This window comes from Accipiter gentilis, chromosome 17, assembly GCF_929443795.1.
Source record: "Accipiter gentilis chromosome 17, bAccGen1.1, whole genome shotgun sequence".
Lineage (NCBI taxonomy): Eukaryota > Metazoa > Chordata > Aves > Accipitriformes > Accipitridae > Astur > Astur gentilis.
Window position 1 is genome coordinate 12193128 of NC_064896.1, and position 125092 is coordinate 12318219.

The window sequence follows — 125092 nt, forward strand, 5'->3', positions numbered from 1 at the left end:
TGAAGGATTGATGTGGGAGGTTGGGATCCTATTTCCAGCTCTGACCCTAAAGACCCCATCAGCCTCTGGCAAGCCCTTTCATGCTGCTGCCTCAGTTTCTCCTCTTGCTATGCCAGGATCTGCATTTTGCAGGGAAGAAGAAGCTATTGAGCCATGTCTGCCACCAGTGACACTTACGGCAAGCAATGTCCAGCAGATGACAGTGCACAGATGGCACCCAGAGGTTGGAGGAGCCAGTGTCAAAGACCACAGTGAACTTCTGGGGGGGGGTTCCAATGCCGATCTCGCCGTAATACTGGGCCTGCAAAGGAGGAGAAGGGAGACATGAGCTGAGGCAGCCAGCTGAAAACAGGGATTAAAGACCAAAAAAATCTCTTAGGGTTGAAAAAGGGACCACCTTATTATCTAGACACTGCCCTTCTCTTGTGTTTTGGCAGTAATGGGCTCCTAGCCTTCCTCCTCTGGAAGGGAGGCTCCCCTTCACTGTTCACACCTCATTACAGCAGGTGTGAAAAGGATAAATTGGGGAGGAGAAGTGGGATGGGTGCTTGTGGGGGAGGACTTTTGGGGCAAGGAGACAGGGCAGAAGACAAGGGGGAAGGTCTGCAGGCTGGCATGCAGTTCACTATACGGAAGAGAAAAAAGATAGGAGAAAGCCAAGCGAAACACCTGCGTTATTGAAAAGCTGAAACTGGCTGGGAAGCTGTTTTGCTGGCGAGTTTGCAGAGGAACTGTGGGTTGCAGTGAGCAGCAGCTCTGCCTGAGATGGGTGGAGGTACTGCTACTGGGGCTTTTGGTGCGTCACAAGACTTTGGAGGAGCTAGAGGGAGAAAAGGCCATCAGCCACCGCCAGAGAGGGATTTAGGGCTGCGGGGTGAGAGTTTGGGGGAAGTCCCTGTAGCGCAAGTGTCCGATGGATACCCCTCTGCTCTTCATGCATCTCTGCTGGGACTAGAAGAAACCTGAGTGGCTGAGGTGTTTGCAGGGCATCCCTCTATCCAGAGGGGAGACGATGAATGGGGAATGCTTGGCAGGTCCTGGATGGGCCCGTTCTTCCCCAGCCCTCCCAAAGGGGCAGAGAGCCATGTCATGCTTGGAGAGCAGCTGGATCAGGGCCCTGGAGAGAAGGCTGAGAGCAAGGGAAGTCAAGCTGTGGCCTTTCCAAACCCGCCATGTACTTAATTAAGGGGGGAGGGGAGCAAACAGGATTATCAAAGCTGCTCACCTCCTGTGCGCTTAGTTTGCAAGGGTTGCTCACTGAGTAATTAATAATCCATTGCAATTAGCCATAATGGGAAGGCAGCACTTGCTGCCAGTGCTTCTGTAATTATTGCTGGGCCTTGAAAATTAACCCCCGGTATAGGGGTCCCGTACATCATATACACAGACCCGTGAGGGGTCCCAGGGGCTGGTGGGGACCATACAGGGTGGTCTAGGGGAAGCCGTGCCTTTCATCCCAACAGCTCCTCTGGCAGCAAGAGCATTTTCGGCCGGGCTGGGAGGGGTCCAGAGGTCCCTTATCTCCCACTGCAGGTTGCGCTAGTCCCTCTGGGACAAGGGAGTGGAATCCTTCCCCAAGTGGCAGCCTGAGCTGCAGTTGCAAGAGACAATGCCGTGGCGCAACTGCTAGCGCCCTGGCTTTCAACACCGCTGATTAAAACACCGGCGGCCCTTCCCAGCACAGCCCTGGCAGGACGGTGCTGGCTGGGTGACAAGAGCCCCTGGGGAAGGGGAGCAGAGGGGAATATCCTGAATTAACGCCCAAATACCTGGCGCCAGCTTTATTCTGCTGGCCAGTGCTCACATCCCACCCCCTAAGAGCCACGAGGTTACCTGGTGGGGAACCGAGAAATAGGAAACCCCGCACATGTCTGGCAGCTGGGCAAGGGCAAACCTCACATCCTTTACCTAGCTTCTCCTTTTATCGCTGCTTCCACCACAAAGGTCCCTTTGCTCCTTAAGCTGCTGAGAAGAAGGTGGAGGTACCGGGTGGCTTTTCCCAAGGCCGTGCAAAAGATGAAGGATAGCAAGAGGAAGCGTCCTGCATCCCCAGTCCCATAGCAAGCTGGTGCCCAGCCTGAGCCCTCTTTTCCTACCCCATGCTCACTCTTTGATGCCCCAATGCCACAAGGAGTGGAGCGTGCTTTTTATGCCCATCTTGCAGAAAGTGGAGCCCGAAGGGGCCAGAAAATGCTAGGAAGGACCGCAAGTGAGCAGGCCCCTATTTACGATCATTGCTTAGTGACAAAGGGGAAAGGAAATAGGTCACAGAAGCTGCAAAGCTCCCACTTGGGTGGCAGTGGGTTGTTTATTATTTTAATTATTAGTATTAGTATTTTTAGTTTAGCAACTTTTGGCAACCACCCACCAAGCCGCAGGGGTGCATGAATCTCTCCTACAGGACCAACATCTCTCCCTCTTTCACTTTCCTGGCTGTGGTGGGACGGTAAGGCTGGCATGTCCCACCACCCCCCTAGGATGGGTACCCCCAGAAGTGACAGCCAGGCGACTGGCATCGCACTGGGGTCCGCTGCAGTTGGGGGGTGGTCGGCAGAGGGGCTGTTACTCACATCCATGTAGTTCTTCAGAATCTCTGGAGTGGGCTCAGCCAGGTCAGCGAAGCCCAGCTTGAACTTGAGGAGCTGGGTGAGGGCGTTCATGTCCGGGATCTCGCTGCCCACCTCGTTCAGGACGCGCCGCATGGACGGGAACTTGGTCAGGGGGATCCTGCAAGGGGAGGGCGGAACGCCCACCTGTTAACGGGAGTGTGTGTGTGGAGGGGTCACCCCGGGGAGGGGGGCCACACGGCTCCACCGAAACCAGGGGACCCGCCAGCATGGAGTGGGTGAGGTTTGGGCTCCTGCCAGCAAAGCCGGAGGATAGGGGGAGGGAGGGCGGTGGCGAGTGGCTACCAAAGGTCACCGGGAATAGGGGAAGCCGGAGTGAGACCCCTCCATAGGCAGGGCGAGTGAGACCCCTCCATAGGCAGGGCATCAGCCCTGAACCCCCATCTGGGGGGGTCCCAGCCTTTTCACCCTCTGCTTTAACGGTGGGAAAACAGCACCGGGGCGGGGGGGGTGTGTGTGTGTGTGTGCCTGCGAGAGGAGCCCGGAGGCCACCACTGCACCAGCACCTGGGGTGCCTGTCCCACGCCCCCCCCCCCCATCCCCACCAGACCCTGAGGGACCCTCACGGCTCACCTGATGAGGGCCGCGCAGGGCCCCGCCAGGGCGAGCAGCAGGAGGAGGCCGCGAGGCCCCATGGCGGCGGTGCTGCGGGTGCTGGTGCTGGCGGGGGTGCTGGCGGCCGGGGGGGGGGGGCACCGAGGCCGGAGGGTCCCGCTGCTGGCAGGCCGCGACGCCGCCGTGCCCGGCTGCCTTCGCTGTTTTTGTAGGAGCGGCGGCCCCTCTCCAGGGATTTTTCGAGTCAGCTGACGGTCTAAAATTGCAACCAGCGGCGTCACGTGAGGGCGGGCCGGGGCGGGGGCTCCCGCGTGGGGTGCGGGGCCGTGGGTGCTGCCTCACGCCCCCCCCCCCCCCCCAAGTCCCCAGGCCTGACCCCCGGTGCCTCGGCCCATGACTCAGCCTCCGGGAAAAGGGGAATAAACACCATTAAAAAAATCACGAGGCGCCCTGCCGGCCGCGCGTGCTCGCTTCTGTTCTGTCTGTGACTTCCTTTTTGTTGGCTTTATTTTTGTTCTTTCCAGGTTTTCTGGCTTTTCTCTCTTCCCTGGGGAGAGGGGCACCCCCCCAGGCCAGCAGCCCCCCCCCGAAACCCTGCTGAGCGCAGCCCCCAGCCCCAGCCTGGCACGGCGAGGGCTCAGCCTGCTCGGGGCCCTCAGCCACGCGCCTGCTGTCACCAGTGCGGTTTAATTTTGCAGCCAGGCTCACCGGGATGTCTGCAGCCCCCCTGGCCAGGGGGGCCGTGGCAGCCCCCTGGCCCCATGCTTCTCCCTGGCCCCAGGATACCCCCAGTTTGGGGGGACTTATCCCTCCCGGCTGGTTTTTTTTTGGGGGAGACGGGCATATCCTGGCCCATAGCTTGTTTGGGAGGGACCGGGGGGGAGGTTGCCAAGCTACATGTGCCCCCCCTCGAAATGCCACGGTGGCAGTACTGGGCCGCTTACAGTCATCGAGGATGATGCTGGTGCCGGGCAGGAGCCCTGGGACGGGCTCTTTTCTACCTCCTGGCTCAGAGGTGCCACCCTGCCAGCTTGGGAGGTGGCGGACGGAGCTAATCTCTGCCCAGTTCGCCCTGACCGAGCTCGTACAGAGCCACGAGACCAGCTGGTAAAAAAAATACAAATCAAATCGGATTTACAGACACTTTCCCTTCCAAGTCCTGAGGGCTAGGGGTGTTTGTTTTCTGCTCCTGCTTGTGCCCAGCCTTGGGGATGGGAGGGCAGCAGCCTGTGGGAAGAGCCGGACACCGCTGGAGTGGGGGACCCCTGGCTTCGTGACGGGGTCCCTGTCCCTTGCCCACCTCCTTCATGTTCATTCAACTTCTGGAAAATCACTGGGTCATGTTGCTAGCACCTGGCTTGCACCATCTCCTCCCCACCCTCCCTCCCTGAGCCTCTTCCATCTTCCCACGGCCTCACGCAGCATCCGGCTGCCCCAGGTCTGTGCCTCCCGACCCTCAACTGTGGTCCGTGCCGAGTGTTTTTAGGGGGTATTCCTGCCCAGGGCTGCGGCTTTTCCCACTAGCTCTCCAAATTGCCATGCCGCAGTCAAGCGGGGGGTATTGGGAAACCTGCCGCCTCCCTGTGGGACATGGCACCCATTGGGATGCGGTTTTCCAGAGCGATGGCTGGAGGCATTGCTGAGTCTGCCAGCTCCCGTTATTTCGGCCAGCCCCCGCTTCCCTCCTGCCCCGCGGGCATGTGGTCAAGGCGAGTGCCACTGACCCTGAGTCAGCAAAACCCAGCGCCCTCCTGGCCCCGCGGCACTGCGTGACTCAGCAAAACCCTGCGTGGCTCTTTTTGGGCAAGGGACCAAGGCGTGGCATGTCCCCAGCATCTGTAGCCCAAGCCCAGAGGCATCGCTGCTGCCGTGGGCTCCATTCTTGGGGGTATCCTCCTCTTGTCCCCCTGGGTACCGACAGCCCTGGCACTGAGTGCCCATGGGTGGGAGTGGGTCAGACATAAACTAACCCAACCGTGGTCCCAGTCAAGCAAACTCACTCTCCCCAAGGGCTCTAAACCCCTTTGCAAATACGCTTTGCGGACAAAAAAGATAGTCCTGATGCTGGGCCTGGGGCTTCCATACACCCTTTCAGGCTCTCCCAGAGCCTGCGGTGGAGTTGGGGAGGTACCGGCCCTCCTCCCTCTTCTTTGAAGTGGTTGGGAAACCATAGCTGGCCAGACAATGTGCACCTGGCCCCCGGGCTGGGGCACTTACGGCATCTCCTCTGTGAGCATTTCCAGTCTAGCCAGTCTCTCCCAGCGTCTCATGGCTACAGAGCGGGCTCTGGCGTGCAGGGATGGGCTGGTGAGGACAGCACACCATGCTAGCCCCGTACCATCACACAGTGCAGAGCCAAGTCCTTCAGCAGGGTCAAGCAGTCCAGACCCAGTCTGTGTCTGTTTTTTTTAATTCCAAGGGATTAAGGGCAAGCTTTGCTGTTAGCAAAGTTGTTACGAACAAGCCTTAGCTTGGGCTTCATGGTAGCAGGGCTTGTGTCTGCATCCGGAGCTGCTCTCATACCAACATGAGAGAATCGCTGCTTTTAGACATGCTTCTCTAAGCAACTTATGTGTCCATTGCACCGGGCAGCCCAGATGCTTCCCAATGGTTTATTGGGAAAAAGGGAGGATGGGGCTGTGTCAGGGAATGTTATGATACTGATCCTCTCCTGAATGCTCACAGGCTGGGAAAGGGATGGGGGGCTTATCCCCAGAGTGTTTAATTTGGCTCCAGCCCTTGGCACCAGTGGTTTCAGAGCTGACACCACTGTGCTTGTGTGCTGGGGGACCAGGGGGCCCAGCAAGCAGCCAGGATTTCTGCATTTGGACTCTCTGAACACCCCTGTGGGATGTTTGCCCTGATGTCAAAGTCTTGAGAGGTACAACGGGGATGTTTAACCAGGAGCTGGGAGCACGTCTGGATATTTATAGACTGGGACCATGAGAGTTGCACCATGTTATCTTCAAAAGATAGACTGGCGTGAGCCTGGCCTTAGGGGCTTTTACACATTTTTCCTTGCTTGCGGAGCAAGAACCTGACTGCCGCAGCTGAGGTGTCTGGAGCAGGCAGGGATGTGCAAGAGATGGCCAAGGGACCCATCCCTCCTTGCTCCCATTTTCAGCACGGTGGATGAACCCCTTTCCTTGCTGGTCTGTCTCCCTGGCCCCCTGTATCCCCTCAGCTCTGGTGGGTGAGCCGGAACACTGTCCCCCATGGCCACGGCCCTGGGTGTGGGGTGACGCGCCCCTAGGAGTGGGTCATGCTTTCGCAACCTCAATCCCTGCCAGAGGAGATTCCCAAAGGCGGAGGGGGGGGCTCGAATGACTCAGCACCAGCAGCTCCCGCAGGGAGGAGCACCCTGGCCCGGGGAGATTGGGGTCCTCTCCACAGGTGATGCCAGGCTGTGCCACCTGCCCTTTGCCACACGGCCACGGACCTGATGCTGCTTAGTTTCAAACTCTTTTATTTTTGGAGGGGGCTGTATGCTACAGCTCCCCCACCTGCAGTCTGGCAGCACTCTGTCAGGGATGCTACGGTGACATCTTTCTCCTTACACATGGCTGTGCGTTTGCCTTCACCCTTTCCTTGATTTTTTTTTTTAATTTATTTATCGCAGCAGTAGCCAATGCAACCCTGAACTGCAATGACATAATGGGCAAGGAAAGCTTCGGTTCAGAAATGCCGATTATTTTGTGGCCAAGAGATGTCAAATGCAAAGCTGCAGGTGGGATTTCTAGAGGACAAACATCTTCTTTAAATTCAGAAAAACGGGTTTGGGATTTTGCAGCTTATTGCTAAAGGATAAAAGAAAATTATTCCTTGGTTTGAGCTGAGCAGAGCCTACAGGTGCACAAGCCTGGGCAGGTCTGGTTGCAAACACCCTGACTCCAACTCAAGGTCCTGGTGCCAGTGTGAACTGCTGGATGCAGCTAATTAGCGGAGCCTGATTCACCAGCCCCGGGCCCCCGAGCGAAGCAGTGGTAACTTTTTCCTGGTGCAGTGCCAGGACCTCACCCACTCCCAATGCTGTTTCCTAAACTGACGTACAATTTGCAAGGTGAGGGTACGTTTTCCAGCGGCACCGGCACATCCCAAATTACGCCCTTTTTCTGGGTGACACCCACAAAAGCAAACCTGAAGGTGCTTTAGTAGCAGCTCCGGCTGATGGGAAACCTGGGAGCAGGGGAGGGGTTGCACTGAGCATGGCAAAGGGACTCATCCAGGCCGTGGCCACCATGTCCCAGCACTGTGGGCACTGGGGGAGGTGTCCTGGGCATCACAGGCGGTGACAATTCCCAGCCCATCGGTGCTGGCTGGCTGGGGCTGGTTTGGAGGCAGAGCTGGCCAGCAGCCTGCTTAAACATTTTTTGGCTTCCAGCATGGGCTGCAGTGACCTTGGGGAGATGCTAAGTGGAGCTGCAAAAGGCTTAGGCTGGGTGGTAATTGTTCCCTTGGTGTCTCCGACATAGCAAATCCTGATCCCGGTGGTGGGTGAGGGTGGCTTGCTGGCAGCTGGGTGGCATGGCTGGTTGTCACGATGGGCAGGAGCCCTGAGCGTGGTGGCTCCATCTCCATCAGGGCCGTTTGTAGCAACCTTTGAGCATGGGGTGCTTTCACGCCAGTGGACCTTCTTCATCAGATCCTGCTCTTCCAGCCTTTCCCCTAGCTATTTAACAAAAAGAAAGGCTTTATGCAGCAAAATGCTTATGGTCTTCAAGCCTGTGAGCTGCCCTGGTGTCTTCACTAGGGCTTACTTGTACACCCGTCTTGCCTCGCTGGGCTGCTGCCAAACTCGGCATCGCCCGTCCCCACGTCCCACGCCCTCCGTGGCCCTGCCCAAATCCCCGCCGCCCCCACGCCACCTGCGCGCACCTGACCCCGCTCTGCATCGGACGTCCTTCCGCATCCCCCGGCCTTCCTCCCCCGCGGCCGGGGTCATGCCTAGCACCCACCTCGGGGAGGATGGGACCTGCCCCACTCCGGCTGTCGGCCCCGTCCTCTCCTCGGGGCAGGGATCTCGTGGTGTTTGCCTCACCGGAGTTATTTTGCAGCAGGCTGAAATTGCCGGGGACGGGCAACAACAACCCCGGCAGGCGCTGGCAGCAGGCAGCGTGACCGGCGGCTGACGGGATGGGGCGGTAAGTGGCAACGATGGCATCAAATCATCACCTCCCACGCCAGGATGTGATGGGGAGCACTGAGACCCGGCTCACCTCATCGCCCGCCTTGAGCAATCCCTGCTGCGTTCCCTGGGGCCGCATGAGCCTGACTTGGGGCAGGGGGGCTATCGGCTGGCCGGTGGGGTTTCCGTACACAATGCAAAGATGTGCCTCCAGCCACAGGCAAGCACACCATCCGTCTCATTTTCTTTGCCAGCACTAGATGTCATTTAATTATTTCCTTTAATTTCCAGCCAAAGCTGCCCTGAGAAACCCATCATTTATACAATCACATCTCCTCCATGTGACAAAGTACTGAAGCATTTGAGCCTGCTGGTCCTGGGAGAAGGGTGGGCTCAGAAAGGCGAGGGTCAACACCCCACGGTGACCCAAGGATTGGCTTAAAATTGCAACGTGTTTCCTTGGAGGGGAGCAATCACCCAGCTTCCACTGATGATTTGGTGAATTAATCCTGACCTCCTGGGGCGGTTGTTGCTGTGTGAGTATGTCCATAAGGCTCTTAATTTCTACCTATTTATCGTTGCCTTTCTCCTAAGCTCCAGCTTCACTTGCTGCCACAGCCAGCATTTTCCAACGTGCCTGCCTGGGGTTAAGATCTTGAACCCACGTTTAAGCACCTTGGCAAACACAGGCTGTGGCTTTGCACACCCTCTCTTTGAGCTTCTGCACACAAAATACCCTGTTAATAATTATTTGCAGGGTGGGACTTGGTATGTCAGCCTCTCTGGCTGTGAACCCCTGAGTGTTTCCCAAGGAGCTCTGCCACCAGGGTGGCTTAGGGTTAAGGTTATGGTCAAAAATGTGAAGATGCTTTGGCCCGTGCTCATGGCCAAAGGCCCTTGTAGGTTATGGGTGGAGGGAGGTGTGGGAGCATCCCTGGCAGACACGGCAGCTGTGCCTGGGTCCTGCAGCCTCCAGCATCCTCTCCCGCTGCAGCCAGGAGTCAATAAAGCTGAACTGCTTGGACACTGCCAATGCAGATGTCTGTTAGCAGCTAAATACCTGCCAATCTTCCCTCCCTGCAGCACCACCATTTCATAAAATTTTTTTTTCCCTCTCATAATGCTAAGTTGTTTTTTCTTTAGCATTGCAACCCTAAATTGACTGGCGCAGTGAGTGGGAGATTAAGGGCACGCTCCTGGGCAAAGGTCTTCTGCAAACTCCTAGGGCTGGCTGGCTGTAGCCTCTGATCCCTGGCGTCACATGACACCCACCCCCACCCCCACCCCCCCCCCCCAAAAAAAAAACCCAAACAAGGGCTGCTTGTTCGGCACCACTGGCAGGGCTGGGCTTGGTGGAGGATGCAGCCAGCCTGCCTGTGGCTGAGCGGAGCGGGGGCATTGCCTGCTTCCCTCCCTGAACCGGGAGGGTGTCCTGGGATTGTCCCAAGCAGTGGTGGGTCAGCAGCAGGGGGGACCCTGACACCAGGCAGCTTTGGCTGGGACAGCATGGGGTTGCTGGAAAGCAATGGCCAGAATCAAGTGCAGGTCCTCGGAGCCCCCTTTGCACCCATTCATTTTTTTTCCTGGAGTGGAAAGGTGTGAAACTCAGCAGTGCTCAAAGGGAGCCTGTCCCTGTGGGTGGCACAGCAGTGTGACCTGCTCTTGCCTTGCCCTGGCCTCCAAAATCTGAGATGGATATCAGAGAAGCATCCCATGACCAGCCTCAGCAGCTAAACCCCCTTTGGGCTGTAACAGCAGCAGGAGACCCCTGGGCACCAGCAACCCCTTGAAGGAGGGAGATTAAAATGCCTCAAAAAACCAAGACCTGAGGACTACCCACATCATTAATGAACTTATTACAGATGCCTCTAAGACAGAAAAAACAAGTTTGCCCTTGCAGCAGGGGGTAGAAGTGGCAGTAGTCCTTGCCAGAGGGTGTTTTTGATGCTCCATCTTCAGAACAGGGCAGAAAAGGGCAGGTTTTGATGCCACATCTTTGGAGTAGAAAAATAAAGGGCAGTTTTGATGCTACACATTTAAGCCATGGCCTGAAGCAGCTGCCCTTGGCCCCATAGGATGCAACCCCACAAACCCTGAGTTTCCTTCCTTTTTTCCCATTTTGGGCATGTTTTGCCCTGTCATCCCCCACTGTGCTGACAGTGCTGGAGGAAGGCACGTGGCGCCTTCCCCCTGCCTCAGCAGCTCGTGCCCTGCAACGGCTCATGTGGGCCTGTCCCCACCACCCTTGACTCAGCTAATTCCCCCTCGCCCGAGGCATTGACCAAGCTCCTGCTGGCGCTGGTCCAGGCATTAGCAAAGGCGATGGGTTGGAGCGCAGAGGATGTCCAGGTCCACCATCACTACCGCCACTGGGTCCACGTCCCCACCACTAGTGGCCACCGAAGCATCTGCCCATGCATGGTGAGCAGGGCTGGAGATGGGTGCTTGGATCCCCGCACCGAGCCTGGTGGTATCTGACCTGCATAAAAGTGTGATGAACATCTGTACCTGCTTACCAGGCGTGTTTTGCGCATCCTGTAATTAATGTTTGCTCAGTGATCGAGGCTGAGGGGTGCTTAGCGTTATTAGCAGATGATGAGTAGCTGATGTTGTTGATGTTGGTACCTCGAAACATCTAATTTCAGCATCTGGACTGAGCAAAAGGGCCAGGGGCCAGACTGCTGGTGCCAAGACCCTGCCGGGCTTTGCGTCTTTGGAGGTGGCTTCCTACCACAGCCCTGCACATGGGCATCCCTGCCCTGCCCTGGCAGCCTTGAGTTTGGACCCACATGATGGCCACGGTGGCAGGGACAGGACCTGTGCTGGTGGCACAGTGGGGCCAGCAGCTCCTCTTGCTAGGGTGAGATGTGCAGAGCCCCCAAGCCCAGGGTGGTGAGAGCGGGCTTGGGGACAGGGATGCAACTTCTTGCATGTTCAGGGGCCTAATCCAAAGCCCACAGATGGTTTCTTGTGTATTTAACCCATCTTGATGCATGTGTATAAGACTGGATAAAAGAAATGAATGTCCATAAAGGAGCACTGAATTATCCCAGCCCTCCTCCCACACTGCTGAGCACAGGCACGAGGGAGAAGCACTCACACAGGCATGCTCATTTATTTATTTATTGTGGGGGAAAAAAATCATTGGTGAGAACAATGCTTGTGAAGAATTTAAAAAAAATTACTTTCTGACTACACTGAGATTAAAAAACCTAAGCCACTGTCACCTTTATCTCCTCTGTCCATATTCCTGCTACCACCCAGCAGGCATTTCCCTGAGCAGCCAGTTTGTATTTTTTTATGAGGCTGTTCTGGGGAGGTCCCAGGGATTGGGGTGCTGTGTCCCCAGGTGGCACAGTGGCCTCTAGTGGCAAATGCTCCCATCTAGCCCTCGGGAAAGAAACCCGCAAACGAATCTTAGGGGGCTGCTTGCTTTTCAGGAGAATTAGGAGCAGAGCCCAAATTGCCAGAGGAGAGGCAGCCCTGCACAGGGGGGTGGCTTGGTGCCAGGCAGGGTCCTGAGCACACCCTTGGACCCCATCTGCCCTAAGCAGCCGCACCTGGGACCCCCACCCACACCCCCACCCATGGTCCTGGAGACCCATTTAAGCTCGGGTCTGGGCACGGGTCCTGCCTTGGCCTCTGTGGTGCTGGCCTGTAGCCCTGGCCCCTCGATGGGTTGTGCTGTAGGCAGCCCAGCTCCGGTGCCCTCTCCTGGTGGGACATTGGAGCTATGTGGCAGCTCTGCCTTCTGGCCGGACTTCAGAGCTGGGTTGCAGCCTTGTCCCTGTTCCATCTCCTGCAGCTCCAGAAGCTGAATGTCCTATAAGTCTGAGTCTCCTAAGGGCACTCTGTGAGCAGCCTGCATGCCTAAGGAAAGGTGATTTGTGCTATAATCTCTTCTATAAGGGAATAGCTTGGGCTTTCTTTCTTCAACCTTGTCACCTGTTTCTAAAAAGTTTGTGGGTCCTTTACAGCTTTGAAATCTTTTTCCCTCTGCTGAGTTTGGCTGGAGCTGCCTGAAGGACTTGCTAGCACATCAGCCTCCTCAGGAAACCAAGCTGAGTGTGTCTGGTGAGGCAGGATCTTGAGGGCTTCCTTTGGGCAGAGGTCCTGGGAATAAATCTTGGAGCCTGTCTGAGCACAGCTGAAGCTAGCATTTTTAGTGCTTTGTTTCATGCTTCCTTTAGCTCATGTGTGGGGTAATAGTGTAATTTGTTTCTTTGCAGAAAAGCCCCCAGGTCCTACAGGGCAGGTAGGTGTTAGTCCTCAGTGTCACAGCAAAGGTGTCCTTCCTTGCTGAAGCAGTTGCATCTTTTGGCTTTATCCTAAGACCTAAAGGATCTTGTATCAGGAGCAGAAATGAGCATCAAGTCTTGCCTGGTAGTCCGTGCCCTCATGCAATGCTCTCACCCCCTTTTCCTGAGGTTTGTTTGCTGCAGGTCAGGAAATCCTTCCCTTTCCACCAAAAGGTTTACCTTCAACTGGCCCAGTCCCCTGTGCTGCTGGGAGGAAGGACTGCTGGCCTGCAGCCCATCAGCAGCAGGAGGGGACCCAGGCAGAGGGTACACCCACATTTTGAGCCCCCTGGATGTTATGAAGCCCATCGTCAAAGAAAATGTGGGGCTGGATCTGGGCAAGGATGGGGCCCTTGGGAGCCCCGTCCATGAAGAAAGCCTCGTCAATGGCCAGACCCCATTCTCGGAGCGTCTTGATGGCTCGGATGCCCATGTCCCGGCCGCTGCGGGCAGTCACCAGGTAGGTGCGGATAGGGGATTTTTCCTGGCTGAACTTCTTGCGCATCTTCCCAAGGTGCATGGCAAAAGCCTTCAGGGGACCCTGGAAGCACAGCAAGACACTTGGGAGTGGGTGGGAAATAAAGACATCTACTCTGCTTCTACAAGCCACTTGTTCCTCTTTCAGGGTTTCTCAGGGCTCTGCAGAGCACAGGGACACCTGTGGGGTGCAGGATTAGGCAATGCTAGGGCTGGTGCTGTGCACTAGGGTGCCTGGGAGGAAGATGAGCATTGTGGTGCTCATCCTAATCCCAAAATGACCAGGAAGGTACATTCCAGTGAGCAGTGCCTCTGGGTCTGAGTCCTGCAGGGATTTGCACAGCAAGAGGTCCCAGCCTGCAAAAGGTGATGTTGGGGGTAACCACAACCCTGGATATTTGGGAGCTGATGCTCACTTATAGGAGACAGGCCAGATCCATCTCCAGTGGGACTCCAGATCAGGCCCACACCAGGGACTGAGTGGTGGATGCAAAGGGAACCTTTAAGGACTTGTGCTATTTTGGCTACTTGTGGAAAAGCCCTAGAGGGAGAGATGCTCATGGTAGGTGCAGAGCTTGTGGGTGCCCATGAAAAGTGAGGTGGCTTGCTCACCTCTCCCATGGGCACGGCCTCCATCGCCCTCTCATACTGCATGGCGCCCTCCAGCCCCTGCTCCCGGAAGACCTTGTCCGTCTCATCGGAGAAGAGCACGGCATCCCCGTCGAACACCACGCGGAGCGGGGTGCTGGGGGCCTGCACCTCCTGCTGGAAGATGAGTGCTGCGGAGACCCCTGCGAGACAGAACAAGGTGAGGCTCAGAAGGGAAAACCCCCCTGGGGGCATCTCGTGCATGGCCAGCTCCTTCCCGTGCCCTGTCCCACACTGCGGTGTCGGGGTCCCCAAGTCAGGGGCTTTCTGTGGGGGTCAGCCCCTTTCTAGGGCTGTGTTACCCCCCAATGGGACTGGACAAGAAAGCGCTGCTGATCAGAGACTGATGTCTGGAGAGATACCGAGGTCTGTAAGAGGTGATGGGTGGTTGTGTAGGCATGAGCAGCCTTCCTCCTGGTGCTCGCTCACCCTGCCAAGCCTGGCTCTAACGCCCAGTATTAGCACTCTGTGCTGTGAGTAATAGGGACTGGCATCTCCACTTGATTGGGGTAATTGGCTTAATTACAGGTCTCTTCCTACAAGTTGCTCCCTGCCCACCCTTGTCTGTGGACCCAGGCCACTGGATGAGAGACACTTGTCAGAGCAATGATGCCCTTCAAGAAGGCTCCAGGAATGTGCTGCATAGCGAAGGAAAGCCCAGGCTGCAGATGCCTTGCTCCTGAGCTTGAAGGGCCTTGGCCAGCTGATGTGCTCATACTGGTGCAAATTAATAAGGAGGTGATTAACCCCATTAAAGCTGTTGGGGAGGCTGCACTCCCTCCAATCCAGGTCAAGCATGTGCTTACATCTATCACTGAGCACATAGTAACTCTGCATGTACCAGGAAAGCAAATTTCTATAGCATCCTCGCAAAGCCCTGGGGATCGTCAATGCTCTCTCATTGATCCAGGGAGCAGCCATGGGCAGCATCTTTGGTTAGAAAGGCTTAAATGTCAGGCAGGGAATGACCAGCCCAATGTAGAAGTACAGCCAGAATTATGCATAAAGCACTCGGTGACTTGTGAAGGCATCTGAGAAACCCTGGTGTGTTTGCAGGCTACTCGTGGGGACAGAAGAGGAGATTGAACTGTTCAGGACTGTACTGGTAATCGATGTGCCATTCACTCCCTTGCCATTCACCTGTGAGTGCATGGGCTCTGGCACTGCCTCTTGGTACTGAGCTGCTTGGGAAAAGTGTGGTGGGTTTGCTGATGTGGGATGGAGGGGAGAACTCACCTCTCCGGAGGGCGTTGCAGACATCTGTCCTGTCAGCTGAGAGGAAGAGCTTGACCCCGTGGGACTTGAGGTACTGTGTGGAGTCCTCGTCGCTGACGAAGCAGAACTTGGAGATCTCCAGGCCTTTGGGTCAAGGGATGTGAGCAAAGTCTGTTATGGGGCAACATCCTCCTTGCAGCACCCCTCTTTGTTCCCTGGGTCTCGGCATGCTTTGCTGCAGAGCTCAGGGCAATTCATTTCCCAGTGCTGTGTGGGGAACCCACCTGTGTTCTTACTGCATCTTCTTGCCTTGTTGTTCCTACAAAACTGCAGAGTGCAGTTAAATATTCCCTTCATACCACCCTTAAATGAGCCTTCCTGAAAGCCCTCTGGGATTTATTTATTTATTAAGAACTCTGTTTCTTTAGTAGTTGCCTGAGGATGCCCAGGCTGTGCAAAATGCTGCCAGACCCTCTGATGCAAAGGATACGGCCAAAGGGAGCTGGGCTCTGCCAAGGAACCTGTACCCTGGGTGTGCTCCAGCATACTGGGCAAGCTGCATGGGGCTGGCAGGAATTGGGCTTGTTTCCAAAACAACCCCTTCCCCTTCTATCCCCTGGCTCTGTATTTGCCACTGATGCTCCACTGTGGTGCCTTATCTGCTTCACAGTCTCCTGGGGGAAAGCGTGCACTGCTGGGGATGGGTTCCCCTTACCGTAGTGTTTGGCGCTGTTGATGATGCGTGCACCGCTCTCCGGGCTGTTGTTGGAGAGCACCAGGATGTCAAAGAGGTCCTTCTCTGCTGGGGTGCTCTCCAGGATCTTCTCATTCACATACTGCGCTGCCTGCCAGGAGAAGAGGAGACTCTTTTGGAGGGGCATGACTGCAATGGCTTTGCCAGGTGTCTTTTGCAGTTAAGGTTTGTCATTTGTGCTGCATCTGTCAGCTATGGCAAGGCTAGCATGTTATGGAGAGCCAGAGCAAGCAACCATCCTGCAAAAGCCACTGCCAAGAGGGCAGGGAGCAGGATGTCCACCTCCCCCTTGGTGGGTGTGTGGGACTGGTGAGGAGCACGGATCTCAATGCCCTGCGATGAGGCCAAGAGGCCAGGCCAGGCATATCTGCACCATGTGATGGGAGTTGAGACCTAAAGCTGGGAAAGCTGAAGTTTCACCCCATCCTGTGAGTGTCTGCATGTGCCCCTGGCCAAGTGTGGGCCTCACCTGGATGAAGGCAAAGGCCGTGCCTGGTGGCAGGGGCTTGTCCTCGTTGGCCTGCTGGTGCCTTACGTATTCCTCCTTGCCCTTCTCCAGGTAGAGCTTGTGCTCCTCTTCCAGGTTGAAGATGGCTCTGGTAGTCACTGCAATGACCAGTGCCTTGCTGGGGTCTTTCTGCAGGACAAGGAAGTAAGAGGGGTTGGGGGGCAGCAAAGCAGGAGCTTGGGGAGGGGGGGTGAGCAGGGGGACATGGGGGTCTACTGACTCGGGTGGTGGGGTTGGATGTTGGAGGCATCACCCATGCATCACGGTTCCTGATGCCAGAGGACCTTTGGAGAAGAGGTACCAAGCCCAGTCTTCATCTTCAGGCCACCAAGGACGGGGCAGGCAGTTGTGAAACCCTAACCTGTCTGGTAAGTGCCATATGCTCTGAGGACAGCTCATACCAGAGGGGATCGCTTCATAATTCTGCTGTCTGTGGGCACAGCACAGCTGTAGTAATCTGTTTATGGTGAGCTGGGCGCTGCTGGGTTTCTCTGCACATACTGGTGGCTTTACTCTTCATTTGTGTCTGTTTTGGGGAGTCTAATAAAGACTCTACATATGAATGGAAGCTGCTGCTTTCTCCCTGGCTGCTCCAAAATTTAAGTGTGAGCGAATGCACCTGTCCTGTCCATACAAGTGGAGGTTCAGTCCTGCAACCTCTTCCCATGTGGAAATCACACAGACCTCACTGGGACCAGTGTCCAGCAGCCCTGGGACAGGCCACTTCTGCTGAAACCTAGGCACAAGCAATTCAGGCCACCACAGCTCTGGTTTGTGGTGTGTCCTCTCCTGTGGTGGCATTTCAAAACTTGCTTTAGAAATAATAGGATGCATGTTTTGTAACGAACGTTTTACCTGTTTCACATTGGTGTTTATGACTGTGCTTTCAGGCTCTGCCATCTTCAACTTTCAGCTTCAAAGAGAAAATATAGAATTAAACTGATACATTATAATATAGCCGATCTAGAGGGGGAAAGAGTGGAAAAGAGATGGGGGACATCCTGCCCACCAAGTGGAGCAGCCCAAATGAACCAGCTTCTGCTGACAACAGTTCTGCTTTTAGAAAACCTGGACTAATAGTTCCAATTAAATATGATGGAAAAGTGGGATTTCAACCACAGATCACTGCTTCCCCCCCAAGAGTATTTTTCTCTGGGGAGAACTGTTGAAAGCAGTTGGAGAGCTCTTTTCCCAGAAAAACAAATCTGTCTTTAAAAGCCAAAATACATCAGGTGTTATGGGTAGGCTTCTAGTGCACATCCTTACTGCCTGCCTTTCTACTTTCGCTTGAATGGTAAATTTGTATCCACAAATAAGCAAGCTGACTGCATGAGCAGCTCATTTGCAGCTGTAAAAGGCCTGAGTAAGAGATGTGCGGTGAGAGCTTGGGTGCAGGATGGGATCCCCCTGATGGGACTGGTCTGCCCCTCCACAGTGCTGTGAGCCAGGCAGCCCCTACACTGAAGGTCTAGGTGCAGGCTGTGCTAACCCAGGTCTGGCAGATGAAAGTCTTGGGGTTGTGTGTGTGTTACATGGTCTGCCTGTGCCTAGCAGCTGAATCATAAATCTCATTTACATTTGTGCACCCAGGTCCTGTGGTTTCTGTAAACACCATGCTATATGCTTCACTTCCATGCACCAGTCAGTGTCAGAAGTGGACCTTCAGGATTCAGCCTGTGGGATGGAAAGTGTTCCCATTCTCACCAAGGGGGATTCCATGGGGGTTATTTCTACCCAGCAGCTCCTACAAGTATGCTGCAGGCTTTCTCTGGAGAGCTGAGGCACCAATGACTGCTCTACACAGATGTGCTGGGAATGGCAAGGGCATTAAAACCTCATTTATCAGTTCATGCCCTACCTGATTATTGGGTTTGGGGTGGTGCAAGCATAGACCGAAGTCAGCATGCAGTATAAAGGGCAAGTTGGGGTCTCCAGGGGGACCCTTCTTTTGCCCCAATTTTCTTGTAATTAATTTCTATTATTCAGGGACTGCGAAGTGTTGCCTGGGCTGGTAGGAAATGCACTTGGCTGATGCCAGCCCTGACAGCCAGAGCCTTGCCATGGGGAGTTCAATGCTTGCATATGCACTCCCTGACTGCCCCTGGGGTGGAAAGCCATGCTGGCAGGGGTGCTTTCCCCACCTGCTGGGTGCCTGGAAAGCCGGGAGATGCTGAACATCCCTCTGCTTCCTCTACCCATACCCCATGCTGGAAAGGAGTCTCTTCCCAGAGAGCAGGGCAGAGGGTGGCAACCACCAGCCCAGCTGAGCAGGGAGAAGCTTTCCTCTGACAGAATTTCAGCCAAATACTTTTCTGCAAGTGACAGTTAAATGAGAGGAGGCAAGGGAGCTAAGCAGCCCTTCCTGGAGGGAGAACACCACCTCTAATTTCTGCTCTATTCTTCCAAGTGCTGCGAACCAAGCCTGACTTCTCCTTTCCATCTACCTGCCTCTAATAACTGCAGTATTGTTTAGATACAGATATGCATATATGCACACGCATACATCTCTGCTGCGAGTACCCCCCCCCCCCCGCACACAACGTCAGACTCGCAGGAAAGCGTTTCAGGCAGATGCTTGCTGGTGCCCGTAGCTCATCCTACGGCTCTGCAACATGGAGCAGATATTACCCCCACTGCACACAGCCAGGATTTTGCTAGACACCAAAGCCCAAACTCACCGTGAGCGCTGCCTCTGCTCCCTGGCGCAGCCTGTCCAGCAGCAGCATCGAAACTTTGCCCAAGACGCTGGTGTTTATATTTCCCCCTCCCCGTGCTGGCAGGAAGCAGACAGGAGCCAGGATGGGGTGCAGCTCCGCTCCCCGGCGTGCTGGGATTTGTAGGCGGCTGTGTGGGTTGGCGACGTGCCTGGGCCAGACTGCATTTCCCAGCCGGCACCGCACAGGCGGCTCACGGTCACTCAGGCCTGGCCATGGCCACGCTCTGGGGAAGGGGCTCAACCCTGGTCCTGCTTTTTGGGCTCCCTCGGAGCTTGTGCTCAGTCGCTGCTCGCTGCCCACAAGTGCTGCAGTGATGTCTATTTTTGTAGCCAGGGTATTTATAGCGTGCCTCCAGACCTCTCATTTCCCAGCCCTTGAATGCATAATGGTTGTGGTTTGACTGAAAATATAGGGGTACCTGTTCAAGAGGGGCTTGCAGCATGTCCAGGCAGATGTAGGGAGCTGGGCCAGGGAGAAAGGGTGGTGCAGAGCATGGCAGGGTGCAGCAGGGGCTCACCACATTTGCAATTTTACTGTCATGTTTTTGGGTCCCTTTTCCCTTCTTTTCTGAAAGCTGCCTCTTACACGCCACCCTGAGCAGGGGTAATTTGGGGGCTGGGATCTTGCTTTTCCAGGTGGGCTGTGCAGCACCCAGCCCTGCAAGGCTCCTGCTGCTGGGGTATTTCAACATCCTCTTTCTGTCCAAGAGTGAGATTGGGGGTGGGGGGCTGACACAGAGGAGCGGCTGCCATCCTGCAGCTTTTCCCTTGCCCAGCCAGGGCATGTCCCTGCCCTGCTGCTGGAAGATGGCCCAGAGCAGCAGCCTCCCCCAGCCTGGCTCCTGCTGAAGGAGACCGATCTCACTTGCATTAAGGCCAAGCAGCTGTCCCCCTGACTGGCACCAGATTATTACCAGCATCACCAAATCTCCTTCCAAAATGTGGGCTGCAGCTGGTGTCCTGTGCAGCTTGGCTTCACTAAGATGCTTGTCTCTAGCAAATAGCCTGTCAAAAAGGATACTGATATGCTCAGCTTTCAGCATGCATATGCAACCCCCCTTTTCCTGACTGATTTTATTGGGCATGTTCCCTTTCCCCTGTCCCCCTTATGCATTTCTCCTGTGCATCCTCCGGGACTGCCAGCTTAGAGCAAAAAGTGTTTTGGCATCTATGTTTCCCCCCCCAGAGGTTTCCTGCAGCATCATTCCCACAGCATGTCCTGCTCCTGGAGACGATGCTTCTCTGAGCAGCAGGAGTTCAGGGTGCTTGTGAGTGGGGCCATGTTTCAGGTGGGCAAGGGGCAGCCCCAGTACCTCTCCTGTGGCCAGATGCTCGGTGTAGCAATGCCTCAGTGGCCATGTGAAAATCTGGCAGGACCAGTGAGCCAGGGTGGCCAGGCAGAGCTGGGACGGGTCTGGTTTCCGGGGCCTCTCCCCCCATGTCTGTGTCAGCCATCGGGCACCGCCCCAAATTTCCACAGTAACTGGGCACGTTTTGGGCTGACCTTGCTGAATTGGCAACAACAGAAGAAGTGTGCAAGTATAAATTTAATGCGACAGGGATGCCAGTGAAATCGCTCCTGGCTGTGTGCCTGGTGCTGCTCCCGTTGGCACTGAGGGATGGAACCACCCAAGCAATATCCCCTCGCCCTGTCTGTCCTCCCTGCCGCTTCAGAGCATCCCCCTTCATCCCCATTGCCGCACGCACTTCCCGGGCCCTCGCGTGGTGCCATAAAGCACCATACGCCCCTCTGGGCCAACAAGACGGGCTCCCTAAGTGCAGGGCTTACCAGGGATGGATGCAGCCACGCACCCGTCCCCTTGGAAGCACCTGTCACCTCACACTGAGTCCTGCAGCCACGCTGTCCAGCCCAGCATCGCTGCAGGGATAACTTGGAGAAGTGAATTTGCGGGGGCACAGAGCCAGGCAGCGATGCCCGCCGGCTTCTCGCAGGCAGGAGGGCAGGTTTTGCTTCCTGGTCTGGCAGGGAGTTCCCCACTGGCTTTTCACCTGCCTGAGCACCACTTGGGTCAGTGGCAAGGTGGGGCCGCCGGAGCTGCTGGGGCCGCCTGATTCCTGGGCTGGCAAAGCAGACTTTCCTGTTTCGGTCGTGCTGTGCAGCCACCATCCCTGCTGCACCCTCAGCTCCACGTCCAGCAGGGTCCTGTCTCACCCCGCAGCATGCCCCTGCCACGTGCCGCAGATGGGCCCGGAGCCCGCGCAGCAGGGAAGAGAGACTGAGGCTGGGGAGGAGGCGCGTCGGTAAGTCTGATTTCGGGACCCTGGTCAGCACAGGGTGGAAGCGAGAAGCAGGTCTCCCCCAGCCCCTTTTCCAGGAGCAGGGATGCTCGATGCTCCCTGCAAAGCCCACCAAGGCCGTGCTGCCTCTCCCAGACTGCAGCAGGGCTGTCCCCCTCATCCCCAAAACAGCGACTCAGGTTACCCCATGGGGCTGGGGTGAGCTTTTATTTTAAACCAGGGCCAATGTCAGACCAACATGACACAGCCTGGGGGGTCTGGCATGGAAAAAGCGCTGACGCACCTAATTTTATGCTGGGTGGGTGCCTGCTTGCCTGCACTGTCATGTCCACCCACCACCACTGCCCGAAGCCACAGTCTGGTGCCTCCTAAATATCACAGGCACGTCACCAGACACTGATTTCTGTGTGTGGGGACAGGAGAAACCGATAGGATAGGACAAAGGATAATGGCTTTAAATTGAAAGAGAGTAGATTTAGATTAGATGTAAGGAAGGAGTTCTTTACTGTGAGGGTGGTGAGACACTGGAACAGGTTGCCCAGAGAGGCTGTGGATGCCCCATCCCTGGCAGTGTCCAAGGCCAGGCTGGATGGGGCTTTGAGCAACCTGGTCTGGTGGAAGGTGTCCCTGCCCATGGCAGGGGGGTTGGAACTAGATGGTCTTTAGGGACCCTTCCAATCCAAACCATTCTATGATTCTATGATCATTAAAGCTGCTGGTGGTGAGGCTGCCAGCGGAGATCGTGTGTCCAACGGTACAGACATCCCAGGTGGCCCCAGTCACCTGGCAAGTCACTTAACCTGCACCTTATTGCACCAGCAATGATGCTGCAGGGATGACAACAGTTCCCACGTCCCTCCAGCCCTATGCCCGCATGCGGCAAAGCCCACTGTTGGAAAAATGAAAGGCTTTTGCTGGCTTTGCAGGCGCAGTGGAGGGAAGCGCAGAGGTGGTTTCTCCCGAGGAGGATCCCCGAGCAAGGAACCATGGCCCTGCGGGGTGGGCAGAGTGCAGGCAGAGCAAGCGGTGTTGGCTGCTTGAGCAGGGACCTGCTCGGACAAGGGGCATGTGGCTGGGGCAGCCAAGGCAAACAGGCACACACCTGCCAGCCTCGGACACGGCACTGGGACCAGGTGCCGCCAGTGCTGTGATGGCTGCAGACCCACTCGCTGCACAGCTCCCAGCTCCTGCTGCCGCTCCTCACCTGAAAGGAGGCAAGAAGGAAGTTTTGGCTACAAGGAAGCAGTCATGCTAGAATAAGAGCCTTGCTATGGGGAGGGCAGTAGTGAAAAACCATTCTGCTTTAAATTTGAAGCCTTCCCTTAAGCTGCGTCAGCATTGCCACGTGCACCGGTTGGGCTTAAGCAAATTTTCCGAGCCTGTGTGACCCCAGCCTGGTGGCACCACTGCCACCTGCAACACAGGCACCAGCCCCACTGCAAGCCCAGGAGCAAACCCTCCTGCTCTTCAGCCCTGTGAGAAGGGGGAAAATAGCCAAAAAAAGGGTGTTAGTTAATGGTGGGGCTTGCCTAGGGCTGAGCAAACCCTTCAGCTCATGCTGCCCGGCCAGGCAGGAGCCAGCATAAAACAGCTCTTGGGGTTTTTTTTCCCCTACAGCCAGGTGATTCCTCTTCTCACAAACAAAGGAAAACTCCCTAATCCACACCCCACTCCCTCCCCATTCCGAAGGGAGGCTTGCAAGGATATAAATGAGAAGGCTGTAGGCTACTCCCTGAGTAGGCTGCCCACAGCTCCTCCCGCTCCGTTTCACACGTCCTTGCCAAAGTGGCCAAGCCCCAAACGCCTGGTTCTATGTTTTAATTGTTTGCTCTCATTAGAGCCCTGGGCCACCGGCAGCACACGGGCTACTGGAGAGGAAATCCCCACCCTGTTAATTTTGCTTGTGTTGCCAGGTCAGCCCAGCTTAGCTGTGGTAGCCAGGAAAGGCATGGTGATGGCCTCCCCGTTCACCAGTAGCCCCGTGACCATCCCCACCACAGCTCAACCAGGCTTCCTGGGTGGCTGGCTGAACCGGATCCCATGTGAGTACAGCGGTGCTTGCCCTGCTCTCTCAGGCAGCGTTATCTGGCAGGGTTCCTGGAATCTGAGGCTGTGTAACCATTTCTCCCTCCCTCTAAAACCCCTTTTTCCAGTGGGGTTCATCAGGGTGGGGATGCTGCAGAGTGGTACCGTGCTGCTTGAGGCGCGCGGGGCATCCTTGCTGCCCATTTAGGGAATAGTCTCCAGCCTCAGCCTCCCTGCATGGGGCCTGTCCAGGATTGTAAGGGCAATTTTGAAAGTACAACCCCTTAATGCTGAAGCACCAGGAAGGGGTTTAAATGCACTCTATATGTTTTTGCTTGGTTTTAACTCTTCTGTTCATCTCTGCTCCCTGAACATTGCACCAGTACCCAAATGGGCGCTCATTGCTGTGGCTGTGGCAGTCGGAGTTCTTCTCCTCCTCTTCCTCATCTGCATTGTCAGGTGCTGCTGTGGCAAGAAGAAGCCCAAGAAGAAGGAGAGAGTCAGCGTGCCTGCTGTCAGCAGCTCCACCACAGCCAGCCTCGTGCGTCTTGCTTTCCCCTCTCCCCCACGTCCCTCCTCTCTGAGAAGTTTGCTGCCATGCTGCCTGGTCCTGGGAGTGGTGGGAGCACGGCATGGCTGGGGATGTGGTGGAGCACGTCCTGAGGGTAGTGCTACTCTCTGCCACAGGTCCAGCCCGAGACGGAGGACCTGGAGCGGGGCACAGAGCAGACGGGGCGAGGAAAGCTGCAGTACTCCCTAGAGTACAACTTCCGTGCGCAGGAGGTGGGGATGCTCGTGGCCGCGTCCCAGCAGGGAAAAGGCTTTGCTCTTGCATGGTCCCTCTTTGCTACCCACTGAGGTGGAGCATACCCTCTTGCACCTCTCCACCTGCCTGCAGCCTGCCGGCTCTCGTGCCTGCATGGCATGGAGGCATCCTCCCTGCTGCACTTACTTCTCACTGAGCCCCTGGTCATCTGACCCCATCCTCCTCCACCTGGTGACCTTGTGCATCACTCCTTTTAAGTTGAAAGTCGGAGTGAAGCAGGCAGCCGAGCTGAAGGCCATGGACAGCGGAGGCACATCTGATCCATATGTGATCGTCTACCTAACGTCTGATACAAAGAAGAGGTACGAGACCAAGGTTTACCGCAAGACCCTGAACCCGGTCTTCAATGAGAGCTTCACTTTCCAGGTAGGAACTATATCTGATGACGGTTTTTTGGTCCCATCAGGAGTATTGCATGGGCCCTGTTCCCTGGGAAAAGGCATCTCCAGGCAGGGAGATGCCTTTGCAACCAGGATGGGGCAGCGTCAGAGAGAAAGACTTGTTGTCGCATCCACCGCCCCATCCCATGGGGCAGGGCTGCCACCGAGGAGTGAGCCCAGGCTTTCGGGTCCTCCCCTGCAGGTACCCCAGGTGGAGGTGCCCGAGTCCACACTGGTGATGCAGATCTACGACTTCAACCGCTTTGCCAAGCATGACATCATCGGCGAGGTCCGGCTGCCCCTGGCCAGTGTCAGCCTGCAGCATGTCATCGAGCAGTGGAGCGACCTGGCAGCGGCCGGTAAAGTGGAGGTTGGTCTTGGAGAGTGGGAAACTCTGCCGGAAGGGATGTGCTGTTGCTTCACTTGCCACCACCCTAAGAAGCAGGCCCTTGGGGCCAAGCATGAGGGTGGGGGAGACCCAGGAAACCTGGGGCCAGCCTGGTGCTCCAGCCCCAGGTGAGCTGGCTCCTCTGCCCAGTGCTTATCGCTGGCATCTCTCCAGGAAGAGCAGCTGGGCGAGATCTGCTTCTCACTGCGCTACGTCCCCAGCACCAGCAAGCTGACTGTGCTCATCCTGGAAGCCAAGAAACTGAAGCGGATGAAATCCCATGGGCTCTCAGGTCAGCAGGGGCTGGCTGCCTGTGCTCAGATCCCCCTACTCCTGCCCAGGCCTTAATGATGCCACCAAGAGCTGCAAAGCGTTGAAAGGTCTCGGTGCTGAGACCTGCTTCCTGCTGCCACCACCATACCCAGCCCTTGGCCAGCTCCCAGCCTTCCCCTGCACAGATACTTCAGCTTTGGGCAGAGCTGGAGGTACCTACCAGATGTTATGGCTGGATGGTTCGGGGAGCTTGTGGCAGGAGGCAGGAGGTGGTGAGCTCTGAGGTGGCTGGCAAAGGGAAAGAGGGGTGGATGCTCCCACGAGGGGTAACGAGTGGGATGCTGTGCTCTGCTTGGGAATGGCTCAGGGGAGCTGTTTTGTGGTTGAGCTCCTCAGTCAAAAATTGTCACTTGTGACAGCTGTGTCCTCTCTCTCCTCAGATCCTTTTGTCAAGGTCCATCTCATCCTGAACAGGAAGAAATGGAAGAAGAAAATGACAAGTGTGAAGAAAAACACCTTAAGACCTTACTTCAATGAGGTGTTTGTTTTTGAGGTGCCTTTCAATCAGATCAAGGTGGGTTCCCCTGCAGCACCCAGGGTTGAGCAGGTCCCTGCTGCGGTGAGTCCCTCCCACTGACCCTCTTTCTTTTGTTCCCCCTTCCAGAACGTGGATGTGGTCATCTCCGTCTGGGATCACGACAAAGTGACCAAGAATGAGCCCATCGGCAAACTCTTCCTGGGCTGCCGAGCCACGGGCAACCAGCTGCGGCACTGGTCTGACATGCTGTCCAACCCACGCCGGCCCCTCACGCAGTGGCACAGCCTGCAGCCTCCAGATGTGGTCGACAAAGCCCTGGGGCTAAAGTCCCACCTCAAGTTGCCCCTGCCCCCCAGATAGCGGGGAGTCTCCTCCTCCACCCAGGGGGAAGGATGGAGGGCTTGTGGAGGGGTGAGGGGCTTCTGCTCAGCAACATCTAGACATGTTGGTCCCTGCTCAGTATCAGCAGAGGGGAATGGGTGCGCTTTTTGGCTAAGAGATGATCTGGCTGCTGATGCAGCTCATGCCCTGTCTAATGCCCAGAGCGGGGCAGCTCGGCACCCCAGGGCAAGGATGGATGTGGAGAATGCTAAAGGGGATGGCGTGGGCACAGGAGCCGGCTCATCCCAGCTGCTCGCAGGCTGGGGGGACAAATACACAGAGCTTCAAGCTCATGCAAAACCACCGAGTCCATTGATATTTTTAAAGCAGAGGATTAATGTGCCAGGAGCCTGGGGTGGGCAGTTTCTTTAGTTGTGAATAACTCCACAAGAGGCAAGTTCTTGGGAAGGCTTTATGTGTCCTGCAAAGGCTTTTAAACGAGACCAGTATCTTGAAGCACCCTAAGAGGCTTGAGAAGAGAGAAAGAGGAGAGGCTGATGAGGAAGGTGTTGGAGATACAGGACTAGCTCTTTAGTGCCTCTGTGATAAGCATGCTCTGTGTCCTGGCTAGAGGCTAAATGAGACAGCAAAATCAGCCACTGGTTGTCCACATGGCTTTACTCTTAGCCTATTCCCAGCTCATGCTGACTCGTGCACGCCAAGATGAGACTCAGGTTATGGGACTCACCAGTGACCATCCCCATGGACGATGCAGATGAGGATGCACAGTGTCAGCTCCATCCACCCTGCATGGTCCTAGCGCAGCAAGATTTGCACCGCCAGCACCTAGAGGTGCTGCCAAGGTGGAGGGGCTGAGGGTCTTGCTTTCTTACCATGATCATGCTACCCTGTTGAAGGCTGGGTTGCAGCCGTCATGTCACTTCTGGGCAGGTTTCATGTAATCTGGGAGGTTTTTGTGGCCAGATGTCCTGCCCTGCCCTGCTTCATGGGGCCTTGGGGTGGGGGCTATGTAAGTAAAGATCACTTCTAGAAGGATGAGGGCATTGGAGAGCTGCCACCATCCCTACCCAACCTTGAGTACTCTGCACTTTGTGGTGGCTTGAGAACAGCTCCTCTGAACCATCTGCAGGAGGAAGCTCACTGCATTGGGCTGGAGGAGGGACTCGCCCTTGCTCCAAAATACTTCTGCTAAAAAGCAGCCATAGCACACAGAAGATCTGGGCTCATATGATGGAATTTCAGCCCAAAAGACAGAAGTAATTTGCACCGTGGGGAGCTGCGGGCACAATGCTAATCGCTCTGGTGGGGGAGGGAGCCTGGCGCATTAATGAAGAGCCATTAATATTGAAAAGCAGTTAATCTGCAATTACCCGGAGCTCCGTGGAGCGACCATCTGAGAGTTAAACTAACACAGTGAAGCTGAGGAAGATTGTGAAAACTCTCGATAGAGATTAATGACCTGAGCTTAACCATAAAAAGCTACTGCATCCGCTTCTTGATAAATATTCTCCAGGCTTCACCATGGCCTTGAGAAGGGAAAAAATGACAGGGTGGTTTTGAGATAGCTGTAACAAGTGGAGTGTGGCTTCTGCTGGGGAAACAGCATCTGCTGGCAGCCGCTAATGAGATGGAGGAGGAAATCAGTCACCTGAGAAAGACTTGTAAAGGGATGCTTTAAAGCCTCAACCTTCAGTCTCAGCCTTAAATCAGGCTGGAATGGGCTGTGCAGAAGGGAACATCTCCGAATTGGGTTTGGGGTCCCAAATCCATCACCAGGTTGGTTCTGGTGATGTTCTGTGGTGATTTAGGGTCATGCAGGTCCCAGAAGAGCTTTTGGAGGTGTTGGGAACAGGCAGTTCTTATTTGTGTGTGCGTGCGTGTGTGTGTGTGTGTGTGCTTTTTCCAGCTCTCCTTTTTGAAATCCTGGCCTTGTGGTTCACTGCATAATTTATGGGGCCGGGCATAAAAGCACATACATATTAGTCCCAAAATGGGCACGCTTGGAGAAGGTGCAGGGACATCCCTTCCTTGAGAAACATTACCCCCAATACCAGTGCCTGCCGCTCCTCTCTCCAGCTTTGGCCCCACTCAGAGCCTGAATCGCTGGCACAGTCCCGGGTGAGCAAAGCTGGCGAGGGAAGCCCATGGTGCTTTTAGGGGGGAAGCCAGGGAACCTGGGAGCAAGTGCTCAGCTGGGCTGGCTCTGGGCAGCTGGGGTGAGCCTTGGTGCAGTAATACTCAGCAAACTGATTTGTTTGCTCAAAAGGGAAAGGTGAGCGGGTGGGGATGATCTCCACCCAGCTCCAGTTTTTCAGGTACTGCTGAGGCTGCTTTCTTCCTCCACCATTGCTTTTCCTTCTCAGTCTGCTTTTGCTCTTACAACGAGGCTTTGAGCACTCTCCTCCTCTGGCAGGATCCTCTTAGTATCTGCTGGCAGCTGTTTGAAGCAGGGCTGGTGGAGCTGGGCTTCGTTTCGTGGCTTATTTGACCCAAAGTGAACACGGCCTGCTTGGGAGCCTGTTCACAGGAAGGCAGACAGCCCTGCCTCACATGCAAGCATCTCCTTTTCACCTCCCTGTGGCCTTGGCAAGGCTAGCTGTCCCTCATCCACCAGGGCCACATGTCTGAGCATCTTCTGCCTGTCCAGTGCTCCTCGTGTACTTGGGAGGGCCTAGAGCAGGAGGATTCCCCAGTGGAAGATGCAACAAAAGAGAAGTTAAAGGAAGGGGGAAACCAACTCCTCCTCAGCTTGTGTCTGTGCTGGATTCCCACGTCTGCATCTAGAGGGCAGGGCAGGTACGTGCTCTGAGCTGGCTCTCTGTATCTTCTGGTCTGTGGCCCCCGTTAGAGCCTCACCAGCCAAGATTTCTTCTTCTGGAGGTGGAGCATGTATGCGAGAGGGGAAAAAAGCTGTGATGCTGTGGTGCAAGCCCCTTCCCATTGCTGCAGAGCCATGCGGCAATGCTGGGGTGTCCAGATGGCTTTTTCTAGGAGGCAGGAGCCAGCCCTTACCTGATCCTGTACCACAGGGCAAAGGGGGTTTTGCTGGTGGGTTAAGAGGGGGCAAAAGCAAGTATCCAAAGCCAGTCTGCACTGTGCAAGGTGCCCGGGTGGTGGGTGGGAGGGTTTGTTTCTCTGCTTCACACAAGGGACAGTCCCTCTGCATTTAATTAGCAGCTTTGCACATTGGTGGCAAGGTGAAAAGCAGGACTTGGGCCAGGCAGAAGTCTGTTAAAGGAGATAGGAAGTACTGAAAATTGAGGTGTTTGCTATTAAGATTTATAAGCTCAATTATTTACATCCAGATCCAAGATTTCTGGCCTCCAGAAGTCCCTCCCAAAGCAAATTATTCCCTTGTTTAGTGATTTTTATGATATTTGTCCCTGCACTTCAGGAAATCAAATGGGAGAGCTGCACCAGGAGAAGGCTGAGCCTTATACGTGCTTGTCACCAGTCGTCTGCCATGGGATAAAAATGATTATGGGCTGTCATCGTTCAGCCTGAGTATGGGCTGGCTGTCCTCCAGCCACAGATTTTTTGGCTAGTCTTACAGTTTTTGAGAGCTAGAGAGTATCTAAGCTCTTCTCACCAGGAGCAAGCGTGCCCGTTTTATAAATATTCGTTAGCTAGCATCATTATGTCTTGCAATTTTATGGGCAAAACGTGTACTTTGCTATGCATGGGTCTCTGTTTTAAAAGCTCCAGCTCCTGGATTTGTGGGGTCTTATGCAGATTTGCAGCTTTTTCTTTTAAAGCACATTTTTATCCTTTGTGTTTGCGGGGAGCGGGGCAGAAATATATCAGGCTGCCTCCCGGCTTAAAACCGAGAGGATGGTTGGCTTTTGATTGAGGCTCTGGCAAAGTAGCAGGGGTCCCAGCAGCTGCCCGGACATGCTGCAAGCCCGGGGTTTGCCGTGGAAGGCTGGCAGTGCGTGATGGCAGAGGGAGGCCCTGTGCAAGGGTTGCTGACCACCGCTGAGGTCTGCAAGGTGGGTGGGAGGAAAGCCGGTACCCCTCGGCAGGAGCAGAGGAAGGGAGGTGATGCGATGTGGGCTGCAGCCAGTCTCCCCAACTGGAGCCCTGCTGTGTGCTACTCACTCTCAGGGGGGCCTGGCAGCCCCAAAACTACTTCTCCCAGGCTGCCTGGCATGCTGCCCTGCTGCTGGCTCTCCAGGGAGGGCTGCTTGGGGGAGATGGGGGTTTGCCTCTGGCCCCTCCAGCACCCACCAGCCCTGGCATCCTGCCCTTGCCTACAGTAAAGCACTGTGGTGGCGGGCGGAAAATTTGCCGAAGGGTCCTGGGTGACATCGGGCAGGAGGGATGGCTGCTGTTGGCTAAGCGGCCTCTGGGAAACTCCAGTGGGAAAGGGGGGTGCTGGGAAGGGGTGCTGGGAGAGCCCACCCGCCAGGTGCCGGTGGGAAAGGGGTGGAGGGGAGAGGTCATGCCTGGGTGCTGGGGTCTCTGGGGCGGGGGCACATGGCAGGGAGGGGACAGGGGCTTTGTGTTGAAGCTGGGAGCAGGGAAGAGGAGAGCAGGAGGGGGGCGGTGGGATGGTGTGCTGCTGCCTTTCAGGGTAATTGCTTCCTCCTCTGCCCTGACCAAGTCTGCTGTGGATGTGACTTTCAGTTTCTCAGATAGAGGCAAGGAGCCATGCCCTTATCCCTACCCTTATCCTTACTCCTTTCCCTATCCCATTTTTCCTACCCTTTTTTCCCTTTTTCCTGCCACTTTCCCCTGCCCCGACTGCTGCTGGGGCTCTTACATCTTCCTGCCCCAGACTGGGCTTGTTTTGCTTCTGAATCAATCTGGTGACACGGAGGCATTTTTAGGACCACTTTACATCCCAGTGTACCTTCCACTTCCATGGCAGGAATGGAGGATGGTTTCCCTCGTGGGGGTAGCAGCCTCCTGCCCCGAACAGCCCAGTGCAAGGAACAGGACTGATAACGGGTACGTGGAGATGCTCCCCAATGGCTCCTTCCATTTGAAATTTGTGGGCAGACCTAAAAAATCGAAACCTCCCATTTCACCATATTTCAGGTCTCGGCAGGAAGAAGCCAGGGGAGAAGCAGCATAAGAACTTCATAGCTTTCATGTTGCTGGCCAAAAAATGCCCCCCAAAGATGATCGGCATTACGGGTCAGTGGGTACCCATCAGTGATGACTTGTTGCATGTCAACAAGATGGGAATTTCTCAACCAGCCTTGCTAACTTCACGTAGAGGTGATGAAACCCCTGTGGGCATTTATTGCAGTTCTATTTGAGCAGAAACAAGCACAAAGTCAATTAGGAATAGGAGTTTAGCTGGGCTGAAATGAGGCCTTGAACTGCAAACAACCTGACCCATATCTTACTTTAAGTCCTGTCAGCAGTGTCAGGAATGATGGTAGGTTTGCAAACAAGTGTTTCATCACCCTGCTCATAAACACGGACATTGTAGATGTCCCTGTCTGAGCCACTTATCTAGGGGCAACAAGCCCTATGTGGGAAATCGGCACTTTGAGTCGTTGCTTAGGACAAGAAAAATTGCACCCTTGGAAGAGCCAGTGAAAAGCCCATTGCCTGTGAAGGAGGTGGCTGGTTCAGGTGGAGAATTCTGCCCGGTTGGCATCTGGGTTTGCCCTGGATGGAGAGCATTTTCCTCTTAACTTACATAAAAGTCAAAGCAGTTTAGACATAGGAGCCTGAATTTTGGCATGAAGGGGTGTCACTTAAGACAGCCCAATTAAAACACTTGGCCTTGGTGTTATAAAAAGCTGGTGGAGAATGTCACTCTGGATCTGACAGAAGACATGTTCATATCTGCAAAGGCCTCCTCTGAAGGTCTCTCTGCTTTGGTTGCACTCAACCCACACCACCCCTGACTTTTGTGCATGTGCTAAACTCAGGTCTGGCTCCACAGGGGAAAATTCATGTCTCAGATACCGCCCGAATTAAGCAGCATCAGGGATGTTCTTGAAAGATGCTTGGTGGGGTTGGGTGTTGAGTTTTCCTAGCTCAGCCCTCTCCTAGTCTGAGCTCATGTCCTCCCTTCCCAGGCCTCATTGCAAAGCACCTCCAGAAGACCTTCCAAAGGCCCATCTCCTTGCAGCTGTCTTCTCCCATAGCGCTCTCTGTGTTGTGCAGGTGGGTGAGGCTGCCAAGGGTCTTTGCAGCTGCCAGCTTTTTTATAAAATGTGGTGTCTAGGTGCACAGCACTTGCAAAAAGCCAGTAAGCTTGAAATGGGTAATTTCTGCAGAATCGTTGCCTACGTGGCCACTGGTTTGTAGGGCAGTTGCTGACCTTGGGGAGAGAAGAGCTTTGTGATTTATCACTTTCTTTCTTGGGCTCTATGGACACTTTTTCTTTTCCCTACTAACACAATATTGTCGCTGCTGCTTTGTTTTGTCACAGAGAGCCTGAAAGACCTTTTGAGAGCAGAGACGTGTTGCAGCCATACACATTTGAGCACACAGAGGTCTCAGCCTGTTCTCCAGACATGTTCTGGGTCACCTCCTGGTCTTTAGCAGGCTTTGAGGATGTGCAGACACACAGAGGATTGTGTTCAGGTGCCAGGTCACTGCAGTAATACTATCCAGTGGCAGGCTCGGTGGAAGTGCCAGAGGGATCACCTCCCGGCCGCATCAGCTGCTGAAGGTCTGGGCACGGACCAGTGCTGGGCAGAGATGTTGGCTTTCCAGAGGGCCTGCCAACTCAGGCTGAGGCTGCAGAGAAAGGGCCACACTGTGGTAGGGTCCAAGGCACCTTCTGGTCCAAGTGTCCTGGGTAGGTATGGGAAAAGCTCCTGCGAGGTGTGAGGTGTGTGCCTGTGGCTGAGCTGGGAACCAAGTGATCCTAACCCTGGCTATGAACACAGCCTCTCCGTCACTACAGACTGAAGCCCCTGGGTGCTACTGTGGTCAGAAGGGGCTTCATCTAGAGGGGTTTTCTGTTATTTGCCCTCTCCCTGCAGCTGCTCTTCACCCCTTTGTGAAACAGTTTGAAACGCTGTCCTTCCTCCTGGGTCCAGCTTGCAATGAGTTGCAAACCCCTCCAGCAGCCCACACCAAAGAGTATCCCTCTGGAGTGGAAGGAATCATTAAAATGCCTTGTTTCTCTTCAAGGCCAGTGTTTATATCGAAAGCACCTGCGTGTGGGTACTTGTGCGTGTCCATACGGAGTTGTTCTGTTCCTACAGGCTCTTTTCCAAACTTGGTGATGAGTAAAAGTGAAGCGCGTGAAGAGAAAGGTGGGAATGTGGTGTCCGTAGCCCTGCAACCTGGCAGGACACACTGGTCACTCTGCTTAGTGCCATCAGCAGGAGGGGATGACTGCTCCAGCAAGCCGGCACCCCAGGACTGGCAGAGCAGTCTGCAGGTCCAGGTGAACCTTTATGGTGTGCTCGTGCCTGTCCCAGGAGAATAGGATGGCTGGATATTTGGGCTGGTTATGTGCAAGGTCTTCAGGGCCTCTGGTGTCTCCTAGTGCTGCTGTGGGCAAAGCCAGCTGCCAGCTTGTGTCTCCTTGGCCATGCAGCTGGAGAGCCACGTTTCTGTAGTCTCACCAGCCCTTTCCTTTTTCTTGCAGATGGAAGAGGCTGAGAGCAGAGGGGCAGCCCACAGCACTGGTGCAGGCATACCTTTCTTGTGCCCACAGATCCAGTCCCACCACTGGTCCTCCTCCCCTGCCTTGTCCAGCAGACTCCCCTTCTAAGGCCAAGCTCTCCAGACACTTCTCCCTCTTCGCACCACTGCCACAGGGCTCTGAGCCCAATTCCAGCCCCCTGCCCCATGCCAGCTCCAAAAAATTCCTCAGGGGGAGCTGGAAGAAAAACCTGCAACCTAAGGAGCCCACTGGCCCAAAACCAGGGGAGCCTGCATGCTCCCCCTTCACAGGACCCATCATTGCTCAGATAACCGACTGTCCTGGTTTCAGCTGGGATGGAGTTAACTGTCTTCCTAGTAGCTGGTACAGTGCTATGTTTTGAGTTCAGTATGTGAAGAATGTTGATAACACTGATGTTTTCAGTTGTTGCTCAGTATTGTTTAGACTATAGTCAAGGATTTTTCAGCTTCTCATGGCCAGCCAGGGCACAAGAAGTTGGCACAGGACACAACCAGGGCACCTGACCCAAAATGGCCAACGGTGTATTCCATACCATGGGATGTCCCATCTCGTATAGGAACTGGGGCAGGGAATTGCCACTCAGGGACTAGCTGGGTGTTGGTCGGCGGGTGGTGAGCTATTGCCCTGCGCATCATTTGTACATTCCAATCCTTTTATTACTACTGTTGTCATTTTATTAGTGTTATCATTATCATTATTAGTTTCTTCTTTTCTGTTCTATTAAACCGTTCTTATCTCAACCCAGGAGTTTTACTTTTTTTCCTGATTTTCTCCCCTATCCCACTGGATGGGGGGGAGTGAGTGAGTGGCTGCGTGGTGCTTAGTTGCTGGCTGGGGTTAAACCACAACACCGACTGCACCTACCTGGGGAATCTTAACGCTGCCTACAGTGGGCAGGCGCTGTGCACAAACAGCACTTACAGCATCATTGACATGAGCAGCCTGCCCAGTGACCGCAGCCTGAGTGTCATCCCCTGCATTTGCCAACAGGGAGGATTCAGGCACAGCTGGTCATGTCTCAAGGTTGACATCCAGGCTCCACTCCATGGGGATCGTCATGAAATGGGGCAACCCCGCTTGCAGGACATCAAGTGCATCGAAGCCTCACTGGAGAAAGGGAATTGTGTCGTCATCCACTGCAGGGATGGTTACTCTCTAGGTCCTACTTGCATCATTCAGTACCTGATGGGTACTGTGAGGGCACAGTACCTGCTGAACATCCAGGAGTGTTATCAGGTCCTGCTGGTGGATTTGGAGATGTCCCTGCATCCTGAGGGCATCAACATCATGTGCCTGAAGTACTCCCTGTCAAGGAAGATGACATGGAGCTAAATGGACAGGGTGGCTGTGTTGTTTGGCAGAGGCCCTGAAAAGGAGAAGCCAAAAGCCTTAACTCCACCTCATGGGTACATGAGGTGACTGTAGCTGTGGGGTATGTAGGACAGCACTAGCACAAGATGCTGGCACAAAGGTGATGGCCTTCCTTTGTAGCAGTTCTTAGAGACTGGTGTAGGCAGAAGTAGAGCATGAGGATCTCTTTCAGAGATACACTGGAGGGAGAGGGAATGTCCTGGGCAGGATGGGAGCCATGTACTTTGCTTTGGTCTGATGTGATTTTGGGAAAGCAAAGGGCAGCCAGACATTGGTTTGCTCAGTGGTCCTGCCTGAGCTTTTACCATGAGAACAATTGCTGCTGAGCAGAAGACTTGTTTTTTTGCTAACAGTGTCATCCTTGGAAATAAGACATAGTGTCATCTGGTGTCATGTCACTCCATAGTGCCTGCCCACTTGATGCTTGTAGGATGTTGAAGAGGAGGCAAGGTGTAAGGGTGTGGGAGATGGCCATGAGGGACAGCGTACATGGATCCATCAGCCTAGTCCTTCCAAGATATGGTGGTTCCCTGGATGAGCCTGGCCCAGAAGTGCCACACCTGAGTCTCTCTAAAGCATAGGGCAGAACATCCTGCATGTGCCAGGTCTTCCCTCCATCTGGCCTCGCAGGTTGGTGAAAGTGCTCTGGGAATGGTGGACCATACTCATGATGCATTCCTCTAGTATGAGTGGAGGGGACCGAGGGAAGGGAACAAAGTCATCTGCTCCATAGGAGAGGTACCCAAGTGTGAATGGTGCATCCGTTCCTGGCCCCTGTGCAATACCCTCACTCGTGCTTCATATTCACAGAGCCGAGCACCTCTGTGAAGGGCTGCCTAGAACTTCCTTATGTCTTCCTTGAGTTTTTCTGCAATGAGCTTGTTCATTCGTCACTCAAAGGCTTACACTACTTCCCTTTGAAACCTCTGTCCTTCTTAATGTTAACCATAGCTCCTAACTTCGGGATGGTTTTGTTTTTCTGTTCTTCCTGGTCCTTACCGTGTTTCTTCCTCCTGACATTTTAGGTCTGGGGCTTCTTTCTTTTTCTGGGAGAGCTGCCCTACATCTTAACCTCTGTGCAATGTTAATTCTAGGGAAAGCCTTATGTAGATTCAGAGGCTCAGCCTTCTGCTCACCCTATTACCACACCTCACCATCCACTCCTTTCATATCCTACAAACACATCTGTATCTGTTGTGAGATGGACCCAAAACAAAATTTTGCTCATGAGAGTTCTTTCTTTGAACTGCTTTATTTAAGTATTTCAGGCCAACACTTCCCTATCACAAGGTGATAACCAAAACCTTGAACTCAGGGCAAATTTCTTTTGCTGTGCTGCAAGCCTGGACTCCAGGAGGTTCAGAAAGCCTTCATTTTACAGGGCTGAAGGAATCTCCTTGGGTGTAGGGAATTTTTTTAATAGAGAACTCCACCAGTTTGGATCCCTCCACCAAGAGCTGAGCTGCTCTCTGGAGGACCAGTGGGCCAGCAGTGGCTGTAATGTGTGTAGCTCCGTAGGAGCTAAAGAAAATGGCTGTAGAGACTTTGGAAAGAAAAATAGTTGGTTTAACTCTAGAGTCAAACATGGCTTATGGAGTTGGCATGGAGAGGTGAAGTGGCTAAGATGTTCCTCAATGGGGTGATTTTGGCTGTTGGCTGTTGAGGGTGGCTGCTGTCTGTCTGGAAATGTGCTTGCTTTGGTCTCTGTTTTTTTTTTGTTTTCTGAGAAACCGGCTTTAGCTAGGACAAGCAGACATTCCTCCTGCCAAACTGTCTGTTTTTTGCTGAAGTCCAGATGGGAGATGGGTGCTGGGTGCAGTGATGCCTCTACCAATGAGTCTTCCTCAGTCGCCACAGTGAGGTATGCTCCTGAGGGCTGCTGGAGGTTAACCTCCGTGTTTTCTAGGTCTGCCTGGAGCTGAAGACCCCTGTCTTCATTAGACCTTCCTATCTGGGGGACAGGAATGTGCAGAAGGTGGGTGGGGAGAAGGGTTGGATCAGGCTGATCCTTGTTAAAGCTCTTCCCAAGCCCAGCTCTTTCACTAGGTGCTGACCCACAGCCATTGCATGGGAGCCCAGATGAGGGCAAAAGCAGCCAAAATCTCTGCTGAACTGCATCTTTCCTGTGTGTTTTCAGGAGTTTCACAGTGGATTTGTAAAGGGGGTAGCTCAGATCTACAGCCCAGCATACACTGATACCAAGATGTTCACTACCCAAACCATCTACCTCTTGATGCTTCAGAGGGACAAATCCTGAATGCCCACACTAGGGGTTTCTCCCTCCTCTACCTGCTATGGGGGAAAACCCTTGCAAGACACCAGCCCCGTCTCAAGGACTTGCTCTTCCTTCACCGGCATCTGCAGCATTACTTGCACGATGCTGAAGGTGGTGAAACAGGAAGCCTGCATCAGCGGATTTGCCACTATCTGTATGATGTCTGAGAGGTGCCTGGAAAATATGGTCAGGCCCGTGTCTGAATCAGCCTAAAAAACCCTAGCTGAAAGGGGAGGGAGTGTCTGGGCTGGTGGAGGAGGGTAGGAGCTGTTTGGGCTCCTGTCTCCATGGGATCCCCTAAACACACACTACTTGTGCTGTGACCAGGGCTGGTGAATGTTTCCAGCTACATTTCCACCTGCCTCTCCTTTGGAGATATAGGTCTGGGTCATCCCATGGCAGGGATTACCTTTCTTGCTGGTAGTGTGGGGCTGCTCCCCCATGCTCTGCTGCCTCTCCCCAGCCCCCGCGCTGCAATGAACCTTGGGGCTGCCTGCAGCAGCTCCACAGGTTTGTTTTTTAAAAGGCATTAGCTGTGTTGAAATATTTCACATGGGGAAGAGCTGCAAATGTTTCCCATGTGGTAAGTGAGGTTAAAAGAGCGTGCTAGAGATGGGTGGCTTGCTCAGGGATTGCTCTTGCACATACTGCCAATGGTAGATTGTGGGGTGCAGCCTTTTCCCCCTCTTCATTCTTGAAGGTCTGAGCTGTTCCCAAACCGTTGAAGGCTAATGGAGCCATGCCCTTGTCCATGGATAAGCGACACTGTCTCCAAAGGGAAATTTTATTAGTGGCCTTGCAGGTGGATGGCTGTGTACAGGGAGCCCAGGCTCCCCACAACCTTGAAACCATATCTAGTGTGGCTGGTTGGTGGGAGGAAGAGGGAGAGGAAGGCTCCCTCCTCGGCACTCCCAAGGAAAAGCACCTCCCTGGCTCCTCCAGGGTTGCTCCGCTTGCGCACCCCACGGGTAGAAGGTGTCCTCCCCCTCCCCACCCCTCCATCCCCGGTGGCTCCCCTCTCCCCTGGGGCTGCCTGCCTGGCCTGCCCCAGCCAAGGGAGGTGCACAAGGGACTCTTGCACATCATTGGTCTGAGAAGGTCTCCATGCCCTTAAAGAGAAGGTGGATTTTCTGCTGAGCCACCCGAGAAGCCCTTTTATACCTCCTTATTCAGTCAGCTGTCTGCAGCTCTCCAGTCCGTCCTGTCTGGCCAGTGGGACTCTCTGATTTTCTCCTCCAGACTTGGGTGAGCCATTTTGCATGTCTCTTAATGACCCAGCTTGCTCTTACAGGGTGATGGGGGAGCAGATTCACTCACCTGAGTTTTGGGGAGATAAATACCAGGTGGGAGACCTGCTGGGAGAAATGGGGGATGCTATAAAACCTTCTCTACCCATTATCTGTTGGAGAGGGTCTGTGCATTGGAAAGTCTCCCTCTGACTTTTCCAGCGACCTTCTTTCTCTTTGGTTTCATGCCTTCCCCTCCCTTAGCTGGTTCTGCTCTGCAGCTTGCGTGGCAAGGGAGTTGCAGGCTGCCTAATGCTGACCTTCCTAGGGCCATAGGACATGGGGATCGTTGCCTGCGGTAACTTGGCAATGCTACCTACTTACACCCCTTTCTCCAGCTTCCAACCCGGTCTTTGCAGTGCCTTCCTCCCCAAAAACACCCTCAGACAGGGACTGACATCCAAATTTACCATGTCCCCCCCTAGAACAGGTGACTTAAAGCCCATGTTACAGGCAGCAAGCTGCAGCCTGGTGCTGTCCCCTCACTTTCTCAGCATCGCTGTCGCTGAAGTGGGTGCGTGCATGCGCGGGGCAGGGATATAAGTAAAAATAGCTGGCGTTCCTCAGCCGCCCCGTCCCTCAGCTGTAGCCCAGCCACCTGCGGTGGCTTTTGCTTTGCATCGCCCCGACCTCCCTGAGTCACGGGGGCTGGCACCGGGGAAAGGCTGCCGTCCGAGGAGACAGCTGCAGCTCCTTCTGCAGCTCCCTGACCATTTTTAGAAGCACTTTTCCTCCCTCCTCCCTAAAGTAATGTGATGGGCCTGCACATTTTCCAGGATAAAGTTTCCTTGGCCCTGCAAGCTGTGCCTCCTCCCTCGGGCATGAGCCCCCATTAACACTTCACCTCCTGACAGAGCCTCCCAGGTCTGCAGATGGCTGTGTTTCTGGGGCTTGCCTGCTCTGCAAAGGACTAGCTTAGTTTGGGCTCAGCTGACACTCCTGCATCCTTCCATTAGGAGATACAAGCAGGAGATATTGCTCTGCTAGAAAAGTAAAATTCTATTTACAGGGAAATAATTTACAGCAATAATTCCCTAATACTCTGCGTTGTACCTGTAAAATTTCCACTTAAAGGAAATGCAAGGAATCATCTGAGGAAACTCTTTATGCCTTTACCAACTCAATGACAACTTTCAACCCTGTTCTGCGTCATCTGTGCTGAGGTTGTTGCTACACACTCTGCTGCCCCATACAATGGGTGCATAGACTGGCAGCAGCATCCTCTGAAGTCCTTCATTGTCACCTGGGGTCACTGCCAACCCTCCGCAGGCTTTGGGGTATTTCTTGTTCACGAAGTGGGGCAAGGCAGCACGGCAAAGTGAAGCAGTAAACTGAAAATAGCTTCTTCCTCTTCTTCGTTGCATAAAATGGTTTCCTGGGGGTCAAACAAGAGACATACCTGCAGGAATTACTGTCACAAATTCCTCTTTTTCTGGCCCAGTGCCATTTAGTCTGGTCCAGAAGTCCCCCAGTGCTGAGGTTTGTGTGGCTGTGAGTAGGCATGTGTTTGGCTCTCATCCACAAACTGCAGCCTAGTTCCCTATGTGATGAAAATTTGGAGAAGTTGGGAAATAAGAGCAAACCTGTTCCTCTTTTTTTTTTTTTTTTTTTTTTTTTCTAGAGGAATCTTGCTTTGTTTTTAAACCCAAGAAAGTCACCATCAGCATGAATAATTGTGAACCTTTTTTCTTGGTTTTCATTGCAGGCTCACAACCATCTAAAGCAAGATGTCTGAGTAAGTTCCCATTTTTCTGTCTCTAATACGTTGTTGGCATTTAAAAACTTTTGTTCAACCCCCAACTTTTTGCGCTTGTTAAGATTCCTCTGCTTGTTTCCAGTTCAGATGCTAACTGCCTTTTTTTCCTCTTTCCCCTTTCTCTTCCTTCCCTTCCTTGTCCATCTGCTCTTCCTGAACAGTGAAGAGGTAAGTGTGTCTTGCTGGGGTTTTTCCTATAGTGATGCTCATGGCTCCAATCCTGGCTTCACTGTTCCTCCTTAGGAAAAGCAGCTGCTGGGTGGGGAGGGTGGAAGAATGGTTCATGGCAAGGCTTTCTTGCTGACTCCTCCTGGTAAAGATGGGAAGGAGAAGAAAAATCCCTTTTGAAGGTCTTTTCTGCCTCCTGGTTTGGAGTTAGACGGTTTTTTCCCTCCTTTCCTGCTTCCCCAGCAGGCCACAAGATGGTGCTGGGAAGGCGGTGGTCCGGAGCCGCCTCTCCTCTATCCCCCACCCTCCACCCAGCCCTTGGCCTAGCATCGTCTCCCTCCGCACACCTAGCCCCTCATTTTCTGCCCACCGAGCACTGCCAAATCGCTTCTCAAAGGCGATCCAGGGGAGACCTGGACCTAGGGGAGCGTGAGCAGGGTGGAGGCTGCATCCTTAGCAACTTTTCCCCGGCTTCTGGCACAGCTGGAGCAGGGCTGGGCTTGAAGCTTGGGGGTAGCTGGGGAAAGGCAGGGGAAAGTGTGGGAGGGTTGTGCGTGGCTTTGTCACTCCACGTCTCCTCTTTGCAAGTTGCTCCATCCTTCATCTCTGCTTGGCATCTTCCCATGTGTCCAAAAGACCGCAAGCTCGAGCTTGTCCTCACTGAGAGAAGAGAGGGTTTCAGGGACACATAGAAACTCCACAGTATGGTGCTGATGTCCAACAGGTGCTTTTATTCCCCATCAAACCCAGTGCCCCTAGAAAAGGCTGGGAGGGCACGCTTTGCTAAGGTACCAGTTTTCAGGTGGAGAATAAGCCCTGGGCTAACAGTGCCCAAGGGCTATATGCTCTTCATGGCCTGGATTCATATAAGTAAAATCCTGCCGGTTAATGGTGCACCGCATCTCTGAGCTGGAAGCCTTTTCTCTGTAGACCCCTCCAGTCCTGTCAGGAGGCCCTTAGCACCATTTGCATAGGCAAAACCTGTCAGATTTTGTTACATTTTGCTCTGCAGATCCTTATCCACTTCCTCCTCTATGCAGCACAGACTCACACCCAAACGCTGCTTTCTACTCCCCCACCACGGCATATCAGATGTCAGGGTACGTTTCCCCTGCCCCAGACACACGCAGCCTTGCTTGGTCGTCTGGGCAAAATGCTAAGGAAACAGGCGCAATGCAGCAGCACATCAAAGTTGTGGCTTCTTTTATAAATAGGAGACCTGTTGCTGCTGTTCCAGTGCATCATGGGTACAGAAGGGCAGGCTTGGTCTTCCAGGGTCCCCATATTATTTCTCACCTGGCATCCCAGCGAAGAGGGAGCTGGCTTGTGTCTTGCAGCCGCAGCCTCATGGCCCTCCACCTCTCCTGGCCAGACTATTCTCCAGGCCTGTAGACCCTGTAGTCGTGTCTGTCCTCCAGCTGTGATGAACCCCCTTCAGTGTCGCTTGCAGTGGGTCTTTTCAGCTCCAAGACATTATGCAGCCTTCCTGTTTTCACCTGCCTGTCTGTCCTTCTCACCAGATGTGCCAAGGACCACTCAGAAAGACATCCCACAGCTCCCACGTGCCCAGGGGCATCGCTTCTGTTAGCTTGAGTGCAAAGCAAAACACAAGTCTGAGTGAAGAGGAAATTAGAGAAAACACTAAAAGTCCCAAGAAGCCAAGTTTGAAGTTATATTTTACATGCTTATCTTCAAGTTTGTCACCCTCATTATCTTTTCCTGTGGCACTTTGTAGGTTTTAGCTACCTGAGGCTGGCAAAGCTGGGTTCAGCAGGGAGCCTCTTCTTTGAGTGCCACTGGTTTGGGGACCACCTGTGTGTCAAGCTGTCTGTCCTGGCTGGAGCCAGATCCCTGCCAGGGCTGCAGGTCCTCAGTGGACTGGCAGGGCTGCATGGGGGAAGGGGACAGAAAGGGGAAGGGACACTTGGTAACCTGCTTTTCTCTCATTCCTCCCACTTGCAGAAAAAAAGGAGGGCAGCCACTGCCCGTCGGCAGCACCTGAAGGTACGTGGCACTGCTGGGGCTGGGCGAGGTGTGTCCCAACCATTCCATCTCCCATCCCGGGCCAGCCAGTTCTCAGCATTCTCTCTTCTGGAAAAGACCATGATGCACAATGTTGGGGCCGCTCACCCCACTCCTTACTGGGTCCCCCCCAGTATCCTTTGGTTGGAGATGCTGGTATTGATGGGGAGCTCCCCAAGCTGCCTCTCCACCAGAGCTCTCCCTCCATTCCCAAACCCCCTGCCCTCCTCCCTTGCCTCTACCCAGTGTTGACCATCCTCCTGCTGCCTTCCAGAGTGCTATGCTCCAGCTTGCTGCCACTGAAATAGAAAGAGAAGCAGCTGCTAAAGAAGCGGAAAAGCAAAACTACCTGGCAGAGCATTGCCCTCCTCTGTCACTCCCAGGATCCATGCAGGAACTTCAGGTAAGTACTTCTTTAACCCTTTCACTGTGTCAGAGCAGAAAGGATTTGGCTCCATCAGTCAGCCTGGTGGATCTTGAATGGCTTTCCCATCTTGACCCCCTTCTCGCCTGTGGGTGCCCTAGAGCTGGCTGGATGTGGAACTGGCTTGAGAAGCAGCTGGAGTCTCTCTGCAAAAAGCAGGGGTCTGGCTGGCAGGAAAGCTGCGCTTCTAACAATGTGTTGAGGCAGCACTTGCATGAAGCCAGTAGCATGGAGACTAGGAGGTGGCCTGCAAGCCATTCTTTGCCATCTGGTCTTGACCTCATCTAGTCTTCTGGACTGAGGTCTTTTAGAGCCGGAGTGGTCAGGAGAGAGGAACCACATGTGTGGGTCCTAGCAGTCAACATCCCTCTCTGCTTTTCCTCCCAGGAGCTGTGCAAAAAGCTTCATGCCAAGATAGAGTCAGTGGATGAGGAGAGGTATGACACAGAAGTGAAGCTACAGAAGACTAACAAGGAGGTGAGTTTTCCCCAGAGCCATCCCGCAGGGGAGTCTCCAACCCATCCTTCCTGCCTCCCCACACCACTTGGGTCCATCTCACAAAATCCACGCCTTGCTCTCTCTCTGCTCCCTCTCATTTAATCCCCCTGCAGCTGGAAGACTTGAGCCAGAAGCTCTTTGACCTGCGGGGCAAGTTCAAGAGGCCGCCCCTGCGCAGGGTGCGCATGTCCGCTGATGCGATGCTGCGGGCCCTGCTGGGCTCCAAGCACAAGGTCTGCATGGACCTCCGAGCCAACCTGAAGCAAGTCAAGAAGGAGGACACTGAGAAGGTACTCCTTCCCTCTCCCCTGTGCCCATGCAGGAGTTGGCCCCTGTTTTTTGGGACTCATGCCTCCCTGTGTGATAGACAGGGTTGAGCGTTAGCCTTTCTCTGTAATGTTCCTCCTGCTCAATATTTTCTCCTCCGGAACCCATGATGTTGAAAAAGGAGGGTGCAGCCCAAAAAGATGTATAGCATGGGTGGAATTGGGTTCCTCTAGCTGACATGAGGTTTTCCACGGGTGGGCATGGCCCTGCCTGGGTGGGTTCTCACCCCGGGGGGCACCGCTCTCACCCATGTGCCCATCCCTCCCCCAGGAGAAGGACCTCCGTGATGTTGGTGACTGGAGGAAGAACATTGAGGAGAAGTCCGGCATGGAGGGCAGGAAGAAGATGTTCGAGGCTGGCGAGTCTTAAGCACCTGCCTCTCCACACCCATCCTCTGCTCTCTCCTGTCCACACCTTCCCCCCGGGCTCAAGGGCACTGACCGAGTGCTGTTTTTCTCTGGTTTTGCGAAGAGCTGCATCCTGGCAGCAGCAGTGTAAATAAAGCTTTGGCAGGAGAGGCGGGTGTTGCCTGCCTGGGGGGCCAGACCCCGAGCCATGCCATGGTGCCAGCAGGGTCTGCCCCTGCCATGGGGATCCTGGTGGGGACGGGAGACTTTGGCGGGGGCCGTGCTGTGGGGATGGGGATGGGGGACCTCTCTGATGTTGGTCCCCTCCAAAGCTGGAGATGCTCATTGCCCTTGTTGTGGGGAGAAAAGGCTGAGGCCGTGCCACTGTGCTCTGCTGGCATCCTCCTGCCAGGCTGTACCACCAGCTCCTGGCCATGTCCTTCACCAGTGGCGAAGAGACAAAAAGATAAGAGGCTAAGCCCCAGGAGGTGTTGCAGAACCTCCACCCACGGTAGCAACAGCAGGAAGCCGTGGGGTAGGAGCCGAGGTGGGAAGGGAGGTGAGGGGTGATGGCCGCAGGGTAGAAGCAGACTCTTCAGCTCCAGCAGGCTTTGAGAGATGCAAAGTCGGGACAAGCTCGGCAGCCTCTGTGGCAGCATCCTGGTACTGGTGCACTGCAGCGTGCTGCGGTTTAGAGATGCCGGCTGTCCCCAAAGCTGAGGGAGCAGCAGGTCACTCCTCTCCTTGCCATGGGGGGGTGTCCCTGCCCCCAGCTTTCCCTTTGGGTTAGTCCAGCACTTCCTGATTTCAAGCTGCTGGCAGAGGCAAAGCATTAAAATAGTCCCAACAGTTTTAAAAAAAACCAAAAAAAACCCCCAAATTTGCCTTCCGTCTGCCCCTCTCCCATCCCCCCAAACCCTCAGCCCATGAAGTTTCCGGCACAGCTCACTTCTGCTGAGCACAGGAAAAGCAAAACGGTGGCAGCACCCTTGCACCAGGGCTGTCCGCCGGGCTGCCGTGCCACCCGGGGGAGAAGATGTCGGACTCGGAGGGGTGCCAGAAGGGTGCGGAAGGTGTGAACCAAGTGGGAGATGAATCCCCTGGGGACAGTGAGAGGTGAGGCCTGGGGACCTGGTACCCCAACACTACAGCTGCCTTCCAGTCCCAGGAAACGGGGAGGCTGGGAAACTGGGTGGGGGTGATGGTGGGAAAGGAGGATGCACAGCCAAAATGATGATGACCCATGAGGCTGAAATGGGTCAGATGCTCTGGCCGGCTTTTGACAAGCTCCTCCAGCTAGGGAGAGACTTAGGCTTCCTAAAGGTCTCATCTCCTTTGAACTTCAAAGCCCTTGGGAGGGGGTTGATCAAGTGGGGAACAGCAGCTCCAGCAGTGGGCAAGCTCAACGAGGGGTCTGGCGGCCTGGACCTGCTCCACAGCTGAAATCAGCCCCATCTTTCAGACCAGTGGGTGGAGATCAGCTGCTCGCTTTCCTTGCAGGAAATGCTGGGCACATCTGATTTCTTGCTGTCCCCTATGTCTCTAACCAAATTAACCTAGCAATGTTTTAGGCTAGTGGCTGTAAGGTTGTACATCTTCCTGTGCCTCCACTCTGCTTTGTTGCTTTATCAGCAGAGATTGTAAAGTTTGGAGTCTGTTCGCTCCAATGCAGTAAGGTTTCCATGGGGGTTAAAAGAAGACAGATCAGTAGCGGAGACCACATCTGCCTGTGATGGAGGCAGACAGACATAAGCTCAGCTGAGGTATATCACCCAGAAGTACTCAGATTTGGACTGGATTCAGGCTGAGCATCCAGCGAGTTGGGGGTTGCCTGATTTTTTGCCTCCAGCTTCAAAGCTAACATTAGCATTTCTCCCCAAGGCTTCTGAAAGCCAGTGCAGTTAATGTTGATGGAAGAAAACCCCCCTTGAGTGACAGTGAGAGGAGAAAGGTGTGTCATCTCCTGTCGCTAATGGTTGCAGTAAGTGTTTTGGCTGACACCTGACAGCAATTAGCCTTGGCTGAAGACTTGACTGGAAGCTTCAAAAGGTGCTGGAAGGCTCCATGCATGATTCTCTGCTGAAATGAGGGGGAAGCCTTGGCTGCTGGGGGAGCACAGGGGCTTCTCAGCGTGATCTATGCGATTCCCAGCGTAGCTCCAGCCTGGCTGTGCCTCCGCCACAGGCTCAGCTCACCTTGCAGAAGCAAGGAGCAGATGCTGGGGGTGGCCCAAGGCAATCGTGCAGCAGCAGGCGCAGGTATGCCAGCACAGCCAGGGCCAGCAGCAGGGGCTGCTGGTGGGGCAGGGTCAGCTTGTTCCCTTCTCTGTTTCCTGCTAGAGTTTCAGCTAAATAAGAGGCTGTCTGGAGGGGTCTGTTCTGTAGCAGTCCAAATCTTGCAGCCTTTCGAAACATGTTTAAAAAGTGTGTATGTGAATACTGATGGCAGGGTGGCACATCCCTTCCTCCCTAGCTGCATTTTAGAATTTTAATGAAATATGAAACTTGATGGCAAAAGTAGCGAGCAAAAATAACTTCCTTTTTGTTTTTAAAATACGGAGAATTACTTTTCCTCTCAATTTGTGTAATAGTTTCATGTGCAACTCTAAACTTCTCCTGCTTTTACTCGCGCTATTTAAACGCTGGTGATTTCCACTCCCAAAATGGAGGAAGGTAGCATTTACTTGTTGTTTGGGGCTACCTTTTCTCACCCTGTGGCTAGCTCAGCTCTCTTATCTCCTCTCCTTGAGATCAAAGCTCTTTTCAAGCTGACCCGTGTATGGATGGAGTCAGGACAGTGCTCCTAAAACAGCTTAAAGTATGCTGGAGGTGCGAGCAGTGAGTCTTGTGATGGACCTGCCAGGAGAGTAAATCCCAACGCTCGCTGGTGTAAATGCTCAGTTAGGAGACATGGGGAGAAAAAAGGTGCTGGGTTTGCTTAAACAATGAATCTTATCTATTTAGCTGTGCCCAGTGTATATAGAAGAGGCGCTCTCACTAGAAAATGTCCTAGGAATCCTAATTTGGACATAGCTTATTCTGTTTCCCCATACAAATAGGGATATGCTGGCAAAGTCTTGCTGACGCCAGCGTAACACCACCTAAACCAAACCGGTGTTATGCTCTCTTCCATGAACTGGAATTGCTACATAGGAAACTACTGCTGTGTAAGCCTGATGTGAAAAGAAGTGAGAAGCTGTGGGTTGCTCTGGAGAGGTGGCTGCTTGGGTTGTCCTGCCCTGATGGGACACCATAATGCAGGATGAAGGAGGCAACCCTCCTGCCTTGACAGCAAGAGGTTGGGAGCTTGAGGTGTGGGAGAAGCCTGCCTTGCACCAGGGCTGGATAATCTGATACGTATTGGGTCTGTTACTCAGAGCAGTCTCCATAAAGCTCTGGAGGCATCAGGTAGCCCTTGACCTTAGTTGCTACACCCATGGTTGTGCCCATCCCTACCGCTTGGGCTGTGCTCTGCAGGATATTCTCACCTGAGTGGCAGCACAGTTCATGAGGAAGGTTTCTCTTGTCTATGGGGTCTGAGATGAGAGACTGGCTTCTCCCAAATTCCCCTGTCTTCTTCCTTCTGGGGTTTCCCACCCCATGAGCTGCAGGGAGCCCTTGGCAGCCCATGTATGGTCACTGCCTGGGAAGAGGCTCTGCTGTGCTAGCAAGCCCCAGGCTTTTCTTTGCCTTGTCTATTCCCAGCTGTCTTGAATTCTCCAGATCCTTAGAGGAGTCTCAAGGGTCCTTGCTAGGATGACTGCTGTTGCTAAGTATACCCATGGCTGGAAGGAGGTTGCCTGGGAAAACTGATATGTGGAGAGTCTTTGGACCCCTCGGTGCACCAGATTCCTTGGGGGAGGGATGCCTGATCCCTGCTCAGGAGTAAGTGGTCACAGTTTGACCCAGCTGGGCTCATTAAACTGGAAAAATAGTAGGGAAATGAACAGGGGAGGGCCAGATGGATAATTTAATGAAGCTGGGCAATACTTTAGTGTTTCCAAATTGGATATAGGTGCTCTGGCAGTGGCATCAGGAATAAAGAACTGTCTCTAATTATAGGGAGGTATCAGGTGCCCTCACTGCCCCTTTCTCCTTGGGTTTAAAAAAAAAAAAAGCCTGACTTGCCTTGCCTTGCCTCTGAGCTTATTTTGCAATGTAAAGCTATGGGTTTGGAGGTGTGTGTGTTAAAGTAGGGGATCGCCCAGCAGCCTTCATTTGAATTTAACTTTTTTTAAACTGCAGAAGACTGGAGGGCTGGCTGTTTTAAAACTCTTAGGGTGAAGTCTGGCTCTGGAGCTTGGGGGAATCCCTTGCTCCTGGACTTTGGAGAGACCTGGCTGTGGGGAAGGGTGGGCTGGCTGTCCCAGGAAGCATCCTCGGGGCTGGTAGGAGGAGGTTTTGCCAGACCAGCATTGCTGGGGTGGGGGGTGGTGCTGGGGCTCCTGCTCCTCTGGAGGAAGGGGGGCAGAGGCACAGCCCAGCCTGTACCCCTGTGGTACCCAACTCCTCTGGCTGTGGGGGCCCAGGCATCCTCTGGCCGCACCCAATAAGGGGGTGAGCTCTGCTTGGCCTGATTTGTCCAACAGCACCAATAAATCTGGAGCAATGAGGAAAGCGGAGATGTCCAGGCAGAGTTTTGGGACATGGCAGGGTTTTACCACTTCCATGGAGCAGCCAGGCATCCCCCAAGGTGGAAACATCCCCAAGGGAGAGCTGCTGTCAGATGATACGATGGCACTTTGGGATGGGGATGGGGGTCCTCGCCTTGGGACAGCTCAGGGTCTGTTTTCAGCTGTGCTGCCCACATGGGCTAAGCTGTGTAGTCTTTCCCAGGTTTGTTGCAGCTGAAACGGGAGGATTTCTGCTCCATGGGAACAGCTGAGTTCAGCCGAGAGATGTGCTGGTTTGGGAAGGTGGGGGGAAGGAGGGATTTTCTTCTACCCCCCTAGTCTGGGCATCCTCCCCAGCCACATGGTTTTTTTTATGGTGTGCTGCTTCAGAGGGCTTCAGGCCTTTCCCAGAATCTGAAAGCCCTTTTCCTAGCAGTAACTGGAAGGATAGAAGGTATCATGGCTGGCTCCGCAGCAGCACTGTGGTTAACCTCGGCATGCCCTGGAGATCCTGGCCCCCTCTGCTCTGACCCCCACTGACCCCGCTAACCCAGCCCTGGCCGATGCTCTGCCTGCATCCCCTCTTCACATCCATCACCCTCGTGACCCATGTGCCTGGCTTTGGGGTCTGTGCGGTGGCTGGGTGGGCTCCTTGCTGCCTTGGTGCTCTCCCCAGAGCTGGGCTTGCTCCCAGCTAGGCACTCATCCAGCCTGGCTGCTGCCTCCGTTGGGACACTGACTTGCCTCTGGGCAGACCGCTTGGCCAGGAAGTGCTCCGAGGCCTTCTTGGTGCCATGTTTTCATTAGGAGCAGCTTTTTCTTTGGGGGGGGGGGGGGGGGGGGAGAGTGTCCTGGCTTGAAGAAAGTTGTTGCCCAGGTTCCAGGGGGATTGGTGGCTGCCAGGCTCCTGGGACTCTAATCTGGCTCCGACTGACAGTGCCAACCTGCTGTGATCTCAGGGGCTCAGAGAAAATGCCACAAGGATTTGCTGCTTTCACTTCATCCTCCACATGTAGCCCTCCCAGTACAGTCCGGCTATGTGAACCTGCCTGGGAACGACAGTGCCTGCTCGCCCAGTGCAGGCGAGGAAGGGCTCTGCTCTGCCCAAGGCAACACCCAGCTTGCACAGCAGCTCTGACCTCCCATATCTGCAGTTTCTGTTCCCTTAATATGAGTCCAACAAGCTCCTCATCAGGCTGAGTCTTTGGGCTCACTGAGGAGGTGCTTTGGCATCCTTTGAAGCCAAATGCATGGGAAATTGGCTCTCATGGGGTGGTCCTGTTCTCCTCAAGCCCTTCACAAGGAGAAACCTTGAGGTTTTACATTAATGAAAGGAAGACATAGGGGTGTACTTGTGTGATAGGGACTCAGGGGTCTCTTTACCCACGTTGTGTTCTGGATCATGGTCATCTGGTCTATGGGTCAAAAATCTGTCCTAGGAGCTGCTGCACATGCCGGGAAGGCAGCTGTCCTGCATGGCATGACTGCAGTGTGATCAGTACGAGAGCAGAACCTACAGTGCCCAACCAAGGTCAGGGTGTCCCCATGGTGGTTGTTCTGTGGCTATCCCAATGGCCTACTGCCTCAGGGCAAAGAGGACAGGTTATCTCTACTGCAAGGCCACACTGCTGAGGTTGAGATGGTTAATAAGGGGAAGAGATGCCCTAACTGTAGGACTTGCCCACTGTGGGCTGGTTACCCAGAAGAAGTGGTTTCTTACTGGACCCATGTGACATCTGTCAGGCCTTGGCAGGTGTCTTGGATAACCCAAGACATCCTCAGCGGCACTTGACACCTATGTTTAGGCACCCGAATTGCTCCCTGATTTCCCCATATCACCTAGGAAGCACAGGCCACAGCTGAGGTTTGAGCTGAGCTCTCCCAAGGCTTGGCCAGATATCTTGCAGTCCTCAGGCTTTCCGGGTGCTCCACAGAGGCTCAGTCACGAATGGGTTAACCAGCCCCGCTTGGAGCCTGTGTGTGTTTTTCTTGCCAGTGTATCCGTCCTAACACACACCAGATGTGTGAGGCAGCCGCTGGAGTGTCTTAATCCCAGGTTTCGGCACTCGGAGTTGTCTTTCTCACGGGCAGGTCTGCAGCGGCTTTCTGGGGGCTCCACCGCTGCTCGTGCAATGCCTGAGCAGGGAGGCTGGCAGCCCCCATCCTCTGCAGGAGAATTTGCAGCAAGGCAGGATGAAATATCTTCTGTTAATTGCTGCTTTAAACAAGTTGCTCCTGGGATGGGCTGCTGGGGCTGGCAAGCAGAGCTGATGCCAAGAGCTCCATCTTGAGCCGTCTGGGGTGAGTGTTAAACCCAGGAACTACTTGGTTTCACCCTATCTCAAAGGAGCAGTGGTGGTTCATACCAGCCTGGTGTGTCTGATAACTGCCCAGGGAATACATGGGTAAAGAGGAAAATACAGGAGCAAACCCAGGTGGATTTATTAATGAATAGAAAGGCAGTCAGTGGGCTTCTGTTATTAGCTTGACTGATGACTTGCACCCAGTGGTCTAAAAACTTGGAGCCACCTGGGAGCAATGGGTCTGAGATGTGCAAGATTCGGTTTATTTGGAGCTCAGTTTATTTGGATTTCTCTTGTTGTTGCACAGACATGTAGGCCCAAATGCTTTTGCTAGTGTACATCAGCACCATCCCACTGTCTGCCATAAAGCTGTGCCAGTTTGCATCAGTTGGAGGTCTTTGGTTCTTTCGCCTACATGCTCATTTTGAAAATAGATCCTTTGCTAGGGATTAATTCTGCGTCACCGAGAAGACTCTCTCCCAGCTCTAGGTATCTGTTGCTTGCTGCAGCTAAATAGACAGTATGTGCAATGCCTTTTATCAAGCCCTTGCCAGACAGTTTGGAAAATATGATCTCTTCTTCTGTGCTCGTACATGCATGTGCTTTTCTGCTGCAAAAGCAGTTTCCTTCTAGTGAAAGCTTGCTCTTGGAGCCATTAGCATTGACAAACTCTGAACTATTGACAGACCCCAAACAATCATGACTGCCAGCTGCTTGGGAGGGGCAAAGTTCTCCCCCAGTAAAATTGTTGGCAATATTTATTTCCTCTTAAAATAAGTGCCTCCTTGCAGTTGTGTCTTAGCTTCACATAACAAGAGCTGACAGCAGTGTGTCTGAGCTGTCTTGAAGGACAGACAAATGTGATATACAGGCTGTGCACCCCTGCTCCGGTGGGGCTGCTTCTTCCTTGGGGTGGCATTTGTCTCTTCTGCTACTTCTCTACTCCAGTTGCCATCTTCCTGCATACAGCCTTTGCTACCCCTTGTGCAGAAAGGCTCATCTTATCTTTTCGTTGGGCCTCACTTCAGAGCATTAATGACTATCTTCTGCCTTGATGGAGGCATGTGTTGGTCTTCAGGCTTTTTGGATACATGATGGTACTTTTGCCTGCCCTTTCATGATAGTTCCCATCTTTTGCCCAGCTCGGTAAGGGAAGCATGGGTGGGTACTGGCAAGCTGAGACTAGATGCCTTTCCGCAGGACAAGGTGCAGCTTGAAGTGAGGGTATGGCTTGGAAGCAGGAACTGTCAGATGATGCTTGGGGGTTCCTTCTTATCCATTAGTCTACCCTGACCCCAGCTGAAGTAACCAGCCTAGCAGTGTGAGGCAGGGATTAATGGTTGCTAAAACTGCTTATGTTGCACAACCGGTGCTACATCAGAGCCTCGAGCCAGCTGCAGATGAGCTAATAAGTTTAAATCGGGCAGAAGCTGTATTTTACTTCTTGAAAGCTGTGCTCTGCTGGTCAGATGAGCAGCATGGCTTGGGCACAGGGCTGTACTCCCGCAGTGGTACTGTCCTACAAGCCTAGCAACAAAATGTGTTGCTTGGCTTTGGGTGATGCTTGAACACATCAGACAGGTGCCACTGGGTGAAAGAAGGTGGTGCCTCTATTACAGGTTGTGCCCCTCTTACACTAAACATAGGAGATGTCTGAAGGCATCTTCAGCTGCCCAGTGTTCATCTAATCCATGTAGCCGAAGCAAAGGCCACTCCATCTATTTTAAATGGACATCCAAAATTCAAATTCATTCAGCGGTTTCCAAACTTTGGTGAGCAGATTAGAGACAAGGCAATGTGATGCTGTAAGAAGGCATTTTTTAGACATTTCCTACAGTGTCTGCTGGTGGGGGGGACCACCTCTTGGCAGTAGTTGCCTATGGCTTATTCATCCCGGCTGGAGTCCTTTGTCCTGCTTCTCGGCCCTGCGATGCTGAGGCATCCCAAAAAGGTGGAGCTGGTCTCCTCCGGGCCAATAGTTCTCCTCTTGTCCTGTAATGACCCTCCTGCGTGGGCTGGGAGTGTCTTATCTGCAGCCATTGTTTTGTCTTCCTGTCTCTTTCCCAATGGCTTTGTTGACTTAACCTAATATATAGATATGGTGCACACTGCTGTAACCATGCTGGCTCGATGTGCTGGACCAGCTGCGCTCCTCCAGGGCTTAGCTGAGTCACTTGGCCTTGGCCCTGGTCTGTAAAACCTGGATGGTAGCTCACTGCAGTGGTTATCTCTCCCTGTTTGCACAGCACCTAGCGCATCAGAGGCTCTGATCTCTTTTAACCATGCTGGGCTGCCTGGTTAATGCTTATACCATCTCTCTTTGCTTCCCTCCTCCCCCTTTTTTAAATCCAGCTTTCAGATGTTCCTTTTAGCTCCTCCGCCATTGGTCCCCTCATCCTTTGTCCTTATTTGTATCACCCCTGGAGCAAAACCGTCTTCTCTTACAGGGCTTGTAAACTTGTGTCTTCCCCTCTCACTGGCAGATGAAGCAAACTCTTGGGATTTTAGGTTTATGGACGTACCCATGAAATGCCCCACAGGGAGAATGCCTCCTCCATTCTGTGTGAGGGTGAGGTAGAGGAAGAGGGATGTTCCTTCTAGACTCGGCTTCCTCTCCCTCTCATTTCTGCCTCTTTGGGTATCATAGGAAAAAAGTCATTATTGATCCCAAGCCAAGTACTTCAGACTTAGTATGACATGTTGTTTGTTGACTCTTTAGACCCAGCCCACAATTATGCATGTTCTTCATGGTGCTCCTCTGAACGTGTGGGCCAGGCAAAAGCCCTGAGCCAAGACAGCTCCCGCCTACGGCACCCCCTCCCTGAACACCCATGGGGTCACGCGTTCGCTTGAGAACGTCCCCCTCCTGACTCACAGCCAGGGCAGAGGAAGGCTTGCTGGGGAGCATCATTGGGACTGGACTCCTTCCCCTGCACCCTGAGCTTATTGCACAGATGAGATGCCCTGCCCTCCTGACAGCACACTTTTGGAGTTTGTAACGAGCTGTTCTGGTGTGAAGGAGACAACGTGCTGCTTTTGGCTGCTAGACACCCTGTTTCCTTGGGATTATCTCTGGCTGCCTGTTTTGGCCTCTGTATTTGGCTGCCCAAAAGTGAGTCCTGGCAGAGCACACTGGACTGAGCTAACTGGGAATTAGGGCTGAAGGTGAGATGAGCAAACCCTATGCATCAGGCTAATGTGTAAACCACACCACCTACACAGCTGACGTACCGACTGGTGTGCCCCTTTCACTGAACTGGGGCTCCTGGGGGGCTAGGCAAGTGCCGATGTCTGCCAGGCTAGTTTCAAAGTGGGGGTTGCACGTGCACGGTGAAGAGAGGCTGGGGAGGTGTCGGGATAGGGAGAGAGGTTTGGGATGGCAAAGGGAAGGACGCATCACTTAAAAGGCAAAATAAGAGAGACCTCATCTACGCCATCGTCCTGGGGGGGCTTCTGGTGGAAGTGCAGACTCTCCAGCTGAGACAGGGCTGCTTAGTTCTCGCTGAAGAGGTGAGGCTGTTTCTGTGAGAACATCTTCTCTGGGTGGGATCCCACCACTGACACGCAAGCATGGACCTCTGGAAACCATGCTGGCAGCTGATGGTGCCTGTAAAGGAGTGGCCCTCAAAGCAACCGTACATTGGGGCTTATGCTGACAGTGCTCTGTGTCCCAGCAATATCAGAGAAAATTGGGCTGCATTTCTTTGCTAGCAGGACAAGAGTCTTTTTCTTTTTATTTCTTTTTTTTCCTAGACCATGTGTTAGCCTCCAACTGATTTTGCAACTAGTCCTACATAGCAGAGTGATTGTGTAATTAACAGGAACTGGTGCGGCCCTATCTCTCTGGGACTCCCGCCCTCCTTCCCGCAGCGATGGAGACAGACTGGCTCCCTCCCGGCGTCTCACCTTCTCTGCTTTCCCTGCTGCTGGGAAGAGCTCTGGGAAGCTCTCTGGTGCCCTGCAGCATGTTTCTGGGTGCTCCAGGCACCCCTGCTCCTGTAGCAGGGTACGGTTTCGCTGCAGAGATTTATGGTGGTTCTCCTAGCTTAAACTGTGCAAAACCGTAACAGATGAATTAATTCTTTGTTTTTCTTCCCGTGTCTGCTGTACTCCTACCCGCTTCCTGGTGGGACCAGGAGGTTTGTTTCTGTGAAAGGATACGAGCAGCTGTGGGACTGATGCTGACCTTACTGTTCTTGGATACATGATGTGACTCAGACTGATGCACCTGGGCTTGGCAGCAAGCGAGGCAGAAGAGGGGACAGAAGGAGCCTCTGTTCTGCAGCGTGATGGTGTGGGATTTCTCCTGCACCACTCTTTCTCTGTGATCCCTTAGGCCCATCCTTTGTGCTTTCGAACAGTGGGTTTAAATGCTCCCTGCCCCACGGTTACAGGGGATAGTGACTCAGTCCATGTGTCAGTGCGCAGTTGCCTCCCTTCTTGCAAGCTCTGAGTTTAGAAAGAGGGTCCTGCTCTGCTCTTCTCTCCCTGTGGTCCTGCAGGACCCTGCTGATGCTGGAGGAAGGATGAGTTTTCTTGCCACATCTGATGTCTTTCTCAAAGATGAAAGCCAGGGAGAAGGGCAGGAAACCTTCCCCAGAGGTCGAGTAGCACAGCCACCTTGTGAAGGCAGGAGGATTTTCCAGGCGGAGATCAGTACCACGAATTTCTCTCCCCAAGAGCAATGCAGAGCTCAGCCTGCTGCCTGTTGCAATGTAGGGACCCCTTTTCTCACTGCTTCACTTCTGGTGTTTCCAAATGATCTTAGCACCTTAGACCAGTAAGAGCTAATGTCATGACCTCTCTCTGGTCCTGGATTTCATCATCCAAGCATGGTTTTTGTCAGCCCTGTTCATTGAAGGCCCCCATCTTTGAGACGCAGTCAGTCCTGGACTTGGGGTGGAGGTCTGCCAAGTGCTTGCAAGATGAGGAGCTCACGCTGGCATCCTCCAGGAGACAAACCTGGGTGTGGAGGCAAGGCTCTCTTGCTGGGAGAATCAACAGCTTTCTCCTCTACCCATTTACACGGAGGATTTCGCCTCTGGTAAGAAGTGGTGTGCCATTGCTTCTTCCCTTCCCTGCACCCAGCAAGCTCCTGCCTTCTCCTGGTGACAGCAGCTGCATTCCTCCTCGCCCCTCCTCAGCTCCCTGCAAATTGCCTGGCATCTCTGCCTGAAACAAGAGTGCTGCTGTGATTTCATCCAGCCCCCAGCTGCTGCTGGCCCATGGCTGCTAGCTACGTCTTGCACCCTTGGCTGGCTCAGACCATAGGAGTCACTGGCAGGCTTGGGCCGATTCTCTCCAAAAAGAAAACCCTGTAGGTGCATATTTCTTTTCAACTTTGTGGGCAATTGCGGTGAAGTCAATAGGAGTGTTCACGTGCTTAAACCTAATTACTCCTGTAAGCACTTGCAGAGCTGGGACAGGCTCTTTTTCAGCAACAGAGAACTTTTGTGGTGGATCTCTTGCACCTTCTCACCCAATTTAGAAAGAAAAAAAATGCAGTGTGACAGCATCTGAGCAGCCCACAGAGTGAAGCCAGCAGCAATGTCTGTGCTTAGTGGTTTTTGTTGTTCCTGATCACTTAGGGGCTGTTCAGTAAATACCTGCAGAAAAAAATAAACTGTTTTGAAATGAAGAGACAGTGGGAAGGAGAGCAAGCACTTCCTTCTGATCTGGCTTTAATACACTTCCTTTTTATTGAGATTTCTGGGTATATTTTGTGGATAACTTCCCCATTTCAGCTTACCAGGTGGCAAGAAACCCTTCTGCAGAAGTGATTGAAAGGAAATGTGTAAATGAGATGAGAGGGACTGAAAGCAGAAGGAAGGTGAGGGTCTGAGCAGGGTGGTGTCATCATAACTGCCTCCATCTTGGAGATGGCCAGAGGAATGTTCTCACCATAGGGGAACACGGGCAGGCCATGCCATGAGCACCATGACGTGCAAGTATAATGTGGGGTGGAACTTGCTAGGTACAAGTCCAGGCACCTGTTGGTTTGGTATAGCAGAAAATATCTTCTCCCCACCGCCCCCCCAAGCACATGTGGACCAGGAGATGAAGGTTAGGGGAAAAAAGGCTGTTGTTTTCCAGGACTGCTCCCATGATGAGGTAGCATGAAGAGCAATCCTCTCAATGCACGGCAGATGGGCATTTTGTTTTAGCAGGTGGCAATGTTGTTAGTCCTTCATCAACCACTCATGCCCTTTAATCTCCTGAAATATCAGTGTTTCATGGAGGCAAGCCATGTTTTTTTTGCTCTTGCCCATTTTGGTGGCTGGGGAAACTGAGGCATGGGAGAGCTCGTCAATTGAGCATGTGAGGGGGAGGTCTGAGAGCAGAAGCAGGGTGTGTGCTGCTTGCCTGCCAGTAGCTTCCCCCAAAATCCAGCTGCTATGTCGGTCCCAGGAGAACATTTTTCTCCGGTGCAGTGTTTCCCAGCGCAAAGCCCCTCTCGCATTAATCTGGGTCTTGGTTTGCCTCTGGGCGTTCGGGGACCGTTCGGAGGTGAGCCCTTCGTGGAAGACTTCTGCTGTGAATGGACCAGGAGTGATTTACAGCCCACCGAGCAGCAAGTTGCTAACCTGGATTTCTGCTCCCAAGTTGCTTTGTGTAATCGGGAAAGCAGCGGTAAAGGTGGAGGGGAAAAAAAAAAAAAAAGGGGGAGGGGGGGATTGAGTAAGGGAAGGAGGAGGAGGCTGGAGAAGATGAAGGAGGGAGAGAAGCGAGTTAAAGCAGAGGGGGGCGAGGGAGAAGCCCCCCTCGGTGGGGAGCGCCGGGCTTTGTGCTGCGGGACCCGCCGCCGGCTGCGCCCCGGGAGATTCTCCCGTGACACCTCCACGAGGCGGAGGGGGAGGAGGAGGAGGAGGTAGAGGTGGAGGAGACAAGCCGGGGGTGTGGAGCCGGGAAGGGGGGCTAGCAGAAACAAAAGGAAACCAGCTGCAGAACTTCCTGAAGGCGGAGAAGGGGGGGACGCGGGAGCGGGCGGGCAGCTGCCTGCGGTGCCGGGGAAGGGGGCGGCAGGCGGGACCCTGCCCGCCACTCCAGCCGCGGCCACCATGACCAGCGCGATCCTGAGGAGGAATTCCAGTAAGCAGGGCCTGCAGAACCTCATCAGGTGAGAGCCCACCTGCCCGCGGGGGAGCCCGGCTCTCCGGCTGGCTGCTGCCCGCGGGTGGGGGGTACCGGGGTGGGAGGGGGGGAAGAAAGGGAATGAATTCCGGATCGACCATCTTCCCGTCCCTTTAAACCAGCTGAATTTCTTCCTCGAGCCCGGGTCTCCGGCAGACGCGATGCGTTGGAAGGAAGGGAAATAGATACCACCGCTCCTTCCCCAAAGCAATATGAGAAAAGCAGATTTGAACTTACTGATGGCTTTTCCAGGAGCACACAACTGAAATAACTGAGCACAACTGTACTGTGGCGCTCACCTGAGCTGGCTAATTTCCCCCCTCCCTCTCTGTGCAAGGGATGTCTCAGTGTGTGTCTTTTTTTGTATCCCCTGAGCGCTGAAGGCTTCTGCCTAGAAAAAGGATTTTTTTTTTTTTTTTTTTTTTTTTTTCCCGTAGGAAATGTACGTTGTGCATGCTGTGATGTGCATTTTCAATTCGGAGATCTGTAAAGGGCCAGATCCTCCCAGGACTGCAAGCTGACATTGCTCTTTTGATTTAATTAATCGCCATAGTGCTTTGAACCTTTCTCTCGGAATATAATTGCCAGGGCAGGGAGGTGGATGGTTCGGTTAGGCTTATTCCCTTTTGTCAGCCGGGGCTGAGCCGGGGAGGACGGTTACATTGTCTGCTGGTGCTGGGATTCCCTTCCATGCGGTCACTCTGCTCTTCCCTGGGGGATGGAAAAGCTGCTTTCTTCTGTGGGTCTCTGGGATCCTCCTCTGGCTGATGGTGTTGTGCCATGCTGACGGCTCTGGGCAGAAGAGAGGCACTCCTTGCCTCTTTATATTTGTCTGAGCAGCTGGAGGGGTGAGAGATGGAATTAGGGGGTGCTGGACTCAGATCCTGCATCTCAGGCACCTCTTGGCTCCCTTGTGCTCGCCGGTGCCTGCTGGTCTCCAGCTGGGAGGTGGAAGATGTCAAGGTGGGGGTTATTTGGACAGGCGTTTTCAATTCAATCTGGGATTTCCCTGGCTGGTAATGCAGCCTCTAAACCTCACCTATCGAATAAGTTTCTGGCCTTGGAAGGGAAACTAGCTCCTACAGCTATCCAGTCCCTTCCACCTTTTCCTGGGGCCCGTTCTGGACCCAGGGGAGTCGGCAGAAAAGCTCCCACTGGTTGCACAGGCCCCTGGGGTAGAAAGCGGGCAGGAGCTCCTCTCTCTTCATCTCCTGTTTGGCCCATTGCACTCTTTCTCCCGTCTCAGCCTAGAACGACTGGGATCTCGGTTACACACCCCTGTTTCAGAACAGGGCTTGGTCAGGGGCTTGCGAGGGCTATGGAAACTTCTGCGTGGGTGTGCAGCAGGCAGGGATGGGTTCAGATTTGGAGCCGGCTGGTACTGAGGAGGGCCAGGCAAATGAACTGGGGTGGGAATCACCTGCTTGCAGCTGGGTGGCAACTTATTTTGCAGGGTGGCAGATGGGGGGTGGGGAGGAGCACATGTGCCTCATACACAGAAAAGGGGTGTCTGAAGAGCTGTCCTTGGCGCAGCCCAAGCCAGGGGTGTTTTCCTGTCCTTAATGGTGTCTCCAAGTTCCTCCTGCTAAGGGATAAGGGACTTTTGGTGCTCCAGAGACTCATAGGGGCTTTTACCAGAGGAACTCTGGGATGACATTTGTTCTGAGTGGGGTTATTACGTTTAATGTGGCCGAGGTTTGGCTTTGTGGCTGTGTTTTCTGGTCCTGCTTTACAGATGAGGAGGGAGGTGGGGTGTGAAGATGTGTGTGGGATTTCATCTATGGTTTACACCCAAATAACCCCACTAATGCTCACAGGAGTCGACAGGAGAATAGGCAGGATCTGCTCTATGCACAGCCCAGCCTTTTTTGTAGTTGTATTTTCTCCCAGAGCAGTTTCCCTCCTAAGCCCAGCCACAGGGCTGGCTCTGCAAGCCCTGCTACCTCAGGTGCAGGCACAAGCTCCTTTAGTCAGTGAATGGCTTGAGGCTCCTGGCTTGAAGATATATTGCTGTGCTCTGCTTTTATCTGTTCCAAGGTGACTGCAGGCAGAGCAATTATATTGCATAGGTCCTCGGCTTTTCCGATGTGCCCGAGTGCCTCAGTGACCTGGAGCACAAGAGTGAAAAGGGCTGCTCAGAGCCATATTCACGAGCACCAGGGATTTTGGTGTGATGCCAGGGTTTACCTGGCCGCTCCTGCTGCAGAGCATCAGCAGGGATAACCAGAGAATTACCTTCTCTGAGCATTGCTCAGCCAAAGGAGCTGCTTGCCAGGCTGTCCTACAGCTGGGTTAAGGGATCCTGAGCTGAAACCAGTGTAAAAGTCTTGTGGATTTTGGGTTGAAGAGCTGAGTCCCAATGCTTAAGCATCCAGCCTTGTGCTCGAGACAAACCCCCAGTATTTCAAAGTGGCCTATGCCTACGTGCAGAGCAGGAGCGCCTGGCTGTGATCACCCAAACATCAGTCCCAGGAGCCAAACTTGCAAGAAATGGCTTTTCCACCGACCGTGCTGACAGGCCTTAGCGCACGCTGTGCTTCAGGGTGGGTTGCTGTGCTGGAGAGCAATAGGCCACGTTGGAGGCACAGCAGGCTGAAGCGCCGAGTCAGCACTCTGGGAAACATCCTTCACCTCTTCCCAGCCTGGAGGTGGGTTGGAAAAATTACCCCTCCTCGTTCCTCACTGGCTTTGCGGAAGGTGCAGGCAGGAGCGTGCCATTTGCATCTGAAAGGTTGGAGGCTGAAAAGAGCGCAGGGTTATGCCTAGCGATGCAGAGCATGAGTGGCTGAGTAATTACCTGGGAAAGGCATGGGGAAGAATGGGCAATTGCAGGGTTATCTACCTCCCCTCCTTTGCCCTGTGTGCCCAGGCACTCCCCCCAGGCATGGTCTCTCTTTTGGGTTATCCCTAGGGAAATATTTCTCCCTTTGTAGCACGTAAACAGCGGTGATCCCTCACACGCCTGCAAGACTTTGTATTTTTTAAAGTCCTCTCCAAATGTGAGTTGCTTTATCTTGTTATCACATTCTATTTTTCCTTATCCTTCTAATGAATTACTATAAATAAGATAGGGATCCAGTGCCTGTCATGTTGATTCATTCAGTTCGTTATCTGCTCCTGCTGGAATTTTACTCTCCCTCTATTTATTGAGCCTCGAGTGTTTCACAAAAGAATATGGCTGTTTAATTAACCTACAAATCAGCCTCTCTGTGTATCAGCTGTGCCGCTCCTCGAAACTGGATTATCGGGCCTCTTGGTTGACACCGCTCCCACTAAGTGCTGCGGTGGCTTGCTGCAGTTGCACCCCCATAGCTGGGCTGTCGGTGCCTGGCCTGGGGTGTGCAGCCGTGGGGTGAAGAGTGCGTACAGATGGGTGTGCGTTCGAAGCACTACCGTTCTCATCTCGGCTGGTTTGGTTTTTATCCAGCATGTGGGTGAATCTCGGGTGTCATTAGGAAGTGAGCTGTGATCTGTTCTTGGCGGGGGGAAGGATAGTTTTCTTGCACACTGCTTGTATGCTTCCTAGCACAATGGGGGACCTGGCCCAGAAGAGGGGCTCCAAAGCATGGCTGCTGCACAGGCAACAAATAAACGAGTGTCTATAATTACATGCCTTTGCAATGCCATAGAGTCTGGAAGTGCAAATAATGCTGTGGGGAAGGGGGACTGAATCTTGAGGATGAAAAAGCTCAGGGGAAGAAAATGAGTCAGAAAATTAGATCGGGTGATAAACCTAATTATTTCCTCTGTAGGATGGGACTTTTGTGTCTTTATCTTCTGTGGAGTCATTAACATGGCAAGACAAACTGTGAGATCTGAAATCATGCTTGCATGCCCCTGTGTTTTGGCCCGCCATACATGATGAGACAGTTTCTGCCTCCAGCTGATGCCAGCACTCGTGGTGCTGGTGCCGGCAAGGCAGCTGCATGGCCCCTTCTTTCTCCCTGCAACGCGCTGCTGCGTTGTTGAGCAATGCCCTGGTGATGCTCAGAGTCCCCCAGTGTTAGGGGTAGCTTTAAAATTCCCTGAATTCCTTGAATTTTGGTGTATGTCTTGAGTATAATATTTAGTTTGATGGGGATGGCGGGGGCTTTGCCCACCTCTGTGGGATGCCTTCCTTTCAGCCTGCATGCGATGTTTCCTGGAGCTTGCCAGGATGTGTCTCAGCAGGGAGGATGCTACTCCAATATTTCTGTCTTGACCTCCCAAGCGCTGAGCTGGGAACAAGGAGCTTGAAGTGCTTGGAAGGGCTGGATGGTGCTTCAAAGGGGGAGAACATTTTTTTGGGAGGTGTTTGATGCCAGGACATGGTCTGGGCATGGTTTGTTGCCTGGGAGGTAGCTGCTGCCTCCGGGGGTTATTGCAGCATCTCTTTACTCCACCTCCCTGGCTTGTGGATAGGTATGGGGAGGGAGGAAAGCTTCCCGTGAAGAAGTGGGGCAGCTCTTTAGGGGGAGATGGGAAAAATGAATGTGCAGAAATGAGCCAGTAGCAGAGCTGCTGCATGGGAAGAGGAGGGAGGGATGGCGGCATGGGGTTGGTGGGGGACACAGCGCCTTCATCAGTGCAATTCATACTTTGCTATGCTGCCTCAACATTTCAGGAGGAGTCTATCATCCGTGCAGGGCTTACCCACCATGGTGCTCCCCTTCTGGAATCCACCCTATTTTGATGTTTTTATTAGTGGGCTTTTTTGTCCCTCTGTGTCCCACCGCCAGGGCCAGGGCAGAGCTGATGGGCACCTTTGTGACACCCACAAGTGGAGGGTGGATGGGAAAAGAGAGATGACCAGATGCTGCTGGTGGGGAGGAGTGGCCATGAGAGCCCTTTGGGCTAGACTGATCACCTGGTGCTGGTGGGGCATGCCCAGGAGTGATGCCATCGCATTTTGCAAGCCAGGAAGGACCTGGGGCTTTGCAGCCCAGCTGAGCCATGGGCAGGGTCGGGGTAAGGGGCCAAGCCAATGCATGGCAGGTGCCCCTTCCCTGGGTGCCTTGTGGGATGCCCACCCTCTGCTTTCACTCCAAGGAGGGCAGCTCACCCTTCTCTCTCCAGTTGTAGTGGCTCATCCATTCCCTCTGAGAACCCTGTGGACCCATTCCCAGCTTTCTCTAGCCCTGGGGCTTGTTTCTTCAGGAGCACTCCACCTACCATTGACTTTTGCCAGAAGCCAGCTGATGGTCTTTTTTGCTTTAAGCCTCGCTTGTGTCAGACTTCTACCTGCTCTCAAGCCATTGGATATTTAGGGCCTGAGCTTGAGCCCGTGGAAATTTTGGGGAGCAGTAGTGAGCCTCTGAGCCCCTCAGGGCTGCAGCTGCAGGTTATCTGCATCCTCTGGTGGGTGGAGAAGGATCACCACATGTATCTGAGCGTGGTTCAGCTGGAAAGGGCACTGGATGGGGATGCTGAGGTCTGAGGCTTTGCAGCTGGGTTGGTGTGTAAGAACAAATTTTCAGCTTCCAGACTTTTTTTCCTTCTCCCACCATTTGTATGACTTAACTCTTTTGATGGAGAACGCCAAAACAGGCACCAAACTTCAGCAGCGCCATCCCTCAGCTCTATGGCGGGCAGAGACAGAGGGCAACCAGGGCTGCCAGGTGCCTCTGTACCACGGCAAGAGGCTGGCATGGCCGTGCCCTTAAGCTCAGGAGTTGCAATCAGTATTTTGGGGCAAAGACTGGTTTTTCTCATGAAGACTCACTGCCTTAGCGCAGCAGGGACCGAGGGCTTGCTGCTGACTCTGGTTCCTGTTGCAGCGCAACTCATCAGCAATGGCCATAAACGAATAGAGCCTCAGCTCTCCCAGGGAGCGGAGCAGCACATTCCCACGGCCTCCCTGCTGCCTCCTGCCAGTGCTCGGGTAGCAAACTCCCTCCTGCTGCCAGGGTCTGGGGGGGACCGCATCACCCCAAGGGCTGCAAAACGAAGGACTCGCAGCCAAGCCAGCAATGCTATAAAGGCAGCATACCTGGTACGAATCTTATCCCTGCTTCAAGCCAGGATTAAAAGTAAGGCTATCGCTTGCCTCCTTAGGCTCAGACTTATTTTCCAGCATGAGTGTATCAAGAAGGATGGTGTCTGACTGTAGCCAAGACACAGAGGCTATGGAGGCTTGCTTCCCTCTCAGAGGGGGGAAAAATAAACTACAAAAGCTGGGTAAGGCAATCTGAACCTCTCTGACAAGTCTATTTTCTCCTCTGGTGTGCTTCTTCCTTGCAAAAACAGAGCTCAGACTTCTTGCTCTTTAGAAAAAACTGATTTCTTGAACCTTAGGACTGAGATGGAGAGACCACGAGAAAGGGCTGTGGTTTGAGGTCCTATGCAGCACTGATTTCTCACACCTACTGAATACCGTGGAGCGCTGGGAGGGCTTGAACTCCAGGCCTTTCCTCCCCCCCGCCAAATTCCTGACCGGTGATGTTAATACATTACCACACCAGCCTATCTGTGTGCTAAGCACCCATGGTCCTGGGGGTACAATCCATCATCTTGTAAAGGATTCAGTGGGATTCTGTCTGCTATGATTAAAACCAATAATAATAAAAAGAAACAGTCTTTCCCATCGGCTGCTTCGTGCCTCTATGAGTGAGCTGTGCATCACCAACGGCATCTGGAAGCATGGACCATGCCCTGTGCCTTTCTGGAGCTGCTGTCCTGTGAAAGGCAGGAGGGGACAGTTGAGTCTCGTGATGAAGGACCAGCCCTGCCTGCACCCCTCCTCCGAGGTCTACTCCTGCCATTCACCACTGGCTTTCTCAAATGTCTCTCATTTTGCTTGTGGAAGCGGTAAATTACCAGCTTGGAGCTTTCCCTGCCCGTCATGCCACAGTGACAGGTCAATCTTTGCAGGGAATTTAATTAAGGCTAAACCAGGCAGAGTTTTATACCTGGCACGTGTGGCTGCATGGCTGCACATCTGCACATCCTTCTTTGAACAGAAGTGGGATGTGCTTTTGTGGAGAAAACCCAAGATTCATTTTAAAAAAGAAGAGTTACTTTTGTTTTTAAAGGGGAGATAGGTCTTTACCGTGCTGCATGTGGTTTTTCTTCCATTTCTGCTTGATGAAAGTTTGGGCCGTATCATATTCTGTTCAGACTCCTTGGTGTGTCCTTATCTCCCCATGCATGATGCCTTCCCACAGCCCCCCAGCTCCAGTGGGTCAGCGGGTACAGGCTCCGTGCCTGCCCCTGGGTGTGAAGTGGCTCTATCCTGCTGTTCGCATCTTGAAGGCAAGCTGTGATTTATAGGAGAAATGGGGAGACGTGGCTGAGACTGCGCAACTATGGGTGGGGTGGGGAAACTTGGTATGAGAAAAAGGCTGAGGGTGAAACATATATATGCATTTTTTCCTTGCCCCCCGCCCCCCTCTTGTTCAAACTCTGTAGCCTGGACTCTGAATGGAGCAATGCAGCTGAGGAATTACATGAATGTATGGGAGGGAGAGGCTTGTGCAGCATCTCTGGCTGCCTTTGACTGACAAGCTGATCTTTCAGAGCTAGGATAACCATCTCCCTCGAGACTAGGCTGAAATAAACTCCAGGCTGTGACATAATAGTTTTGATTTTATTTCTTTTCCCAGTCTCCTTGTATCGTACTGCTATCCATACCCCCTTCTTTATCCAATGGGATGATTACCTAGCTGTAGACTTTGCTATAAAACCATATTACTCCTAAGCCACAGAAACCCATCCATCAAGAAGTGTTAACTGCTGCTTGTTCTCTGACTCAGTGATGGCTGTACCGTAGATGCTTTGCCAGCCCATGTCCCCTGGTAGCAGGGAGCACAGCTGTGGTTGCTGGTATTCAGCAGTGGCCTCTTGGCAGAGTATTAATGAGGGGTTGGGATGCCAGCTGGACCTCCGCTCCATACCCTATGTCTTCCTAGCTTCGTGGTGACCTTATACAAGCCCTTGGGCTTAGGGACAGGTTTCTGAAGGTGTCTTGATAAGTGGAGGTAAACCTGGGTCTTAGAGGGATCTTTGGAAAGGGCCGAGATGCTGAACTCAGATGCCTAACACTGGTGCTTGTGGTGTGAGGCATGCCCTGGGACACTGCTTTGAGCCAGGGCATGTGTGATTTGCCTGGATGGAGAGAAACCGAGCCATGGCAGCATGACCATGCGTTGCATGCAAATGTCCTCAGCCATGACTTCTGCGATGGCCTGACCCCAGTTGTCCCGAATGACGTGGGTGGAGGTGTTATCTGGGTATTTCAGCATACTGTCACACGGATCCATTATATGCTGTTTATACGAGATTAATAAGTGATTAATTTGTTGGCGGAAGGTCAAGTGGGTAAGGGAGATGCTCCATTGTAGCCTTTTGAAGGTGTCCTCTTCCATTTCATGTGACAGGGTGAGCCGCACATCTCCATACCCCTGCCAATCATGTTTGGGCCCTTTATAAACTGGTGATAAATGCAATATGAAATAAAACCTGGCAGCTCTGCTTAGCAGCAGACTGAACTTGTTGACAGTCCTAGGCTGTATTCTGCACCGATATTGTATCTGGCACTGTGACAAGGTAATGGAGGCTGCAGTGGATTACGTGGGAAGGTGAAAGTCCCTTGCATAGGTTTCTGGGATCTCCCTTTTCCCTAACCTCAACAGAGAGGCCAATGAGATGGCTGCCGAGGGATGCAGGGTCACCCTTCCCAGTTCTTCTCTAGTTCATGCAGCCCCATCTCTTGCGGGTGGTATTTTCAGCAGTGGTAGACGCTGTTGCTTTCGCAGGTGATGGGGCAATATATCCTCTGGGAAACAGCAGCCGTCATTCTAGGGGTTGCACATGGCTCCTCCTAAACCTTGTTCCCAAAACCTCTTCCCTCGTGAACCCTGGCTCTGCAGAGGCAGCCTGCCCGACAGAGGCAGCAACCAAAGTCAACACTGTCCTGGCCCAGTACCCCGGCGAGCTCAGGAGACAGGAATGTCCAATGTGCTGGTAGAGGGTTCCTGGTTTTTTCTGGCGCAGGTCTGCAAAGCCCAAAGCCTCTGGGAGGCATTTAATTTTCCTTTCTGGAATTAGCTTTAGTGCTGAAGGTTGGATTTGGGCCAGCAAAGCTTCCTTTGAGCCGTTGGCTGTGCAAATGACTCCTCGAGTCTGCAGCGTTTCCCTTAAACACAGCTCATCTGGTGCCAGAAATTTCCCTCGCCTGAATATTATAATCTCCTCAAGTGCCGGTGAGGAATTGCCCAAAGGAAACGTGACCTTTCCAGCAATGCTGGCTTGTCTGGAGCGGGCATTCGTGGCCATGTGGAACAGTGCAACCAGAGCGCGGGTGCTTGTATTGTTCTGCAGGAGGAGGTATTTTGTAGGGCAAATGGAAATAAAACCTCTCCCTTGGCTGGGGGTCTGGAGAGGGGTGAAGTCAAGAACTGGATCTGAAATGGGCAGCCAGCCCCAGTCAGAGCAGAAGTCTGAGCATCCCAGACGCTTGGCAAGCTGCAACTCTGTGGCCAAAGCTGAACCAAGGTGCTTTCCGCCTGTCCTTAGACCTGCCAGATCTCCTCACCTCCTCAGGAAGAGATAAGCCCCTTCCACAAAGAGTGTTTTGCCCCAAACTAAGACCTCTAAAAGCTGTTGGCAGGGATGTAGGGACTGCATAAGAGAAAAGATAAGGCCCTGTAATGAGGTCTTGGTGGATCAAGCCTTGACGCAGCTCCTGGCTGCTGGGGCAACAAAGTGGTCTCTCTACCCTTCCTCCCTCCCTTCTCCAGTCCCCCTAATGTTTACGTGAGGGGGGAATTTCCTTTCACCTCACATGAAAATCCCTCTATATAGGCAGGTGACTGGATGCAGGATTGTAGCACGCTGTAGCTCATCTTGCAAGTCTTCAAGCCTTGCTTTCCATTTCCCCATCCTGTGTTGGGTGAAATGGAGAGCTCTCAGTCCCACCGGCAGGTATGAGCCTGCTTCTTCCCCAAATTTCCCCAGCTTGGGACCGACCTGGGAAAGTGATGGCTAGAGGTGAAGGCAGCGGTACATGGTATCAGCCCAATCCTGAAGTGCTGGGTAATTATTTCTAGAAATGGGAAAGATGGTTGTGCAATACCACTGTGGGCTGAGCACGTTGAGTTACCACATGTGATTGTGAGCAATTAGAGCAAGCGGGAGACCATGGCCCCTTCTTAGAAAACGGAACCATTTGGAAATTAAATCTTTCCACCTTTTTGCTTTGAAAGGCAATTTAACAGCTGACCCCCTCCTCGCACTTGGACTTGTCCAAATTGGAATGGCACATTCTGTCTGCAGTCCAACAAACCCCTATAGCTGACCAAAACGCAAGGACTTTGGCAAGGTTTAGTTTCTCATTTGTTTGGGGTTTTTTTTGTTTGTTTTTCACTGAAGACAAATATTTGTGTGCTAGGTCAGTCAAAAAGGAATCGTCCTTTTTCCTCTGCTTGTCGGTGTGACTACTGAACCTCAAAGCGTCACTTATTAAACCTTGCTCTGCTGCCAGCCTGTTTGAGCATGAGAGAGAGCTCTGAATCCGCTAATAAACTGGTTTTAGGTGTTTGCTGGAGGGTGCTGATATTTCTGAACCCAGGGTGAGTGGGGGCTTGCTGGGAGCTCTATCCGCAGCCCTTATTGCTGAGAGGAGCAAGCAGGGAGCTCCCAGCATTGCAGCCCCACCATGATGCTCAGTGTGTCTGAGCCGCATCCCAGCACGGTGGCGGGCATCTTGGAGGCAGGTTTGCTCTGTGGCAAAGGGAGCTGGGAAAGATGTTTCCCTGCTTTTGCAGAAAAATCCTTCTCCCCAAAGCAGTCGCCCCTGGCTCTGTCCTCAGCCTGTTCAGAGGATGCAGGGACAGAATAGCGAGCCGGTGAGGTCATGGGGAGAGAGTTAGTCACATCCAACTGGGAAGGGGAGAGGGCTGCCAACCAACGTTGCTCTCACACCATGGAAGGCTCGCATGGTTCGGAGGGGACAGGAGCCAGGGGTTGGTGCAGTGCTGCCTCTGCAGCGGCTTCCCAAAGAGCTGGGGGAGGGGTTGGAGGAAATAAATCGAAATCTAATTTGTTCTGGCATAAACATGGACCTTGCTTCTTGTAACTGGGGCGATATGGGTGAGAGGGGGTTAAGAGCCTTTCCAAATCGGAGACTATCTGGAGCTGTCACACAAGGGAGGGAGATCATGGCAGAGTTTAATGAATGACTTCATTTATATATTAAAAAAAACCCAACACAACAACATGGTGGCTTCCTGCCAGGCCCACAGACAAGGGTTTCTATGGGAACCTGGGGGAAAACAATAAATAGGAGTGTGGGATGAGTAGGGAAGGGAGGAGGGGAGCCCAGACTTCAGTCTGGGTCCGCTTTTTTCCCCATGGAGAGCAAGGTGGCAAGGGGCGATGACGGGGGAGAAGGGGAAAGAGTGGCTGAATTTGCTGCTTGCAAAAAGACCCCACCCAAAATAAGTCAGGTAGTAATTACACCGTGGCAAAGCGGTCTCTTGGCCTAGTCCTGGGATGTGCTTCTTTCCCTGCTCCCCTGTGGGCTCAGCAGGGATGGGGGACCTGTCTCTATCTGGCTCAGGGGAGGTGGGTGTTCGGGTGGGCAGGGATGCGGGGAGACCCCCAGGTTCCTGCCAGGGTGGTGGTGGGACCACTCCGCAAAGGGATGCTACTGGGGCTAAGCTCGGCAAGTAAAATAGGCTCTGAGTGAGTCTCCCCTGGAAAGGTTGTCAAGGTTCATAGTGTAATTAGAAAAGCCAAATTTTTCTTTAACAAAATGTCTCCATTAATCCCAACATATTTTTTTTTCCTCTTTCCTTTGCTGTGAGGGGGGGAGATCTGTCGTGACCCTCTAATGAAAACAGCATCTTGGTGAGGGCCTCTCATATGGTTCATAGTCCAGGCTGTGGGCAAAGCTGGGCAGGCTGGCAGAGTGGCACTTCTGGGGTCAGCTGAAACCTGCCCCTTGATCACTCAAACTGGGCTGAGACAAGTCTCAACTAAGGCATTTTTGTTTTCTTTCTTTCTTTCGTTCTTTCTTTTCCTTTCCACAAGCTCTTTGCCCCAGTCAGAACTGATACTACACCTTATCTCCTACTGATCAGGTTCATCTTATGGGGACTGCAGTCCTCAGGGTGTGCCCGAAGGTGTGGGAGTCGCAGGTCGAGCTGGGTCCTGCTGCTCACAGGAGAACGCCTTCCCAACACCCATGTGCGTGCCTTGCACAAGAGCATTTCTGTAAACACCAGGGGAAACAGCCTTCATGGTCTGTTTTGGACCTGGCCAAGCCAAACATCTGCCCCAGCATCAGCCCTGGGTACCACGAGTTAGACCTGCCCTGCTCCAGCTGCCATCGCGGGCCCTTTGGGTGAGTGGTGACCGTGCTGTGGCAGCGTGTCCCCTTCTGCCTGCATCCCTGCTGGTGCCACTAGCGGTGGAGCGGGAGCCGATCCTGCGTGGGGACCAGCATTATCGCCGGAGGAGGAATACGGCAGCTGCCTTATCACTTCCTTGGGGACAAGAGAGGCCATTCTGCTGACAGAGGTGTTATCATCCGCTGGCTGAGATGTCTGGGAGAAGCCAGGGCAGGTTTTTCTTCTCTGCAGGGGAGGAAGGAAGCTGGGCAGGACAGAGCAGGACACAGATGCTGCTCTTCACCACTGTTCCTTCTGCTCCTGGTCAGGCAGGAACAGCTCAACTGCTTAAGAAAACTGATCCCCAGGGTGCAGATCTTGCCCTCCCTGGGCCAAAGCTTGAGGTGGGGGTGTGGGATTTCTTGCAGCACTCCAAGACCCTTTACAAACCCCTCCTGGGGTGCAAAGCTGCTTTGCAGGGAATGGTGCTTCTCAGTGGGCTTCCAGCCCACAGGAAGGTGTCTGGTCTGGGAGGAGCGGGATATGCACCACATCTTCCTCAGGGCTGGGAAAGGCTCTCCTGCACCGCTCTCTCAGTCCATGTGTCCCACCTTTTCCTTGCACATCAGTCGGTCCTGCTGCAGAGCCATGCTGATGGAGGCAGGGATGCCACTTTGAGAAGCGCTGCTCATGGTGGGAGTGCTCCTCTGCAGGAGCCCCCCGCTTCCCGGGGGGAACCCAGGCACCTCGGGGGATTATTGCCAGGTTTCACAGGCACTGCCCAACGGCATTAAGGATGGATTTTCCCTCTGGCTTGGCAGGCTGACAGCACAGTGGAGCGTGGAAGATGAGGAGGAGGCAGCAAGAGAGCGGCGGCGGCGGGAGCGGGAGAAGCAGTTGAGGTCCCAGGCCGAAGAGGGCTTGAACAACACCATCTCCTGCTCAGAGAACGTGGGTCCGGCACAGGAAAACCAGTAAGAAATACCCACAGATAAATCCTTCAGTGACACACTCTCTCCTTGCAGCAAAATCCTCCTACATCCACAGAGTGGGTGTCTCTGTTGTTTGGGGTGGTTTGGGGAGATGGGGAAGTTCCCTAATAGGTTTGGGTTGGGGGATTTAGCCCAGATTAACAAATAGTGTGTTTTTAGCTTGGGCAGAAAAAGCCAGAATCCCTGCTTTGCTCTTTTTTTTTTGGCTGGGGGCTGGGTGTTCTACTGCCCTGAGAGTTTAAACTAGGACAGCTTGGGTAAGATTGAGCTCAGGCAGGGAGTCCCCATCACCAGGGATTTCAGTGCTGGGTTAAATTTCAGCTTGTGAATCATCCTACGCTGAAACTGATGGAAGATCCTGATACGTGCGAAGACAGACATGTGCCTGAGGATGTGATGCACAACCCTGGGCAGATCATGGTGCTGGCAGCCAAGCAAGTGATCACCTCTCCTGGCTGGGCTCCTCACTCTTCCCTTGGAGGATGCTGCCCCGGCAGTGGGGAGCATGGACCAGCTCCTGAGTTGGTGCAGTTCACAGCTCCAAGGGTTAAAGTTTAACTTGATGCTTTAATGGAGCAGGTCCTAAATGGAAGTAGCTCAGGAGGCATTTATGGAGAATTTGAGCTATCTGCTGTCAGTGAGGAAACCCCTGGAGAAGAGACAGGATGACCAGTCACGTCCCCATCATCCCACCACAGCATCCCACTGCAGCCTCCCTGTGTCCCCGGCACAGCAGCCCAAGTGCAGTGCGGCACTGAGGCTGGCACAAAAACCAGTCTGCACTCTGAGTTGCCAAACTCTGTCTTGAAGACCCCAGTCTTCCCACTATTCATGTGTTCAACTTATTTCTAAATATATTAAACACAATGGAAAAGTGGCGGCAGGATTTGGGATTTTGGTCAGAGAGAAGCAGCAGCTTCATTTTACTGGAAAACAGCAAAAGCTGTTCATAAAAATCTACTATCAAAATTATTCAGGACCTTTTTTCTTTTTTTTGGTCTAAAAATGTTGCAAAGAAGCTTCAAAATTTTTTGTAGAAATACACCCAGCGATATTCTGCAGACAAAACCACTGCAGTCTGCCCTAAAAGTAAACAGAAGCTCTAGAAAGTAATAATAATCATTAGCTTTTCCAAACCCCTCTTCACACAGGGGCTGAAAAATAATTTGTAAAGGTCTTTAAAATGGCAGACAAGATCTCCAGTGTCTGCTTTACCGGGAGATGCTGTGAGTGGCCTTGGGCACAGAGCAGCGTGCTCCAGCCCCAGTAACCTAGCTTGCAGGCTCTGGTCCTGTGGGCATAGGCACAGACACGCTGCTGGCCCCATGGGACCTTTCGCATTGCCGAAATTTAATTGAGTGCTTAAGCATCTGTGAAGGGGGCCATGACAAGCAGAACAACTCCTAAAATGAGGCGTTTTGCTCCCCACTCCACGATGCTTGATCTTGCTGGGCCAGGCTTCACCAGAAGGATGTTTCTTCTCTGGCCATCCCCTGGTTTCTTCTGCAGCTGCTGACGGCCACCTGGGCTTGCTCATACAGCCGGGGTCAGCCCTGGCTATTAATCTTCTGCAAAGCTTTGCTCTCTCTTGTGTAAACACTGTCCGCTCCTTCCCTCAGCTCTTCCCACGCTGGGATTCATCCCATCCATGTTACTCCTGTTTGTGCAAACCCACCCTCGGCCTTTCCTTGCACCAAAGGGACAGAGCGAAGCTCCTCTCCTCCCTTCCCCCCACTAAAAAAAAAAGAGAAATAACCTGCAAAACAGCAGGTTTGCAGGAAAGACATATGTGGCCTTGGGACCCAGAGGGATGGACATCAGCTTAAGCGGTGCTGATGGGGCTGTGCTGGCTTGGTACTTCCCCTGGGGCCATGTTTGCAGAGGGGCACAGGGAAGCGACCAGTTTTCAAACACATTTGGCCGGTCTCCCTTGCTCCCCGGGGAGCTTTTCTGATAGCCTGAGCACATATTTGTGGCCAGGGCCACAAATACTGGAGCAATTCGGCCTTGGGCATCATCAACGCTGCAGCTCGCCTGAAGCCTTGACCAGATCCATAGTCAGACCAGATCCATCCTTAAGCACATCCATAGTCCCATCCTGGCTCCACATCAGATTTCCTGAGTGTTATCCTGGGGCATCCACAAGCTACTGCTACACATGCAGTGGAAAATAACCCAGCCTGGGCTGCAGTGTCCTAGACCTACATGGCATCACTGCTCGGCAGTCTAAGGGGATGCTGAAGTGCGGCAGGAGCTGGGCTGTGCTCAAACTTGTGGCTGAGCAGCCGTTTTTGGTGCACACTGCCTGCTACCCTCCCTGGTGAGGGCATGTGTTTTTTGTAAACCCTCAGCTCTTGCAGCCAGTTCAAAATGAGACTCCCAAATCTCAGAGAAATGCCCTATATTTCAAGCCACTGACATCATGGAGGAGGCTAAGCATCTCGTGACACCTCCTAAGAGCCCAGAAAGGCAAAGAAAAGACTCACCCACATTTATTATGTATTTTGATCCTCTGAGTTTTAAACTAATCTGTGAGTCCCACATCCTAATTCCCATTCCCAGGTGATGTGACAGCCCTGCGTCCCAAAACCACCCGTGAAGCCACCTCCTCAGGCCAATGCCTGCAACGTGGCTGCCCACCCAGGACCCCTAGCCAGGAGGCTAGTCTCCTTGTGAATGCAAGGAAAGAAATGGGAAAAACCCAACAAGCCCCATGCAAGGCCAGTCCGCATCTGGCACCAGCAGCTGTGTGCTCTGGGAGGGCTGCGGCTCTGTACAGCAGTAGAGTATTCACAGGCAGGGAGCCAGCGTCATGCAAGTGCATGTGACTGGCTCAAAGCTGGACGGGAATGTGAGGATCCAACCCAGAACTTGAGCCACTGTCCTAATCTCTGGGTCTTCATGCCTTCCTCATCCAGCGATCTGTTCAGGCCAGCTCCTGCTGACGTCTTTTCTATGGGGACAAGCAGCAACCGAGTTTGAAACACCTCTGGTCCAAACAAGCTAGGGCCAGCTCCGGTGCAGAAGAAAACCAGGGGCTTTTTGGTTTTGTTGTGCTGCTTGTCTTTTGCTCGCCTGTGCGTGGTCCCAGAGACCAGGCAGGCAGCAGGGTGCTCCTGCTAGAGACATGGAGCTGCTCCTTCTTCATCTTGCAGTGATGCCCCAAGAGACTCCCTCTGTACAAGGGTGCTCCTAAGCCCATGGCAAAGGTGTCTTTCCTGTAATGGAGAACAAGGCTTCAAGGGGGATTTGGGAGCAGCCGGAGGAAAGAAGATGCAATAGCTGGAGGGAGAGAAGGGCGGTATCAAGCTGGGGCTCTTTCAGGTCAAGTTTGGGGTTCTTTAGCATCTCATTCTAATTTTCCTTCTTGCTGTGTTTCAGCTATGACTTTAAGCCATCCGGGACTTCAGAGCTGGAGGAGGATGAGGGGTTCAGTGACTGGTCCCAGAAGCTCGAGCAGCGCAAACAGAGGTGGGTATGACACAGCTGGACCAAGGGGAGGGGAAGCAACATGCCCAACAAAAGGATAGTCCCTGAGGAGGGGTGACCAAGCCCAGGTCAAGCCTAGCATGCATAAGAAAAAGGCCAGAGGCTGGAGCATCAGCAGAACAGTACGGGCCCCGCATGGCTGGGACGGATGCTCTTCACCTGCCATTTGGGCTAGGGGGGAGGAATAGGCTCAGGGACTGCCCCAGGCTTTGGGAATGTTTGGCTTGAGCTTTGCACTCCAAGCAATGGCAGCCTGCCAGGACGCCTGGCTTTGGAGGAGTGACAACAGTGGATTTAAGCCACCTGAGCTGCCGCAGGGGTTGAAATGGCCCCTAACATAATCCAGGCCAGCCTAAAAAGCTGTTCTAAGTTATTGCTGCTTCCTGGCTCACGTCAGCGTAGTGGGTGTTGTGGCCTCACCCCACCTTGTACTTGACTCCTCTTTCAGCAGGGGAAAACAGGCAGCAAAGAGCCCTGAGAGGTGCTTGTGTGCCAGCTGTTTAGTCCCCATTCCCATCACTCTCCCCTGTGAGCTGAACCAAACTCCTGCCTTAACTACTTCCCTTGGACACCATCAACCCGCATGTGAACTTGTGACTGAGCTGTCTCGGCAGCTTGATTTTATAGGGAATTCTGCCCCTGTGATGACATAGCCTCTTCTTTACCCCCGAGACTGAAATAATGCCTAAGATTAATATTTACTGATGAACAAATAAATAGAGCTTGCCTTTTTCTTACCTTTTTCCAAACACTGTAGCTAAATCACTCTGCAAGCTGTACCTTTTCAGCCCTGACCCCATAAGCATCGCTCAAGCACCTCACCATGGTGTTGATTATCACATCTGTGGGAGCAATTAGAAGTCAGCCCCATCTGCTTCTCAGCATGCTGCCTTTTTTTCCGCCTCCCGTCCGAAGAGCTTGTCCGGAGAGAAAGGCTGCTGCTATTCCTTCCTTGGCCTTCAAAAGAGAATTAGCTGGAAGGGTTGCGTTATCCTCTCCAGGAACTGCTCCTTAGATTTTTTTATGTGATGCTTGTGTTTATTCTGTAGTGGGTCAGGAGGGTGCTGAGCAGGGGAGGTGGCATCCATAGCAGGTGAAGCCTATTAGAGAGGGGTGCTACTTTAAAGGCAGTGGCTGGAGGTGGGCAGGCTTTTGGCTGGAGGCTGGTTGGGAAAGGCAGCTGAAGGTGCTCAGACGCTGTGGGCTTCCTGGGAGAGGGCTTTCTGCAGAAGCTAGGCTTCCTTCCTTCCTTCCTAGCAGGTGGCTGTGCCCTATAAAGTCCCCTCAGCAGCTTTGCCCTTACTCATCTGCCTCACCCAAAGGACAGGCTTGGAGTGAGCACAGGTAGGCTGGGTGTCTGGCTGGGATGCCCGATGCTGGAACAAAGCAGTGCTGTGGCCAGGGTTTTCCAACTCCCCCCCTCTCCTGCTTAACTGAATATGGAGCAAACCCTGTTTTTTCATGTGAAGGCTGTTTCGGTGGTGGCTACAAATGAGGGGACAGGGACAGCTGCTCTCCGTTGGATGGTAGCTAAGACAGCTTGTGTGTCCCTGGAGGGCCTTAGTGCTAAGGTGCATTTTCTTTTTGGTTCTGGTTCCCCACTTTGTGGGGGGAGATCCATGCTATCAGCTGCATGCAATAGGGTGGGAGCTGTGTCAGACTAGCTGCCTCCCATACAAAATTGCTGGGGTGCAAAAGGCATCCTATAGACTGCATTGTATCTTCCGGCCTTAATTTTTGATATGAGCTTGTGCTTTAGCTGGAGGCATTGCTGGCAGACTGGGTAAAAGAAACTAGTTATCTGGGCCCTTGGGGCCCATTTGCTGTTGATGACTGCGCTGTTGTGGGAGTATGATTAGTAGCAAGCCAAGCGAGCCAGCAGATGCATCAGCTTTTTCCCCATGTGGTCAGTGAGGAGGGCTGGATGGTGGCTGTCCTGTGAGCTGCCTTCCCAGCAGCAGAGAGGTGGGTGGAAAAGTCTTATTTGAACTTTTTTTTCATGTTTTGGTGCTGGCTGGTGAGTCTGCCTTGCACTTTGGCAGCTGCCTGCTAGCCAGCTCTCTAGCCTTGCTGTCACAAGCTGGGTGATTTTCTAAGAAATGGATGGGAGGAGAAAGCTATTCTTTGGCTGGGGAAAGTAAGATGACAATAACATCTTGGTGCATGGCTGTGAGCTAGTGGGAGCTCTGGGGTTACGTGCTCCCACTGACTCTGTGCCCAAAGGCATGGGCTGCTCTGCTTTTGCAAAGTTGATTGCTTAAACAATCTGGGTCTCCTCTCTGCAGCCTCAGAGACCTGGAGGAATCCTCTTGTACAAACCCCATTGTGGCTTTTTAAACCTAAGCCAAGGGGTGACCCTGGCTGCTTTGGGACTCCTTTGTTTTGCTGGGCCGTGACATGAGTAAAGGTGTCATTTATTCCAGTGGGCAAAGCTGAGGCTCGGGGTCAGGTGTAGATATAGTGTTGCTTGTGAAGCACTGTGCCTTGGAAACAAAAAAAAACCCCTGTGTGAGTGGCTGTGTAGGCTTGCCCTGCAGTTTAGTTTCAGCTAGGGAAAAGGGGAATCTTGGGAAGCATGTTCATGTGTTCTTGGTCACTTCCCTCTCCAGCAAAAGGCTCTGTTAACACGGAAGATGAGTGTAGGCATAGGAAGGCTGCGTTTGGTGCTGGGAACTGTGGGGCAGTATCAGATCTGGATTTGTGCACCAGGACCACAGAGCACACTGGCTCACCTGGGATTCGGGCTGTAGCTGAGCAGAGAATTGAGCCAGCACCACATCACAGTGGTAGTGTCCTCTCTGCCTGGGGTCTGAGTGGAGCTCTGATCTCTGTTTTCCTGCGGGTCTTGCCTGTGGTGAGGCTGGAAACATGCAGATACCTTCAGCTCTGCCACAACTCTTGGTTGAGCTGCGTCTTGGACATTCAAAGAGTGAAAGTGTGATGTGACTGCTGTCACGTCTGGGTGCCTGGAACTGGATGGGACCATGAAGTGGCTGTGAGCCCTGGTGTAAAACACCCAGCATGTTGTAGGCTTGGGGGAGTGATAAATTCGTATTTCTAGAAGTCTGAGGCACCTGATGGTGTCTGTAGGCTCATAACAATGTGTTTTCCTTCTTTGACCTTTCTCCTCCACCTCTAGGTCTCCACGACAGTCATATGAAGAAGAGGACGGTGGTGTGAGGGAAGCTGAAGTCAAACTGGAGCAGATCCAGCTGGATCAGGAAAGCCCGGAGGAGGTCCGGGAGGAGAATGTGGTTATCAGGGAGGAAGAGAGGCTGTGCCAGGAGGAAGAACAGCTCCAAGACCAGGAGGAAGAGGAGAGAGCCGAGCAAGAGGTGGGATCAGAAGGAGCTGACCACCTCCTCTTCCCAGGGCTGGTGGCAGAGCTGGGGCTGGGGGCTGCTCTCAAAGAACTCGGCTCACCATTGCTGCTAACGCTGCTGGGTGTTGAGCCCCCACAGGCATGCTTTCATGGCATAACCAGGGGCTGGTGCCACTCTTGCCTGTGTGCATTCTTGGGGTCACTGCAGGCAGCCTCTGCCCTCTTGCAAGGGTGGTGTGTTTGTGGTGGTTTAGTTGTGTCCCTGCAATACTTAGAAGGAAAGTGCTACATTTCTCCTGTGGTTTTGTGGGCAGTGAGTAGCTCTTCAGGAAAACTCAAATCTAAACTTTACTGCTTGTTTTTCTCTTCCCAGCCTTTACTGCATTTTTGGAGCACTTTGGCTTGATGCATCTCTAAATCTTGCATTGCTCCTGGCTGAGGTTTTCTTTCTTTGCTTTTCTGACGAGGTGTAATTCCTGGTTAATGAGAGAGACAAAGCTGGAACTTGAGTGGTGTGCAAGTCTGTTAGGGTGGCTAAGCTTCAGATATCTGTTGTTGTAAATGGATTTTGACTTGCTGAGGCTAGTATGCTTTTTGCAGTTGAACTCTGTATGTGTGTGTCTCTAGCCCTTTATTCTGAAGGCAGCTTCTCTCTCTCCTTGTGGCCTCTAAATGAGAATTTCATGTTTTCCTATCTCAATAGGGGTAAGAAATCTTTATTAACTGATGCAAGGACCCCTTTTGATACCATTTTGGAACCTTGAATCTGCAAAATTTCTCTGATTCCTCCCCCACCCCCAAATGACACATGAGCGTCTTCCTGAATGTTTCAAAATTAGATGATGTGAACAAAAAAGTTTCTGTGCTCATGTGTTTGTTTAGTGTGATGCAGGAAGCCTGGAAAACAGGGGAAAAATCACTTTTGTTGCATAGTAAGCAGTTTGACCAGCTCATTTCCTGGCTTGTTAATTTTCTGCATTCAGGAAAAGAAGAGAAGAAGAAATGAAGAAGAAGAAGAAGAAACACCAGAAAAACGCCAGAAGGCCCCAAGCCCTGCCAGCCTGGAAGAAGAAGAGGAGCTGTGTTCTGACCACACCGCCACGTGCTCCACGAAGGTGTGTGTTCCTCGGGCCCCTCTGGAGGCATGGTAGCTATTGAAATAGAGCATCTAATGATGAGGAAAGATGATCCAGGGCTTACGGTAATGTAGGGTGTGAATCCTGTTATCTCACTCCTGCTACAGGCTGGGACAAATCACTTGATCTGTTTCCCTCATCTTCCTTGGTTGTCAACCTCCTCTCCTCCTTCTTTGCCTGCTTGAGCTGTTGGAGGCTGTAACCGTCTCTGTGTATACTTTGCCAATCACCGTAAAAGTCTAAAGTTCATTGAGGACTCCAGAGAATTTTGTAATACTGAGAAAGATGTCTGTGCTTTCAGCTTGTGAATTTGTTCAAAGACTAATCAGAAAATGAAATTTCCTTTCCCCCAAAACCCCCAAAACTTGAAGCACTGCAATTTCCCTATCTTACTTGGAATAAAATCAGAAAGTATGACTTAAGTTTTTTTAAACATATGGGGATTCCTGACCTCTGAAGCATTGTGTCCTTCCAAATTGCCTCTGTCTGCATTGATGCTCTTGTGAAACTTCCATTTTTAACACCACCTGAATTGCATCTCATGACATCTGTTGCATTTACTACAAATCCTCAGTTCTGTGCATGTGCTTTTAAATACAATAGATACAGATAAGTGATTTCTGTAGTGAATGGCTTTTTGTCTTTGTCAGCCCAAAGCTTGTTGATTATAGCAGTGAGGAAAATGGTGAGGAGCCTGGGTAGCCTGTTAATCTGCTGATGGTATTGTCTTTGTTTTTCTGCTTTTAGATATGTGCTATTTGCTTAGTCAATATTTCCTGGATGGGGAGGATTTTATGAGCACTTCCTCTTGCACCAGTAAATAGATTGTAAGAGGAAGGTTTCATCATCTACAACCATCAGATTCTTGCTCTTTATGGAGAAGCCTTTTTAAAGTCAAATAAAAAGAGGGGAGAAAGGGTGGGTTTGGATGCAGACCACGTGCTAATGTTAGGTTTGAAAAGTGGAGTGGGGGTGGCCAAAGCACATCCCTGGAGTGGGACTGGTGGGGAAATATGGGAAATGCTTCCAGTGCCTTTTATGTGCTGAAACTTCTGTCATTACAACCTCAGAACACAAATGGCTTCCTGACCTGAGCTTAACCGCTGCTGCTAGGATTAGCCCAGGGAAAGGTTTAGAAATACAGTCTCTGTGTTTTATAACAGTGATGTCAGAGCTCACCAATACACAAAGCCAAAAGTAAAGCTGTTCAGGAAAAATATGAGCTTGGGATCCTTCCAAAGGAAGGAGGATCTTTACACCCCAGCTAGCAGGGCTTTGTGCAAACACTAGCAATTAAACACATTGACCACCAAGAAGGTGTTTTGGCACAGGATCGCTCAACAGAAACACTGCTTGTAGTGGAAAGATGAGAGCATCTGCAGTGGGTGGTGAGGTCCCCTGCCAGCTGTGGCTGGTGGAGGCCGGGTACACATCTGGGGCAGGCAGATGTTGGATTGCAGTGTGATGGGGTGTTTGGGGTTTGGAGGGCCAGTGTGCCTGGGGGCTGAAATAGATGTGTGGTGGCAGGGAGGAATCCTCATACCAGCCCTGTTTTGCCCCAGGCTTCTTGTGAGCTCTGAGTTTTGAGGTTGGCTGAGTGAGGAACTGTGGTTTCTTCTGGCCTTCAGAAAGCACTTTGGACCAGAGAAATGCACGACTCTCGCTGCAAGGAATTGCCCTACTGGGCAGGGGGTGGTGGTCTCCAAATAGCTTAGGGAAAGTTTGTTCCCACCTAGACTGTCATGCTGAGATCTACTGTCACCTACAGCCTTTTCTAGACCCCTCTGTGTTTAACTTGATGCTCATTTATGACCTTTTGGAAGCACCTGTGGGTGGTTTGCATCTGCACAGCATCTCTCTGGTAGGGTTGGCAAGGTTTTTTTTTTGTATTGATATCTTATCTACTTGTGGTTGAGAAGCTGACGTATAGGCAGGGATCTACCAGATTCCCCTTTCAGGTGCTGTTATGCCCCATGAGGTGCCAGCAGGCCCATCAATGTCCCAGAGGGATGAGCATCCCAATCTCTGAAGTCCTGGCTTGGAGGCAAGCATCGATTCCTGCAGCACCGAGCGAAGGAGTGAGCTGGCTGCAGGCAGCCAGCCTGCCCAGCAGAAAAAGCTGGCTGGTGGGATATCTGTCATGCTGCTGTGTTGGGACCATGCAGAGTGACTCTCCCTAGCACAGCTCTGTTAGCCAGGGTTGCACCCTTTGGTGGTTGTGCTCTTCCCTAATAAGCCTTGTGCTCTTGGGCGCTGCTGTTAAGTGTGGCCTCTCTGTGATGCTGTCTTGTCTTCTGCTTAGCTAAAATTTAGCACCGGCATCCTGAAAGCATCTTAAAATGAGCACTTAGTGCTGCTTTTTATCTGCTAACTTGGTAGGTGATGTTTCCCATGGCACAGGTGGCAGTTATACAGGGAGAGAAGGCTCCTTGTTACTTGATTGCTGTTCCTTGGCTCTGTAGGAGCTGGTGTTAAAAGTGAGCCTCCCCTTTGCCTTCAAAGTGATTTTTCTTTCTGTGTTCTTGTTTGCCGGGGCACGAAGGAGCTGTGAGGTTTAGCAACATTTCAGCTTTCATTTATTCAGTGGTTGTGAAGTGTTTGCTTGCTTTCCTGTCTCAGCCAAAGAGTTCTTGCACAGGAGCCTCTTGTGCAAAGCTTGAAGGGCTGCCTTGCAGGTGGCTCCATGTGCTGACTTGCCCTATCTGTGTGCTTCTCTGGTGTGGAGAAGTCGATGTAACTCATGCCTGTGCTGCTTGGGTCCTCTTCTGCAGACGTGGCTGGCAGTGCCCCTAGTTTTCCCCCTTGTCTTTCCACACTTGCCACTTTCTCTGTTGTCTGGCTAGGAGACCAAGTGTCTGAGAGATACCTAGTCCTTGAGCAGAGGGAGTAGAGAAAATGGTCTTGGTTTCTGTTTCAGCTGTCAGCCCAACTGCACACTATTGGTTTGCCCTGAAACTGGTTGGGCTGCTGCTGTGCACTGTTCTTTTGGTTGTGATTCTGCTCACCTGCCTTGGAAAGGGAATGCTCACTGTCTCTCTAACCAGTGTGGGAACATGGCACTGAGGGTGAGGGATCAGGGAAGAGAAATGTTTTACGTTATGGTCAGCTGAGGTGACCTACATCCATCTGAGGTCCATGGGCAAAAGTAATGTCTTTGTCTTCTCTCTCCCACTTTAGATCACAGACAGAACTGAGTTGCTGAACCGCTCAATAAAGAAAAGGTATTTCTAGGGTTGACCTGGGGGTAAAGCAGGTCCCTTCTTGCAAATGGAGGATGCTGGAGGGCCCTGCTGTGGGGAAGGGCAGGAGTGACAGGCTGCCTGTGGCCCTCAAAGTCCTCCCATCTTCTTGAGGCACTGGGGGATCACCTTAATCCTCTTCTCTCCTCTGCTCTTCAGTAACAGCATAAAGAAGACTCAGCCTCCCCTCCCTGTGTCAAAGATCGATGACAGGCTGGAGCAGTACACACAGGCTATTGAGGTGGGCTGCTGTCTTGTCTCTGTGTCCCCACTCCCCAAGGAGCCCTCTTTGCTGGGCGTTCCTCTCCCACCGTGCCTCTTAGCCTTACCACCTGGGAGGTGACAACTGAATTGTTTCCCCTTGGGTGGCAGCAACGCTTTCTCTTGTCTCTATCTCTCTCCACAGTATAAAGTAGGTTTCTTTAGCAAGCTGTCCCATCCTTGTTTCCTCATGTTCCTTGCTTAAATGGTGGAATTATCTGGCAGGAACTAGCAAGACCCTACAAGTCTCCTTTTACAGCCCCTCATCCCTGAGGACCTCCAATTATGGGGGGGATGGTGGTGGTGGTGGAAAAACTACACACTCCCTGATGGTGATCTTTCTCTGTTTATTTTCCAGACATCCACAAAGGCTCCAAAACCTGTCCGGCAGCCCTCTCTTGACCTTCCCACCACAAGCATGATGGTAGCCAGCACAAAAAGCCTCTGGGAGACTGGAGAGGTTGCAGCTCAGTCTGCCACAAAGTCCCTGCCCTGTAAGGTATGGCATTTGCAAGACTTGCCTTGCTTGTGCAGTGGCAGAGGGGTTGGCCTCTGGGCACAACACACACTACGTGTGCATTAACCTGTTGGTACGGCTCATTGGTGGTGCCCACTGGCTCTAAAGGCATCTATATTAGAGATCCAATCGCCTTCATCAGGATGCAAGCTGTACCAACTCAGAGCTTTCCTTCGTCTGTGCTAGGGCCCCAAATTGTTTCTTGGTGGCACAGCTAGGAAAGCCTCTGTGATGCTGGCTGAGGCTCTGTTTTGAAATGGAAATAAAATCAGCTGGTGGGGAGAATGTGTGTGTCTTCTGCAGGGGCTAGGACTGAGCACCAGTTGTTGAGCACAAAGTTGCAAGATGATAAACTTGTACTTGGAAAATGCAGAGTATTATGTATTGCTCTCTTAATAATTTCAGTTTCTGGTAATTGAGAGCGAGGCTGATTCTGTAACACATTGGTTGCAAACCTGTGTTTATGTGAGCAAACTTCCTTCCACACAAGAAAAGCCTTGATGTTAACATGTCTTGAATAGTTGACAAACTTAAGAAAATAAACATCTTGGATCTCTGATGCAGGCTCTTGTTGAAGAGAGTGAGAGGAAAACATAGGATATACTGGGAATAGGAAGAAGTTTTCATAGTCATGGGGTTTAGCTGCAGCTGTCATAGCTCAGATGATGTGATATTATAAATAAAAAAGGATGTCAGATGTGTGGGTTTGGAAGGGACGTGAACAAAGGCATGTTCAGCAGTGTTAGCAGTAAAGGGTAATGAGAACATCATCTCCTCAGGATATCGTGGCTGGAGACATTGTGAGTAAAAGAAGCCTTTGGGAACAGAAGGGTAATCCCAAACCCGAGACCAATATCAAGGTGAGTTAGAATCTGTGTGAGTATGAAAGCTCTTGCTCTGCTGTGAAAAAAGAGCTCTTGGCTGGATTGGAAGTATTGAGAAGATGGTCATGTTCTGTTGGGACAATGGCTGCCTGTATCTATCAATGCAGTGGCATACCCAAGAGCTCTTCCTAACAGTGAGCTGCTATTGCTTCAGCCCTGGTAAAAATGGGGGCAAAAATTGTTTTGTAACCAGTAATACTGAAGGGTCTCATGACTAGCATGTTGTTCTCAGCCCATGAGTTGGGAGCCCCAGCCTTCTAGGCTCAAATTCAACTGCACATGTGAGTTACTTTGGTCTTGTTATGCTTTTTAATCTTGAGAATAAAGAAAACGTGCAAAATTACGTGGAACTAAACCTAAGACAGTACCAACACTTGCACATGGATCTGGGGTTTTGTGCCTACCAGTACATCTGTGGGAATGCCTATTAAAATGCAGCAAGCGGCTGTTGCTCGAACTGTCCAGGCTGGGAGAGGAAGATCAAAGTATCTTGTCTTCCTCAGTCAGTACTGCTGCGAGTATGTGGTAAATGAAACTGGCTCTTGCTATGGGTGAAACCAACCCTGGCTTGGGAGGTCTGGGCTCTTAGATGAGCCCTCCCTCATGAGGCCTGGTGTTGCATCTTCCCTTTCCTATTACACATCCTGTGCTCGCTGTGTTACTTTATGCTTACAGAAAGCGGTGGTCAGTCTGTGCAAAGAGTTTACATGGAAGGGGCAAGAAGGGAGTACAAATTAGGCTGACTCCAAGCCCTCTGGGATTACAGACAACCATATTGCATGCTCCTCTGACTTCAGTTATTTGAGCTTGATTGCCTGTTTAAGGGAGAAAAATGCTGACTTTGGCTCTTTCTTTCTCTCCTGTTCAGTCTACTCCTTCTGGCAAAAAGTATAAATTTGTTGCAACAGGCCATGGCCAGTACAAGAAGGTGTTGATAGATGATGCTGCAGAGCAATAGCATGCCTGGAGAACTCATTAACCAGGTAGGTGGAGTATGACCTTGTGCTGTGTAACAAACTCCTGGTGGTGTTCTGGCAAGATGTTGGGGTTATTTCTGCCAGCTACACTTTGGGCAAATTGGAAGGTACTGTATGGTAACACCTGGAGCCTTGCTACTGGGCAAACGCCTGACTTTGAGCTGGAAGGGAGTGGGTATACAGCAGGGGTTTGTTTTGGTCTCTGAATTTCTGATGCTGCTAGAAAGCTGGATACCTGTGTTAGTTTAATCTGCAGAGTAAGTCCCTTAGCTACTGCTGTTAGGGTGAAGATGTATTTGCCTTTGCTAGTTCAAAGGAACAGTCTGTAATTGCCTGTTTTTCTTATGCTTTCTTAAGTTGCAAGGAGAAGTAGATAGCTAGAGGTCATTCTGTCTGAGCGTAGCAGCTGATGTACTCCTGAAATTCAGATGCTTCTGGGGTCTAATTCCCAGATTTACTGAATTAATCAGGGGAAAAACTTTTTAATGATTTCAGTAACCTCTTGGAACCAGTCCTTAACAGGGTTGAGTGGGGAGGACACGAACATCTGCTGTGCTGGGTAGACCAACAGAGCAGAAAGGACTGTCCTCTGATATTCAGCAAGGAGGGAGGCAGAGCTGGGTTGCTGTTTCTGCCCTCTTGAAACAGTCTTTGGATCTCATGCTCATATTGTGTTTATGTTAATAGATATCCTGGTGTTATCTTGAGTGGATGATACTAGAGGGCTGTGGCAATAAGGAGGAACGGTGTAGAGGGAGGTGATAACTGGTTGGATCCAACCAGGCAGCATCTGGCACAGTCAGAGGAGAGGAAGTTGTCAGGGGTGAAAACAAGCTCATTCTCTTTTTTCCTACTATAAAAAAGAAGCTTTATTTCATAGCCAAGCCTATAAATAGCTCTGCTACAAAACACCTTTTGTTTCTGAATTCTTCTGAGGGCTGTGTTCCCCCCCCCCCCCCCCCCCACAGGAGCTGACTTTTGAGTGCAGCATGTCGTTTTGGGTTTTTTTTTTTTGCTTTTGTGGTGTCGATTTAGAAGAGAAGATCTCTCGAATGCCACTTTGAGGTGGGCAGCAGTACAAACCCAAGCCTGCCCAAAGCTATGTTTTTAGATGTAAAGAAGGAGGAGACCACAGGAGTTGTATCCTCAACTTGCTTCTCTGCCTGTGGCTTTCAGAAACCTATTTTAAGGTCTCCTTTTTGATCAGTCCTCTTCTTTTTCCTGAAGTCTGTCTCAATGCACTGGGTGGGATCCTACTGAACTTAAATTCTTTATAGCAAACAGGTTTTGCTAGGTTGTCAGCAAACAGGACTTGTTTGCCCTACTTCAGCTTCTGCAAAGCTCAAAGGAAAGTGCCATTGGCTCTGGTCTTTTTCCAGCATCCTTTCTTGAAAGGCCAGTGACTGTCACAGGATGTCCTCCAGGATCCACCCAGTACTCCAAACAGCCATGGCACAACACTGTTGCCCTGTGGGTTCATTCACAAGGAAGGGTTTTTGACTGTGAATAGCAAAATGACTGTGATAGCTGAAGGATCTTGGCTTTTTTATCATCTTAGGTTTTTAGCTGGCTGTTTTGTGTGCTGTGAGGTCCCTGCTCCCCAGTTCCTCTCACCCCCCCCTGAACTATGTTCATCCTTTTTTCCTGCTGCCAGATCCCTTCGTTGTTGCCTTTTGGCTTCCAAACTCTTCTGGCTCACCCCTGTGTCGCTTGCTCAACACCACCTTATCACCTTTCTAGTTCCTTAAGCCACAGGTACAGTTTTTCTTCCTCCTCCCCCTTCCTGAGCTGCAGGACCTCTGAGCAGGCTGTGGAGCAAGAGGTGTTCTGTAAGTGGCAATTTGGGCTCTTGGCAACTGCCTGAGGCTGACACTGAAAAACAACCAAACTCTGTGCCCAGCAGTGTTCCCCTTCCCTTGCTCAGCATAGCACATCAGGCTGGGACACACCGCAATGGCTCCCAGCGCAGAGCGACTGGTGGAAATCTGTTGTCTCCAGGCATCTGTTCTCTCCTCTGTGATGCTCTCGTGCCAGAGTCTGTCTCCGCAGGACTTGCCATGCCTGCTGTATGCCTCTGCCCTTCGCTCTTGGGGCAAAAGGGCTAAACCATGTAGCCGAACCTGACTTCCTCTGCTTCCCACTGTGAGAATCGCTCTCCCTACTTGCGATTTTCTGTCCTCCATCCCTCTGCAGTTGGGGCTGAGTTGTGGACACAGCCTGATGGGAAGCCTAGCAGATGCAAAACATAAACCTTATGTGGGAGTCACTGGTTTGTTCTGGGTCGTCATCCTCACTGCAGGACACTGGATTGAAGCACAATTGTTTCTGAAACCATCTTCTATGGCCAGATTCACATAGTCTCCCAAGTGTAATCAATATTGGCTGTTCTGCTCCATGCTAATGCTGTGGATCTTGTGAATGCAAACTCTTGTGCATAGGCATCCATTTAGCTGTGCTACAGTAAAGTGCCATTTTATCGCGGTGTGGTAAGGTCATCTTGACCTGCATTAGGCATTCTACAAGTTTTACGCTGCACTCTTTGATTTTTTTTATTTTTTTTTTTTTTTGATTTTGTGTTGCTGTGTGGATCTCTCTCTATGGCCTTCTCTTGCAGCATGTTGAATTATCCTGCAGAGGCTTACTTGGGATCCACTCGTGATTACTGGCACATTTCTAACCTACCTCTTTTCAGCTTTTTCTTGGAAAACTGGGGGATTGGTGAAATCCAAACTTTAGATACTTGGGTTATTCCTCCCCCCTTTTTTTTTCCTCCTTAGAATAGGCAAGGGGTTACAAAACAGAGTATAAGACCAGCAAAGGGAAAAGTTCAGAGAAGGTTTGGTGATAACTAAGCTTTTGTAGCATCATTGCAAAATTGGAAGACTTCAGAAAAGCAAAAGGGTCTTTTGGTTTTGTTTCTATGTCTGGTTGCAGTTTGGCTTGGGGAAATTTTGGTCAGCTCCATATCCTCTGTGCATGAAGAGAATGTAAAGAGCTGTGTATTGAGTTTCCTGTTTGGACTAAACATAGCAATCCTGTATTAGCTGTGTAGGAACATCCCAGCATATGACAAAGTCCCTTGTGAAACAGAAGTAGCTGATCTCCAGATGTCATGCTCATAAGCCTGGTGGCAATGGAGATGCAAAGGGTGACTGTAATGGTGGAAAGCACAGTTGTCTCTGTGGATGGACAGAATTGGGGATTTTGTTTTAAATACCCTTTTTTTCAGGACATCAGGCACCAGTAGGTATGCAATTATCATGATGATCCCCCTGAAAACAAGACTACATGTGGTTAGCAGAACCTCCTGGAAAACAGCACCTTGTTAAATACACAGAGTTGGATACCCATATGCTGAAGCAGGCTCTTGTTGGTTATCATGAAAACATCAGTCCCCAACTGTACTTAAAAAAGCATGGTAAAATACCTAACAGAACCTGATTACTGCAACAAAGTTAGTCTTCCATGTGCTATGATTTAGTAGACTGACCTAAGAGGACATCAAATGATGATGCCCATTTTTTTTAGGCAGGGGAACTGCTGTGTGAGAGCAGGATGGATATTTTATGCTGTCCCTTGTCTGTGCTTTGGGTGAAAGGATGAATTTCCACCTTGTTCTCAGCGAATGGGTGTGGGGTGCACTTTTGGTGGAGAAGCTAAAGAGATGATGTGTACCCTCTTTGACTTTGGTTTCTAAAACTCCCTAGAGGAGATGTGGAGCAACCCAGATTCCTTCATGTTGCCTCAGCTGCAGTTGCTTCTGTTTCTAGGATTTATTTTGGTCTTAAACACAACAAAATAAACTCAGATTTCACCATCCTCCCCTAAACTGGGCTGCTTCTACAGGCAATTTGTCCTCTTCACTGTGTGCCTCCCCACTCTTCCCCACGTTACTGCACACAGTGCTTGTTGTTGGCTCTTATATCAAGTGCATGTTTGTTTTCCTGGCTCATGACCTGTGGATGCGGTATGTTATGCTTTTAAGCTTATATAGATATGGAGAGTAACCCTTAAACCCACAGCATGAGGCTGCTGGCTTGGAGGGATTTAATTTTATTTTTTCCTTACACTTGGCTCTGTTGGGCAGTAAACTTAGTCATAGGTGCTTTCTTGCTTGGTGCCCTGTAGGAACCTCCAGAGATTTGGGCCTGTGGAGCAGTCTGGCTTCAGTTGACTGACCATCCTGATGCTGTTCTGTTAAAGCTCTTGCTGTGCTCCTCAGCCGCTTTGGGTCTAAACCGGCTCACCTCAAAGACAGTGGTGATCTTTGTCATGGGTTTGGCAGCCAGTTCCTTCAGTTTCCGGGCATCGAAGCGTGGCTTATGTAGAAGGATGGGTAAGCGGCGGGGAAGAAAGTTTCTTTCTTCCTTCTGCAGCTTCTTCTCTTCTGCTTGCTGCTTCCTCTCCTTGTTGACTGACATCTGGTATAAAATAGCATCCCACATCCTTGTGGCCCTTGATTTAAACAGCCTGCACTCTTGACCAGTTGGTTGAGAGCTGTCCTTCTCCTTGTTCCCTTCCTCCTGTCCCAGCTTTTCTGGCTCGGGCTCTGGGAAGTTGGGTGCTTCTGGCTGCACCATCAACTGCTTCCTGAGGCGATGCCAGCCACTGGCATTGGCTCCAAGCGGTCTTGCTTCTTCTACAGGTGATAGTGCTGGCTCAGCTTTGAGGGGAGGGCTGGTGTTTGGTAAGCTGGGGGTCAACTGAGGTTGAATGATACGTTCTGCCTCGGTGTCTGTGGAGGTGGCCACAGTACTGTCAGCTTGTGCTGGGGTTGCTGTTGCTGGGTGTGCTTGCCTCCAGGGAGTGCTGGGTGTCAATGATTTTAGGATGTCGCCATCTTGCTCAGGTAATTCAGGAGCTATCTCTGATCCAGATATTTCGGTGTCGCTTCCATGGGTCATAGGCTGATCGGTGTGGGCATCGGAGGGGCTGGGCTTGGGTGAAGGGGCCTTGATGGACTCTTCAGTAGGAGCAGGCCTGGGAGCTTCATTAGGAGGCTCTGCCTCTGCAGCAGAAAGGAGGGGAGGCTCCAGTGCAGGAGCCATGGCCTTGCTGTCATCGAGCAGGGTGGGTATCTGCCCTGGAGGTGGTTCAGAGTACCTTGTTTCAGGTGCTGGAGAAGAAGGCCTTTTGTCTTCATGGCTGACAGTTTCTTGGGTCTGATTAGATGTGGATGTCTTAGCCCTGGGTGGCTTGACGCTGTGGAAATAAGCATGCACCTTGGTGACATAGGTAACATCTGTTGCCCTTTCTTTACTGGGTGTACTGGAAGGAGGTGGCTGGGGGAAAACGGATATTGAAGGGTCCTGTGGAGAGGGGAGGTGGGTGTCTGTGCCTTCAGGCTGCTGTGGAGTCTTGGGAGCTCCTGGCTTGTGTAGCAGGGGCACGGCTGGGGAGGTCGTGAGCATGAGGTGTTCAGCAATGCGCCTCTGCTCAGTGACCTTCAGTGTGAAAGGCTTGCTCTTTCGGAAAGGGGAGGGGATGCGGTGGGTGATGGGCTTGATGGAGAGGCGGGTTGGGAGGCTGGCAGAGGTGGCTGCTGTGGTTTCGGGGGTCTCTGCTGGGGGAGTGCTCTCATTGTGCTCTAGGTCAGGGCTGGCCTCATTCACGGGTGAGAGGCTGGACCGAAAGGACTTGGCTTGCTCCGAAGCTAGGATGGCATTCTTCTTGGCTGCCTTCTTCAGCAGCCGCTGCAGCCGCAGGTTGTCCTTCCCAGGCTTTGGTAGAGTGGGAGGGGGAGAAAGGTGGTGGTGGATGGGAGCAGGCTGGACGGAGGATGATACTGTTACCAGCATTGTCATCTCCTGGAAGAAAACACAAAGCTTAGAGTTGGTGTGGGCTTAGCCCTGGACTAGACTCTGAAATATTCATACATAAGGCAGCCTCTTCCTCTCTCCAAAAGCTATGAGTATGGAATCAGTATTGTAGGAGAAGAGCATCAGTCTTGGTTTCCTTAGTCTCACAAGTAGTCTCAGCCAGTCTTGAGGGTGGTGTGGCAGGGCAAGAGATGTACTGGGGGAAGCTGTATTGCCAAACCTGGAGCCCTCCTGCTCCTGGCGATAGCGCAAAACCCAGTGAGAGCTCCTTGGGACCACAGATGTTCGTGTCTTGGCAAGTCCTAAAGGGATTTGGAAGGAAATGTCAAGAGAAACAGAGTGGTTCTGAAATTCTGAAGCTTTGAAACATTCTCCAGAGACACAAATCAGGCATGTTTCATAGCTTTCCAAATTCCAGTTATTAATACTCTGATACAATGTTATGTACAACAGAACAGCCATAAACTACATGTGTCATTTGAGTCAAAGTCAACACTGGCCTTGATTGATTTCAGCTGGCAGAAAGACATCCCTGTGAAATGCAGGACCTTAAAAAAGCTGTTTATCTGGTGAGAAAGTGCTTTGTCACAATGCTAACTCTAACTGGTCTTTGCTTGCTGTGTCAAGTACAGAGGCCACCTTCTCCTGCACTCAGTTTAAGATGAAACCAAGTTTTCTCTTTCCCTTGGGAGCATTGCCACTGTCCTGGCTGTATCACTGATTCTTCAGTGAAACAGAAATAGGTTGTGTTCTGGGTCAGGTCTTGTCCCCAGCGGCAATTGCAGATGGACCCCCCCTTTTGGCCAACAGTGCTGCTCCTGGGGGGATGCATGGATCTTTTCCCTGCTCTCTTTCACTAACTCACTGCCATCTCCTCTTCTTTTTGGTGAGCACCAGTCAGATTTCCTGCACAGTGGAGCTAAGTGTCTGTGTTGGGGATAGAAAGATAAAACTAATGTCAGTTCTCTTCTTTCTCTTCCTGAGCAAGGCTGGGGAACACCAAAAACTCAGCCTCTGACCTGCAATGACTCTTTGGCAGCCCCCAGAAAGAAATCTGACTCAACCCTGCCTCTCACTCAGCACAGAGTTGCTGAGTTTTGCTATGAAAGGAGGCATAAATCACTGAGCCCCTTAATCCCCAGTGCTGGATGCAACTGAACATCCTGAAACAAGGAAGAGGTGGTGGGCTGATGTCAGGGTTGCCCAGAGGGGCTATTGCATGTGCTCTGCTTGGTTCTTGGTGGCTCTCCAACTGGCTCTGGTTAGTGTGGGTGTGTAGCATGATACCTACCGTGTGGGAAAACTATCCCGAATAAAACTCTCAAAAGCACAGAACAGCTATTTGTGCTTGAGTGCCTGGTGTTGCCTTTAGGCTTGCAGTGCTGCTGTCAGCACTGGGCTGAGAAGTTGATCTGTACCGAGCAAGCAGGTGGTGTATCTGCCAAAACTGGTTGTGGATGGGGGGAAGAAGGATGACTCTTCTTTAAAGAAAAAAAAATAATTTAAAAAATGCAGCAGTAAATGAAAGCACTGAAGAGGTGGCACGTAGGGCATAAAGCCTTCAAGGTCAAGCCCTCCCCATGGTAGATGAGCTGTCCTCCAGAACAGAGGCTGTGGTGGGCAGGGCCTGGGCAGTGTCTAGTAAGTGGTGCGCTACTACCAACCGATTTCCTCAGTACAGGAACGACACAGACCTGTTGGAGCGGGTCCAGAGGAGGGTCACAAAACTGGTCAGAGGGCTGGAACACATCTCCTGTGAGGAAAGGCTGAGAGGGTTGGGGTTGTTCAGCCTGGAGAAGAGAAGGCTCTGGGGAGACGTTATTGTGGCCTTTCAGTACTTAAAGGGAGTTTATAAGAAAGATGGGGACAGACTTTTTAGCAGGGCGGGTAGCAACAGGACAAGGGGTAATGGTTTTAAACTAAAAGAGGGTAGATTCAGACTAGAGATAAGGAAGAAATTTTTTACGATGAGGGTGGTGAAACACTGAAAGCGGTTGCCCATAGAGGTGGTAGATGCTCCATCCCTGGAAACATTCAAGGTCGGGTTGGATGGGGGTCTGAGCCGCAACCTGATCTAGTTGAAGATGTCCCTGGTCATTGTGGGGGGGTTGGACTAGATGACCTTTAAAGGTCCCTTCCAACCCAAACTATTCTATGATTTATTTCAGCTGCAGACATGAGAAACCTCCTGCTGTTTTGGTGAGGGGGCTTGGAGGGGATTTGTGCCAGCTGGGGGTGACAACTGTTGGGCATTCCCAATGGCTTATCAGCCTCATGCCTTAGGCATAAGGCTGGGATTAGAACTTGCTCTGTTTCAAAAGCTACTCCTAGAAATAAGTCTGCACTGGCCTGAAAAAAGGCTGAGAGCCCATTCCTTCATCATATACCTGCTCTCCTCCCCAGCCTTGTGGATATTCTAGATTCTTCTGGGTCAGAAAGCCAAAATGCCTCAGTTGGAGAGATACATACTTGCTTTTGTGCAACACTACTCTGTTTCTGTTTGTATAGGAATTGGTAGTTGCTTGTGTGATTTTTGTCTGCTGCAAGGTGAGCTAGTACACGTATCTGATGTTAGGATTGATTGTGGAATGATTTCATTTGCTCCTGTTTAATGTCTTCCCACGGACAGCCTCTGCTACAGGATGAGCTGTGGTCTAGCAGCACTGGTAAAGCAAAATTACAAGGTTGACCTGCTTCAAGCTTGTGTTGGGAATACTAAAGAGGCAGGGCAGTGAACTTCCCAACTACCGATCAGCTTTTTGAGTTTTTTCCTTGTCCTACAGACTGTTGCACCCCAGTAGGATGCAGCTTCCGACATGGGTCAGAGCAGGATCTTGTCTGGGATTTGATGTGAACTGCCAGATGCTACCGAGGGGAGCATGGGGGTTCTTGGAGTGGGAACTTTAGATACAATCTGCATGCACCGGGAAAACTTTCCCTCTGTTCCCGAACAAAGAGGCTGCTTTGTGCCCTATAATCTCAAGATTTGTGGTCTCTTACAATAGTCTGTGCTCTTAAAATCACTCTCGCTACTCTCTCAGCCCCCCAGCTGACTTGAAACCTGCTGTGCTGTGGGTCTTGGAGACGTGAGCGGTAACTTCCATGGCATGTGACTGTGCCGGAGTCTGTGTGTTTGACTAGTGAGGCAGAGAGATGCTAAGAGACAGCAAAAGGAAATCAGCTGTTAATTTATTTGCCTTCCCTGTCATGCTTAGCTTTGATGACTCTCCTTCAGAGCTTTGTGTTCTCGGGAGAAATTCTGCAACAAGCAAGATTTGTGATCGTCTTCCCCCCCCTTGCTGTGTAATGAAGCAAAAGCAAAGGGACAGATGGACTTGCTTTATTGCCAGCGGAAAGGCCGGAGCTGAAAATCTGGGACAATGGGGAAAATACTGCCTGAGAAACTTGGGTGGGTTTGTGCTAAGTTGGAAGGAAATGGAGCTAGAACCTGAGTCAAGAGGCTTTCAAAGGGTTAGGTTTCCCTGCTGCTGGCTGAGTGCTTGTGGGTGGAGGGGAGGTCACCCACTCTTGGACCCCAACTGTTCTCCCAAACTCCGTTCCATCTGCAGGCAACCCCAAACTGGGAGAGTGTCAGCATGGAGGAGTCATTTATCATGCGATGGAAAAGTCATTTGTGTGCGGGAGTCCCTCAGCTGCACCAGCTGTCGCACGTGGAGCAGATAGAGAGCTGCAGGAACCCGATATGGCTGCAGATGGTCCCAAGTAGAGAGCTGCGGCTGTCAGGGGCTTTAGGAACATGCTCTCTGCTTTTGTGGCTTTCTCAGGCTTGGAAAGAAACCTGCTAATCTCCTCCTTCTCAGGAGGTGGCTGGGCAGGAGCACATCCTTCCCTCTGCCTGGGCAGCTGTGACCTCTGCCGGGCATGCAGCCCTTGGCATCTACTCTGCCATGGGCACGTAGCAGGGTTGACTGTCCTGCAGTGCTGAAGCTTTATGGGCTGATTCACAGGGCTTTGTGGAAATGGGTGGGAGAGAGCTACCTGTAATTGCTAGACAAGATGCAGCCTCTGTACAGCCCAGGGTATTGCTCGTGGCAGGCCAAATGGTATGCATAAACTTCTTGTTTTCTTGTCTTGCAGCTGAGCTTGGTCCTGGCTTGATGCTGCCCTCGATGCCACTATTTCCTCTGCTCCACAGAAGACAATTGAAGGATGTTTCTCTTCTCCTGCCTGATGTCAGTGTGCTTTGGTACAGCCTGACTCCTCTCGGGGTCTAAGCAATACCCCATGCTGCCTCCGGTTGGACGAAAGGAACTAGATCAGCTGGCAAAACTGTCCCTGTTTTAACTTTCTATGTGACTCTCTGGCACTTTTTTTTTTTTAAATCTGGCTCTGCTATGGAGATGGGAGGCTGTGGTTCTGTTCCCTCTACTCCCTCTTTTCTTTCTCAAGTGTTGGAAGAGGGGGATCTGCTGCCTTGCTGAGCTGGCAGGGCTTTTGCTATGTGATGAAGAATTTCTGCTTTTGTGGCTCTTGGTGGCTGGATGGTGAGAAAAAGGGAGCTCAAAAGAAACCTGGTAAAAGAATCAGTGTTTGAAAGGAGGGCAATGGGCAGATCCTGAGCATGAGGAGACTGCAAGGACCACTTGTTACCCTGTTGGTGCCAGCTGTGGGTAAACTCTTCCCCTGTTTACAATGCAGCCCCTGACCCTCTACATTATCTGCTTTGAGGGACTTCCATCTACTTGTCTCTGTGTACATCAAATCACATTCAACTTAGTCCTGTTTTTTTCTTTAGTTCCCAGATTATCCTCTCATCACAGTTACATTACCCATGCCAAAATGTTCCTGCCACTTTTCCGTCTCAACAGTGGCAATAGCAGCTTTGTTTCAAGTAGCTGGTGCCTTCCTCTCCCTAACACAGATTGGAGGTCTCCTTTCCCAGATGAGGAGTGCTGACCACTGGTATTATCTCCCTTCTCTGGGAAAGGGATTTGCTTGTTCTCTGACTTGTGGGCTCCAGCGATTGGAACACTTCTTCTGAGTGTCAGATGTGGATGTGGTGGGTATGTTGATAAACTGCCTGCTACGTTCCTGGAGGTGGAGAGGATATCTGAGAAACAGTTGCTACTCTTATGCTGGAAGCTGCATGGTGAAAGGGCATCCTAGTGAGTTGTTTGGGGAGGTCAGGGCTTGCTGTGAACATGGAGAAACTGAGTCCCTAAAGAGTGGCACTCTGGCCTTGGGCCTGAGGTCTGTAAATCAGCTCCCAGGGCTGTTTCTGAGCTCTCCCACGCCTTCATACTTCATGGTGTTAGCATGTCCCCCATTCCCTCTTAAAAGTCTTATTCCTACCCTCTTCCCATGTCAACATAATTTTGCGATTTGTTTCTGCCCTCCTGGAGGGGAGGGCAGCTTCTCTCTCCTCCTTCGTCAGTGTGCTTTCTGCTTAAATTTACTGCAGCCTGGATTTTTTTTCTGTAAGCATTTAATAAAATTTGAGGAAGATGATGTAACAATGGCAACTCTGAGGATTTTGTTGATGTAGGAGTTCCTGCAGCAAAGCTGTTTTCCAAGACCTTGCAACTCTCTACTTGAGCAGAAAGTGAAGGAGAAGAAGCATCAGGCTGAGTGACAAGAAGAAAAGGAGCTTGATGTATGCAAGAAAAGGGCTTTCTGTGTGCCTGCCCCATTTAGAAGATCCTTGTCATCTCACTGCATTCTTCATTGTTATTGGGGGTAATTGACTGTAAAATGGGAATGAGCGGTGTTTGGGCGAGAGATGGAGCAGCACGCAGAAGAATTTGCATGAAGTGATCAGTTAGGAGAAGCACAGAGCTTAGGTCCCCAGCTGATAGACCTCAGCAACATCACAGGCTTCAACAAAAATCACTGGTGATGTCAGCTAAAAAAAAAAAATCCTGTATAGCCTGCTTATACAGCTTAGATGACACCAATATAGCTGTCTGTACAGGAACCCAGCACTCTAATGAGCTGACTACCCTATCTGGAACCATCTAATGAAATACCTTTTTTTTTTTTTTTATGGAGCTGACCTTCTGAGTAATAACACTTCTGTGGTGTAGAGACAACAAATAGTTTGTGCTTTCCTTACCTATACTTTCCTAAAGTATTAGGAAGAGGAAAGTTAATCAGATATTGCTTGTACCTGTCATCTTTCTGCTTATTGGTACCCTAGTCCTATCCATCCTCTGCTTCAGCTCCTCCTGGAGGTAGGAATTCAAGGAGTTGCTGTTCCTTAGAGAGCACTGGGGAGCATGGATACCATCTGGCCCCATCTTCCTCCCTTCAGCCCTTCCTCTGCCATGGTGGGATTTTCAAGCAAGGCCAGAGCAGTAGCAAGGGGTGTATAGAGGTGTCCTGGCGTGAGGAGAAAGCAGTGGTATTGTGCCCTTGCATGCATGCAAACTGGTTGCACCAATTTGTTTCAACTCTGTTCTGCAGTTGGCTGGTGGAGAGGATGGCCACAAACTCCTGTTACTATTCCTGCGCCCGGCCAGCATGGAGAGTGCAGAAAAGGCCACAAAGGCTGCTTGTGTGAGATTCCTCCTCTAAGGAGGGTTAATTTGCAGGGCATATTGTCCCCAGTTAAAGCCTATGTGGACATAGATGTGGTTTCAACAGAAACAACTGCTGTAATTCAGGTTCTGGTCACAGCACAGAAGTGAGCAGGTTACATGGAAACTCTCTGGCAAGACCAGAGTGCACTGGTGGTGGTGAGGAACCAGGGAAAAGACCTAGCTTAGAGCAGATGCGTATAGCTCTTTATGAGGTACCTGTATTTGCTGGGGGAAAGTTTTGCACGGTTAAATTAACTTTATGACATGCTGTTTCTCCTCCCAAAGTAACATGGTGCACACATGGTGGTGGGAGTGGCAGTGGGGTTACCAGGATGGTGACTGCCCCCCCCCCCCCAAAAAAAAAAAAAAAAAAGGATGCTGCAGCCCAGGTGCTCTGGATGTGCATCTTGGGGAATGCTAAGAGGGGATGAAGGCTCATTTCTTCCCTCAGCAGCAAGCACAGGGCATTGTGGCTGATTTTATTGTTCACTTCAGAAGAAAATGTGGCATCTGTGAAGTGCTTCTGCTCATCTCTCACTAAAATGAAAAGCTTCAGGTGAATTTGCTGTGGAGAAACCACTGCGTGTGGTGATGAAGTCATGGTGCAACCTTTGCAAAGCAGCCTGCTTCCAGCTTGTCTGTGTGTCGCTGGGACCTCTGCTCTCCTAGGGATGTGAAGAGTGCTCCTGGGGACTCATCCTGCTTCTGTGAGTAAAGGAGAGCAGGCTGTGCTTCTCTGTAGCACTTACCAGTCTGATTTCATTCAGCAGCTGACTGCTCTATCTTTACTACATTCATTTTTCGCAATATCGTATTTTTTTGCAGCATTGACATCTCTCAGGCTTTCATTGTAAGACTATAGCTCTATCTTTTCCTGGGACTGTTGCATTTTGAGCATAACAAGGACAAACTGAGGCACTGAGAGAGACTTTCTTGCAGGATTAAGTTTACCCTCAAAGCCTGGTGAAGAAGAGCGATGCCTTCCTGGTCCCTGTATCTGTTGGCTGCCTGTGTTCCCTGTGCTGCCAGGCTATCCCAAATTACAATCCCCTTGGCAGGTCGATGGTGCCCAAAGAGAGAGGCTGGAACCCCTTTGTGGGCTCTCAGTGCTCTGACCTTGAGGCACACCTCAAGGTGGTCCTTCTCTCCAATTTTCTTCTTTCCCTATCTCCTGTCTGTTTAGATTATGCAGAAGGGGAATGTCCTTTTTTACAGTATCTACTCTTAATAAATCTGTGGGGGCTACAGTAATACTGAAACGTGCTGTTTGTCCTGTAGCAGGCTTCAGTGCTGGTTTTCTTCTAACAAGGTTTAACAGATGATTCTACGCGAGCATATGCGAGACAGAATTGAAAAACACGGTCCACGACCATTGCATTGCCTGTTTCTTGCAAGCCATAAACCAGTGTTATTTAAACTTGGGGAAAGGTTAGCTGATGGAAAACTCAAGTCTGTTTTGAATGTTATGTCATTATATAGCACTTGTTCTGCCTCAAGACTGGGGGCTAGACTTCATCTGCTTCTCTTTCCAGGTATAAAATAATTATAGGTTCGTTTTTATGACCATCCTTATGTATATGTACTGGCTAATTAACAGATCTCTGCTCAAGCTTTGTTTGCAGCTCTGCACTGGGCCTCCAGTGAGGTGGTGGACGCAAGAGTCTAGAGTCTCCAAGTGACTTTCTTCCTTGAAATGCCTCTGCAGTTTCTGATCTTTGAAGGAAAGGTCAGGCTCGGAGACACCTGGGTCTGAATGTCAGAGCTTCCCCTCCTGCCACCACCACCTTAGGGAAGGAATATAAACAAGCTCAAAGAGCGGGGTGGCTATAAATAATGAGGTGGCAGCTGATATGCTGCTGAACAAGGCTGTGTGGTTGGTCTACTGGTAACTCTTGCCAGCTCAACACACTCTCCCTAATGCTGCATGATAGATATATGTATATGGGTGTATACATACATATATTTCAAAGCAGGTAAAGAATGGATCTGACAGTGGCAAGAAGTGCAATCGGAGCTAGCATTTGCTTCAGAAACGATGGAACCGTTACAAGGATCCTGATAATGAGACAGACCATAGGCGATTTCCCTGTGATTTTTGCTTTGGGTGCCCTGAGGGGTTTGGTTGCTGTGGAACAATTTGATTTAGATCAAATTTCAAAAAGGTGCTTAATCTCTTAATGAAAATTCTAAGTAATAGTGGTTTAACAATGCTAAAGACACGCACTCTTCATCCTTCAAATAAACAGAAAAAAGTGTCATGGGCTTAGTGCTTTTGAGGGTGATGGGAAGAACAGGGCAGAGAGGGTGAAGCATAGTAAGGGGAAAATATCAGTGGCATTTATATGAGCAAGCACTTTAAAGCACGAAAGCAGCAAACTGCAAGTGTAATTACTGAATCAGATGTGCTTGGTTGGGTAGGTAGTCCTTCCCCAAGGTTGTGGATGGTTGCTGTGAGCACCTTGGCTGTTCTCCTGCCTCGCTCACCTCCTCTGGGGACAGCCCAAAACAGCAGCTCCAGGCACTGGTCCTGGCTCCCATCCTGCTGCTCAGTCTTTGTCCTCACTGTCTGACTGTTTCATCCATTTAGGTGTAAATAGCCTGAGGATGAGACCCAGGCTATGTCTCAAATGGTCCAGCCTGATCCCTTATCTTCAGAGAGACATCTAGCCTAGATCTAGCATGTCGAAGGAGGATCTCTAGAATCCCACAGGGATTGCACCTTAGATGTCTAAAGCAGATGGAGAAAGCACATCTCCCAAAGCAAACAGCTGAGTGATGGAGCAACAGCCTACCAGAAAAATCAGGAATCGATATTAACTGAAGAAAGATGAAATTCAGTACTTACTGATGTGTAACTTGTTTCCATCTGCAATCACTTGCATGTTGGGTGCATCATGTTACTTGGTTTGGTTCACAAAATTAACAGGTCATTGGTTCCTTCGGGATCATTTCTGGTGCTGTTTTCTTGTGATTTTTAGAGCCCTGTAGGTAAGTTCAAAACATCGGATGGAAAAGAGTATTTACAGTAGCCAGTGAGTACAAGAGGTTTCTCGGGAATAAAGTGACTTCTTTTTGAAAGCATGAAAAGTTCCGTCATCTAAAATTAGTGTGAAGAAGGGCTATCGAGTAACACCATTGCATGCTCCCAACTTTGGCCCTGCAAAGTTCGGCATCTAAAGTACTGGAAAGGTGAAGGGCAGATGATGGTGCTGTTGCCAGGACAGATATTCTAGCAGAGTAGCTCCAGGCAATGAAACTAGTTGGAGGCTTTTCAAGTTTGCTGGTCAGATCTACTGTTTTGCAAAAATCAGGGTTGCAAAATGCAAATTTGGAGCTGTGCTTTGATTGCTACCATCTCCGGAGAGGAAGAGTGCAAATTCTGGCTCTGGCTCTGCTTGTTCCTGGTGAGGGATGTGCTGTATGTGGAGGGTGTAAGCATGGAAAAAGCTGCACGGGAGCAGAGGGGGTTAGGAGTTGATTGGTTTGGTGAATTTTGTTTGGGTGTTTGTGTGCAGTTTGACTGGAAGATCAGGGCTGAGACTGCTAAAGTGAGCTGGTAAGGATGGCACCAATACCTGCCTTTGCCCTGGCCAAACGTGTGAGCTGCCCAAATGCCACGCAGTTATTTACTGCCTCTCGGCCCCGAGGCATTTCATCCCCTTTTCTAGCTGTCATCCTGGTTTGGGCTTTGCTTTTTCACAGCCTTTCAGGACACTTTCAGTGTGCGTGCCAAGGCAGCTGGTAGGTTAAATGTGCTCACAGGGAGATGGGGACATGTGAGATCAGTTTCTTTGGAGGTCTACAAAGCAGCTTTACACCCGGGTTAAGCTTGGTCTGTTCCATCTGGCTTTTGAAAGGCTGATGAGCTATGCCAGAAAGCCAACACTGAAGGCAAATTCTTGCTGCTCCTCCAGTGCCACCCTGCTGAGCCTTGTTGCTCGCTGACCGTGTGCACTAATGTATCTCTAATCTGAGTCACTCTGTTGTGGATCAAGGTAGCAAAGCATTTCCCACACCCATCAGAACTGTGGCCTGTCTGATGAGGCCAGTTCTCATGGAAGGGATGCAGATGCTGGTATTTTTGGCTTGGTGTCAGAGGTGAGCTCTCAATTTGCTTTCTCCCTCTCTGTCTCCCTGATGACTGATGAGATCAGGGCTGGCTCTGCAGGACATGCAGTGCTGACCCATGGAAGGATAGGGGGATAGGTGCTCAGTTCTTCATGCAAATACCCTAATGCAATTAATTCCTCTTGGACTGATGACTCCATCTCAAAACTGACATTGTCTTTTAAGATTGCTAGTGACTTTGTGTGTCTCCAACAGTGAAAATATTGCTGGGAAAAACCCGAAACAATAACAACCAGAGCCAACCCAACTGGAAACTTAGAAAAACCTCAATTACAAATAAAAATTTCAACAGAATTTAAAAATGCCCAAGGACACTTTGTACCCTGCTCTGCCACTGTCACCACCAAAACCACACCAGCCTAATGAGTGTATCTGCAGCATGCACTGTATGAATGATGCACAAGGCTGGCTTATGTTTGCATCTGATGCTGAAGTAGGAGGTGTGCAGATCCCTCCCTATTTCTTATGCAAAGATGTAGAGTTTCTGCTCTTGCAGGCTGAAAGGGGCTAAGACGGGGCTAGATTCTTCTACCGACTGAGCTTCACAGAAGGGATGACACACTAGAGTCCTCAATGGAAGTGTTGATTGCCTGCATCCCTCCAGATGCAAGGAGGAGAATACCAGTATCAGGAAGGTGGATGGTGGTGTACATAGGTAATTTGGTCATTAATAAGAGAAAGCTTTTTTTGTTGGCCTTTATTCTCCTTTTTATGCCTCTGAACCTTTGAGGTGTCATGAAGCCATCATCAGGAGAAGGTGTTGGAACCCTCAGGTTCCCCAGCCACGTTCCAAGATTCAGGTAGGTGAACCCGCAACCTGGTGAATACTTGCTCTCTCCTGTATCTGAGCGGCTGCTGCAAGATGTGCATCGCTGTGCGTGGCAAGCACTGCACCAGGTCTCTTCTGGCTGAGGACCGAGATCCCGAGCCCAAATGCCAGGCAGGGGTATTAGAGGAGCTGGGGAGGAAGCATGGTCTTTGCTTAGCCCATTTGAGTTGTGTTTCAGATTCCTCAGCATCCCATCGTTGCTGGTAAAATGGCAGTGGTCTGCTAATACATAAATAGAGGAGCTGATTTGAAAGTTTAAGGCTATTCTGATCTCTGCTTGACTGGCTACATAAAACAGGTCATTGGATTTTACTCAGGAACAGAAAATAATTAATTATATATATATTCTGTCCTTCCTCTGAGTGTACTTAGTCACTATCTGATCTGCCTTTTTATTGGCAGCTACTTCAATTAAGTTGGAAAGAATGTTTCAGTGAACATGGGGCATCTACTCTAACCTTGAGCTGCTGATTAAAGCCCACTGCAGAATCCCTTTCTGTGGGATGGGATAAAGAGAAGATAGGAAAGGGAACTGGATAAGGATTTACTTTTCCTTCCCAAATGGCTTTTGTGGTTCCCATTTCCCACCTTCCCTGAGTCACGGTAAAAGGTTTATAATGGAGTGTCACAAAACAGAAAAACACATCCCCACCCTTCCCCAGTCAGCTTAACGAACCTGTTTTCCTGGATAACTTAGTGTTTCAGTGCTGATGTCTGTATAAGCGGACAAACACATCAAAACCATTTGTATCATGCAAAAAGCCCCCCCACATCAAAACCATTTGTATCATGCAAAAAAATCAAAAGATGTTGTTTTGAAAGCATTCAAATATGACTTTTGGGGGGGGGGGTATAAAAGAAACAGTCAGAATGTGAATGATGGAACAACTCAAGTAAAACATTTTCCTTGCAAATAAATTCACTTTGGATAACTTAACTGTTTTTGGATGACAGAAGGTGTCAGTGAAAGTTCGTCTGTAGCTCTAGCACAAAGGTGTAAGTGCAGAGTCATGGGCAAGGTTGGGTGAGGAAGGACCTTAGGAGGTCCTCTGGCCCAACTTGCGGGCCAAAGCAGGATCCTTCTCAATATTAGACCAGTTTGCTCAGTGTTGGTCGGTAGTTGGTGAATAAGGGATAGGTATTGTTTCACTTCAGAAGTTAGATCTCTCCTGGGTTGTGAAAGAGCACCTGTTTTAAAGGAGTGATGTAGCTGATTTTCTTTACAAACTCTGTAGGCTTTAATGAATGTGAAGCTGCAGGTAGGATTTCAGACTTCCAGGGCTGTAGAGCTTTTCAGATGGACTTTTCCAGTGCTTTTTCAGCTTGCTGGCTGAGTGTCATCCAGCCAGAGGTGGCAGTGATCCATGGAAATGTTGCCCACTGACTGGTGTGCAATAAGCACGGGGGGTGAGGGTAAAAAAAAAAAAAGAGGGGGGGGGGGAAGCATTTGGCCAAAGTGCCCATCTTTATGCAATTTGTAAAATTATCAGGGCTAATGTGTGTGCACTGTATTTAAAGGCATCTCCCTGTGAGTGCGCTGGCTGCTGCAATAGGTCAGCCAACAGCCAGAAAAGATGAGAAGGGCTGATTACAGCTCCCCTGCAAGGTGCCCTGCTATGCTGTATATTGCTGCAGCCCATCTCAAATAACCAGGCTGGGTGCTCCTACCTACTGAAAAGAAATGTGATATTGGGGTAGGTTACCTAGTGGAAACTTCTCTAGATCTGTGCCCCAGCCTTTAGTTCCTATTCAAGGAGGAACACTGGTTTCCTGTATCCTCTCCTAGATGGAGATGCTGTCACTGTAAAAGCATGCCAGGCTTTGGCTTGAGGTCAGCAGGTAGCTGGACTTTATGCAGTTTGAGACCCTGGTTCGTGTCTGTGACTTGCACGTGTGCTCTCTTTAGCCTTGGTGGTGTCTCCTAACCTGGTAGCTGGTGAAAAGGGCTTCTCCAAAGACAGGTGCTCACTGCGCCCTTGCCTAACAAAATCTGATAGCTCTTGCTAGAAATGTGGCCACAGCTGGGATCATCTCTCCCTCATTTGGTGTCTGTGATCAGTATGGAGCACGAGGTAGTTGGTGGTGGTTAGCTTGCTCTCTAGGCTGGCGTGGCTGTGCTGCAGCAGCTCAAAGGCAAGTCCAAGTACACCTTGCTGCTGATGCAGGGAGAAGAGCTGATGTCAAGACAGTGCAAAATATATATCCTAGAGCAGGACAATCTGCAGTAGAGAGGCAAAGCTGATGATGAAAATGTCACAGGCTGTGAATGAAACTGCTGTGCTATGGCATCAAGAGGTGAAATAAGGACTAGAATAGGGTATGTGTGAAAAGCATAGGGTATGCAGCTAATGCATGGAACAAATATTGGAGAGGATTATAGTTACATGCCGAAGCAGATAGAGACCCACAAAGGGAAGAAAGGGCAAACATAAAATGGGCTGTGGGGAATGAGCCTCGGTTGTGAACCAGTTGACAGCAGAGCAAACAGAGGATGTGTGCATCAGATAAGTCCTCTTTCCAGAGGGATGGAGCAGATCCCCTCAGTCCTGTGGGAGGAGGGAACTGGATCATGCTGGGACTGGAAACAAGATGCATGACATGGACACCAGCGGTCTGACAGAGGCAGCCCATAGGATGCACAGACGTCCTTTGGGACAGAACTGAATAGATTGGCCATGCTCACAGGAGGTGGCGATGGGCAAGATGGAGCATGGATATGATGCATAATGTAAAGATGGACATTGTCTGGAGCAGTTGCCCAACATGGATAGATCAGGAACTGAGCTAAGCGCAGACACGCGTGTACAGGAACTAAGGTGATGCTGCAGGCAGCAATGTTTGCATCTCATCTATTTGAAAATAGAGCTGCAGCAGGTAGAAATGTCTGGTTACCTGTCTCTGCCATAGCCTGCATCAACACCACATTTGTCAAGATGCTTAGAGGGAAATCTGAGTGATGCAGAGTGCTTCCGTGCCACTGCTGCACAAGCAGCACCGCTCTGGCAGAGGCTGTCCAACCCTGCAAGATGCTCACGTTGCTCCTGCCAACTCACTGGCAGCAAATGGGCCAGATGGGACCACGGGAGCATTCAGCCTCACATCTGCTGTGAACTGTCCTGGTGTAAGCCCAGGCTTCACGTGCACTTGCACAGACACACTTTCTTTTTAACTGATTGATCCAATCCTTGGTGTAGGAGACCTGAGTGGCGATGCCCTGTCCACAGCAGGGACAGTCTATAACGGGCCAGCAGGCAAAGGAGGCTGGTGAATACCACTGCCAAACCAGGTCCACTGTGAACATAAAAGGAGAAACAGCTGCGGAACTCCCCTCCCGTACATCTCCACTCTGCTGCCAGTTTGGGCAAACATGGTATTTCTTGGAGATGTGCCTGGCTGGTGGAGCGCCTGAGGAAAATGAGCCAGTGGAAGATGACAAAAATGCCCGATGGTGCTGAAAATGCAGCGTGAAAGCTGGCTTGCTGTGTTAGCACTTTTGGCAGAGCTGGGGAGGGGGAGTGGAGGCCACGATACCTGGTCCGGCCGTGCGTCCCCATGCAGGTGCTGCTCTCCTTGGCAGCGCTGGATGCCCACCCCAGCTCCCCCACCTGGCAAACTCCCAGCCAAAACCGGGCCACTGAGGATGGATGCACTGTCCCCCTCCCACCCAACAAGTAACAGAAGCATTGGCTTGAGCTGGGTTGCGGGAGGGAGGAGAGAGGATAAGCTGCTGGACAGCTGGAGAATACAAGCTGGAGAGGGGATTTTTGCTCGTGCATGTTACCTGGTGAATGGAAGGCTGCAGCGCTGTGCTCCTGCTCCACGGCTTTAAATGCTTGTCTTTACATCCTCGGTTGGGGACCCTTTCCTGCAAGTGGCAGGGAAAGAGTGGGCAGGAATCAATCTGTGACCCAGGCCAAAAATATCACCTGCCCTGCAGCTCCTAAATTTTTTCTCTGCTCCTACAGGCTGGGAGAGAGGGGGTGCTGGAGCTGCCAGGCGCTCCAGAGGGCACGCTTTGCATCGCCGGGGAGCCCTGCCAAGGGGAGAGGGGTGGGAGGGAGGGGATGGGGAGCTGAAGACTGTGAGGTTTAGTGAAGTGGAAACCGTGAGCCAGAGGGTTGTGTGAGGCACTGCAATCCTCTGCTGGCATAGCTGTGCAACTGTAGAGGGTGCTTGGGCAGCAAAACCCACCCAGGCATCTAGGAGATTCTAGGTGGAGTCCAGCCAGCTGGGGTTTGCCCTCTCTAAGACATCCTTACTTAAATAATGCTTTTGTATTGTGCTAAGAAAGGCTCTGAGTGTGGCTTGAGGTCAGACAAGCTCTCTTGCTGCATTCCTGCTCTCTTACTTTTTGTTCCAGGTCTCCTTGACCCCTGATGTGTGGCAGAGCCCTGCTAGTCTTTGTGAGAGGTGGGTGTGTGCCACACACCACCCATGCGTTAACACATGTGAGATGTGTGCGCCACATGCTTCTGACTTCTTACACGCCCTGTGACTGTTCATTTCAAAGAGTGTCGGATGGCAGGAGATCCCCAAACCCTCCACAGGCTCTAACCCTGCAGTACATCCCAAGCTGTTTACATGTAGAGAGGCAGCAGGGAAGAGCCCCTACCCAGCTGGGAGAGCAGAGGCTGCTGCTGTGTGTTGAGACTGCAAGAGCCAGGGTGCCACAACCAGGTTTTAAGCAGCAACCGTGTGCCACAGAGCTGCGGGAGCCCCACAATTTGTTTCCAAGGTGCCTTTGCCTCAGATACCCCTCTTAAAGCTCTGCCTGCCTGGTGGGGTTGTAAATATAGAAACATAAGCCCTGGAGGTTTTTTTTTTCCTCCAAACATGTCCCTCCCATCATAGCATCATCTGTGCAATTCCTCCAGCTGCTCCTATACATGGTATGACCTTTTTTTCTGCTTCCCTTGCTTCTCCCTCCATCCCCCTCCCGCCCTCTCTGCTGCCCTTCCCTGCCCAGCGCAGGGAGTCTGGGGCCAATCGGCTCCTCCAGACGATCAAATGTCACTATAAGTTGAGAGCTGCATCACCTTGGGACGCTCGCAGATCCCAGCCCACCCGTCCCCTTCGGCAGGGAGCTCAGCACTTCTCTCTGCTCCTCCCAGGTAAGCAGAAGCCCCTGCAAGGGATGCTGCTGTGGGGGGTAAAACCACAGAGGGCCTGAGCCTTGGTTTGAATGGAGAAGGAGAGGAGGGTTGGGGTCCATAGGATGTGGGATCCAGCACAGGATTCTAAGCAAAAGGTACTTTTCTTTCCTAGCTTTGGCTGGGCATCCCACAAGGCTTGTGTCACCCACAGAGATTTGGGTGCCCTGAAATCTCAAGGATTGGTGGTGGGAGAAAAGACCCTTCTAAAACCAAGGTGTAGGGCTGGGAATGAAGTGGCATTTCTTGGGGCACTTGGGAAAACTTCTCTTCAGCAGTGGGAAGGACGCACTGACCTTCCCTGCCCTGTCACCCATAGAAAGGGACAGCCCAGGCAGGAGGGATGAAGGGCAGGACCACTGGGGAGCTGCTGGCAGGCGAGGATGGCTGTGGGGTGTGCAGCTAGAGGGAGACCTGAGAAACACAAGTGTGGTCATGGAAAACTTCCCCCTCTCACAGAAAAGAAGAAAATTGGGAGACAGGCAGGAGGAGGGGGTTAAATTCAGAGCAGTGATGGGATGCAAGCTTCAAACCCCCTTGCTTTGCTGGCCTGCCCACCTGGTGTGGGTGACTTTTCCCTGCATGGGGGGCATCTCTCCCACCAGCCTGCAGCTGCCCCGCAGGGCAGAGCTCCTTGCTTTTGGGGGGTGGGGTGTGTGTGTATCCTGCAAAGGCAGGAGTGGCACCAGCACAGGTGGCTCTGATGCCAGCAATTCGGGTGGGAGCTGTGCTGCTGGTGTGTGGGAGCTCAGGTGAGGCCATAGGCTATTGCTGGGGCAGGCATCCGACCCTCGTAGGAGCGAGACCAGGGAAAAGGCAGGGGATGTAAGCTAAGCATGGTTGTTGTCTTTTAGTCCTCTGTCTCAGTCTTCTTGTTGCTAGCAAATTCCATGCAGGGATCAAACAGATCCTATCACCCCAAAGATGAAGATAAAGGGTACATTTTGGGGCAGGGAATTGGGATTTTGCTATCTGTCGGTGGAGCCTGCAGCAGCGCTTGGGTCCTTCTACCCTGTTTCAGGAGCAGTGTTGCAGTGGGTGCTTTGCTCTCCAGACCCCAGGGAGAGAAACGCTTTCTGCTGGAAAGTACTGAGCAGTTCAGAAACACAGAGGAGGCAAAGGGAAGGAAGAAATATATATTAAAAAAAGTATATGTATAAATTTATATATTTAATAGATATATATGGTACTTTTTTTAATATATATGTATGTATGTAAAAACCCAGATGCAATGGGTTTGCAGTGGCTCCTGCTGGGAAATCATGGCCATGTGGTGCTTGGATCATACCACTAGTCCTTGCCTGTCCCTGCCAAGTCCCATCACCTGCACATGGTCACTTTTGTCCTCCCCCCTTTCCGTACAGCTCCTGCTACCATGCCTCCCTTGTATGGCATGGCTTGGGAGGGGATGATTGACAGACGGGTTATTTCCAAGGATGGCCTGGAGGTACAAGGCAGCCCATTCCCCCTCCTGGGTGCATTCTCAGCTGCTAAGAGGCTTCTTGGGATGTGCTGCCTCTGCTCTCTCAGCTGAGGGCAGGAGCATTTGGGGCCAAAAGGGATGGGGCATTCCTGCCCACCTGGAGCTGAGGAGGATTGGGGTATTTGTCCTTCCTGCCATGACCCGCTTAGCTTGAACAAAATGCAGAACATAACATTTGCATTCATCTTTGAGGAGTGGGAACAGGCAGGAAATTTTTGTTCTGCTGAAACTTTCCTATGTGTTTTGATTTCCTTCCAAATGGTGGGCAGTATTAACTAATTGATTTTATTACATCCTTAAACCTCAGTCAAGACCAGACCGTATTTTTCTGCTACTGTACAAACAAAACCCAGTTATTGCCTTAAGGTGCTAACAGCCTTAATCTTAGGCTGCATTTGCCGTGTGTAAAGTGATTTCCACCAAAGGGTAATCCTGAGCCAGCTGGAGACTTTCCATTGCCTTCAGCAAACTTAATCCTAACTGCAAAAAATACTGCTTTTAGCAGATTGCTTGCTTTATGGGCTTTTGGATGTAAATATGGTTTGGTTTTGTTGGCTGCTTTGATGACGGAGTTAGCCACGTGGACAGTGCTGGGCATCAAAGAGCCTTTCTCATCTCAGGTGGCTGTTGCTATGATGGTTTGCATTTTCCCCCGGCTTTGATGGCCCACATGGCTTTTGAATGCCACAAAGTGGACAGACACCTTGCTGTTCTTGAGCCGAGACATTTTTGGCTTTCCAGCCAGGGCAGTGGCAGTCAGCTACAGCCTTAAATGCCAGCTCCTCCTGACGGAATGACAAAACTTGGCTGAATGTTTGGCCCTTGCAAGGATGATATCTGCATCCCCCCCTGGATTTTTTTGTCCCCCGTGCCCTAGCCTGTGGGGTTTCTGTGTCTGGCTCATCTCTGCACAGAGTCTGCCAATGCACTTGTTATTAATTCATTTTATCCAGGGCCCAGAAACCCCGTCAGGGTTGGGGTCTTATGGTGTCAGGGATGCTGGCATTCTTGCTGGGCTTTTATAGCATGCGGACAGATGCCATGTGAAATCTCATTCGCATTTGCAGCGCTTGGATTAACAAATATGGAAGGGTGTAGGGGAACAGCCAATGTGACAACTCTCGGCAAGATGTCCTTAGAGCTAAACTGGAGACTAGATGAGCTCATTCCAGTAACTGTTAATGGAAAGCCTGATTGCAAAGACTCCCGTTGACTTCAATTGCCTTGGAAAGAACAGCATGTGATGCGCTACGTGCCTACCCTACATTGAACAGACGTTTGCTCTCTGTATGGATATGCAGGGCTCTCGAGCTGATTTCTTCTCCAGCACTGAGCAGTATTACTCTTCTCACTGGAGAGAGAGGGAAGAAGAGTTTAGCCCAAAGTCCTTTAAGTCCTTTTTTTTTTCTCCTCCACCTTTGGAGAAGGAAATCTGGGTTTATAAATTAAAAGCAGAATCTGTGGGAGGACTGGCCATTGCCCTGAGTCTTTATAGATCATGCATTTTGGAAGAAGCCAACAGCTGGGCATCTGGCAGGTTCCCTCTATGGGCTTTTGCCAGGAGAAGCCCTACTGTCCTGCTGCATAAACCAACATACTGTCAAGCATTATTACTAATAGCTTGAATAATTTTTGGAGGCTAAAATGAGATTGCAAACCTGCTAGCCACTGTGCAGGTAGCAAGTGGAAGTCTTTATCCTGAAGATTTGATGATCTAAATAAAAAAGACCAGGGGAAAGAGACCAGAGGTGTTGTAGCATCCAAGTTAGTAATAGAATAAGTAGCAGGAATCAATGCAGCAGAAAAGCCTTTTGCAGAGTTGAAATTCCTCCCAGATTCCTCCTGCCTGGTGGGATTAGAGTTCCCAAAGTACTCCTTGTGATGGCTTTTGCACTTGAGGAGTAGGCAATCACAGCTACCAAAGTAAAAGCAGCCTGGGACCAAGAGACCACTGAACCCAAATCTCATGTGTCCTAGCAGTAGATCACCCTCCCATCCAGCTACACAGATCGTGCCATAACAGAGCTATTGCTGACACTACTTCCAGGGCAATGCTGGATTTCAGAAAGAGGATAAATGAGGAACCAGAAGAAAAAATGCTGGCTGTTTATTGCTGCTTAGAACATGGGGGTTTTAAATCCTGTTGGTGTTAACGTGTGGTGCCCAGGGTCATTGCTGGGGAATGGAGAGAATCCCTTATAGGGCAGGGTTGGAGCCTATGGGATTACTGCCTTCCTCTGAAATAGAAAGCTGCCGAGCTGCAGTTGTTCCTTTTGAACCTAAGTCAGCCCACCTGCTCCTTCAAGACATCTCTCATATATCAGCTGAGTAATGAAGTCAGGAAAGTCATGGCTTGGGTTTCCCAATGAGGAGGAGCCTGGCTTTCTAATTTAAGACCTGCTGTGGATTGGGAGGAAGTTTTGGGGGCCCCTTCCCCACCTCCTCCTCTGGCTTCAGGGCAGCTGATGCTTTTAGGTAGAGTCATAGCATTGTACAACTGCCATCACCAAACCCAGCGCAGCGTGCAACGTTACCACGATGCTCCCCAAATAGCAGTGCTGCTCCCTCTGATTCCATCTGAGACTGATACACACATTTGGTGTCCAGCAAAGATCAGCAGGGTGGCCGTATCCATCCCTCGCACTTTCCCAGCTGCAGGGTTCTGCGGGTGGTGGTCTGCAGGCAGCCCTGACTCGGGCTGTGCAGAAATGCAAGCCATGACAGCGCTGTGGATGGGTTCAATTCTGCCCCGTGGTGCGAAGACTGGTTGCAATCAATATACCTGGTTATACTGATATGAATTGCCTAACCAGGCATGTGGCCAGTTTTCATCTTGAACTAATCAACAGATAATTGTTCATGCATTCACCAGCTGTATAAACCAGACACACTTTTGGGTGCTGACGAATGAGTAGTTATCTCTGGGTATATTGGTAGTTTCAGTTATTTTTTTGTTAGCTCTAACTAATGCTTTGGAGCTGGTGCCTTCCCACTTGTGGTAGCATAAAAGAAGGAGAAATTTCTCTGATCTTGCTGGAGCGATGGAAATGTCAGATGGGTGTGAGAGGACACCCTGGCCTGCGCCCATATCCCTGAGCTCTGGAGGTTTTGTAAGTTAAACCCAGGTTCAGTCTTCCCCCCTGGGCCTGCCTGTGGGAAGGAGCTGAGTTGACAGGGCATGTCTTTCCAGATGATCTTTTCCTCTTTCCCTCTCCTTCTCCTCTGACCTGGCTGGCAAAGGTCTGTGCCGCTCCCAAAATGGCAGTGGTGGTGGGGGATTGGCTGCGGTGGGGGAAAGCAGGTGCCTGGCTTTTTTCGTCCTCAAATGTCAACCCACCTGCTCTTGCCTTGGCATTTTTTAGGAGGCACTCTCACTAATAACACCTTTCCCCCCCTCCCCCCTTCTCTTCATCTTTTGTCTAGAAACTCACTGCCAACATGTCTGATACCGAGGAAGTGTAAGTAGAGAAAAAGTCGCCTGCATGTTTGTCTCTTCAGCTTGGCTCCACACAGTGAAGCGAGGGCATCCCCACGGGGAGGAGGGACTGGGTGCCACTCTGTGCACAGCCTGAAGCCCCCTGTGGCACTGGAGAAGGGCCATGTTGGCTTTGGGTGTCACAGGGTCCATCAAAGTTCACTTGATACCCTCCTGGTCCAACACAAGACGTCCTCCAAACACCTCCACCCAGCTCAGCCTGTCCTCAGTGGCTGTGGCCCTATACCTGGAGGAGGGGGAATAAACCGCACAGTGTGGTGGAGGAGCCACTTTCTGCCCTGATTTAACAAATCTAGAGTAATATGACCAAACCCAATGGGGTTATTTGACGTTTATGCATCAATAGGTACAGAGGGAAGATTTAGGGCAATTGTGGGATTAGAGGCATCAGGGACAGACCTGCAGTGGTCACTTAGCCCTCTTCTCTGCTACAAGGCAGGCTCAGCTCAACCTGTGCCATTTTGTCCAGCCTGCTCTTAAAAAAAAATATTTCCAAAGATGTGATTTGGCACCTTTTTCAGGCAATCTCTAACAAACACATCCCTCATTTAGGGTCTGGCCCCAGGGCTGCTCTGGGGTTTGGGTTCAAAGCAAGGTGATGGTAGAGCAGGAGAAGCTGGCAAGGTGGGGGCAAAGAGCAGGAACAGACCGCAAAACTGATGTTGCTGCAGCCACGGGACAAACATTGACCAGCATCTGGTTTATGCCAAATTTTTATTAGAAAGCCCCAGGGTTCAGGGAGCCTGTAGCACATCTGGGTTGGCGTGGGCCGTTGGCTGCAGGCTGGCTTGAGGTCCAACTTCATCAGCCCCTGCACAGCACTCACATGTGGGTATCATGTTATAGCCCTGTGGTGGTGGGATTATTGCTGGATATGGATCTATAGCCACCTTCAGAATCAGGAACACTATTTAAAATAAAACGCAAACCCAGTCACTTTACTATTAAAACCAAATGGCTCCTGGAAGAGCAGAGGGAGAATGGGGGAAAGAACAGCAGACTTTAAACAACAGTGCATTGCGTTGCTTCAGTACACGGTTTAAAGCTTGGCGATAATATGGAGTGGAAGACATACTTATCTAGTTTCAATAACCTTTTTTCCTCTCTCGCAGGGAGCAAGGAGAGGGTAAGTCTTAAATCTGTCTCTAATTGCTTCCATGCAAGCCTGCAGCATTCGCTGGCCGTGTCCGTCTTCTCCTTTCTGCCCATTGTTGAGATGTTAACAAAAAGTGCCGCTACGGTTAGACAAATCTGAGGTTTCTTTTTTGTGCATCTGTCCGACTGTCACCAGGTTCCCGTGATTTTACACTACTTGTAGCACTTTGGCAGTCTTCGTGCTGCAGGCAGCCCTTAGGGTTTCAGCGCCACATTGATGCCCTGGTTGCAGGGGACGCTGCTAGTTTTTGTAGGGGCACTGCCATCTGCTGGCATTTTATTTTGAGGCTTTTGTATATGTAATATTTTCTGGTTTAAAACATAAACCCCCACCATATGTATAAGCAATAAACATAAAACATTTTTTTTCTTTGCTGTTTTTTCTTATACTCGGAGGCCCTCTCTGCCACCTTTTTCCTTCTGTGTGTGTACACCTGAGTTCCCATTGCCCAAGAAAAAATTCAGTACAATATTGCCTTCCTCCCCTTTTTATACCTCCTCTTTTTTTCTCAAAGTAATTTTATTTGTTATTTTACTTGCTGATTTGGAAGCGGCCTCTCAGAGACCATCTTGCCCGGCATGCCTGTGAGCGCAAAGGGCTCCGCCATGGGTAATGTCCTACCAATGCATCAAGGCTGATGGTTGATTTGTCTGCTCTTTTTTTTTTTTTCCCCTCTCCCCTACTTCAATGCAGAGGAGTACGAAGAAGAAGGTAACAAAAAAACTTGGAACGTAATTTATCTTTCTTTGATTCTTGGTCCTGCTTTTTCCTTGTCTGTATTTCACCCTTCTCTTTGGCGCTTGCTGCTAAAGGTGATCTGAAACACTTGATCGGTAAATCAGTCGGAAATCATAAAACAGGCCGTTAGGCTGTGAGGTGCAGAGCCTTCATGTTACAGTGAAATGCAGTATTTCTATGAGCTGTAGGGGATGGTTGTGAAGCTGGGAGCTAACCTGTCCGTAAACTCAGAGCATTTTAGAGCAGGGACTGGCGCAGAGCCCACACACTGTATCATCAGGGAAATCCTGCCATTCTCATTTTCGCCACATCCATGGATTGAGTTTAAATTCTGAAATTGAAAAGAGCAGTAGGTTGCCCAGCTCCTGAGGAGCACCTGACAGGGTGCTGCCGAGGATGGAAAAGGTGAGGCAGAGAACCGACTGGCAAAGATGAAGTTTTTTAACGTGCCTTTAGCTGGCAAAAGGTGATTTGACAAGCTGCGAGAGACAGAGTGCTGATCTGGAAGGGTGGAGTATGAAAAGCCCTTTTCACCCGAGTTGTTTCAGCTTTTGTAGGCAGCAGGGAGAGGAAGATTTTGGAGATGTATTGCTGTCTTTGTTGGGCACTTCTGACACATTGGCTTCAGTTCAGGCAAGCGTAGCTGCCGGTTGTTGTCCTTCATTTTCCCAAGGCGTCTTGGACAGAGAGGAGGGCCAAACTCTGGGGCTTTCTCCCAGGATCTGCCCTTAGTGTCCAAGACATCTTCTAAGGGGTCAAGAGCAAAACCTTTACTGGGAGGTGGAATATTTGCACGTCAGGGTATGAAACCAGCTCTGAGACAGACTTGCCTCTGTGTAGAAATGTCCATCTTGGGGATTTCATATATGGCTCCCCCCCCCCCCCCCCCCCCCCTGCCGCCCAATTCCCCCAAATTGTTGCAACTGGCTAATTCTTATCAGTGGTGGTGGGAACAGAGGTGCAACTGTGGCCATGCTGAGAGTAGTTCCTGCCCTAAGGTACATTATCCTTCTGTCTCTAATTCCCCCAGCATTGCTTCTGAGGGGATCACAGGCTCAAAAAAAAACAAAAGAAAAGAAAATAAAGACACCAAATGCGTTGTAGGGCTGCCTTCAGTCATCATCGTGTCTCTAGTCCTGCCCGCAGGGGCAGAGCCGGGGAAGTGAAAGTGCTATTCAAGCTCCATCCTTCATGCCTTGTCAAATGTCCAAAGAGTAAACAAAGGGTGTTGCTTCTACAAGACAAGCCTTACTTAAAGGAGAAGCATTTCTTGCCTTTCTCCTTCCTTTCCTAACTGTCCACTTTTGGGTTTCAAAAATTTAACAATTAATATGAAATTAATAGGCAGGTGACGTCGTACTTTTTTAATCTGCATGACTGTTTCCTCTGAGGTGCGTCTTCTCCTTGCTCCCCACTTTTGCTTGGCCTTTGTGTTCTTTTCCAAAGTCTTCCATTTCCTTTCCATATAACTTTTCTCCATCAATGTCTAACCACTTTTTTCTCCAGACCTTAGCTCACCCCAATACCAGTTTCTAACAGTTTTCTGTTTTCATTTTCCTGCTTGCTGTTGCTTCTTATTCCATGACACTTGCCACCTGAAGCTCAGGAAGAAGGTATGTGACATGGTTTCTGCTTTCTTTCTCTCTCAGTGTGGAGGAAGAACGTGTGTGAAGAAATCCAGAGCAAATGGTTCACACCCAGTGGCCGGGACTTAGTCCCAAGCCACAGACATCAATGCAATGATGGACATTGATGTCGCTTATTGAGCTGGTAGGAAATTGGGCCTCGTTTTTTGTTTAAAAAAAACCAAACCAAAGCATTTGTGTGTATATATAAAAAAATAAATAAAATACATGCACATATAAAACCCAATGCATATAATATACACACATATATGTGATTTTTATATATACCTATATGTGTATATTTGTATACGCATGTATGTATATGAAAGCGAATATATATATATATATATATTTGTTTTGGTCTACCTTTTTTACTGAACTGTTTGACTTCTTTTTTTTTTTTTTTTTTTTTTTGGTGTGTCATAACAGCGTCAATTCCTCTCCTTTGCCTCTAAAAGCTTTGATTTTTAAAAGGGAGGGGGACACCCTGCAAAGTTTATATCCTTCTGTTGAAATTCAAGAATTAAATTCTTGGAAATTTCAAAAATTGATACACGTTGGTGAAAATTTTTCACCATTTGAGAAAAAGATCTAAAACTAAAGAAATTCAGCAATTTTATTTTTGGTTGAAAATTCACCAAAAGTCAGTTGTAGGAAATTTTAGCCAGCTCTAATAAAGAATAAAATATTGGATGCCTTTTTTATGTGGTTTTCATTTGTGGTCATATTCCCATATTTCAGTGACGTTTATAACCCCGTAATATGCTCATAAAAATGTTATTTTTAATTCTCTCTCACCCTGTAATTCCATCCTTGTGTATTCTTACCCCTAACGGCCTGGGAGCTTGGCAAACCTCAAGAATGTTCCAATAAGATATTTCTCACTTTAATTTCTCTCCTCCTGTTCCCTTTGCTGTGTGACATTTCCCACCGCAGAAGAGGTTCAAGAAGAAGGTATGTAAAACAACTTCTCAGCCCCCCTTTTTCCTGCAGCAGGGCTTGGTGCTGATGCGCGCCTCAATTTTGCAAGGTGGTAGAAGAAAGCAAGAGGCAAGAAAAAGATGCTGGGACAAACGATCTGCAGGCAGAGGGCTTTTCTTGTCCCTTGCACAAGTTTTACTGAGGGTGCCCCATGTCCTTGAGTATCTGCATGGACACCTCTGCTCCGGTTTTGGGGAGGGAGCAGCATGGGAAATGCAGATACCGTTCCTTCATCCAAGCCACAGCAGGCTCTGAGGCTGATTTTTAGCCCCGGGTGTTTTTAACTCCTGCCATGGAACAACTGGGGTCTGGCTAGAAAGGTTTCTCTCAGGTGTCAACTGGTTTCTCCTATGTAGCTTGGCAGATAATGATCGGATGGATTTTTGAAATAAAAATCCATCTGTGGTAAGGTATGCGTGTAGCCATATGTTACATAGTACATATTCTATCATATGTAATATTATATATAGTACATTGTATATATTATAAGTTTATAGACTATAATATATCATATTATATATAATATAAATATTAATACTGCAGAATGCAGATCTTATTAATGATATCTATGTAGACGCTGGCAAGTAACCCCAACTGGCTCCCCACACTGCATGCAGCATTTGCAAGGTGGGATAGGCAGGGCAGAAAAGGGGCTGGAACAGAAACTCACCCTTTGCACTTGAGAAGTTTGAGATGTGTTGCTCCAGGTACGAAGAGCCAAAGGGTGTGTTGGTTCCACATTTGCAAAGCTTGGTATATTTGAAACAAGAGTAAACCTGTTTATAATGCCATGGGAGACCCGCTCTGAGCGGTTTGCAGGGTTTTTACAGCATCCAGGTCCTGAAGGTTTTACATTTCTTGTACCTGTGTGTGCTTTGGTTGCCTGTCTCCATTTCATCTTCTCTTCCGTGTCTCTATTTCATACCCCCTGTGTTTTTTTAGACCCCCCCTGTGGCATTCACACACTCTAGTCTAACTGTTCTCGTTTTCCATCTTGTTGCTCTTTCCTCCATGTCCCACTTGATGAAGCTCATGAAGCAGGTATGTGCTGTTGCCTTCCGAATCGCTCCCTGCTGTCTCCTTGGCGGTGGGGGGGATTCAAGTGTGGTGTGAGAGGAGCAGGACCCAGTTACTTTGCCTTATGGCTTCTGTTGTCCTTGCTTTCCACCTCTCCTCCATGACCCGCTCTGCTGCAGGCTAACACATGGGAATGGTCTCAGTGCAAGGTCCGACAGATGTTGGCTTGGTGGTAACCCAGCCTCTCTGCCCCTCCTGCCGTGCGCAGAGCTTCCCATAAAGCCCATCCGGGCAATGGCAGGAGGTTGTTCCTCTAAAATGGGAATTAGAGAGAAATTTCAGCATGTATTTGAGCTTACTGTGAAATTTTCCCTCTCCTATGTGCCTTTTGCCTCGTCGCCTCCCATGGTGAAGTTGTTTCCCAACCACGTGTGCCTCAAATTCCTTCCCTTCCTAGCCATTAGTGAATCCTTTACTGGGATAAAACTTTTCCCTCTGGCTTAACAGAGTTTTCAGCCTGTGTAATATCAGCCCATGTAATAATGTGTTTCTCCTCATGTTCCTTTGCATCCTGTCCTGTGGCTCTTCCCACCTAAAGAAGCTCAGGAGGAAGGTATGTGACAGGACTCCTGAATTCCCGTCTTTCAGAGTAAGCTCTGGTTTAGCCAGTAAGCCGTAAGATGGTAAAAGGAAACAGCAGTTAAAAATAGGCATATTAATATAGAACAAAACTTGCTTCCATTTTGTTTTTTGTACTCTCTTCCTTCATGTTCTGTCTTGACATTGAATGCACTGGCGATGCTGTGTGGTAATTGTTGCATAAAAAAAAAAGTATCAAAACCGCCGGGAAATGTAAACCTCTTAAAAGGATGAAGGTTGAAAAGCCTTCACTCTGAGACTGGTTGGGTCTCCCTGGGAAGCTTATTTTGGACCATTCGGGGTGGGTCAGGCCTCTGGCTGATGTGCAGATGTGCCATGATTGGTCTGCTGCTACAGCAGCTGCCGATGCTGCAGCTGTGGAGAGGATTTGCACCCCTTTAGGGGGCTGACATTCTTATGATAGCCTTTCCACACGTCCTGTTTTCAGTTTAAACTCTGTTGTGTAAAGCAACTGGTAATAATTTTGGTGCTTTAGCTTTGCAGATGATTAAAGATGGTTTTCATCTTCATGCTATGGACTTTCTAGACTACTGTCTCACGGTAGTACGTGTGCAGCCACGTGCCACCAAAAAGCTGCTGGCATCAGGCTGTAAATCCACTTGGGAGAGCGTCAAAGTTGTGAAACAGCATGCTGCTCTGGGCTTTATGCAGGACTCCAGGAATGTGCATATAAAACAAATGTCATCTGATGCAGAGACTTAAATCAGCTTTATGTTTTTAATCCCTCAGACCATTTGTACTCTTACTTCCAGTAGTGCTTTTCACATCCATATTCATTTGATTTCCTTGCAATATATTCTCAGGCTTTCCCTCCCTCTCCATTTTGTATGAGTGAAAAGTTATTCTGATGTTTCTAACGCTCTTGTCTTCCTTTGCATTTTGCTCTGTGACTCTTCCCACCTGCTAAAGCTCATGAGGAAGGTATGTGCCATGACTTGTGAATTCCTCTGTTTCTGTCTGGAGTGGTAACACGTGCAGGAATTCTGGAGGTGGTTGAAGAGGAGACAATGCAAAAATATCCTCTGCATGCTCACTGATGGCTGCTTCGCTCTCATATGATAAGCGGTGTGATGAGTAATAAGTACTAACTGCTGTTTTGAAAAAAATGCCCGAAGCACAGGCTGGGCATTGCTTACATATTCTCCAGCGCCCTGATGTCTCTAACCATGCTATCCGTATGGATACCAGTTGGTACAGGGACAGTGCTCCCAAAAGCATTTCCTCTATGCCATGCACCGGGGCTGGAGGTGAGACAGCCGTGCCCTGTGGCAATGCTACATCCCTTGGTCAAGCGTACCTCATCCTCCTGTCCCCCTGCCACTGTGCAGAGAAAAAACTCACCTTTGTAGCAATGTATGATGATGTGGAGAGACTTACATCTGAAGTCATGAGCAACAAGTGACATTTGTGTCATACCTAGTTTTCTGTTGGGCTAAGGATTGGACCGAGTGGCATCGTTTTGGTTGCAGCGTATTTGCAGAAAATGCCAAATCAGAGAAAAGATGTAGTTGCATGCTTTTTCCATAACTATTGGGCATGTTTCTGGGTTAATGTGCATTATGCAAAAACGCGGGGTAGCAGGGTTGCATTTTTGCTTGATTTTATAATGGGAATTAAAGTCCAGATCTGGTAAGACAATCTGTGTGATCAGCAAAATAGTAGGTCATGCTTATTAAAGCATCAGCCTGCCAGCCCAAACCCATTTACCTTTCAATTGCCCTTCTGCCTCCCCCTCTCTGCATGTCCAGCTAGGCTTTCATTGGATACTTTATCCTGCAGGTCGGAGAGCAGTAACATGTTCATACTTACCTTCCCACATAGGTGTGCGGTTCTACACACCAGTGGTGAAATCCTGGGCACTAAGGAAATCAGTGCCAGCTCCTCTGAGCCCACTGATTTCTGCAGAGGCTGGGATTTCTATGCACATGAATAAAACCAGGTTGTTTATAGCCTTTTTGCATATTCAAACCTATGGGTTTAAACTTGATTTAAATACAAGGAAATATTTTTGTCAACTAAAGGCTACCAATGGCACTTGATTTATAACATTATGAATAATGTTAGTCATCTGTATCTCTTCTCTCCCAACATCCCCTATCCTACCTCCCCATGATTTTCTAATTGACATCCATATGTGCCCTCTATTTCTCTTTTAATCTTATTAATGGTTTTTATCCCTCTAATCCCTCCACCCTGGCTAAAAAAAAGTGTAAGGTTTTTTTAATCATCCTCTGTTTCTTGCTCTAATTCTCTTATCTTTCTTTGCATCTCCTTCCCTGCTACCTCCCTCTTAAAGAAGTCCATGAACCAGGTATGTGACTTCTGAATTCCTCTGCGTCAATCTGAAGGGTTATTGTGTGCTGGAAATTCAGTTGTGCTTGGCAATTTCACAATTGGGTCATGTTCTGAATTGGGACAAACTGGAAACTTTTCAAACAACAACAAAAAAAGGAAGAACGCCTTGTTTGGCAGCTATTGAAAATTATTTTTTTTTATTTAGTTGAAACAAAACATTTTGTTCCAACATTTTTTTTTCTATTTCTTCTATGGAAGATTTTCAAATTTTGAAATGAAAATTCTATTTTAGATGCTTCTGAAGCATTGATTTTATGGATAATGTGGTGTATATAGTGTAACGCAAGAACAAATCTGGAATGAGAGATTGTCACAAGGCAAAAAATGAAAAGGTTTTTTCTGGAGATGTTAATATCTATGCAACACTTTATGGTTGTGAAACTTTCTTTTTTTTAAACCAAAATCTTAGCTAAATCTACATGAGTTTTGAAATATTGAAATTTAATTGAAACTATGATTTCTGTTGGAAAATGATACCAGCAACTCTAATATTATACTCAGGAATTCAAAGATGGTGGAAGAAAACAGATAAAAATCAAATATTAATAATAAACTGTAACTTGCAGCTTCCTTACACCTTCCACCAGTAATAATTTCCTCTGCTCTGTGATGCATAATAATGAGGATAAAGGCTAACTGTTGCATGAAAAATGTAATAACATTTTTGTAAACAACTATCTCTGTGTATAAGCTGTAATAATAGCCACTGACTGGACTCAGATCCATCCTGACACTGTATATGGGAACATTATAATGTTTACTCTCTGGAAAAGCAGCCATTGAACTTGGAGCGTCCTCTAAAGTGTTTGTGAAAATTATTCTGTGCCATTTGGAGTAGCTTTATTAAAGTAGTCACATCTCAACAGCCGCCCATCCCAGCTATTTCACTCCGCTGTCCGCAGAGGGAGACCAGCCTCTTAGTTTAGATGAGATCAGTACTTTTGCCAGGGTTGAAGTGAGTGAGGTGAAAGCTGTCCGATTGATTTTTGCATGACTTAACACTTCAACATTCATCTATGAGCTGCTTCTCATTTCCTCCCTGTTCTCGACGCTTCTTCGTTCATGTCCTTTTCTTCTCCTTTTAACCATATTCATTCTTGTCTGTTAGCTGCTCCTAAGGTTTTTCTGACCTTGGTTTGCACAAGTTAAAGGTCATTGCTACCCTCCCAGCTGCTTTCCCTGGTATTTATTGAACTGCCATTCACTACTTGATTGTCAGTCTTAAGCTTTGACATACATATGAGCTTGAAATTTGTGCAAAACACCAGGTATTAACAGAATCTGATTAACAATAAAGCCATACCTACAGCCTCCCCATGTTTTCTTTTCCCTCTGTAACATCAAGCATAACAAAAAGGAAAGTTTATAAAGAAGATGTAAATATAACAAGCTTAAAAGAAAACTTCTATGTCAGAGGGAGACTGTCCCAGCTTTTCATATCACTGTATGATTATTTAGTTTCTCTGTTATTAATGCTGTCTTTGTCTAACACATCTTCTAAGTTATAGCTGTGGCCCGCACAAGTTCAGAGTTATTGCTGTTGTGCAGTTCTTGTTCTAATTCCTTTATTTTTCTTTGCTGACACTTTCCACCTAACCAAGCGCATGTGTATGACATCTAAATTCCTATGTATTAATCTGAAGCATTTCTGTACATAGGAATTTGAAGTTGTTGAAGAAAACCAGTCATGAAGAATCAATCCATTCTTAAGATTCCCTAAAATTTATTTTCCCTATAGGAAAGTATAATTATTGTTTGTAACTGAAGAGTCACCTTCTAAGAAGCTTAGAAGAAACACTTTAGTGCCCCTGAAACCATTTAGGGCTGTGACTATACTGCAGCCGGGTCAGTGAGCAGGTACCCGAGCTGCAGAAGCACAAGCTGCTTGCACTCGCAGGTATTGCCTGCAGCAGGATCCTGGCACGCAGGCTCGAGCAGTTTCTACTCCTCTGCAGCAGAGACAAGCCCTGTGTAGACCTGAATATTTCCAGTTCTGCAGAGCTAAGCCCCAAATCTGCCAGTGGAGGTTCTTAGATGGTGGAGCTTCAAGTGCAAGCAGAGATACATCCAAAGCAGTACTTCCTTGCAGTAACTCTCATATCCCCATACTGCTCTGACAGCTAAAAGGGCACGTGTATAGCTGAAACATAGGTTCCACTGCACACTTGTAAAATGCTCTTCTTGGGTATGTTTTCTTTCAAATTTAAGGATCACCAGTGTTACTACAATTGCCCACTGTTTATATAGTTGCATGATTTAAACCATTGCAATTCATCAACATTGAAATTCCCTTTATCTTTCATTTCTATGGCATCTCCTCCATGTCTACTTCACATTCCACTGTAATTACTCTCCTTTTCCACTCTTATTAACACCCTATCCCTATAACCTAGTCTGCAAATGATATCCTTCAACCCTGTCTTACCAAAGTTTGAGGTGATCCCCTCCTGAATAACTTATTTCTAATTCTTTTATCTTCCTTTCCTATGATTTTCCCCTGACACTTCCTACTAAATGAAGCCCCCCCTCCAGGTATGTGATTTAACTTCTAAACTCCCCAGTGTCTGTCTGCTGGGACGGTGTGTGTGGGAAGTGAATACAACATGACAGGAGATAACCTGTCTGTTAATGCTAGCTTGTAACTTGCATGCCTTTGGGGTGGTTGCTATGTTTTAGTTTAATTTTTTTTTTTCCCTCAGTAATCAGCAGTAAGGAGGAGGAAGCTTACCTGCTGCATGAAAATTTTACTAAAAACTAGGGCAACACATATACTACTGTGAAAAAACAGCTCAGCAAAAAGTGTCCTTGTGAATGGGTTAAATTCTGCTCTGTGATATGAGAATGAATGTTTCTTCCTATAGGGAAAGCTTTGTTTCAAATCTTGGGGCAGAATTTGACCCATTAACTGTACACAGGCAATATAAATGCTGTGAGATTTTGCATTATTTTTATGCCTGCTTTGCAAAATATTCAGTGGCATGTGTATGGCTGAAAAGCAAAATCTGCCCTGCAAATGCACATTGCTGATCAATTCTTGCTTCACCAAAAAAAACCCTAGAAGAATGAAATGTAGACCTGCACAGACTTTTAATGAACCGTTTCTTCCTATGAAGTAATCTGTTCGTAATTCTACATTGCAAATGGATGTGAAGAACAGCAGTAGATTTATATAGACATCAAAGTCGTCTTCAAGGAAGAAAATGGCTTAAGCCATAGATCTAGAAAAGAGAACCAAGCTTCTTTGAAAGTTAGCTGAACGTTGATGATGAGTTACAGCAGGTATTTCAGTAGGTTTCCAAACCACACTGTGTTTATTTCAAATGACTGAAGTATTGCTGTAGAAAAGGATGGATCCAACAGTGCTTTGAGAGTGCCGACTATGTTCATGTGCATATTTCAAATCAAGGTAAACCTTGGTACACTGTGCTGTCAGGTTGTGCTTTATGTTATGTAATGCTCAGGTTTTTTTAAGCATTGTACTATTATTGTAAATCTGCCTGTTTCAGCTGACTGAATTACTTTCCTGTCCTGTGACTTCTGTTTATATGCTATTTATTTCAAATGTAATTAATTTATTTTACCTCAGGTTTACTTCTTAACTTTGCTTCCCTCTTCCCTCTTCCTCTCTGCCCCTCTTCCCCTTTGGCTCGAAAGCTCTTTTGGTGTGTGAAATAACAGGTTTCTCGTTCTCATTCTCTTATTTTCCATCGCATCTTGTTCCATGACACTTCACACCTGAAGTTCATGAGCCAGGTATGTGACATGACTTCTGATTTACTCCACCTAGTTGCAACACAAGAGTGTATGTGTGTGACAGAGAGAACAGGAGTCCTGGGTTGGTAGAAGAGAACAAAACAAGAGAAACAAATATTAACCATGATGATCACTTGCAGCCCTTTTCTCCTTTAATC

General features: G+C 50.8%; 6 protein-coding genes across 11 annotated transcripts in view; 3 read left to right on the forward strand and 3 right to left on the reverse strand.

Moving 5' to 3' along the window:
• Nucleotides 1–3425, reverse strand: part of CTSD (cathepsin D) — a 16516-nt gene extending 13091 nt beyond the window's left edge. Inside the window, exons 1-3 of the mRNA XM_049820752.1 lie at nucleotides 3201–3425; nucleotides 2571–2727; nucleotides 178–301 (exon numbers count right to left, since the gene is read on the reverse strand). Of these exons, the coding sequence (XP_049676709.1) occupies nucleotides 178–301; nucleotides 2571–2727; nucleotides 3201–3262 (343 nt within the window). The 5' untranslated portion in view covers nucleotides 3263–3425. The remainder of the gene's footprint in view (nucleotides 1–177; nucleotides 302–2570; nucleotides 2728–3200) is intronic.
• A 7991-nt stretch (nucleotides 3426–11416) lies between these two features.
• Nucleotides 11417–18993, reverse strand: LOC126047290 (cytosolic 5'-nucleotidase 1A-like). Of its 2 annotated transcripts, XM_049820775.1 has the most exons (7): nucleotides 18886–18993; nucleotides 17063–17120; nucleotides 16169–16336; nucleotides 15661–15790; nucleotides 14967–15089; nucleotides 13695–13873; nucleotides 11417–13146 (listed from the first exon to the last, which is right to left on the reverse strand). In XM_049820775.1, the coding sequence occupies exons 2-7, from the start codon at nucleotides 17105–17107 to the stop codon at nucleotides 12844–12846; spliced, it is 948 nt and encodes a 315-aa protein (XP_049676732.1). In that variant the 5' UTR covers nucleotides 17108–17120; nucleotides 18886–18993; the 3' UTR covers nucleotides 11417–12843. The 2 variants fall into 2 exon arrangements, with proteins under 2 accessions (XP_049676732.1, XP_049676730.1); XM_049820773.1 differs by lacking the exon at nucleotides 17063–17120 and having other exon boundaries at nucleotides 18886–18972.
• A 1144-nt stretch (nucleotides 18994–20137) lies between these two features.
• SYT8 (synaptotagmin 8) lies at nucleotides 20138–25972 on the forward strand. The gene is made up of 11 exons (XM_049820797.1): nucleotides 20138–20212; nucleotides 21104–21185; nucleotides 22130–22407; nucleotides 23101–23224; nucleotides 23591–23748; nucleotides 23895–23990; nucleotides 24232–24399; nucleotides 24616–24783; nucleotides 24976–25093; nucleotides 25515–25648; nucleotides 25739–25972. Exons 1-11 carry the CDS (start codon nucleotides 20138–20140, stop codon nucleotides 25970–25972), a joined length of 1635 nt encoding a protein of 544 aa, XP_049676754.1.
• Nucleotides 25973–38347: 12375 nt separating this feature from the next.
• On the forward strand, nucleotides 38348–44231 carry TNNI2 (troponin I2, fast skeletal type). Its single transcript, XM_049820795.1, has 7 exons — nucleotides 38348–38451; nucleotides 40198–40227; nucleotides 42379–42420; nucleotides 42713–42841; nucleotides 43250–43339; nucleotides 43474–43650; nucleotides 43958–44231. Exons 4-7 carry the CDS (start codon nucleotides 42719–42721, stop codon nucleotides 44054–44056), a joined length of 489 nt encoding a protein of 162 aa, XP_049676752.1. The 5' UTR covers nucleotides 38348–38451; nucleotides 40198–40227; nucleotides 42379–42420; nucleotides 42713–42718; the 3' UTR covers nucleotides 44057–44231.
• A 764-nt stretch (nucleotides 44232–44995) lies between these two features.
• On the forward strand, nucleotides 44996–112595 carry LSP1 (lymphocyte specific protein 1). 3 transcript variants are annotated; one of them, XM_049820758.1, is made up of 11 exons: nucleotides 44996–45150; nucleotides 71210–71362; nucleotides 74762–74851; nucleotides 78009–78204; nucleotides 79175–79306; nucleotides 82505–82548; nucleotides 82726–82807; nucleotides 83186–83326; nucleotides 84124–84204; nucleotides 85097–85211; nucleotides 112577–112595. In XM_049820758.1, exons 1-10 carry the CDS (start codon nucleotides 45071–45073, stop codon nucleotides 85184–85186), a joined length of 1089 nt encoding a protein of 362 aa, XP_049676715.1. In that variant the 5' UTR covers nucleotides 44996–45070; the 3' UTR covers nucleotides 85187–85211; nucleotides 112577–112595. The 3 variants fall into 3 exon arrangements, with proteins under 3 accessions (XP_049676715.1, XP_049676714.1, XP_049676717.1); XM_049820757.1 differs by lacking the exon at nucleotides 112577–112595 and adding an exon at nucleotides 95123–96520; XM_049820760.1 differs by lacking the exons at nucleotides 44996–45150; nucleotides 112577–112595 and adding exons at nucleotides 57889–58066; nucleotides 95123–96520.
• Nucleotides 88774–106382, reverse strand: PRR33 (proline rich 33). 3 transcript variants are annotated; one of them, XM_049820750.1, is made up of 3 exons: nucleotides 106302–106382; nucleotides 100409–100545; nucleotides 88774–91012 (listed from the first exon to the last, which is right to left on the reverse strand). In XM_049820750.1, the coding sequence occupies exons 2-3, from the start codon at nucleotides 100427–100429 to the stop codon at nucleotides 89372–89374; spliced, it is 1662 nt and encodes a 553-aa protein (XP_049676707.1). In that variant the 5' UTR covers nucleotides 100430–100545; nucleotides 106302–106382; the 3' UTR covers nucleotides 88774–89371. The 3 variants fall into 3 exon arrangements, with proteins under 3 accessions (XP_049676707.1, XP_049676705.1, XP_049676708.1); XM_049820748.1 differs by lacking the exon at nucleotides 106302–106382 and having other exon boundaries at nucleotides 100409–100972; XM_049820751.1 differs by lacking the exon at nucleotides 106302–106382 and having other exon boundaries at nucleotides 88774–91326; nucleotides 100409–100429.
• Nucleotides 112596–125092: the final 12497 nt, after the last annotated feature.

Excerpts from the sequence above, each read along its gene's own strand:
- LOC126047290 (XM_049820773.1), bottom strand. The coding sequence starts at position 18,933 with ATGCTGCTGCTGGACAGGCTGCGCCAGGGAGCAGAGGCAGCGCTCACG. Across the intron at positions 16,337-18,885 it reads GAGCAGAGGCAGCGCTCACG|AAAGACCCCAGCAAGGCACT; the intron begins GTGAGTTTGGGC and ends CTTGTCCTGCAG. Across the intron at positions 13,874-14,966 it reads CTGCAACGCCCTCCGGAGAG|GGGTCTCCGCAGCACTCATC; the intron begins GTGAGTTCTCCC and ends TCTGTCTCGCAG.
- SYT8 (XM_049820797.1), top strand. The coding sequence starts at position 20,138 with ATGTCCTGCTCCTGGAGACGATGCTTCTCTGAGCAGCAGGAGTTCAGG. Across the intron at positions 20,213-21,103 it reads TGAGTGGGGCCATGTTTCAG|CATGCCCCTGCCACGTGCCG; the intron begins GTGGGCAAGGGG and ends CTCACCCCGCAG. Across the intron at positions 25,094-25,514 it reads GAAATCCCATGGGCTCTCAG|ATCCTTTTGTCAAGGTCCAT; the intron begins GTCAGCAGGGGC and ends CTCTCTCCTCAG.
- TNNI2 (XM_049820795.1), top strand. The coding sequence starts at position 42,719 with ATGCTCCAGCTTGCTGCCACTGAAATAGAAAGAGAAGCAGCTGCTAAA. Across the intron at positions 43,340-43,473 it reads TACAGAAGACTAACAAGGAG|CTGGAAGACTTGAGCCAGAA; the intron begins GTGAGTTTTCCC and ends ATCCCCCTGCAG. Across the intron at positions 43,651-43,957 it reads AGAAGGAGGACACTGAGAAG|GAGAAGGACCTCCGTGATGT; the intron begins GTACTCCTTCCC and ends TCCCTCCCCCAG.
- LSP1 (XM_049820758.1), top strand. The coding sequence starts at position 45,071 with ATGTCGGACTCGGAGGGGTGCCAGAAGGGTGCGGAAGGTGTGAACCAA. Across the intron at positions 71,363-74,761 it reads GGTCCGGCACAGGAAAACCA|CTATGACTTTAAGCCATCCG; the intron begins GTAAGAAATACC and ends GCTGTGTTTCAG. Across the intron at positions 79,307-82,504 it reads CCGCCACGTGCTCCACGAAG|ATCACAGACAGAACTGAGTT; the intron begins GTGTGTGTTCCT and ends CTCCCACTTTAG.
- PRR33 (XM_049820750.1), bottom strand. The coding sequence starts at position 100,429 with ATGGAAACAAGTTACACATCA. Across the intron at positions 91,013-100,408 it reads TGGAAACAAGTTACACATCA|GAGATGACAATGCTGGTAAC; the intron begins GTAAGTACTGAA and ends GTTTTCTTCCAG.